At 42.1% G+C, this 144,179-nt stretch overlaps 1 protein-coding gene across 2 annotated transcripts; it reads right to left on the minus strand.

The window, feature by feature from the left end:
- Nucleotides 1–5,743: 5,743 nt before the first annotated feature.
- Nucleotides 5,744–112,631, minus strand: LOC106611927 (5-hydroxytryptamine receptor 4-like). Of its 2 annotated transcripts, XM_014212595.2 has the most exons (8): nucleotides 112,367–112,621; nucleotides 87,770–87,904; nucleotides 87,242–87,329; nucleotides 68,172–68,285; nucleotides 54,738–54,938; nucleotides 48,442–48,595; nucleotides 40,481–41,049; nucleotides 5,744–8,462 (listed from the first exon to the last, which is right to left on the minus strand). In XM_014212595.2, exons 2-8 carry the CDS (start codon nucleotides 87,846–87,848, stop codon nucleotides 8,372–8,374), a joined length of 1,296 nt encoding a protein of 431 aa, XP_014068070.1. In that variant the 5' UTR covers nucleotides 87,849–87,904; nucleotides 112,367–112,621; the 3' UTR covers nucleotides 5,744–8,371. The 2 variants fall into 2 exon arrangements, with proteins under 2 accessions (XP_014068070.1, XP_014068075.1); XM_014212600.2 differs by lacking the exon at nucleotides 87,770–87,904 and having other exon boundaries at nucleotides 112,367–112,631.
- Nucleotides 112,632–144,179: the final 31,548 nt, after the last annotated feature.

Raw genomic sequence — 144,179 nt, forward strand, 5'->3', positions numbered from 1 at the left:
AAGCTGATGAATTTCAAGCAGAAAGACAAGTGACGCGTGTTTCTGTTAACAATTCACGTAGAAAAGGTGATCTTATGCAATGTTGCATGGGGCAGAAATGGCATACAACCATTTCAGCAGTCATACTCTGAAACTCTTTCTACAGGCCCATGCCTGTAGAAAGAGTGATGCTGATGATGACTCCCCATCATCAGCATCAGTCCAGTGGAACTCTGGCACCTCTCTCTTCACCTCTCCCCCAGCTCACAGCTCATCTAATAAAAGAGGACAGAGGTGCTGCTGAGAATGAAGGAGGGAGCGTCTGTCGTAAAACACTCCACAGATAGGAATCAGCAGGAGACACTTTAGGACACTACTAGTAAACCCATTCCAAGCAGAGAGACAGCGCTCTAAATATCAATGGAATGTGTGGAGGAAATAACATACATTTGGCTTAGTATGCCATCACTGCAGCTACTTTAAAAGGGGTGCAATTTTTTTCCTGTGATTTATTTGAGTGGAATGGCAACTAGTATCTTAAACAAAACATTTTAAACTGTAAAGGAAATGCTGAAACATTACCCTGCTTTGACAGGTTGGCCTTTAAAAAAATGTATTAGGAGAAGAGTTGGTGCACTAAGCAAGGCAGACAAAATCTAAAGGCAAAAGGACACATTTTATGAAGACATTAAGTGAGTGGCGGAGGTTCACAGACAGTGCTCCTGCCAAAACATATCTTTATTCAGTTGTGTTATAATAAGCACTTCTTGGACAACTGCTTCCCATTCACATCTCAGTGCTCTCCTTCATACCCATTTCTACCAAGAACAAATACAGAACATGATAACAGTACATCAAACAAAGCTAAACACAGCTAAAATCTTCATTCGATCACCTTTTGATCCCTGAGAGGCACCATCCGCCATAATCCATCCAGAGGAAGAGAAGGGTTAGCTCAACTTGGCTGCCCCTTGAGCATCTCCTCACATTGGAGTGTACTGTTCCAAATGAACATAGCTCTCATCTCTGGATTACACTGTAGAGCCCCATAGTATAGGTATGTAAAAATGTAGTATGTAAAAATGGAATATGTAAATATGTAAAAACGTAATAAAAATGTATGCACTCTACTGTAAGTCGCTCTGGATAAGAGCATCTGCTAAATGACTAAAATGTAAAATGATAAGGGCCAAACTCCATCCAATTGAGCTGAGAGAGTGAGATCCTCTGAACCTCTAAAGCAGAGATGAGCAACTCCAGTTCTCAGGGGTCTAATTGGTGTCACACGTTTTCCCCAGCCCCAGCTAACACACATAGAAATCTAATCAGCAAAATAAAAAAATCCCCATTGAAATCTCTCTGTTGAAGATCTGTTTTGTTGCATGGGCTGCATCTCAATCCACAGCATCCGCCAATGTCGACCGAACTACAGTACAGAGGTCTTTGTCAGACCAAGAGACATCCTGAAAATCAGTCTTCTCACGAAAACATCTGTAGCATCCGAAATAGTATGACCACTCTATGGAAAGATGAGACTCTCACGAACACGATGGTGTTCTCCATTTTGCTCTATAACCCCCAGATGCAGTATTGGACATGCCTGAAGTCGGTACCACCGATCTGCCAACGTCTGTCTATAGCGCCTGAACAGTTTGGGCTACACACTAATATGACCCCTCTGTGGAAAGGTGAGACTCTCATGAACCAATACATGTTTTGCTCTAGGGTGCCCACAAGCCTCACAAGACTCATCTGAAGGTAGCCCGGTACCAGTTTAAAAAAATGATGGATGTATAGTATATATGAAAGTAGTTTAGTGCCTAAAATAAGATGGATAACAGGTGTCAAACAAAAAAAATCTTGATCTTTCTATCTCTCAGATATAGGACAGACACTACACAAAAAACATCCTTTTTTATTACATTTTTGACTAGCTGTTTTTCCATGTATGAATATGTTATTCAATGCGTTTCTATGGGCTAATAGCAGTAAGGCCAAATTCAATGTTTAATCTAATAATTGTTATATTTTACTACCTGAAGGTGTCCTTCAATTCAAAATCAAATGGCTAAATTATCCTTGGTCTGACCTTCTTAAAACAATTCCATAAGATTCCCCCCCTCCGGCTTAGACTCTTAAGGACTTAGAATGTAATTAGTTTAATCATCTGTGTTTGCTAGGGATGGGGGGAATAGTCTGACATCTCTGGCCCCCGAGGACTGGAGTTGCGCATCCCTGTTCTAAAGGTTAGATGCATTATTAGAAAGCTTACAAAGTCATTAAAATCTAGAATGTATGTTTAAAGGTCAAGTTGAGACAGTTATGAGAGAGTGCCAAGGGAAATAGGACCCGGGAAAGAAATCTGTGAATGGAGCATTTTTACCATGTTAGGCAAGCTTAATTGCGATGTCACGATCTCTCTCCTCAAGATTAAGGTTAGGTGTAAGGTTAGCAGTGTGGCTAAGGTTAGGGTTGAGGTTAGGGTTAGGTTTAAAATCAGGTTTTAAGAAGAGAAATGTTAGAAATAGGTGGGGTTTAGACTTTGTGGCTGTGGTAACTGGTGACAACCCAAGGAGAGGCTCACTACGTCAGTAAGTGCAAAGTCCATTAGTACTCTGACATTTTCGCGTGTTAAAATGCTGCTTTTTCTACTCTCTTTTTAAATGAAACATGGCCTGATCCTCACAGGGAGGGAGGGAATGATGAATGGGCTCTGAAACTCCTCCACGAGACAATCAGGGAGAGACATTGTTCAGTTTCCACACAATAATTATACGGTTGGCTTCCGCATGGTGCTTGATAACTGTTAGGGACCAAGAATTCTCTTTGTAATCAGGCCAAACTGTGAACGCCACAGGAATTAGAGCTGAAGTTCTACTGGCTCAACGATTTTGTAGAAAATACTTGATGAAGCTTGTATCATCAATGTCGGTTAACCTCAACATGGTAATGGAAATCAATAGATAACTGTTTACATTTAAACTGAAGTTTATCTCAAAACAAGTGTTTGAGTAGTGAACAACTCTCTCCAAATTATATTCACACTGAATAGACTGAGAAATAAATGACGGAATGTCAGGTATGAGAAATAAAGAGGAAGTAGATCAAATCAATAAGCAGGAAATGAGTCCCTGCATGCTAAGGCCAATCAGCTTCAGAAAGGAAAAACCTCCATGACTTTACCAATGTGATTGCTTATTGAGAAAAGTTTTGTATATCCCGGAACCAGTTATATCTGTGCTAGCTGCCAACCAGTTTTTTCTATGGTGGTGCAATAGTCCAACCTGTCATTGCACTGTAAAATTAATCTACAGCAGGATGCCTCATACTGTAGTTTAGTGTGAGTGTGTGAGTGTGTGTGTGAGCTTGTGCATAGAGTGTCAGGATACACATTAAATTAATTTTAAAGCAAAGAAGCAGACGAGAAAGAAGGAGACTACTTTGTGTGTCAGGCACATAGCCTACTGTAGTCCAGAATGGGGAGACAAAACCCCAAGGTGGCAAGTCCATCTGTTAAACCAGTTATGGAAAACGTTGTTGCTTTGACAGCTGCAAGGCATTGTGATTCTGTAAGGGTTTCCATCTGATTTAAACAGGCCGTCGTGTGATGAGGCTCACGTCTGTCTGTCATACGTACAGTAGGTCTGTCTGGGAACCAGGATGTGTGGTACTTGTCTGTCAAAGGTCTGCTGGTAACCAAGCTGAGCCATATGGTGACCAGCTTTGGGACCAGAATGACGGCAGCAACCCAGCTTGTACAAGAACCTACATGTTTGAGGACCTATGTGTGTGATAGGGTTAGCATTAACATTACTGTACACCTAAGGAGACATTAATGTGACGTTATGCTAACATGACTAGCATAATTATTGACCCATGGGACTCCAATGTAGAACATGATAAGAGGAACACACGTAAGTTTGATTTTACCTGGTACATGAGGTATGCTTATTCTAAGGACTCTCAGTCAGATGCATTCCCAGTGTACTGAGAGGTTGGAAGTGACGCATTCTATTTATCTTGTATTGGCTGAAGGAGAAATGAGCTCTGGCTTTCTGAATCAATAGACTGTATTCTAACTGTGCCCCAGGGACTGGAACTGAGTGCCATTGCTTATGGTAAAAGGGCAAAAGGTCCCAACCTATGTTACCTGCTCTATTCACTATTATATAACAAGCCAGGCAGCCAATGAACACTCCAATCCCTCCCTCACTGAGACTGTGGAAAGAGAGGGAGAGACTTTGAATGCTTAGCATTTGGAGCTAACAGTAATTGTTTATGGAGTGCTTGAAGGACATTATTATCTGTAATGTAAATTACTAGCATGCTCTCTATCAGAGCCAGGTGACACCAAAAGGAAACCTGAAGCCAGGGATTAGTAACATCTCTCCGTCTTCAATTATCATTCATTATCATTTATTAAAGCTGTCACATAGCAACAGAAAAAGTCATACACGTTATAGCTCCCTGACATGAAAATAGTGACCCATCTTTCTTCCATCAAAATAAATACTGAGTGTTATTACAAAAGTTTATTCTTCGACAACCTTTTTGGGAGATTTACTGTTGAGCACATTCATGCTGTGAGCTTGCTCTGCCTTCAGGGCAGCTTTCAGAGGCAGCACCCTAAGAGTGAGACTGGAAGGTTGGGGGGTTCCTGGTGTGAAGACATGGTGACAACATGACAAAAACAGAAAAAGGATTGAACCAAAATGTCCAAACCGGGAATGTATGGCTTTGAGATACAACTCTTTCTATGACGTTGTTGCATCTAGATCAACTTTTAAAAGGCAATGGTTTGTTGAGATTTAAAAGTACCAACATTTGTGTATGTTTTAAATTGGCTTAACAAAAATGGTTTGTTGAAACTGCATATTTCATTTTTCTTCCTCATTGTCCAATATCTCCCCAGATGAGTTATGTATGATTGACTTGATTTGCCTATTACATTGTAGCTCTCTATGTGAGGTGCAGTCCCTTGCCTTTCGCCTCTTGACAACTGACCTCAAAGCTCAGCCTCTCTCAAGACCCATTTATAGGTGTGAACATGCGTCCTGTGTCCGGATCATGTCCACATTCTGATTGTACCCACATTTCCAGACAGGTGTGTACGATTCAAAGACTTTGATCAGATCTTGTAAGTGTAAACGGACAAGATCAGGACAAGATCAGGATGAAGGATGCATGTTAGCTGCAGGTATAAATGGGGCTTCAGATGTCCTGAGTATGCAGAGTCAGGGGGTGTTAGAATACACCACAGGGACAAGAAGATGCCTGTGGTTCTGATCACTAATGAACAGATGAATCATTGAATATATCACCACTTTAACCTTTTACGTATGTGTATGTTATCCACAAAGGATAAAAAGGAGCTCCTACTGGACAAAGCAGTAGATACAATGAATTACCATACTTTCCATTATCAGCTGTCAAATATGCGCTATTTTATGGTTCTCCTTTCAAATCTACCTCTTGCATGTAAAGTACTATAGTAAACATGAAAGGTGTGTTATTACCACAGGAGGTTGTCCTTTTTAAATCTCTACAGGCAGTATTCTAATTCTGGACTTTCAACCACCAACACATAATGTACCATGTCAATCACAGAGCTTTATATTCCAGGTGTCATGGTAACCGCTAGGCCCGGGGGAGTGCGTATGCAGAATCCTGTACCTATTATCACAAACAAAACATGATGGGACACACTTTTTTGTTTGGCTGAAATTATTATGGTGGCCACGTCCACTGAAAACTGGCAATAGAATGTTGTGATGAACAAGGTTTATAAACATCCTGAACAAAGGAAAGCTCAATCAACAGCTGTATGAGACTGCATCAGTCATAGTATATGGTAGCATACATGTTCAGCCTTTACCATTATACTGTGCTGGAAGGATAGGCCAGCAGAGCTACTGGAATGGAGAATATAAAGTCATTATAATTGCCCACTGAACAGACAGACTCATTTTACACTCTTTGCAGAAAAATACATCACTATTTAAACTTTAAAATCTCAGAAACAGAAGCCTTCATTATGCTGACAGAACAATGCATAATCTGCTTCATTGGCTGAATTCACTTCCTAAAAAACACAAACACAAAATAAAATATACAAATGGTTAAGATAGTTCACGGACAAACATTATGTTGCATTGTTAGTACAAAGTGCACAGTCTTACTCACAAAAGGAATCATTTGAGAAGATGTTTATATAATTAGAATGGATTATACACATTGTAGTTACTTTTATATTCATAATTTTTTAAAAATGACATAACACAATTTTCTGAATGTATTACCAAAAATAAAATAAAAAATTAAATTAAATCCTCAGGATGAATGAAAAGGAAAGTTAATAACTTAAGTGATCAAAATACCTATTCATGGTTTACATCATGTTGGTCTCGGACAATCAACTGATGAGAAGACTATGGAATAATCTTTTTACATTATCATCTATATTTTACAAAAGTGCTAGTGCTTCAATTAAGGAAGAGGTCACAGTGAAAGATATCGTTTTTTAAAAGGAGAATAAAAAAACGAACAAAAAACACATTAGTTTGATGTCTGTAGTGGGAGGGTATAGCACTGTAAATGCTCTGCCTATATATTCTAAATACATTTAGCTGTCAGTTACTGCAGGAAAAAACAAGAACATTTGTATCGACCAAGACCCTCTGGAATAGCAGAACTGTCAATGCCACTAAAAACCTTCCCCTGAAAAGTATAAATATTCCTAAAATAAAACTCAACGTTATTATTACTTCTCATGAATCTCCAGGGGAAAGTTTGAATCCAAGGACAGGATGAAGGAGTGTTGTTACTGAAGTTTCAGTTTTCTAAGGAGGAAGACGGTATGAATGTCATGATTAATGGCTTAATGCTTCTGGACACTGTGTAACACACTTGACCCTGCCGTCAACACCCCACTCTGAGACATCTGAATGGTCATCTACATTCTCTGCATTACAGAAACATGAGGACCGTACTGTTAGCCCATCAAAAGCAGATATCTACAAAGGTTGGACATTTCATCAGGAAGTTCAACCAACAGGGTCATTTAGTTTAAATTGAATGTGTGTTTAACAGAATGGATGTGTGGGGGAAAATACAGTTGGTAATCTCTTCATCCTGTTGGTTGATCTCTTTACATTGCTTACTGAAAGTAAATATTCCCAGTGCTTTGGACAGAACATATAATTAAGTGTACCACTGGTCCTCTATTTGATGACTCATAGAAAATTAAATGCTGGCTTTGGTGGCGAATACCTTACATGAGCTAGACCTCATTGGTAGCCTACTGAAGGACTCAGCAAGTGGATTGGTTTGCTCTGAAATTGCACAGGAAAATAACCTAAGTGAAAAAGCCAATGTTTACATTTCAGGTGCAAGTAAAAATTGGCTGAAGTGCTGTGTATACATTTCAAGGATACCTTTGATTGCTGATGAATATAAAATGAATGAAAATGTGAGTACATTCTGGCACATGTTTTCAGGCTACTGTTAGTCATGTATAAGACATTGGATGTTACTGTGTACTGGACTAAACACACGTGATGTTGAGAGCGGCACTTCAAAAAGCATAGGACATGATCTCAAGTATGCACACACGTACTGTACAGAGTACGGTAGTAGACTACCACACAGCAGCAGTAGGAGGTAAAATACTGTGACCAAGATTAAATGACTCCAGCAACCATAACCTTTTAAAAGCTTTCATCGAAACATGTCCATCTTATTGCATGGTCCTTCCTTGTAGACATCTGAGAGATGAGTCATGACAGGGAAGGGATGGATCCTTTATATATTTTAGCAGCTAATAATACTCATCAAGAGTCGGTCAAGAGCTGAATTACTTCATACTTTACCGTAGGTGTGTTCAATTACTTTCTATCCCTTTCGGCTTTTGAAGATTGTGCAGAACATCAAGATAAATCAGATGATGTAGGCTGCTAGTGATTGAGTACAGGGCACCAATGACAGGGAGAGACAAGAGACCTTTACATTTTTTAAATTACAACATTTCAAGTTAATGCTTCATTCTAAGTGACACTAAGCCTTACTGGAACATTCGTCTTCTAACGGAGCTATAGTGGATCAGAGAGATTTGGAGTGTTTTCCTTCCTTTTCTAAGAAAAGGAAATATGGAAGGACATATCTTAAAACCAAGTTCATATCAAATAGCTTTGGCAACATTATTCACCTTTTAGTGTTCCACAGTCCATAATCAAATCCTGCTACTAAGAATGAAGTCCGGAGATGTTGTTGAGTTGGATGTCTCTCAGTTGGAGAGGCTGTTTTAGAATGACCCCTCTAGGGCTGGTTCTGACCCAGTCCCTGTCTCAGCCTACATGGGGAAGTGACTGTCTGTCTGTCTGTCTGTCTGTGGTTGTCAGAAGCAGGACTCCTGCGACTCTGTGTCCTCTCTTTGCAACGACTGCTTTTCCTGTTCAATGTGGTTTCCATTGTGCAGGGCAGCATACCTGAAATGATACGAAATGTAACATTAGTTTCAAAGTGACATGGGGTTATCATTCAATGTGCTTCAATATTCTGAGATATATCAACATTCCTAAAGACACACACAGCACACAGATTAAAGAAAGTGCATAACAATATATTTAATTTAGGATTCACTGTTTTGTTGAAATTATAGCCAACCCTGGAACGGAGAGAGGTATTGTTGAGTAACTTAAATCCCACATAAAGAGAGCAGCACGTCTCTTCTGCCAGGTTCAAGCAGTCTGGTTAACATGAAGCTCTGGGATGACAGTACATTGGGTTTGGCTCTGAGGAGGTGAGCCATACTTTCTCTTCTCTGAGGTTGTTGTTGGCAGCAATACAGGAGTGGAACTACAGTGAAACCTTAACTGGTTCCCTAAAGGCCATGGTCAACCAGGATTAGTGAGGAAGCTATAAAGTAGTCAGAGTGCTTTATAACGACCATATTCAGATACACTGTTCAAATATACAACTATACCCCTCCAATTATACGATGTGACATGAACAAGTGGGATGTAAGGCTGAGTCAAGACAGCGAGACTTCTACTTGAGATGACAACACTCCCTTTCACCATCTGGCATCATGAGAACTTGAAGATACACCAAATTGGCATATAGGCAGACATTTTGACTTTAATGGATGACTGAAATAGTGTCATGTTGATGAATCGAGACGATAAAGAATGATGATTTAAAACCATCGAGCTGCACATTTTAGTCATGCCATCAATTTACTTTGACAAGTTTAGGGCCACAGATGTTTTCTTAATCCTATTTTTCCGGACACGGTGACTCTCAAATGAGTAAGCAATATGATCAACCGTTTCATATGGAGTTCAATTTCAGGGATGTTTTGCACGGATCATCTCCCCGCAAAGGACATATAATCATAAATTAGCATGAACTCCCATTCACTGTCATGTGATCATTCATTCACTCGACACATATAACATTCTATTGAGGAAAATTGAGACATTTCTTGACATCGTCCAAGGCTTTGAAAAAGTAGTCAAATGACCATGCTATAGGACTATGTCTGCATGATTGAAAGGCATGTCCAGAAACAACCTCTCTTTCACTTCATATTTGAGAAATCATATGACTGGGGTTGTCATGGGGGTGGTTGTAGAGGTAGAATTTGAATCCTATTAATCCAAAGACCAATTAAAGCCTGTGGTTTTAAAGTCTAACATGCTGACCAGACCGGACACGTCGCATGCGCGAGCGTTGCAAAATAAATGTAAAAATCCATGTTATTCAATTATTGCACCCACACTGCTCGCACGCGCCAATGTGCGTCTGCGTTGCCAAGGGCTAAAATAGAAGTCATTCCTATTTCTGAGGCAGATCGCGCTGCAAGTCCTGCCTCTCCCATTTCCTCATTGGTTTATAGAAGCAGGTACCCACGTGTCATCTCCTCATTGGTTATACCCACGTGGGTGATTGAAAGACGAACTGTTTTGCCGGTCGTCATGGTAATACTATGAAAGTTTAGATGCCAATCACCATATAAGTTCAAAGATGAAAAAGCCTGGAAGGAGGAGAGATGACTAGAAATGATTTGGTTACTGTTTTATGTGTGGATTAATTGTCGGAGTAGAGGACCTTGTGCATTTCAGGTAAAATAACAACTCAATGTTTATATCCCAGGACAAATTAGCTAGCAACAGCAGGCTAGCTAAATAGGACAAATTAGCTAGCATGTGCAAGCTAGCTAGCTAAATTGCCATACATGTTTCATGCTTTTCGACCTGTCTCCAAATTAATGTCATTGGTTCAGAGTTTGTTTTGATATTTTAACCTGCGTGTCATGATCGCGTTTGGTGCGGGGACAAAATAAATGTATGCACGATGGCACACGCTCGCAGCCGGTTTGGGTTCCGTGTTGAAACATGGGCAAAATTTTAATGAGGCCAGATGCATCGGTCAAGACAGACACCACATTTGTTTAAACCAATGGCATCTTGGATTGTATTTTCAACCAAGGGTTTCAGAATGATATTCATATACTGGTAAGGTAATATTCAATAAGGTAAGGTAATTGACTCCAATAAATGAATATAGCAAAATCCTGGATTGGCAGAATTGTGGGTGATACCATTGCATTAAAAATCATGCTCACTAAATTACATTTTAAACGTGCAAAACAGCAATTCATCAAACGGATGATAAAGAAAGACCATTTGGAAACCATATAATGAGTGATTTCTCTGGAGTAAATTGCTTACATAGAAGTGAATTAAATATTTCACTGTAATGTAGACTCACTGTCTCATTAGGAGATGTTTTCATAAACAACCAAACCAAAGGTGATTCCTGCTTAGAAATTGGCCATGAAATGTACCTTCAAAAAAACTCAGACCTCTCTAATGTTCCGGAATTCAGCAGAAACCAAAATTGCTGCCACATTGCAGTGTTTAACCCAACAAGTGCTACCACCTACCCACAGAAAGGACCACAGACTGAACGGAAGATGATGACACTGCTCCTAATGGATCAAATGCTCTGGAAACATATGACTGTGTTAGAGGGGCAGATCCTCTTTTTCTCTGTGTCCCTATATCAGCCCCTCAGTTCCTGGGCCTGTTTCCACAAAGTGTCTCAGAGTAGGAGTGCTGATCTAGGATCAGTTTTGTCTTTTAGATCAAAATGAATATGATTGTATGGACAGATCCTAGATCAGCCCTCCTACTCTGAGATGCTTTGTGGATACGGGCCAGGCCCTAAGCTCTATATACCAAGGATGGGGCTACAGCAACACAAAAACTGGCATAGGCCAGAGCCCCCACCGTGTGTCTGTCTGTCTGTCTGTCTGTCTGTCTGACCTTCCTTCCGCTTGACTGGGATGTCTCTGCTGCCCACTCTCCACTGCTCTCTCTCTGACTCTCATCCTGACTTCATTAACACCTAACACCTAACCGCTCTTTTCACCAACCATTCTTTTCAAGTCATTGCGATATGGCTGGATGTTGGCCTTTCAAGCCAAGGCTAACTACAGTACATCTCATCTATTCATGCTCTTCAGTTTGTCCTCATGCTCACATGATCTATCGTGTTGAAATGGTAGCCTCAATCTCCACAATTACAATTACACAAACAAAAAAATCTATGACATCAATGAGCTCAGATCAGATATTTAGCCTACTGTACTTTCACTAGTAGTGTGTGTATTGTAAATACATTTGAAAAGACTGACATTTTAATGCGATCAATCTAAAACATACTCAGGCTTCCTGAATCCAATAACGTTACTTGGCCAAGCTTACAAATAAGAACAAATACCTGCCTTATTTTACCTGCTCTGTATTCAAACTAGCGCTGGATGATCAAAGATGTGTTAAAGACATCCAACTCAGCTCTCATCTTATTGGTAATAATGGCTCTTTGCCACTGACTACAGCATAGCAGCCACTTAGATTTGACCACAGCAGTCAACTGTAGAATACTGCCAATCACATACACTGAGAGTAGAAGGCTGGCAACTCTATTATGAATTATTGTATACAATTGCAGCTACTCTATTTACTGTAAGAGGGATTTAACTTCTCAACTTTGGCCCAGTAGAATAAATCTGCTCATCCTGACAAATTTTGGCTGAACAGCTTTGTTCGGAGAATGACTAAAGAGTTGGACATCAGTTTGAAAATATAAACTGTGAAATGAAATGACTCAGAGAGTGGGGACCGGGAAACTAACTAAACAACAATAAAAAGAAAAAGGATTAGATCAATACATGTTTTCCATTTTGTTTTTCTGGTTACCTTGGGAACATCAGAGTGAAGAATAAAAACACTGCTATAGATTGTCCTGCTGTTCAGGACAGGAGCCTTTTCACTGAGCTGTATGGGATTAGTTAGCAAAGTAAAACCCAGATAACTTGCTCCTCTTGGTGATCTGCAATCCTGCAATTCCAAGCTTCCTTTGCAGGGGGAGAGGAAATCTATTATATACTAATCTACTCCAACATGTTCTAGTTCACAACAGGGCACAGGGAGGGCATCAGGGCACAGCAGGAACAGCATCCCTTCATTTCACTGGGGCTCACATTCCACTTGTCATTCTCCAGAAGAGGGACAGGCAGGGCGGCAGGGGGTCACGGGCAGGGGGCTCCAGATTTGACTTGAATGATACCAGCCTGATTAAGTGAGCTATTGTCTCTCTAGGGATGCAGGCTGAATTATTAATACTCCGCCTCAGCCACTACCCACTGTTGTTTCTAGAATTTATGTATGCAGTCGCAGTAGCCCTTTCCTGCAGTCAAATTACTTAGTGGCTTCATGGGTGAAATGCTCTTAATATTTTTAATAATTTCATAATTAATACACCGTTTTTGTTGTTGCTGAAATGTCAATCAGTTTTGTTATATTTCAGTCTTCTGTGGTGTATATAAAGTATAATATTGGGATGGAAACTCAAAATTGGGTATGATTTAGCCGACTGCAGTAATTAACATAGGAATCTTTTTGAAGAAAGACTTAAATGAGACGCTCCATCATACAGAATTCCCATATGCTAGTCTGGATATAGACATGGAGCTCCATCATACAGAATGCCCATATGCTAGTCTGGATATAGACATGGAGCTTCATCATACAGAATCCCCATATGCTAGTCTGGATATAGACATGGAGCTCCATCATACAGAATGCCCATATGCTAGTCTGGATATAGACATGGAGCTCCATCATACAGAATGCCCATATGCTAGTCTGGATATAGACATGGAGCTTCATCATACAGAATTCCCATATGCTAGTCTGGATATAGACATGGAGCTTCATCATACAGAATGCCCATATGTTAGTCTGGATATAGACATGGAGCTCCATCATACAGAATGCCCATATGCTAGTCTGGATATTGACATGGAGCTCCATCATACAGAATGCCCATATGCTAGTCTGGATATAGACATGGAGCTCCATCATACAGAATGCCCATATGCTAGTCTGGATATAGACATGGAGCTCCATCATACAGAATGCCCATATGTTAGTCTGGATATAGACATGGAGCTTCATCATACAGAATGCCCATATGCTAGTCTGGATATAGACATGGAGCTCCATCATACAGAATGCCCATATGCTAGTCTGGATATAGACATGGAGCTCCATCATACAGAATTCCCATATGCTAGTCTGGATATAGACATGGAGCTCCATCATACAGAATGCCCATATGCTAGTCTGGATATAGACATGGAGCTTCATCATACAGAATCCCCATATGCTAGTCTGGATATAGACATGGAGCTCCATCATACAGAATGCCCATATGCTAGTCTGGATATAGACATGGAGCTCCATCATACAGAATGCCCATATGCTAGTCTGGATATAGACATGGAGCTCCAAAAAGGGCCCAGTGCCAGCCTGGCAGTGCTATGGGGATAAGTTAAGCAGTGTGATTGATCTCTAAGTGAAGGGTCCAAGGTACGGACAGCTCGCTGGCTGGACTTGCACGCACACAATCAGGGCCAGGCCAGACAGGCTAGCTAACACACAGGGGAGACAGCTGTGAGTGTCCAGGCTAGCTAACACACAGGGCAGACAGTTGTGAGTGTCCGGGCTAGCTAACACACAGGTGGCTGTGGGTGTCCAGGCTGTGGGTGTCCAGGCTAGCTAACACACAGGGCAGACAGCTGTGGGTGTCCAGGCTAGCTAACAAACAAGGGAGATAGCTGTGGGTGTCCAGGCTAGCTAACAAACAGGGGAGATAGCTGTTGGTGTGCAGGCTAGCTAACACACAGGGCAGACAGCTGTGGGTGTCCAGGCAGGCTAACACACAGGGCAGACAGCTGTGGGTGTTCAGACTAGCTAACACACAGGGCAGACAGCTGTGGTGGTTGGAGGAAAGTTGGTGAACATGCTGAATCTCTCAATGGAACAAAGGTAGAAGGTTGATTACTTTTAGCTGAGTGACGGTTGAGTTGCAGTGGTGTAGCATTCCTGACCTGATTGTTTCTTTGACTGGAATGAGGAGCAGACATGGAGAGAGCAAACATAGAGAGAAGAAAAGTACCTACAAGTCCCATGGGAGAGAAGTCTGTGTTTACCTTATACACACCACCCTCTTCAGTTCAGATGGACTGTTTGTGTGTGTGTGTGTGTGTGTGTGTGTGTGTGTGTGTGTGTGTGTGTGTGTGTGTGTGTGTGTGTGTGTGTGTGTGTGTGTGTGTGACCGAGAGAGAGAGAGAGAGAGAGAGAGAGAAAGAGAGAGAGAGAGAGAGAGAGCGTGTTGAGGCATGAGAATAAGACATTAGAGTACACCTTTGTGTGTGAACATGATTATAAGAGTATGTTGTGGAGTGAAGTGTGCTGTAAATGTGCAAGTCTGATTCCTTTTTGCCTTCACATAAACCAGATACAAATCTTGCTATAAATTTTCACAGGCCGGCCCCATCGCCTGAAGTTTACATGAGGACAGCACTAAAGGAAGTCCCTTCCCTTTCATCCCCTAGGGGAAAAAGAACATCTACCTCATCACTGTGAGCCACAGAGCCAGAAAAGCCAGGGGAAGGGTGAAGAGTGTTGACTCACTTGTTAAATCCACTTCAATGAGTGTAGATGAAGGGTAGGAGACAGGTTAAAGAAGGATTTTTAAGCCTTGAGACATGGATTGTATATGTGTGCCATTCAGAGTGTGAATGGGCAAGACAAAATATTTAAGTGCCTTTGAACGGGGTATGGTAGTAGGTTCCAGACGCACCGGTTTGTGTCAAGAACTGCCACGCTGTTGGGTTATTCACGCACAACAGTTTCCCGTTTGTATCAAGAATGGTCCACCACCCAAAGGACATCCAGCAACCTTGACACAATTGTGGGAAGCATTGGAGTCATCAGGGGCCGGCATCCCTGTGGAAAGCTTTTAACACCTTATAGAGTCCATGCCCAGATGAATTGAGGCTGTTCTGAGGACAAAAGGGGGTGCAACTCAATATTAGGAAGGTGTTCTTAATGTTTAGTCCACTCAGTGCATTTGCATATAGGAAAAGTTAGCAAACACAAGATAGTAAATAACCAGCTGCTGTTTACCTGCTCATAGCTAACAGAAGAGCCTTAGCGTTTATGATTCAGATGGTTAGAACAAAGTGGGGTGTTTCATACACAAGTTACTTTTCAAGCTATAAACATTTCCTTTTGTGATAATTTATACATTATGCATTACTATGACAATGAGCAGAACCCAGTAACTGTAAAAATCAAAGGGCTCTGCAAGAAACCTGCAGCTGGACTGCGTCCAATGTAGCCCATGGTGCTTTATTTTCTATGTAGAAAAAAATTCACTTCCTACAGTCCATTTAAAGAGGAAAAATCCTCATATTTATGTGATGCCCTGACAGTGTAAAACAAACATCTTTGAATCATATGTTCGGAGTTAATAAAAAAAACGAAACTCATTGTTAAGGTTGAAACACACAGAGAGAGAGAGGTTCCTTTCCTCTGAATTACGTGGTAGAGCTTGTCCTCTACGGCTCAACAATGTTTCCATCAGATAGGCTATGAACTGATTGGTTGGTGCTCTTTTCTGGAACTAGGGGAGCATGTGTTGAATGTCAACCTTGCACTTGTGTTCTTTAATTCATAGGTGAACTTATATGTCAACTTTTAATTCAAACATTTCACAGGTGCATTCATGTTGCCTACATGGTTTTTTGTCATAGTCCGTGTGGGTAGAGTTGCCACAGGTTGGAGGATGGGTGATATTTTCTACATTTTGTCAAATAAATGTGCTGTCATAATTCACAATTTGTAAGTGTGTAAGTGGAAATGTCTATCAAATATGACAAGTAGGCTAAAGTACTGCTGTTAACATAAGAGCCGTCACATGTTGAGAACGTTCAAGTAAATGCAGTCATTTCATTCAACGATCAACTAACAGTTGAGAAGTGCTACTCAGAGTCCAGCACAAAGACAGGCATGTCCTCCAGAACCCATACAATGGCAGACAGAGCAAAAATTGTGTTAAAGGTACTTGATGCTGAAGACCAGCAGCACAGATAACTTTACTCCTCTTAAAGCTATTAATAGATTTCACTTTCGGTTTACATACTTTAAAACCTGGTGAATATGTAAAGTTGCACATGCACGTCTTAATAAATCCTCTAGTAAAACACGTTTGTTTTGTATATCAGATTTCAACATTACCAACATCTTGTAAACTATCCTGTAATCCTGCATAATAGCGAGTAAACGGTGCATTAACGGTAGTTAGTGACCTTGTATCTGTGTGACTTTACACTTCAGACTACTTGTAACATGTGATCCTATCATTGCTACTACTGATACAATCCTCTTGTGAAAAACAAGTGTATCACTTTCCTGAACATTGATACACTTGGCATAAAAGGGCACAGCAGATTCACAGATTAACATAATTAATCATTCATCCATTCACCATGACCTAAAAACAAACATATTTCCACATACTCTATACATATGCATCAAGTACTGAGAAGTGAAGTTGCAGATGTCCGCCTGCCTGCATTGGTGGATGATAGAGCTGGTATTTCAGTACATATGGCAGTACCATTCAAAGAGCTATGACAACCATCATGCTTATAGCTCTGTAAATGGCGCTGCAATCTGTACCACACTGTGTCTGGGCGTCTTCTGGCAGGCAAAAGTCAGTCAAGTAACGCAAAAAAAGGTTAAGCAATCCAATTATCATGATCTGTCAAGTATCACACCGCTGTTGTCTGAAAGTACTCTTGTCAAGTCTGGATGCAGCAAATTAACACAAAGAATACGACATAATGCGAAAGGTATTATAAGCCAGTAGCCAGCGTCTGTTTGCATTTAATTAGAGTTGGGATGTTCAACAGTTGTGCTTTTGAAACAGGAATACAGTCTTCATCTCTTAATGAATTCAACCATCTGTGCACCCCCCCTTTCCGCTCACACATTACACGTTTCCTTCATTTCTGAAACAAATGTCTATCTCCCCCATGGGAACAGACAACTTGACGACACAACTGGTGAGCTCACTGTGAAGAGGATCTCTGTGATTAACTCACTCTGCACGGCCAATCTGTCTTTGGAAGAAGAGGAAGAAGAAACCAGTGAATGAGAGAACAGCTGAGTGGTGGGTAGAAAAAGTCTCTAGACACTCTGTGGTCTGTCCCTCCCGGTTGTACTTTTTAAAAAGTCTGAAACGGGCTGAGCTGACACTTTAATCCCCTTAAGCTGTCCTTACAGTAACTGTAACACAGGTTTAGTTTAGGGAGCTATATTGACCATTGTGTCAGATGAACCCCTGTGTTGTCAGAGTAAACGGTCCCCACTTCAGTCGAATCTATTCATTAAATACCCTAGCTGTGTATTCACTTTCACCTTTTGGTGTGTGATGTCTTTGGCTCAATTGTTAAGAAAGCTCTCAAGAAAGTTGTGTAAGTCACTTGACCAATTTTCTACTGGAAAGCTCCTTTGTGTTAGACAGTTCTGGAAAATCACCATGCAGAGTCACATGTCTAGGTTTCTCTGCTCCATATGGGACAACACATAGAGTCTATCCTTGAGGGTCCCAGTGTCTTATGGAACATGTCTATTGTTTTCAGATAGCCTATACATTGTGCATTATTCTGTCAATCTGACCTGCTACCAGCAGATGGTTTAGAACATAGAAGGGGATTCTATCTCTATGGTTTAAAAGACGTTAGTGTTCCATCTCCCACGGCTTGTTATCCACAGGGTTGGGGAGTAACGGATGACATGTAATCCATTACATGTAATGGATTACAAAAAAAACTGTAACTGTAATCTGTTATGTTACCAGCAAAAATATTGTAATCAGATCACCGATACTTTTGAAAAAGTAGTAAATTACTTCTAGGATTACTTTCAAATTTAGAAGGGATGTTTGCAGAAAAAATGTCTATGAAACGATTGCATGTTTTCTTAATTAACTTTCAAATTAACGTCAGTTATTAACCGAAAACGTGCTACTTCGAGCTGCTGTTAACATCCAGAGACTCCACTTCCAACCTGAAGAAACAAGGGTGACTATTGGCAGGTGTTGCGCATTAGCTTGCTTAGCTAGCTAGTCTCTGGAGACAGACAGGATGTCTTCACAATGTTACCAATGTTCCAGCATAGGTCGGAGATTTCAGAGAGTACTAGCTAGCTAGTTAGTCAGATTTCTAGCTAGCTAGCCAAGGACACCTTGGAGAGGAAGTCAGCTGCTTTGGCTTATGCGAGACTGAGAGGACGTCATACCTACGATGTGATTGCTGCCAAGTTAAGTGAAATACATGCAGACTTTATAATTCAGCGCAAAGTGAGGGCCACAGTGACAGACAATGGAAGCATCTTTGTAAAGGCATTCCGGGAGTTCAGAAGAAATGAAGAGGAGCAAGATGAGACAGATGATGGAGTGAGGTTTGATGATGTGGGTGCGATTCCTAAGGAGGTTGAGCAAAAACTGAACTTTTTTCTCCCTCCACTTCAACATTGTGATGCACACACCCTCAACCTCATCTCCACCAATGAGGTGGACAAATATGCATCCCAAGGTCCATCATGAAAATTGTACAGAAGTGCAATGTCAAAATGTTCCAGCATTTGGAACAAAGCACACAGGTCCACATTAGCTTCAGAGGAAATGCAGAGGACATTGCACGCATGAAAGTAACTGTGCCATGTGTGACAAGATGGAGCTCAGAGTACCGTGCCATCTCCAAACTCAAAGCCCTCACAGATGACCAGCTGGGGCAAATCTGTGAAGACCTGGGTGTAAGCAGCAAACTACATCCTTGTGAGATTGCTTTTCTCAAGGTGTACAGTGCAGTCCTACAGCCACTCACATTCTCTATTGATCTTCTTCAGTGAGAGAAGAAATGTTTTCTTGGCTTTCCCCAACAATCCTAAGCATGAAGTCTAAGCTCTCAGAGAAAATACTGTACCTTTTGCAACATTCTCTGCACACATCCTCACTGCAGTCATTGAGGCTATAGACCACTGGTTTGGACCCATGCAAAGCATCCATGAAGCAAAAATGGCAACTGCTACCATGCCAAAGTTTTGACTGTGTTGGCTCAACCATGGAAACAGAGAGGAGATGCCGAGCACATTAGTTCAAGAAACAGCTTCTATGGAGAACACACACTCCGAAGAGGTGGTGAGGGAGCACAGAACGAGTCTTATGAGTCAAGACAATATTTTTGCATTCGGCGGTGCAAAAAGGGCCTGTGGTACTGCAGAGGATGAGGTGAGGAAGTACTTTGAAGACAAAGACAAGTCTTTGGACTCCTTGAAAAATTGTTCCCTATAGTCCGGAACTTGTTTCTGAAGTACAAGACTACACTGCCCTCCAGTGCCCCAGTTGAGCACCTTCAGCAAAAAAAGGATGTCTGATGCTCATCAAGAGCATTTCCTCTTGCTGCAATACAACAGCAATTTCTGCCTTCAATCATCCGAGTAGGCTAGCTTCAGAACAGGCCTACTGCAATGTCATAGCTGTACTTCTTTTGCTTAAAATGAAAAACTACCTGGTGGACTAAATGTGTGATTACACTGTGCATGTTGTAAATAAAAATGTTGTCTTCATATTTCTATTTCTCATTTTTGTCATTTAGCAGATGCTCTTATCCAGAGTGCATACATTTTCATACTTTTTTGTACCGGTGTCCCGTGGGATAAGTGTTTAGCGCCATCCATGTTGCTGTGTTACTTAACCTGTTAGGGCTAGGGGGCAGCATTTGCACGTCTGGATAAAAAAAATGTACCCGATTTAATCTGGTTACTAATCCTACCCAGTAACTAGAATATGCATATACTTATTATATATGGATAGAAAACACTCTAAAGTTTCTAAAACTGTTTGAATGGTGTCTGTGAGTATAACAGAACTCATTTGGCAGGCAAAACCCTGAGACATTTTCTGACAGGAAGTGGATACCTGATGTGTTGTATTGACTTTAAACCTATCCCATTGAAAAACACAGGGGTTTAGGAATATTTTGGCACTTCCTATTGCTTCCACTAGATGTCACCAGCCTTTACAAAGTGTTTTGAGTCTTCTGGAGGGAGATCTGACCGAACAAGAGCCATGGAACGATGATGTCCCATTAGACACCTGGCGCGAGTTCATGTTGGGTACCCTCGTTCCAATACGTTATAAAAGAGTATGCATTCGTCCACCTTGAATATTATTCATGTTCTGGTTAAAAAAGGCCCTAATGATTTATGCTATACAACGTTTGACATGTTTGAACGAACGGAAATATATTTTTTCCCCTCGTTCATGACGAGAAGTCCGGCTGGCTTAGATCATGTGCGAACAAGACGGAGATTTTTGGACATAAATGATGAGCTTTTTTGAACAAAACTACATTCGTTATGGACCTGTGATACCTGGAAGTGACATCTGATGAAGAGAATCAAAGGTAATGGATTATTTACATAGTATTTTCGATTTTAGATCTCCCCAACATGACGTCTAGTCTGTATCGCAACGCGTATTTTTCTGGGCGCAGTGCTCAGATTATTGCAAAGTGTGATTTCCCAGTAAGGTTATTTTTAAATCTGGCAAGTTGATTGCGTTCAAGAGATGTAAATCTATAATTCTTTAAATGACAATATAATATTTTACCAATGTTTTCTAATTTTAATTATTTAATTTGTGACGCTGACTTGACTGCCGGTTATTGGAGGGAAACGATTTCCTCAACATCAATGCCATAGTAAAACACTGTTTTTGGATATAAATATGAACTTGATAGAACTAAAAATGCATGCATTGTCTAACATAATGTCCTAGGAGTGTCATCTGATGGAGATTGTAAAAGGTTAGTGCATCATTTTAGCTGGTTTTATGGTTTTGGTGACCCTGTCTTTGACTTGACAAAACATTACACACAACTCTTGTAAATGTACTGTCCTAACATACTCTAAATTTATGCTTTCGCCGTAAAACCTTTTTGAAATCGTAAAACGTGGTTAGATTAAGGAGATGTTTATCTTTCAAATGGTGTAAAATAGTTGTATTTTTGAAAAATTTGAATTTTGACATTTATTTGGATTCAAATTTGCCGCTCTTGAAATGCACCTGCTGTTGATGGAGTGCACCACGGGTGGCACGCTAGCGTCCCACCTAGCCCATAGAGGTTAAGCCCTTACTTATACCTGGTTTTGACATGTATCCTTTGTTCTGCACATTGTGTTTGTGTCCACATTTTTAGACAGGTGTACATGATTAAAAGACGCATTGTGGTCTGACTGTGATCAGATATTATAGGTGTAAATGGACAAAGGATGAAGGACGCATGTTAGAGGCAGGTATACAGGGCTTAAATACATTTTTTGTCACAATGTTTTGTGATGTGTTCTTGTGTGGCTCTGCTTAGTGGCTCAAACATCCTGCAATAAATGTTGTTAAATTGATAATAATATTTTTTTTCTCCTTATGTGTTTTACGGGTGAAGTAACTGAAAGTAATCAGATTACATTACTAGTTTGTAACGCCCTGGCCATAGAGAGGGTTTTTTTGTTCTTTATTTTGGTTAGGCCAGGGTGTTACATTGGGTGGGCGTTCTATGTTCCTTTTTCTATGTTTTTGTATTTCTTTGTTTTGGGCCGTGTGTGGCTCCCAATCAGGCACAGCTGAAGTTCGTTGTTGCTGATTGGGAGTCACACATAAGGAGCATGTTTTTCCTTTGGGTTTTGTGGGTAATTGTTTCTGTTGAGTGTTTTGCACCTGACAGGACTGTTTGGCTGTCAGTTTTCTTGTTTTGTATAGTGTTCTTTCTATTATTAAATGCAATGATGAACACTAACTCCGCTGCACCTTGGTCTACTCTCTCTCACGACAGCCGTTACAGAATTACCCACCACAAAAAGACCAAGCAGTGGAGAAGAGGGCAGATGGAAGTCAAGGAGGACTATTGGAAGCAGCGTGCTCGGGAGGAGATGGCATCCTGGTCGCTGGAAGTGTTGGAGTCAAGGATTGACTGGACATGGGAGCAATTGCGGGACCACTGTGACAACCTGCCTGGGAGGCAGGTAGAGCCCGAGAGGCAGCCCCCCCCAAAAAAAAATTTGGGGGGCACACGGGGAGTGTGGCAGAGTCAGGTTGGAGACCTGAGCCAGCTCCCCATGCTTACAGGAGGCAACATAGTACTGGTCAGGCACCGTGTTATGCAGTAAAGCGCACGGTGTCCCCAGTACGCGTGGAGAGCCCGGTGCGTTACATCTCAGCTCCTAACATCTGCCGGGGGAGATTGGGCATCGAGCCAGGATGGGTTGTGCAGGCCGTGCGCTCTAGACCTCCAGTGCGTCTTCAGGACCCGGTCTATCCTGTGCCTGCGCCCAGAACCAGGCCTCCTGCATGTCTCCCCAGCCTGGTGAATCCTGTGCCGCCTCCACAGACCAGGCCTCCAATGGGTCTCCCCATCTTGGTTAAGCCTGTGCCTCCTCCTCGGACCAGGCCTCCAGTGGGTCTCCCCATCCTGGTCCGTCCTGTGCCACCTCCCAGGACTAGGCCTCCAGTGGGTCTCCCCATCCTGGTCCATCCTGTGCCGCCTCCTAGGACTAGGCCTCCAGTGGGTCTCGCCAGTCCAGAGCCGCCAGAGCTGCCTGCCAGTCCGGAGCCGCCAGAGCCGCCCGCCAGTCCGGAGCCGCCAGAGCCGCCCGCCAGTCCGGAGCCGCCAGAGCCGCCCGCCAGTCCTGAGCCACCAGAGCCGCCCGCCAGTCCGGAGCCGCCAGAGCCGCCCGCCAGTCAGTAGCCGCCAGAGCCGCCCGCCTGTCCGGAGCCGCCAGAGCCGCCCGCCTGTCCGGAGCCGCCCGCCTGTCCGGAGCCGCCAGAGCCGCCCGCCTGTCCAGAGCCACCAGAGCCGCCCGCCTGTCCGGAGCCGCCAGATCCGCCCGCCTGTCCAGAGCCACCCGCCTGTCCGAAGCCGCCAGAGCCGCCCGCCTGTCCAGAGCAGTCAGAGCCGCCCGCCAGCCCGGTGAGTCCTGTGCCTACGTCTAGGGCCAGGCCTCTTTCATGTCTCCTCAGCCTGGTGAATCCTGGGTCAGTGCCGCCGGAGCCACCAGGGACGGCCGCCAGCCGGGCGCAACCAGGGTCGCCCGCCAGCCGGGCGCAGCCATCGCCGCCCGCCAGCCGGGCGCAACCAGGGTCGCCCACCAGACCTTCGGCGCGGCCAGGTGCGCCATCTAAGAGGGCGACGCCAAGGGTGGAGCAGAGGCCACGTCCCGCACCTGAGCCACCACCGTAAGAAGGCCCACCCGGACCCTCCCCTTCAGTGTCAGGTTTTGCGGCCGGAGTCCGCACCTTGGGGGGGGGTACTGTGGGTAATTGTTTCTGTTGAGTGTTTTGTATAGTGTTCTTTCTATTATTAAATGCAATGATGAACACTAACTCCGTTGCACCTTGGTCTACTCTCTCTCACGACAGCCGTTACATAGTTAAGGTAATCCAAAATTGAATTAGTCGCCAAACCCACTGGCTCCAGGTCATCTATAAGTCTTTGCTAGGTAAAGCCCCACCTTATCTCAGCTCACTGGTCACCATAGCAGCACCCAGCCGTAGCACACGCTCCAGCGGAGGAATATTTCACTGGTCATTCCCAAAGCCAACTCTCCCTTTGGCCACCTTTCCTTACAGTTCTCTGCTGCTAATGACTGGAACGAATTGCAAAAATCACTGAAGCTGGAGTCTTATATCTCCCTTACTAACTTTAAGCATCAGCTGTCAAAGCAGCTTACCGATCATTGCACATGTACACAGCCCATCTGTAAATAGCCCACTACATCATCCCCATATTGTTATTTTTTTTCCCTCCTTTGCACCCCAGAATCTCTACTTGCACATTCATATTCTGCACATCTGTCACTCCAGTGATTAATTGCTGAATTGCAATTATTTTGCCATTATGGCCTATTTATTGCCTTACCTCCCTAATATTACTACATGTGCACACACTGTATATAGATTTTTCTATTGTGTTATTGACTGTACGTTTGTTTATCCCATGTGTAACTGTGTTGTTTGTGTCGCACTGCTTAGCTTTATCTTGTCCAGGTCGCAGTTGTAAATGAGAACTTGTTCTCAACTGGCCTACCTGGTTAAACAAAGGTGAAATAAAAATGTAAAAAAATACAAAATGTAAATTACTGTGGGTGGCAGGTGGTTAGAGTGTTCGGTCAGTAACCAAAAGGTTGCTGGATCGAATCCCCGAGCTGACAAGGTAAAAATCTGTCGTTCTGCCCCTGAACAAGGCAGTTAACCCACTGTCATAAACGTCGTTGAAGGGGGACCAAAACGCAGCGGTAAAGTGCTCATCTTATTTTATTAAAGGAAAAAACACTTAAACAAAACAAACAACGAAAACAGTCCAGTAAGGTGCACAGACTATACTAGAAACAACCACCCACAAACACAAGTGAAAACAAACAAAACTAAATATGGCCTCCAATTAGAGAAAACAAACACCCGCCTCTAATTGGAGGTCATTGCCAAAACTCACATAGAAATAGAAAAGCTAGATTTAAACATAGAAATAGGAAAACTAGAACCTAAACCCAAACTACCCAAACACACAAAACAAACACCCCCCTGCCACGCCCTGACCAACTATAATGACAAATAACCCCTTTTACTGGTCAGGACGTGACAGTTCCCCAGTAGGCCGTCATAGTAAATAAGAATTTGTTCTTAACTGACTTGCCTAGATAAATAAATTACAATTTTAGACAGGTAACTGTAACGGCTTACATTTAAAAAGTAACCTACCCAAACCTGGTTATCTAAACAATACAAGAACAATTGCCCGTACAATGGAATAACTATGGAATAACTGATCTGCTCTATGTTGACGTATGTCTGTTCCAGCGTGTGCTATTCAAGGCTGGTGTTCTGTCTTCTGGAGATCTGTTTCTTAAATGATAGTGAGAAACACAGTATTGTGCACCACCGTTCTGTGAGCAGACTTTAATTATCGCAATCATCTCTTATTCTGAGACTGTAAGGACTGCTGTTGAATTAGGCAGTGATATAATTCTTGTCCTGGCTATTCATAACATTATTTTGAATTGTGTTTCTTTGTATCATTCCAGAAGCAGAAACAGTTTTAAGCTTCGACACAATAATACATTTAGATTTTAGTCATCTTTATCCAGAGCAACTTGCAGTTAGTGCATTCATCTTAAGAAAGCTAGGTGGGACAACCACATACAGTATCTCACCAAGCTTCAACACTACAGTACAGCAGGGCTCTTCTCTTCCAGCAACCTGCACAAGAAGTACTGCATGCAAAAATAAATATGTTTTATTATAACAAACACCAGATAGGTGCAGTGAAATGTGTTTTACAGGGTCAGCCATAGTAGTATGGCATCCCTGGAGTAAATTACAGTATGGTTAAGTGCCTTGCTCAAGGGTACATCAACAGATTTTCACATTGTTGGCTTGGGGATACTGGTCCACCGCTCTAACCACAAGACTACCTGCCACCCTGAGCCTAATTCACAATAAACATCACTTGTAAACATGAACAGTAAAAATGATACCCTGAATGCATAATACTGTATCTTGCACTGAGGGACTCCATTGATATAGAGTTTATATTACAATCTACTCAAACACCTGTGTATTAAGGAGCAGATAGCTCCCATTGGATTATACTGTATCAGAGGCCAGAATCAGATTAACAACAAGTGGTCAGTCAGGCCTATTCAGCTGCTCAACGGGCAATCTGGCTGACTGGCCGGTAATTAAAAACTCTATCAAGATATGGAGAGGTGGGCACGCAAGCACACACAGAACGGATGCCATACACATGATCAACATCCTTCTTGAAATACAGATAATGATAATGTAATTGTGCAATTGGACATAAAAACATGCAATTGACCATTAAATCGATGCACATCATCTTTTAGTCATTTAGCTGACACTCTTTTCCAGAACGACTTACATTCAGATTTTTCAACTCGTTGGCCCGGGGAGCAAAAACTTTTTTGGTTACTGGCCCAACACTCTTAACCGCTATGCTAACGGCCCCCTAAACCACACATCATAAAAACCCTATGTTTTGCACAATCATGTGACAGAGAACAATTTTATCCTGTATTTTAAGCCTTATCCAGAAATGAGAAATACACAAAAAATAAAAAGCATTGTCTGAGGATGGTGCTGGACCATCTGACATAAAAAGAAAAGAGGACAGTTTGATGAAAAAGTTTTCAATAAATGTTCAAATCCAGGCATGATTGTCCAAAATACAGGGCCCTACAAGTCATGCATGTAATCTGAACTAGCATGCAAGAGAGATTCCCAAATGGACTCACTTCAGACAGCAGACACAGAACAGGTGGGGGGGGGGGGGTTCTGTGAAATGTACTAACTTCAGACAGTGGACACAGAGCAGGTTGGGGGGGTGAGGTTTGTGTGAATTAAGCTCTTTCAGACAGTGGACACAGAGCAGGTTGGGGGGGTGAGGTCTGTGTGAATTAAGCTCATTTCAGACAGTGGACACAGAACAGGTTGAGGGGGTAAGGTTTGTGTGAAATAGACTCACTTGAGAGGTTGTCAAGCAGCACTAGACAGGAACAGGCCTAGTGTTGCAGAACCAGAGCAGGAGTTTGGAGAGAGAGGAGCAGCCACTGGTGGGGGAGGCGGAGGCAGAGAAGGAGGGGGAAGGAAGAGGCATCACAGGGTAGCAGGAGCAGAGGTCCAGACAGAGGAAGAGAGAGCAAAGGGAGGGAGTGAAGGAAAATAACATAAAAGGAAGAAGTTGGCAAAGGCAGAGGAGAAGAGGTGAGAGGGAGAGAGAAAGAGAAAGAGAGCGGGGAAAAATCTGGTTAATCAACACCCAAGTGACTCATTCAGCAGTTACTAACCCACAGCTAGCATACGTGCAGCCAGGTACTGTATGAGGCAGCTCTCCTCTAATTAGGAAGACCTTTCGTCAGAGCATTAATCATGTTGGTTTCATTACGGTGCTTTATTCAAGCAGTTAGATTAATTAAAGGACAAACAGAGAAAATGCAACGCACCATCATTAAAGTGAATGAAAGAAGAGGTTGAAAAAGTACGTATATAAAAATATGTACAGTAGCTAATGACATAGAAGAAGCTTTGAGAGGACATGACAACAAAACAGAGATAACAGGGACCATGAAATCAGTCAGACCGGCTCAGTGTTCATTTCTGGGCTAAAGTCAACATCTATTCCACGTTGGTTCAACGTAACTTCTTGTCTTTACCCAACTGTGAGAGTTGGGTTGTTGTTGTTGACAGAGGAGGATGTATTGAATTGCTCTAGAGGTCTAATGAATAGAGTGAGCCTGACCACTTTCTATAGCAGCCTTCCCCAGTCAATAACATGTTACTGAGTCCCCAGATAAACCTACAGTACATACAATGATTGATGTTCCTCAATCATGATATGGTAATTGATGAAGGTCCTCGGGCAAATTTATATAGCTATTGATTGATGTTATGGTAAGGAGGAAAAAGGGTTATTAAAACAGAAATATAGCACAAATCACACTGAGAAATCAAGATGCTCTAAACATTGCATTTAGCCCATAAATACATTTACAAGATCTGAAAACATGTAGTTCAGTTTGTGATCACATTGTAATAATTAAGCAATAGGCCATGAGAACCCACTGATTATCGTGAATAATACACGGCTAAGGGCTGCTCTTAGGCACAATGCGGTTTTGGTGCCAGGTGACAATGTCATACTCCTGTCAATATATTTACCACTGCTTTGGCAACTTCCTGTTTCTTTGTGTTTATTTTCTGCCAGCAGACAAAACAACCCAGACTCCCCACGCTGTCCAGACATTGTCTGGTCCAGATCTGACACATACACACATATGTGTGGCATTGTTTCAAAGCCATTCTACCAGAACCAAACATCCAGGTCCAGACTGAGTGAGTACAGGAAGTCTATTACAGATAGCATACAGTGTGCTGCTCAGTGTTGTACATGCTGCCTGATGGAACCGGTAAGCAATCTGTGAAAATGAGGTCAAATACCCCGGAGGGACACACTGCATCTGGTGAAGACTTCTGACTGCTAACCCAGAGATACTCCATAACATATCCAGTACACCGTAGCCTATAAGACGGGGATCACAGTAGAGCAAATATCTGTTTAAAATATGTCTATGTTATTTGATAGCTCTGTATTCATAATGAGGGATGGAGTACAAGGGCATTTGATCATCCTGAATTGAGAGGGTTTCAAACGTGCCCAGTCGGTGCCCACCACAGTGAAATTCATCTGCAATGCCATGCCAGCCGGTGCTCACAAGCAGCCCCCGCGTCTGTGAGTCTGTACATGTTATCTTTGCATCGCTACACACTCCCCTGCCAGAATAATGTTAAGCTCAGGGATGAGCTGTCATCGCTGTGGCAGTGTCAACTGGGAGAAAACCAAATGTAGGACTGGGTTTTGCTGGCTCTGCTCGCTGTTATTTCTCTATATACACTATATATACAGGGGCGGCAGGTAGCCTAGTGGTTAGAGCGTTGGGCCAGTAACCAAAAGGTTGCTAGATTGAATCCCCAAGCTGACAAGGTAAAAATCTGTTGTTCTACCCCTGAACAAGGCAGTTAATCCACTGTCCCTAGGCCGTCATTGTAAATAAGAATGTGTTCTTAACTGACTTGCCTAGTTAAAATAAATATGAAAGTATGTGGACACCCCTTCAAATGAGTGGATTTGGCTATTTCAGCCACAACCATTGCTGACAGTTGTATAAAATTTAGCACACAGCCATGTGATCTCCATAGACAAACATTGGCAGTAAAATGGCCTTACTGAAGAACCCAGCGACTTTCAATGTGGCACCATCATAGGGTGCCACCTTTCCAACAAGTCAGTTTGTCAGATTTCTGCCCTGCTAGAGCTGCTCCGGTCAACTGTAAGTGCTGTTATTGTGAAGTGGACACGTCTAGGGGCAACAATGGCTTAGCCACAAAGTGGTAGGCCACACAAGCTCACAGAACAGGACCGCTGAAGCGTGTAGTGCGTAAAAATCGTCTGTCCTCGGTTGCAACACTCACTACTGAGTTCCAAACTGCCTCTGGAAGCGATGTCAGCACAATAACTGTTTGTCAGGAGATTCATGAAATGGGATTCAATGGCTGAGCAGCCTCACACAAGCCTAAGATCACCGTGCACAATTCCAAGCGTCGGCTGGAGTGGTGTAAAGCTCGCCGCCATTGGACTCTGGAGCAGAGGAAACGCGCTCTCTGGAGTAATGAATCACACTTCACCATATGGCAGTTCGACAGACAAATCTGGGTTTGGCAGATGCCAGGAGAATGCTACCTGCCTGAATGCATACTGCCAACTGTAGTTTGGTGGAGGAGGAATAATGGTCTGGGACTGTTTTTCATGGTTCGGGCTAGGACCCTTAATGCTACAATATATAATGACGTTCTCGTGGATTCTGTGCTTCCAACTTTGTGGCAACAGTTTGGGGAAGGCCATTTCCTGTTTCAGCATGACAACGCTCCTTTGCACAAAGCAAGTTCCGTACAGAAATGGTTTGTCAAGATCGGTGTAAACGAACTTGACTGGCCTGCACAGAGCCCTGACCTTAACCCCATCAAACACCTTTGGGATGAACTGGAACGCCGACTATGAGCCAGGCCCAATCGCCCAACATCAGTGCCTGACCTCACTAATGCTCTTGTTGTTGAATGGAAGCAAGTCCGCGAAAAATGTTCCAAAATCTAGTGGAAAGCCTTCCCAGAAGATTGGAGGCTGTAATAGCAGCAAAAGGGGGACCAACTCCAAATTAACGCCTATGATTTTGGAATGAGATGTTTGATGAGCAGCTATCCACAAACTTTTGGTCATGTAGTGTATAATCCCTATTAACGCTGGAGTTGATGCAGAACACTGCTGTTGGTTCATGATAGTGCGATGTGGTTTATCTCCCCTACACACACATTGGCCAAGGATTAGTTTATACAACAATCACGCAATAACAGCTCTTCTACTCATGCATAAATAAAGGAGAAGGTCAAAGAGGAGGCATTCTTGTTCAAGGTAAGACACCTTGTGGAAGAGTAGACTGAATAATGCAACACAACCGTTCCAAGTCTGAAAAACAGCAACCCTTTCAGTTTTATATACTCATAATAAATGTGGTCAGATGAAAAAAAGATAATATACCTATGTCTTTAGAGCTGTTGATCTATAGCTGAATGCTCTTTCCACCTAGTCCTTCAAATACTATTCAATATTTCTAGTGAAGCTTTGAAGCATATGTAGGGGTCAACACTGAGGGGCAAGAGCAACTGACAGTATGTCAGCATGTCTTTGAAAAATACATTATATTAAAGTGTGGAAAAAGGTCAAATGTTCATCTCTCAGAGCTGTCCCTGTGATGAACGTCTAATATGTTTACATAACCACAAAATCCCTCCTACAACTCTCTTTAGAAGTGGATTTTGTAATATAGTAACAGGGAAAATTATAAGTAGCAAAACGTAATAAATAAAATAATTCAGCTTTAACTTAAAATATAAATCAGAATAAATGTAATTTATGGCACACAGAAGGGAGCCAGGGAGTGCGAACCAACACAAACAGTGGCTTCTAGCGCCTCAGACATGACGACCGTCTGGCCTGGCCTTTCTCTCTATGCTCACTTAACATGGCTTAGAAATATGGCTCCTGGGAGAATAACACAACCACTAGACCTACAACGGCTAGACCTACAACAAATAGACCTAACACCACTAGATCTACCACCACCAGACCGACAACCACCAGAACTACAACCACTAGACATACCATCTAGAGGTCGACCGATTATGATTTTTCAACGCCGATACCGATTATTGGAGGACCCAAAAAAAGCCGCTGCCGATTAATCGGCCGTTTTTGTATTTTTTTGTAATAATGACAATTACAACAATACTGAATGAACACGTATTTTAACTTAATATAATACATAAATACTATCAATTTAGCCTCAAATAAATAATGAAACATGTTCAATTTGGTTTAAATAATGCAAAAACAAAGTGTTGGAGAAGAAAGTAAAAGTGCAATATGTGCAATGTAAAAAAGCTAACGTTTAAGTTCCTTGCTCAGAACATGAGAACATATGAAAGCTGGTGGTTCCTTTTAACATGAGTCTTCAATATTCCCAGGTAAGAAGTTTTAGGTTGTAGTTATTATAGGAATTATAGGACTATTTCTCTCTATACGATTTGTATTTCATATACCTTTGACTATTGGATGTTCTTATAGGCACTTTAGTATTGCCAGTGTAACAGTATAGCTTCCGTCCCTCTCCTCGCGCCTACCTGGGCTCAAACCAGGAACACATCGACAACAGCCACCCTCGAAGCAGCGTTACCCAGACCTATCATCACTAGACATACCACCACTAGACCTACCACCACTAGACCTACCACCACTAGACCTACAAACACTAGACCTACCACCACTAGACCTACCACCACTAGACCTACCACCACTAGACCACTAGACCTACAACCACTAGACCACTAGACCTACCACCACTAGACATACCACCGCCAAACCTACCACCACTAGACATACCACCACTAAATATACCACCACTAGACCTACAACCACTAGACCTACCACCACTAGACATACCACCACTAGACCTACCACTAGACCTACACCACTAGACATACCACCGCTAGACCTACCACCACTAGACATACCACCACTAGACATACCACCACTATATATACCACCACTAGACCTACAGCCACTAGACCTACCACCACTAGACCTAACACCACTAGACCTAACACCACTAGACCTACAACCACTAGACCTACCACCACTAGACCTACAACCACTAGACCTACCACCACTAGACCTACCATCACTAGACCAAACCCTCAGCACCTGATTCCTCTCTCGGTTTCTTCCTAGGCTCCTGCCTTTGTAGGAGTTTTGCCTAGCCACTATCCTTCTACATCTGCATTGCTTGCTGTTTGGGGTTTTAGACTGGGTTTCTGTATATACCTTTGTGACATCAGCTGATGAAAAAAGGGCTTTATAAATACATTTGATTGATTGATTTGATGACCTACAACCACTAAACCACTATACCTACAACCACTAGACCTACATCCACTAGACCTACAATCACTAGACCTACTAACACTGAACATACAAACACTAGACCTACAACCACTAGACCTACAACCACTAGACCTACTAACACTGAACATACAAACACTAGACCTACAACCACAAGACTACTAGACCTACTAACCACTAGACCTTCAACCACTAGACCTACAACCACTAGACCTACAAACATTAGACCTACAACCACAAGACCTACTAAACACTCGACCTTCAACCACTAGACCACCATACCTTAAGCACTAGACTTACTAGATCTACAACCACTAGACCACCATTCCTTAACCACTAGACTTACAACCACTAGACATACTAACCACTAGACCTACAACCACTAGACCTACAACCACTAGACATACAACCACTAGACCTACAACCACTAGACCACTAGACCTTCAACCACAAGACCTACTAAGCACTAGACCTTCAACCAACCACTAGACCTACAAACACCAGACCTTCAACCACTAGACCTACAACCACTAGACCTTCAACCACTAGACCTTCAACCACTAGACTTACAACCACTAGACATACTAACCACTAGACCTACAACCACTAGACCTACAACCACTAGACCTTCAACCACTAGACCTACAACCACTAGACCTACAACCACTAGACCTTCAACCACAAGACCTTCAACCACAAGACCACAAGACCTACTAACCACTAGACCTACAACCACTAGACCTTCAACTACTAGACCTACAACCACTACATTTACATACATTTAGTCATTTAGCAGACGCTCTTATCCAGAGCGACTTACAGTAGTGAATGCATACATTTCATACATTTTTTTTTCTTCTCCGTACTGGTCCCCCGTGGGAATCGAACCCACAACCCTGGCGTTGCAAACACCATGCTCTACCAACTGAGCCACACGGGACCACAAACTAGGCCACTAGACCTACTAACCACTAGACCTTCAACCACTAGACCTACAACCACTAGACCTACAACCACTAGACCTACTAACCACTAGACATTCAACCACTAGACCTGCAACCACTAGACCTGCAACCACAAGACCACAAGACCTACAACCACTAGACCTACAACCACTAGACCTACTAACCACTAGACCTTCAACCACTAGACCTACAATCACTAGACCTACAACCACTAGACCACCAGACCTACAACCACTAGACCTTCAACCACTAGACCTACAAACACCAGACCTACAACCACTAGACCACCAGACCTACAACCACTAGACCTACAATCACTAGACCTACAACCACTAGACCAACCAGACCTACAACCACTAGACCTACAACCACTGGACCTACAAACACTAGACCTACAAACACTAGACCAACAACCACTAGACCAACAACCACTAGACCACCAGACCTACAACCACTAGACCTACAAACACTAGACCACTAGACCTACAAACACTAGACCACCAGACCTACAACCACTAGACCTACAAACACTAGACCTACAAACACTAGACCAACAACCACTAGACCTACTAACCACCATACCTACAACCACTAGACCTACTAACCACTAGACCTACTAACCACTAGACCACTAGACCTACAACCACTAGACCTACTAACCACCATACCTACAACCACTAGACCTACTAACCACTAGACCACTAGACCTACAACCACTAGACCCACAAGGTGATGAGGTAGTACATTAAAGGCTTAGTAAACTCTGGAGAAATTGTTATGAATGTTATTAGTTGTTTTTGGCAAGTATAAAACGGCCAATATATCAACTTCAACAGTCTGATAGTATCAACGAACTCAGGGTTCTATATTTTGCCATTTAAACCATAACAGGCTATTATGCTCCAACAAGCTTTTGGGGCGGCAGGTAGCCTAGTGGTTAGAGCATTGGACTTGGAATTGAAAGGCTGCAAGATCAAATCCCAGAGCTGACAAAGTAAAAATCTGTCATTCTACCCCGGAACAAGGGGTATAACACTGTTCCTAGGCTGTCATTGAAAATAAAAATCTGTTCTTAACTGACTTGTATAAGGGTAAAAAATGAAAGCTTTCACATATGATTAGATTGCAGACTTCAGCATTTATTCTGGACAGTTATTTTCTTGCAATGCATACAAAGCATTTTATAATATGGATATATGATTTAATGGCCTGAAATTCAATATGTTTGTAATGATGCTGTAGATTTAAGATTAACTTAAGGGGTCAACTGAATAGCCGTGTGGGTGGGTGGCAATTTCATCTGCTTTTACTCAGGAGTCAAAAAGGCATACGCGTGACTCCACTACTCAGAAGGTCAAGGCTTCACATCCCTGCATATCCTTATTTGTTGACATACAACTGACTGGAACTGCAGCAGGCGTAACCATAGAAATAGAAGGAAGGGAAGCTGTGTGATCATGTGGATCGTGTGGTTAGAGTTAGATGAGGTTGGAGCATGCCAAGAGAGAAAGAACTACTAGGAGGCGAAATGTGCCCCATTCATTCATGTGGTAGATAAGAATCTGACCCTTGCATCTGGGTACATGTCAGCCCCTGTGAGCGTCACACCAACCAGTATTTAACTCCATGTGTCCCAGAGGAGAGAAACTACTGATTCTTGAACAGGTCATGAAAAATGTGACCAACTTCAGACTGTGTGGTGCTCTCTCATGCTATTCTTTCCCATTTTACAGCAGAGATAATCATCTAGAACCAAAGATCAAACTTGATCAACAATATGACCTTTCTCCCCATTCACTGTGGTAATTAGTGTTATTAAAGAAGCTGTGGTGGCCAGCAGCAAATTACACCAATTACACGTTCAGTTTTCCTACAGTATCTCTCTACCTGGCATCCTGCCCAGTACACCTATATAGCCTGGTCTTGGCACCTAGACAGCATTTGATCACTCACAAGCACGACGTTGACATTATTACTTATCTGGGTTAAAAACTGTCTCGGTAAAGGTGGGGTTTGGGGTGTGATCAGGAATCAGCTGTTCCTAGCCGGGGTAATAATATACTTTTACAGTGCAATGTATCCACACCTGGCTGCCGAGATGGATCAATGCATCCTTCACTCTAGCCACAGATGAATATAGTCTGTCTAACTGGGAGCAGGGCCCCACTGAGTGAAGAATGAAGTCAGAAGGAGATTCTTAGTAGGGCCTGTATCTTAATCACACTCTGCTGTGCTCAGTAATCACTGATCATTACATTTTACATGGGTTCCTTCCACAACTCATTCTCTCAGGTCTATAGTGTGGTTGCCTCTCAACAGGGGGCCGGAGGCCGGGGCCCGCCGGCTTGCGCCTCTCCACAGCTGCTCCGACCGACAGACATCCCAGCATACTTCACTTCTCTGTTTATCAGCCCGAGTAACATGCTGACAGCTCCACCATTTGGAAACTGTTCCGGGGATTTATGTTCTCCCAGAGTTTCCAAGTGCCGCAGCAGAAAACAACGATTTTTTGCGGGGACATTGTGGAGAGTCTTTCATGGTCATTTATACTTTTCAATCTGGATATATTCTCAACATGTTCTGTTTACAGAGCAGACTCCCAGGGCGGAGGAGAACATTGTTAAACTACAAAGTATATGCTTTCAATTAAGGTTGTTAGCACAATCGGTCTCTCAACCCTTAGCTGTGACCCCCAAGTTCTTAAAATATATTTAGTATTATAAAACTTTAACCACTTAACTTAGAAATGCAATATATACTTGAATGTACCCACACCTGAGTTTTCTGAAATAACTTCATACAAAAACACAATCTTACGCAGTTGACTAAATATAAGTCACATATTTATGTTTTCTTATGCGTTCATGTTCAGCCCTTTTACCAGTTCAAAGAGTGGTGTCACAGGGCCCAGTCCTATGGTCTGTTTCTGAACACTTCTTATTTCTATGGCAACAAAAGGGTTGTCAGTAGTGAATGTTTTTCAAACACGCACACTTGAAGTTTCCTTCTTTTTCTGTCGAACAAGACTTGGTGTGTTTTGTCTAGATTCCAGTGTAAACTGTATTTTACAACAGGAACAGAAGAGAAAGAGTGAATTGTTAACTGACCACATCAGAGGTCCACTTGCCTGAGAGACGGAGGATGGTGCAAGTTGACGACATCATTTGAACTCTGCCTCGGTATCTCCTGATCTCTCCATTCTCCAAATGGAAACACAGCTTAATGTCACTAACAAACCATGCATAAATCCCAGCATTATCAAATCCTGCCACTAGCTAGCTGCCACTATGAATAATAAAATAAAGAAAATCCTCCAAATATTCGACATAATTGTGATTTGCTTGAGGAGTTTGTACAACGAGCAAGAGCTATATTATTTAATTTAGTCCCATGACAATATAATTACAAATATTAAAGAAAGTTTAAAGTCATTATGTCAGTTAACATATCAACTCTGTCTTTTTCCTGTTGATTAATGGTAATAACATTCATGTCGCCGTAGCAACAAAACAAACAAATCAAGTTTCAGTTTGTCTGCAGTAATATCTGCATTCGTACATTGTGCAATAAGAAGTCTCTTGTGTTGTAATATTTCAGTCAGGGAAAAACAGTTATGAACTAAATAATGACTACACTTTTAGAAAAAAGGGTTCCAAAAGCATTATTTGGCTGTCCCCATAGGAGAACCCTTTTTGGTTCCAGGTAGAACTCATGCAGGGGAGGCGGATGTCTCTGGTAGAGATCCACACATGCTGTCTAGGGTGAAAGCGTGGCGTAGGTCGGCGGTGTCTGTCGGCAAAGCGTTTCTGGGTATTAGAGGCTTCCTGCAGATGCTGATGAGTGGTCTCCCATACCCGCTCACTACGCCGAAACCAGTCGTCAACAGCTGGGACAGTACTAGGCTCCGCGTCCCAGGGAAACATGGGGGGGGGTTGGTAACCAAGTACACACTGAAACGGAGTAGGGTGGAGGGATGAATGCATGAGTGAGATCTGACTCAGAACATTGTTGGCGAAGGTACTTCCCTATTTCTTGGTTCAGGCATTCCGTCTGCCTGTTGGTCTGGGGATGGCACCCGGTGGAGAGGCTGAGGGCGACCCCCAGTCGGTCACAGAAGGCTTGCCACACCAGGAAGATAGTCTCTGACCGCGGGCCCCAGTTTATGTTCTCCGGAATCCCAGAAAGACAGAACACCTGCCGGAACGTACACTCAGCCAATTCCATGGCGTTAGGTAAATGAGGAAGAAGAACCAGACACATTTTTGAAAACGGTCTACTATGACAAGGATGGTGGTGTTACCAGAGGATTCAAGAAGGTCTGTGATGAAATCAACAGCTATGTGGGACCAGGGTCTGTGAGGGATTGGCCAAGGTTGAAGCTTACCGGAAGGGAGATGACAAGGGCTTTTGGTTTGGGCGCAGACTGGACAGGAGAGTACATAATCCCCTAACATCGGATGCCAGTGAGGACCACCAGAACTTACAGGCTAGAAGTTCGGTGGTTCGTGTAATGCCTGGATGTCCTGACCCCAAGGACGTGTGACACCATTGCATCAGTTGGGGTCTAACAGCTGCTGGTACGTAACTCCTCCCAGCTGGGGTCTCAGGAGGAGCCGGGTCTGAGGTTAGGGCTTCTTGTATGGCAGAGTGAACCTCCCACTGTACCAGTCCCATAATGCAAGAGGAAGGAAGAATGGGTGTAGGGTCTGAGTTACTGGTCGGAAGGTCAAACTGGTGGTAGAGAGCATCAGCTTGTACGTTTTTCTTTCCAAGGATGTAAGTAACATGAAATGGAAGTGTGTGAAGAAGAGAGCCCAGCAGGCTTGTCTCGAGTTTAACCTCTTGGCCCCTCTGATATATTCCAGATTACGATGATCTGTTAGGACGAGAAAGGGATGTTGTGCGCCCTCCAACAAGTGGCGCCACTCCTCAATGGCCAGCTTAATAGCCAGGTGTTCTGTTCCCCACATCGTAATTCCTCTCAGCGGAGGATAACTTCCTGGAGAAGAAGGCACAGGGATGTGATTTGGGGTGTTCCCACCCGCTGAGAGACTATGACTCCTACTCCTACTTCGGAGGCATCCACCTCCAGGGTGAAAGGAAAGGTCGCATCAGGTTGGCAAAGGACAGGAGCTGAGGTGAAGAGGCGTTTTCAAGTTGTTGAAAGCAGTCAAGGTGGTATCAGTCCATTGAAGGGTCCGGGTCTTTTGGCTGGTAAGGGCAGTGAGGGAAGCGGCAGTAGAATTGAAGTTCCGAATGAACCGGTGATAGTAGTTGGAGAACCCAATGAAACGTTCCTTGACGGTGGTGGGTTTGTGCCCGTTACTGACGGCGGTGACTTTGGTCTCATCCATGCTGACCCCTGCAGGTGTCAGTATGAAACCGCTGGTGCTGGTGACACTGACATCCCATCTGGTTTGCACTTAGTGGGACTATCATTTGTTTTTCAACAGGACAATGAGACAAAATACCTCCCAGGTTGTATAAGAGCTATTTGACAAAGAAGGAGAGTGATGGAGTGCTGCATCAGATGACCTGGCCTCAACAATCACCCGACCTCAACCCAATTGAGATGGTTTGGGATGAGTTGAACCACATAGTGAAGGAAAAGCAGCCAACAAGTGCTCAGCATATGTGGGAACTCCTTCAAGAATGTTGGAAAAGCAGTCCAGTTGAAGCTGGTTGAGAGAATGCCAAGAGTGTGCTAAAACTGTCATCAAGGCAAAGGGTGGCTACTTTGAAGAATCTCAAATATAATGTAAATATATATATATATATATTGTTGTTACTACTTGATTCCATATGTGTTATTTTATAGTTGTGATGTCTTCACTTTTATTATACAATGTACAAAATAATAAACATAAAGAGAAACCTTTGAATGAGTAGGTGTGTCCAAACTTTTGACTGGTACTGTACATCAGGTCCAATGTCTAGTGACCCTATAATAGCCATGTAACATACATCAGGTCTCTCCTCTAGTGACCCTATAATAGCCATCTAACATACATCAGGTCTAACCTCTAGTGACCCTATAATAGCCATGTAACATACATCAGGTCTCTCCTCTAGTGACCCTATAATAGCCATGTAACATACATCAGGTCCAACCTCTAGTGACCCTATAATAGCCATGTAACATACATCAGGTCTAACCTCTAGTGACCCTATAATAGCCATGTAACATACATCAGGTCTAACCTCTAGTGACCCTATAATAGCCATGTAACATACATCAGGTCTCTCCTCTAGTGACCCTATAATAGCCATGTAACATACATCAGGTCCAACCTCTAGTGACCCTATAATAGCCATGTAACATACATCAGGTCCAACCTCTAGTGACCCTATAATAGCCATGTAACATACATCAGGTCTCTCCTCTAGTGACCCTATAATAGCCATGTAACATACATCAGGTCTAACCTCTAGTGACCCTATAATAGCCATGTAACATACATCAGGTCCAACCTCTAGTGACCCTATAATAGCCATGTAACATACATCAGGTCTCTCCTCTAGAACAGCCAAGGGGATACATTAATTATCCACCGAGTGGACAGAGCAATACAGTTTTATTCCATTATAGTCTGAGAATTCTAAAATTGGACAGTTGGGTGGGTGGCTGAAATGTAATAAGCCGGCTGCTTGATGTACTACTGCAAGTCTCTAGCTCACCAAGTCTCACAGCAAAGCAAACAGCCTTTTGTAGATGGTCATCTGTGTAAACTAATATGTCTCATCAGTCCTCAGATCCAGGAACATGGTGGGAATGTTATGGCAGCTGCATGCTGGTCATGTAGGCTACAGTTCATCCACATGGACTCGATCCATGTCTCCCCTGCCTAAGAACCCATTCAATATATTAATAATAAAATCTCAAGCTGCTGCCAACACCATCTGAAGACTATCTGTGGGCTGTAGAGAGTTAGTGAAGGGCTCTCAGGTAGGTGAGGAGGGAGTAGACACTTACTTGAGCACATGGGTGGAGCCGTTTATCTGTGTGGCTGAGCAGGGGGGCCCCGGCCCCAGTATGGATGGCCGCCTGGCGCTGTAACGCTTTCTCCCACAGCAGAGGATGATGAGGAAGGCACGGCGGAAGGACTTGTTCAGGAAGGCATAGAGAATGGGATTAAGCATGGAGTTAATGTAGCCCAGCCACAGGCATGCTGCCCACAGCTGGTCCGGCACTGTGTAGTTTATAAAGGGGTCCACCACGTTGGTGATGAAAAAAGGGGCCCAGCACAGGCAGAAACAGCCCATGATGATGCACAGAGTCTTGGCCGCTTTGGTCTCTGTACGCATGCGGTGGTTGCGCTGGTGGTCGGCGCTGTCTGCCGAGGCGGCCCCCGCCCGTTGCAGCATACTGATTTGGCGTGCGTGCTCCCGTGCAGTCACATAGATGCGCTGGTAGGCCAGCACCATCAACCCCAGTGGAATGTAGAAGGCCACCACGGAACACGTCAGAGCGTACGGCTTGTTGACCATGAAGACACACGCCGTCGAGTTGGCCACGTCACTGCTGAACTTCCGTGCCTCTATCTACCAAGGGGTTGAGATGTGGTAACACCACCACCACAACCACAGAGACACACAGACACACACAGAGGCACACAGACACACACACGCACAGAAACACATCACAGAAGAAAAAAAACATATGGTTAATGTGTCAGGTCATGAAACATTAGTTTCACGGACACAGAACAGTAATCATTCAGAGAATAAGTATATGACATGGCAAGTTGATATGAATCAGGTCAATACAGTTCAGTGAAAAATGTTGTCAATTAATTATGTCTAAGGTAAGAGGACTGAGCTTGTCAGGGTTTTCTACCATTTACTATGGAGTCCTGTAGGCTCCTGTTCATCAAGTGGATTTTCTAAACACTTAAACGTATCTAGGAGAGCAATGATGAATGGTGCACAAACCAAACTTCCATCAATGCTATTTCCTGAAAGTAGCGACTAGGTCCAGAGTGGGGAAGATGAGGGCTTTGAAACAGATCATTAATCACTGTCCTCCACCGGCACACTGCCAGAACCTCTGGCCACCTCAGGTCATACCTGTCTCTACTCTGGAGAAAATAAATTACTCCACTCTACTACTGATAAGGTATGAGCACTGCATATATACAGTACGCACTGCGTATGACTGCCCTGCTAATGTGCCTTGCTGGATCTTGTAAACTATCGAAAGTAGACCCATAACTGATCCAAATGTTTCTCTAATCAAACATGTATTCAAATCACCGGGCTTTTGAACGATTATTCAAATAGGTGTTTGGCAGAAAATCTAATTCTTTATTTAATTCTTTATCTAATTCTTTAAGGCTCCCTTTGTTATTTCATTTCAAAATAAAATGCTTGTTTGTATTTAAAGGAATACTCAGCGATATGATGTAGATGCAGAAAGTTAACATCATAGTGGGTCAATTTCCACAACAACTAAGAGCGTTGAAGCATGAGGCTCAACTCCTCTGCTGTTTTGGTTCCCTGGCTCGTGCACATGCGCTGATACTGTGTGTGACTGTGTGAGAGTGAAGTCTTGCATCTCACGCATCTCAATATCTGCGGTGCTGCTCGTGGCAACGTAATTTCACCGAGTCCCTCTTTCAAAGGCATGAATGACTCGTATGACATGAATGAACGATTGATTGATTATATTGAATTAGGCTAAATTATGTTAAGACAGATAAAACAGGACACGCCCTCAGCTCGATGGTGAATAGAGTATGTAAGACTACTACTTGAGTCAAGACCAAATAAATACACTTGATTTAGGCTACATTATTGCATGCTACAGTTTTTTTATCACTTTGGTGCAATGTTCACAACTGTGTAGTACATGTTCACAACTATGTGGTAGATGTTCACAACTGTGTGGTACATGTTCACAACTATGTGGTACATGTTCACAACTATGTGGTACATGTTCACAACTGCGTGGTACATGCTCACAAATATATGTTCACAACTATGTGGTACATGTTCACAACTATGTGGTACATGTTCACAACTGTGTGGTACATGTTCACAACTATGTGGTACATGTTCACAACTGTGTGGTACATGTTCACAACTATGTGGTACATGTTCACAACCATGTGGTACATGTTCACAACCATGTGGTACATGTTCACAACTATGTGGTACATGTTCACAACTGTGTGGTAGATGTTCACAACTGTGTGGTACATGTTCACAACTGTGTGGTACATGTTCACAACTATGTGGTACATGTTCACAACTATGTGGTACATGTTCACAACTGCGTGGTACATGTTCACAACTGTGTGGTACATGTTCACAACTGTGGGGTACATGTTCACAACTATGTGGTACATGTTCACAACTGTGTGGTACATGTTCACAAATATATGTTCACAACTATGTGGTACAAGTTCACAACTATGTGGTACATGTTCACAACTGTGTGGTACATGTTCACAACTATGTGGTACATGTTCACAACTATGTGGTACATGTTCACACCTGTGTGGTACATGTTCACAACTATGTGGTACATGTTCACAACCATGTGGTACATGTTCACAACTATGTGGTACATGTTCACAACTATGTGGTACATTTTAACAACTCTTAGTGCACAACTCAAAACAGATCATCCAAGGGGCTGTTGTAAAAACTCTAAGCACATCAAATCCAATTTTATTTGTCACATGCGCCAAATACAACAGGTGTAGAACTTACAGTGAAGTGCTTACTTACAAGCCCTTAACTTCATCAAAGCGTGCCCGTAGTAAACTGCCTGCTACTCAGGCCCAGAAGATAGGATATGCATATTATTAGTAGATTTGGATAGAAAACACTCTGAAGTTTCTAAAACTGTTTGAATGATGTCTGTGAGTATAACAGAACTCATATGGCAGGCAAAAACCTGAGAAAAAATCCAACCAGGAAGTCGGGAAATCTGAGGTTTGTAGTTTTTCAAGTGATTGACTATCTAATACACAGTGTCTGTGGGGTCATTTTGCACTTCCTAAGTCTTCCACTAGATGTCAACAGTCTTTAGAATGTTGTTTCATGCTTCTACTGTGAATGGGGAGAGAATAAGAGCCATTGGAATCAGATGACTGAGAAAATGACATGACCTCAGATAGGCGCACGTTAGGTGTGTTCCTTTTCATTTCTGAAGACAATGGAATTGTCCGGTTGGAATATTATCGAAGATTTATGATAAAAACATCCTAAAGATTGATGTTATACATCGTTTGACATGTTTCTACGAACTGTAATATAACTTTTTGGACTTTCCGTCTGAACTGACTGCGCGAGCATAGTGCATTTGGAATGCTGGACTGAACGCGTCGAAATACCTCCTTTTTGTTTGCGCGTTCAGTCCAGCATTCCAAATGCACTATGCTCGCGCAGTCAGTGGACTTTATCGAAACAAAACAAACATTTATTGTGGAACTGGGATTCCTGGGAGTGCATTCCGATGAAGATCATCAAAGGTAAGTGAATATTTATAACGTTATTTGTGACTTCTGTTGACTCCAAAATGGCGGGTATCTGTATGGCTTCTTTTGGTGTCTGAGCGCTGTACTCAGATTATTGCAAAGTTTGCTTTTGCCGTAAAACTTTTTTGAAATCTGAAATCTAATTACTTTTGACGATTGCATAGATTACATTTTAGATTACATGTAGTTACATTTTAGAGGTTTAAAAATACATTTTACTATTGTGTCCTGTAATACTTAATTTAAAGTGAGACGCCTTCGGTCATTTATAACACATCCAAAAATGTCTTTATGGATGTGACCAACTGCCTTGATAAAGTACAATTTGAAATTGTGTTTTTTACATTGGATAAAAGCAGAGACACAGAGCTACAAAATAGTATAACATACACTGCATTTGAGGAACAATGGGAAAGTAATTACACTTTGAAAGTTGATGAACTAGTAACCTCACTTTTGAGAAAATGGCCTTCACCTGTTTTGGTGCCTACTGGAGAGCTCTTCTTTGTCTACACCCATTCAGCATCATTCACACCCTCTTAAGATTTAGCCCCACCCATGTCTTTAAGGTTTGAGCCTAGCATTCTGCCCTAACAACAGTACTCAATCACCCAAGCTAACTGGCTAAAGTTGGCTAGCTTGCTAGCTACTTACAGACACAAATGAACAAACAGCTCACTGACCATTTTCATCGCCCTAGCAGAGCTGGTTAGGCTGTTTTTATGTTATCTAGAGCGTTGGTGACTAACTGTGCTGCTGGCAACAATTTGCTATTTTTTGCCAACATTTACTGACACCGGGCATATCCAACGCGTGTTGAGCGTTCATAAATTTGTCTGTAATTCTGCACTCTGGCACACTCAGATGAGAATGCTCTGAAATCGGAGTAGATAGCTAGAGCAAATTTACCAGCTACAGTACGTCTACCAACAGTTGTCGCAGTGACATTCTATTGAAATGGTTACTTGAATAGTGGAGTCTTTTGTTAAGACATGTAGCTAGCTAGCTAAACAATGAACCATAATCCCAACTCATGACGTTACTACCCTGCATGAATCTGCAGGTAGCTAACCAACCATGTTCAATGTTAGCTAGCAAAGCAAATGGCTTTGAGATACGAATAATAAGATCATACATGTAACATTAGCTGGCGAGCCAGTTATCTAGATCTACAACGCAATGTATATTTTTAAAAAGCTGCGTTAGAAAGTATTACCAATACATACTGACCAGCTTAAATAGACAGAAGCGTGCTATACCGCAGACCAATCCGAACTCATCTCTCGGCATGTCCAGCGCATTCATTATCTTAGCTTATCATGGGTAGCGGAAAAGGTTTTTCTGTGGCTAAACCAACTAGGCTCCTAATTTAACCATTTTATTTTTATTTACAGATGGCATACAAGTTTGTTATTAAGGCACATGAAAGTTCATATGTTCCAGAAGGCATTTCTGCCCAAAAACTTATTTTAATAATAATAATTTAAAAAATTAAGTTCAAAGGGATCTCCTGTAAAGTAGTGACCCGCATCATACTCCTAGTTTCCTGAAATGAGTCACATATGACAGTGTAATTACTATAAGGTCAGACACCTTTGGTCATTCATAACACATACATAAAGGATTAATGATGTAAATACAAACGTATTAACACTAAAACAGCTAAAACAAATAAACATTAAAGACATGTTTAAACCATACATTTCCTTTATTTTTTAAATTTTATTTTTACTATACATTAACTTTAAAAAAGTCCAGCAATGCAATTACATTGAACATTACACAGGACTGTGAATCGTGTAGCTTGTCCCTGAGCTGGCGGACGAATGGTTCTTGTCTGTCTTGGTTGGTTCTAACCTTAAAAGTAACAACAAAGAAAGTTAGCAGGTCTGTTAGGAAATGCCTTTGTCACACCATCTGGATAAGGGCATTTCTGTGCTGTGCCAGAAACTCTAAATGGGGAGATGGGAAACTCTATTTAATTTGTATTATTATATTCCTCTTTCATTTAAAAATCTCATGAAATGACTATGATACGTGGATGCATGTAAATTGATTTTTATTTAGCGGAGTCTGCTAGCTAGCTACATTTCAGATAGCTAGCAATTGCTGTGAAGTCACCGAAATTATTTGAAATAACGACTGAGGTTGCTTAATCTAAGTCAACACTTTACAACAAACAAATTTCAATTACCACAAATAAAGGTTAACTTACTTGTTTTTCGCTGTCCGGTTGGCACCACAATTGGCCATTTGATTTGCGAACGCATCACATGATCAGCGTCTCGTCAGCAACACAAAAAAAGTACTTCTGGGTCGCGGAATTTCGGAAACTTTCTAAATAAAAATCCCCCACGCAATAGTAGAAAAGTGTCAACAACCTGTATGATAAATGAAAAATAATTCTCTAAATATTAACAATTCATATTTGTTCATATTTAAGGGACCTTAAAATTAGGGGTTTAAAGCATGTTCCAAGGTCATATAAATGCCCCAATGCGAATTACTGTATTTGGAATACATATTGGCTTCTAGAGCAAAAACTATTCTGGGTGCCGCTATAAAACTATTATAGGGAATACTCAGTAGGGTCTGTAGAATGTATATATGGTGTCATTTCATGGGGCTCTGAATAATATGGAGTGTTGCTGGACTTACACTCAAATTCAAATCATTGTATATGGAATACAATAATCACCACATGTCCTCTTACTGTGCTACAGAAAAACCTCTAACCAAACAACATTGAGGGCATGTGCACTGAATTAAACAGCAACTACACTGAACAGACATCAAAAGTCGTCCCCTGATGTGGTTTAAGTATTGTTGTGAACATGGAAAATCTTTATGAACCCTTTATAAAGCATGTCATATGGTTACAGATCATTTGTAACACAATTATGTATTGTCTATGAAGGCTTTATGAACGCTTTATAAAGCCTTTATAATCTGCTCGTCAATTTAAAGCCGACCAATTATAGATGCATATTGGTTTATCTACTACAGATTTTGAGAACTACATAATGAAAATGTATGTCTGTAAAGTAGAAACATATAAAGTACGATATATACTGTAATGTACTATTATGATTAAATAAAATCCTTTGATATTGACAAGATCAGAGATGTGCTGTATTCAAAAATTTGAATCAAAGTTTATTGGTCGCACGAACATTAGCAGATGTTACAGCAGGTGCAGCGAGTAATTATTTTTTGGGGGGGGTGATCCGAGGGTCTTCAAAAGGGGGTAGGATGCCAATCCCTGATATAAACACTCAACAATGGACAAAATAATATGATTATTAAATAAAATAAAATAAATAAAATATGACATAACCTCCTATCTTCTGGAGTCAAATCACAGTTCATACCTGAAAAGTATTATTAGAAAGAGAGATACTATGTCCTCCATTTAAACAAATCTAACAAAAACAGTTTTTCAGGGTCTGTGTTGTTCTGTTTTTAAATATATTCATCCCATTCCCTAGTTCATGATTATGATAGACATAGACAGGGTTACCCCATCTCTACCAATACTTTTCATTACATCACCCTCTCCCCCAGTCCATTTGTTTTGGGTTGGTACATAGTAGAATTGGGTCTGACATTTCGATGCAGACTCCCTGTTGTTTCATTTGAGCATCATCATCACACAGTATCAGTCAGCCAATGCCTTTCATTGAGCTTTCACTTCTAGCCATTGTTTTCATATGAGCAGCAGCGGGAGGTGGGCTTTACTGCTTCAACCATTGTTTTCATATGAGCAGCAGTTGGAGGTGGGCTTTACTGCTTCAACCATTGTTTTCATATGAGCAGCAGTTGGAGGTGGGCTATACTGCTTCAACCATTGTTTTCATATGAGCATCAGTGGGAGGTGGGCTTTACTGCTTCAACCATTGTTTTCATATGAGCATCAGTGGGAGGTGGGCTTTACTGCTTCAACCATTGTTTTCATATGAGCATCAGTGGGAGGTGGGCTTTACTGCTTCAACCATTGTTTTCATATGAGCATCAGTGGGAGGTGGGCTTTACTGCTTCAACCATTGTTTTCATATGAGCATCAGCCGGAGGTGGGCTTTACTGCTTCAACCATTGTTTTCATATAAGCAGCAGCCGGAGGTGGGCTTTACTGCTTCAACCATTGTTTTCATATAAGCAGCAGCCGGAGGTGGGCCTTACTGCTTCAGTATCATATCCTAGACACAGATTCAATCTCAGTCTGCTGGGAGGTGATCCTCTGAAACAGGTAGCATGTGCCCTATAGCACATGGAACAGATCTACACTAAAACCCTTTTGGTTGTGTGAAGGTGTCATTGACACCATATGGAATTAGTTACAATATAGGTAGCACAGTCAAAACAACACGTTTAATTTGACCTTGTTTTACTGCATGGTTTGTCAAATATTCGCAGTGTATACACATAAAAACAGAAAATAGTATTAACTCACCAAATGGTCTATTCCAATACTGTTCCATCCTTGCATAATGGGTAGGAAGGATATAAAGGTGGGGATTACCCAGCATCCTCCTAACATTAGAGCCACTCTCAGTGATGTCATCTTCTTCCTGTAGACGAGCGGCTGGCAGCAGATGGCATAGTACCTAGAGAAGAAGAGGATACACTTCTAAGGAAGATTCCATAGAGGAAATAGATATGATTATATTTAATGCAAGCTTTTCTTTCAGTGGACAAAATCCGGGTCAACAAGTGTATCTTGCACGTGAAATTGACACCTTGTTAAAACCACATGATCCTTGTGAGAAACACAGATAAAAGGTATATTTGTGATGTCAAAGGGTTTGATGTTGCTATCTGAGATCTTTTTAAAGCTGTGTTTATCATGTTCAGAGCGTAGCTGAGAGATTTGCTTAATCTTGGACATTTTCGACATCACACATCTCTACCTCTTTTCCGGGAAAGTGATATTAGAGTGTACTTTTCATGATCATTAAATTATTTACAATGGGCAAAAAAATCCCTGAAATGGCGTCAGTCACAAATTGCTACTTGACTTGGCTGAACCCTCTGTCTGTGGAGCTTGAGAGGTTAATGTCCCAGAGGCCTCACTTGACTTGCTCTTCCTCTTTCAGGGACTTCAGGTTACTATGGCAACGTGAACACACAGCAACCAGGTCGAAGCTCTCATTGTCGACGGGATTGCTTTCTGAGTGGTATTTAACTGATCGTTGACGTTTGACAGTTCAATTAATTCCTATTCCACTAAACAAAAAAACCTTGATATCGATCATTTCTTGCGTACGTCGACACCATTTCACTGTGTAAAATGACACAGGCAATCCTCCACAATGGATGGGGATTAGCTGAAACATCACATGAATAGTCAACAGGATTACAGCGGTGGCTGCCCGGTGGTGGGTATTGGGCCCCAGGTTGTCATGTCAGCTTTGATACACAATGGTTATAAAGTTGTAAACCTCTCCCTCTCTGCATAGCCTGGTCTCAGCTCTGTTCTGTCTTGCCAACTCCTAAGATCGTTGTCAAAGGGAGAAGACTACTTTCCCTCTCTTCCAGAACGGACCTCACCAATGTAGTCGCTTGCCCCTGGCCTCGGTGTTACATTCCTGGAATGGGTTCATCACACCGTGATTTCTCATGGCAAGACTGGGGCTGCCTGCTGTAGCCCATTGCAGCCTGTATCACTTTGCCACAGCACTGCCCACTGCAGCCCATTTCAGCCTGTATCACTGTGCCACATCACTGCCCACTGCAGTCCATTTCAGCCTGTAACACTGTGCCACATCACTGCAGTCCATTTCAGCCTGTATCACTGTGCCACAGCACTGCCCACTGCAGCCCATTTCAGCCTGTATCATTGTGCCACAGCCCATTGCAGCACATTGCAGCCTGTATCACTGTGTCACAGCCCACTGCAGCCTGTATCACTGTGCCACAGCCCATTGCCGCACATTGCAGCCTGTATCACTGTGGCACAGCCCATTGCACCCTGTATCACTGTACCACAGCCCATTGCAGTCTGTATCACTGTACCACAGCCCATTGCACCCTGTATCACTGTACCACAGCCCATTACAGTCTGTATCACTGTACCACAGCCCATTGCACCCTGTATCACTGTACCACAGCCCATTGCACCCTGTATCACTGTACCACAGCCCATTGCAGTCTGTATCACTGTACCACAGCCCATTGCACCCTGTATCACTGTACCACAGCCCATTGCAGTCTGTATCACTGTACCACAGCCCATTGCAGTCTGTATCACTGTACCACAGCCCATTGCACCCTGTATCACTGTACCACAGCCCATTGCAGTCTGTATCACTGTACCACAGCCCATTGCACCCTGTATCACTGTACCACAGCCCATTGCAGTCTGTATCACTGTACCACAGCCCATTGCAGTCTGTATCACTGTACCACAGCCCATTGCACCCTGTATCACTGTACCACAGCCCATTGCAGTCTGTATCACTATGCCACAGCACCACAGCCCACCATGTCTTCAAGGCACTATGCTTACTCTCTCTGTCACCCTTCATGACTCAGAGACATGTTAGTGAGGGCATTTCATATTTCATTGCAGGTCAACTGAAATGGAGCCACCAACTGTTAACAACATCAATAAATAAGAAGACTACCTGATTGGTCGGACTGCTGCACAAAGCTGACACATCAGAAAGAAAATAGTCCCAGGCCAGTTTACCAACTTCAGAGAGGCATCTTCCATCAGTTTTGTACTCAGGTTTTCAGAAGACGAGGATGTCTTGTAAGCCTGCCCTGTATCGCTTGAGTAATGAGTGTATTATGGCTCTGAAACAGCATGACTTCATTAATAACATGTTTGTGAGTCTAGGTTAGATGGAGCATGGTTGTGTACGTGTACTGTGCCGCTTCTTGTCTCACCTAGCCAAAACCGAGCCTGTCTGTCAGAAGGCCAGAAGCACAGCAGCCGTGTGGTTTGTTGACACCAGGCCAACCTTCTACATCTGTTCACCTGGCTTATTAAGCTAACTTTGGCCACCAATAGCTACTTAAAGAACGTACAGCAGAGCCTCAATGGAAAACAGATGGATCAACAAACCAGGCACTTAAACTTCAATTCCATGTGATCCAGAATTCTGCTGTTAGTAAATCGGATTTAAGAGTTTTAACAATCCATCATTCATTTGAAATGTTCCTTCTGGTCTTACGCTGGAAAAGGCCCACTGGACAGAAACTGGTTGAATCAATGTTACTTAGACGTCATTTCAACCCATCAAAATCTATGTGATGATGTTGAATTAACTGAATGGATTTGCAAAAAGTCATCAATGTAAGGCATTTAGTATTTTTTTCACCCAACTTTTAACCTAAATCCAATGACATGGTGAAATGATTTGTTGAATTTACATTGAATTCACATTTTACATTGAATTCACAACTCAACCAAATGTAAATCAAAACTAGAAGTTGAACTGACGTCTGTGCCCAGTGGGGGGGCATTATAGGAACTTGTGTAAAACTCAATTCCAAGCTTTGCTGGCACCGCACAAATGTACATTATAGAGAAATTAACCTGAAGGCAAATGAAAAGCAGACATCTGTGCTGTAAGAGCAGAGACCAAAACGTTAACTACGAACACTTTATTTCAACCCTCTTCTATGAGAAACAGATTGTCCATTCAGGGTCACTGTGCATTCTTTCCCTTTTTAAATACACCACTCTTAGAAAAACAGTACTGCTCATCTTGCCTTTCTATTGATCTGGTACAGAGATACAGTATTTACTGGAAGACCGCTCCGTTAAGAACGCACATTAGTCTTTCTACATTCTTAGATAAAAAGGTGCTATCTAGAAAAAAAAAGGGTTCTACCTGGAACCAAAAAGGGTTCCCCTATGGGGACAGCCGAAGAACCCTTTTGGTACCCTTTTTTCTAGGAGTGTAGCACTCACTGTAGCTATTTTGAATCCTTTTAGTTGGTATTCCCTCACAGACAAATGAACGGCTGTATGTCCTGAAGCTTTTCTCTTTCTTCTCTTGGCCAATGTCAAGGCCTTACTGTCACAGTATTATGTGGTACCAGAAAGACTAGGTATCGATAATAAAGTACAATGTATATTGGTTTTTAGGAGGAACAATACAATTTGCATGTTCAAAAAGTAATGCTACACAGCCAATCTCTGAAAAATGACTGATTCTTCATCTTGTCAAAGATGCATTACGATGGCAGCCCCCATGTACTTACCACAAATTCCTGGTTTTGCTAAGTTTGCTGTATTATACATTGCTCTCCATTACTCTTTTGGCATTATTGGCATTAGCACAGTATACATGATCCAATTCTAGCTCCAAGAAGCTGGCAATTTGAAAAAATGTAAAAGTAGCTTGTGCTGATTTACTGGCACATTGAAGCATGTTGCACGCCGTCAGTGGATAGCGGTAAAACAATGACCTCATATCTGGATTTTGCCATCTTTATGCACGATCGCCATTGTTCTAGAAAGAGTATGGCTGCCTGTGCAAAAACGCGAGACTAATAGTATACAGTGAAGCACAGAGAGCAGGGATGTGTGAACTGATAACAGTCATCGACTATTCAACTGCAAGACCCCAAATCATTTGGTGGCTCACTGAAATTCCTATACAAAAAAAAACACAACAAGAAGGACAAGAAGACCATTTGGAGAACAACACACTGACTCCAACCTACAGTAAACACACCACACTTTCTAAAACACCAATAAATAGAATTTGAACATTTAAAGTTTGAGGGGCAGAATGGAAACATGAGATGACAGAGCCATTTGGATTCAGGGCAGTCCATGTTTTACACCATTGACATAGCTAAAATTGTTTTATGCACTTACTAAGTGACTGCCCAAAGGACTGGCAGGCGAGAGACCATTTCTGTTGCATGTTTCTTCCTCATTGTAAACACTTGCAATGGTAAATGGGTTGTGAAATAGCCAAAAATGAGCCTATTGCAAGATTCATGATTGTAATAACTGTCTGCTAGCGGTTGTAGCTCACTGGAATTTCTAGTGCCTGACGCACGCAACTATTAATCCACACACTGGAGTTGTGTAATGTACAGGAAAACGTACTTCCCTTCACTGGGCATTGAGGAACGAAACAATGAATAAATGGAACATATCAGCATTCATTCGTAAATAATAAAATCCAATTTTCACCTTAAACACAATACTTTTTCATATACACTCCTATCTCTAGGGAATGGTGTTGTCTCTAGGGAATGGTGTGGCTCTCCCAAAAATATGTAGAATGGGACGGCAAAATTCCATCTTCCATTAACATTAATGAAGAGTTATCAGTGGTTTAAACGAACAATTAATTGAAGAGCTGTCAGTGGTTTAAACTTAAAACACTTCTCTTCTCTGGGCTAAGGGGAGAGGTGGAGAGACAAAAATAAGAGAGGGAGAGAGACAGAGGAAAAGGCTAAATCCTCTCTTTTCTTTCTCTCTTCTCTCTCCATCCTACTGTCTGACCCTATGACCCCGGTAAGAACCATTCATATTGTAACATTGCTTTCATAATAATAACTGCAGGGGACAGAGTGACGCAATCCTATCTATCGCTGCACTCAGAGCTCAGCTGTCGTAATCCGGCCCCCTCTGTTGATAGAATTCACTAATACTTAGCTCAGCATGGAAAGCACTTTGAACAAACTAGCTACTCTGCAATGCAGTGGAAGTCATGCATCCTATAGTTGTGTATGGTTAGAATCCTGAAAAGCCAATTTATACTTGATCCGGGGGTGGTGTCAGAGGCTCCATATGTAGGGTGTGACCAATTGTGGAGCCTCCGGAGGCATGCAGAGGCCAATTTGAGTTCTGTACTACATTGTAGCGTCCACACAAATGTTGTAACAATGTGGAGGGCTCTGTATGGCTTCGCATTGACATGATTGGTTGAAAGTAGGTGGGGGCGGGATGTCCTGAATAAACACAAACTCACTTCCTTGACAAATTCCTTGACAACTTCCTTCACAACAGCTCTGCTCAACAGCTGTGCACTGCTCCTTGAAGCACAAGAAGTATGAATGCCCTGACTTCTGCAAAGACGTATCACTGTAAATGCTGCACGGCCAACGCAGACGTCAGATTGACCATGCAGCTATTACGCTGAAATGTTATCCACCATTTGACGTAAAGCCATGATTTTCCCAGTAGCTTTTTACAACACATATTTATGCATTGATTAATATAATAATGCATATTATTCCTGTAATTCTTTAAAAGCATTCTCTCTTCGTTTCCCATTCGCTTTCTTCATCAGACTCATTCATCATTTTAATGTGGTCAATAAGGATGATAATTAAAGAGGGTCTTCACTACAGAGGATTTGTCATCTAAATAATTTATGGCGGGCACATTGTGTCTCTCCACAGTGCAGCCAGTCAGTTACTAGTGCTACTTACACACTCTGCACAAGTTTTGCTCTCCATCCACATCATTGAATAAAACTACAATTTCGTCTTTTGCACCAAGACAAGACCAAGAACACACTGGTCTGGTGGGAGAGCTGAGGCATTGGGAAACTGGAACATGTAGGGAGGTGTTCGTATATGAGCCCAGCAGACGTATTATGTTATCATAAAGCTGGTCTCATACAAGTGCCATCATAAATCAGTTAATTAAATAGCATGTTAAAATGTGTTGATAGGTTGAGAGTGTTAGTATGATATTGAATACTATATCTACTGACTAAATGTTGACTGGAAGTATCTTTCCAAGCCAGGTTTTTCAGCAGTGGTGCTTACCTGTCCAAGGCTATGCAACACAGGTGTAATATGGAGGCTGTTGTCAACAGTACATCTAGAGATGTCCGGACCAGGCAGAAGGTTTCTCCATAAATCCAGTTCTGGTGGATCAGCTCGATGGCACCAAACGGCATCACCAGCACCGACACCATCAGGTCTGCAAAGGCCAGCGATACTATGAAGTAATTGGTCTTGATTTTTCTGGGGGAGAAGTGGAATGAGAAGTATCTTATTGACTATATATCTAAATATGATTGCCATTGTTCACTTGAATCATAGGTGTATCATGTGGTAGAATGTATCGTCGCTGTTGGATGTAAACCTCCTAACTCTACTTTTGCCAAAAATACAGACGTAGGCTATATGAAAGCAGTAACCCCTCAATGTACTCTGAACATTTCATGACTATAGGACCAAAAACGTTTGTTCAAAATACTGTAGCTTTTGAAGTTTCGTAATTGTATGTTCATTAATGGAAAAATTTGGCATTTTTATCTATTTCCTGAAAGGTTTCTGTTTTGGAGATGAGATGGTGACAGTATGTTAGAGGCATACTGTGAAAAAAAAATGAAATAATTCAGAACACACTGAAGAGAGCATACTGTCGACTAGTGGTAAATGCACATAAACATACCATTTTATAGGCATGTCAGAGTCTGTACTGTGGTATGTACTAAACAACAACCATTTCTGAAGGACCTGTTACCCATGACAACATATTCACCATATTTAGCTAATGGAACAGTACTGTATAAGCATTCACTGTAAACACTTTAAATCGCCACCTTGCAGTAAATATTTGTGATAACTGTATGAGACTGAGGAAAAGGCATAAGGACAGATAGAGAGAGACTCAGGGAGCGAAATATATGAAATAAGAATAGGTGAGAAGGAGAGAAAAGAGAGAGAGAAGAGGGAGGGAGGGAGGGAGGGAGAGAGAGTGGGAGAGAATCAGAGAGAGAGAGAGAGAGAGAGAGAGAGCGAGAATGAGAGAATCATTGATGTAGAGCCACCGGGTGAGCCTCTGGTGTGGTGGCGTCCCCCCTCTCAGTCTATTTGATATAGACCAGAGCCATGGGCCGTTAATGACTAATACAACTCTGGGTGAGGCAACCGCTCAGAGCCCGCTCAGCTAAAAATAACTGACTGAGAACAGCTAACGGCTGTCGAATCAAATCACGTTGTCATTTCACGAAAACATGCAATAAAAGTTGTTTAACAGCTGTCTGTTAACAACATGCTTTCATGTTGATCAGAACATATAAAACATGACTCCACTGGCTTTGACTCAAAACTGGATGGACTATCGAATGAATGGAAGATCATGTTTGCATTGACGCGAAGGAATTAAATTAATCTGAAATTTGAAACATTAAAAGCTATATCATCTTGTCAAAGGGAGGGTAAATTACTGGAAACGTTGAAGGTTTACCAGTAAACTACCAGAATGTTGGTATCTTTCAAGGACTTTATGTAATCTATCACAATACATCTCATGGCGCTTTCAAGTACTTCAGATTATAACAGCTATGTCAATATGTCTTTGTTGTCAGTGTTTTGGATTTAAACTGTTGGCAGTTGTAAAAAAGGTTTATATTTGGACAAGTTACGGAGTTAATTTAAAATAATGACATTGGTGATTAGATGCTTTTTTTATTAATTAGGCAAAATGTCTGTTGAACCAGTGACTGGATAAGGATGAGGAGAGAGAGAGAGAGAGAGAGAGAGAGAGAGAGAGAGAGAGAGAGAGAGAGAGAGAGAGAGAGAGAGAGAGAGAGAGAGAGAGAGAAAACATGGCAAAAACAGATCTAGATTGATAGTGTGGCATGATGATATACTGCTCAAAAAAATAAAGGGAACACTTAAACAACACATCCTAGATCTGAATGAATGAAATAATCTTATTAAATACTTTTTTCTTTACATAGTTGAATGTGCTGACAACAAAATCACACACAAATAATCAATGGAAATCCAATTTATCAACCCATGGAGGTCTGGATTTGGAGTCACACTCAAAATTAAAGTGGAAAACCACACTACAGGCTGATCCAACTTTGATGTAATGTCCTTAAAACAAGTCAAAATGAGGCTCAGTACTGTGTGTGGCCTCCACGTGCCTGTATGACCTCCCTACAATGCCTGGGCATGCTCCTGATGAGGTGGAGGATGGTCTCCTGAGGGATCTCCTCCCAGACCTGGACTAAAGCATCCGCCAACTCCTGGACAGTCTGTGGTGCAACGTGGCGTTGGTGGATGGAGCGAGACATGATGTCCCAGATGTGCTCAATTGGATTCAGGTCTGGGGAACGGGCGGGCCAGTCCATAGCATCAATGCCTTCCTCTTGCAGGAACTGCTGACACACTCCAGCCACATGAGGTCTAGCATTGTCTTGCATTAGGAGGAACCCAGGGCCAACCGCACCAGCATATGGTCTCACAAGGGGTCTGAGGATCTCATCTCGGTACCTAATGGCAGTCAGGCTACCTCTGGCGAGCACATGGAGGGCTGTGCGGCCCCCCAAAGAAATGCCACCCCACACCATGACTGACTCACCGCCAAACCAGGTCATGCTGGAGGATGTTGCAGGCAGCAGAACGTTCTCCACGGCGTCTCCAGACTCTGTCACGTCTGTCACGTGCTCAGTGTGAACCTGCTTTCATCTGTGAAGAGCACAGGGCGTCAGTGGCGAATTTGCCAATCTTGGTGTTCTCTGGCAAATGCCAAAAATCCTGCACGGTGTTGGGCTGTAAGCACAACCCCCACCTGTGGACGTCGGGCCCTCATACCACCCTCATGGAGTCTGTTTCTGACCGTTTGAGCAGACACATGCACATTTGTGGCCTGCTGGAGGTAATTTTGCAGGGCTCTGGCAGTGCTTCTCCTGCTCCTCCTTGCACAAAGGCGTAGGTAGCGGTCCTGCTGCTGGGTTGTTGCCCTCCTACGGCCTCCTCCACATCTCCTGATGTACTGGCCTGTCTCCTGGTAGCGCCTCCATGCTCTGGACACTACGCTGACAGACACAGCAAACCTTCTTGCCACAGCTCGCATTGATGTGCCATCCTGGATGAGCTGCACTACCTGAGCCACTTGTGTGGGTTGTAGACTCCGTCTCATGCTACCACTAGAGTGAAAGCACCGGCAGCATTCAAAAGTGACCAAAACATCAGCCAGGAAGCATAGGAACTGAGAAGTGGTCTGTGGTCCCCACCTGCAGAACCACTCCTTTATTGGGGGTGTCTTGCTAATTGCCTATAATTTCCACCCGTTGTCTATGCCATTTGCACAACAGCATGAGAAATTTATTGTCAATCAGTGTTGCTTCCTAAGTGGACAGTTTGATTTCACAGAAGTGTGATTGACTTGGAGTTACATTGTGTTGTTTAAGTGTTCCCTTTATTTTTTGGAGCAGTGTATAATGCCAATAAGGCCATTTCCATTTTTCCAGTTTGGTAATCAAAGGAAGTCACAGAGGTTGTCCAAATATAGGCCTGGCTCTGTGGCTCTGCCTCCAGCTGCACAATGTCTTCAATTATGGCTAAGCAGTCTTATGACAACTCTCATTTTACAGATGGCTGTAACAGGTGTGCTATTGAAAGGAAAATTGGTGATTGCTGATGAATTCCCCAGGGTATGGTGGTGGAGGTACTGCTTCACGTCACTGTTATTCTGAGCTGCTGGGAAGTCTTGGTGGGCATTGTATTGGCAAACGGGGGTGTGATGTGTGTGATTCGTGTGGTACAGTAGCATTTCATTATCAGAGATCATATCAACAGAACAGACGTGAGATCTTTTGGGGGCTGAACATTTTAATGAATGGGGATTTGAGGTTAACATTACCTGGTGCTGTCATTTCCTGACGTGTGTGTGTGTGTGTGTGTGTGTGTGTGTGTGTGTGTGTGTGTGTGTGTGTGTGTGTGTGTGTGTGCATGCGTGTCTGGGTTAAACTCTAAATGTCAAAATTACTTGAAAAACTGTCACTCTATCCAACTCCACATGTCTCGCAATTGAATACTGTCACTCTCTCTAACTCTACATGTCTAAATATGGAGAACTGCCACTCTCTCTAACTATAAATGTAACACTATTGAATACAGTCACTCTCTCTAACTCTACATGTCTCCCTATGGAAAATTGTCACTCTCTCTAACAATACATGTCTCCCTGTGGAATTCTGTCACTCTCTCTAACTCTACATGTCTCCCTATGGAAAATTGTCACTCTCTCTAACAATACATGTCTCCCTGTGGAATTCTGTCACTCTCTCTAACTCTACAAGTCTACCTATGGAAAACTGTCACTCTCATTCTCTACATGTCTCAATATGGAATACTGTCACTCTCTCTAACAATACATGTCTCAATATGGAACACAGTCACTCTCTCTAACTCTACATGTCTCCCTATGGAATACTGTCACTCTCTCTAACTCTACATGTCTCCCTATGGAATACTGTCACTCTCTCTAACAATACATGTCTTCCTGTGGAATACTGTCACTCTCTCTTACTCATCATGTCTCCCTATGGAATACTGTCACTCTCTCTAACTCTACATGTCTCCCTATGGAATACTGTCACTCTCTCTAACTCTACATGTCTCAATATGGAAAACTGTCACTCTCTCTAACTACACATGTCTCCCTATGGAATACTGTCAATCTCTCTCTAGATGTCTCAATATGGAATACTGTCACTCTCTAAAACTCTACATGTCTCCCTATGGAATAAAGTCACTCTCTAACTCTACATGTCTCAAATGTGGAATACTGTCACTCTCTCTAACTATACATGTCTCCCTATGGAATACTGTCACTCTCTCTAACTCTACATGTCTCCCTGTGGAATACTGTCACTCTCTCTAACTCTACATGTCTCAATATGGAAAACTGTCACTCTCTCTAACTACACATGTCTCCCTATGGAATACTGTCACTCTCTCTAACTCTACATGTCTCAATATGGAATACTGTCACTCTCTCTAACTACACATGTCTCCCTATGGAATACTGTCAATCTCTCTCTAGATGTCTCAATATGGAATACTGTCACTCTCTAAAACTCTACATGTCTCCCTATGGAATAAAGTCACTCTCTAACTCTACATGTCTCAAATGTGGAATACTGTCACTCTCTCTAACTCTACATGTCTCAATATGGATACTGTCACTCTCTCTATCTCTACATGTCTCAAGATGGAATACTGTCACTCTCGCTAACTCTACATGTCTCAAATGTGGAATACTGTCACTCTCAAAAACTCTACATGTCTCCCTATGGAATAAAGTCACTCTCTCTAACTCTACATGTCTCCCTATGGAATACTGTCACTCTCTCTAACTCTACATGTCTCCCTATGGAATACTGTCACTCTCTCTAACTCTGCATGTCTCAAATGTGGAAAACTGTCACTCTCTAAAACTCTACATGTCTCCCTATGGAATAAAGTCACTCTCTAACACTACATGTCTCAAATGTGGAATACTGTCACTCTCTCTAACTCTAGATGTCTCCCTATGGAATACTGTCACTCTCTCTAACTATACATGTCTCCCTATGGAATACTGTCACTCTCTCTAACTATACATGTCTCCCTATGGAATACTGTCGCTCTCTCTAACTACACATGTCTCCCTATGGAATACAGTCACTCTCTCTAACTCTACATGTCTCCCTATGGGAGAGATCTTCTGTTGAATCTGACAATTAATCTGGATGGTTGTACAGTCGTCTCAAATAAAACTGTGAAGGACCTCGGCGTTACTCTGGACGCTGATCTCTCTTTTGAAGAACATATCAAGACTGTTTCAAGGACAGCTTTTTTCCATCTACGTAACATTGCAAAAATCAGAAATTTTCTGTCCAAAAATGACGCAGAAAAATTTATCCATGCTTTTGTTACTTCTAGGCTGGACTACTGCAATGCTCTACTTTCCGGCTACCCGGATAAAGCACTAAATAAACTTCAGTTAGTGCTAAATACGGCTGCTAGAATCCTGACTAGAACCAAAAAATGTGATCATATTACTCCAGTGCTAGCCTCCCTACACTGGCTTCCTGTTAAGGCAAGGGCTGATTTCAAGGTTTTACTGCTAACCTACAAAGCATTACATGGGCTTGCTCCTACCTATCTTTCCGATTTGGTCCTGCCGTACATACCTACACGTACGCTACGGTCACAAGACGCAGGCCTCCTAATTGCCCCTAGAATTTCTAAGCAAACGGCTGGAGGTAGGGCTTTCTCCTATAGAGCTCCATTTTTATGGAATGGTCTGCCTACCAATGTGAGAGACGCAGACTCAGTCTCAACCTTTAAGTCTATACTGAAGACTTATCTCTTCAGTAGGTCCTATGATTAAGTATAGTCTGGCCCAGGAGTGTGAAGGTGAACGGAAAGGCTGGAGCAACGAACCGCCCTTGCTGTCTCTGCCTTGCCGGTTCCCCTCTTTCCACTGGGATTCTCTGCCTCTAACCCTTTTACAGGGGCTGAGTCACTGGCTTACTGGTGTTCTTCCATGCCGTCCATGGGAGGGGTGCATCACTTGAGTGGGTTGAGTCACTGACGTGGTCTTCCTGTCTGGGTTGGCGCCCCCCTTGGGTTGTGCCATGGCGGAGATCGTTGTGGGCTATACTCGGCCTTGTCTTAGGACGGTAAGTTGGTGGTTGGAGACATCCCTCTAGTGGTGTGGGGGCTGTGCTTTGGCAAAGTGGGTGGGGTTATATCCTGCCTGTTTGGCCCTGTCCGGGGGTATCATCGGATGGGGCCACAGTGTCTTCTGATCCCTCCTGTCTCAGCCTCCAGTATTTATGCTGTAGTAGTTTATGTGTCGGGGGCTAGGGTCAGTCTGTTACATCTGGAGTATTTCTCTTGTCTTATCCGGTGTCCTGTGTGAATTTAAATATGCTCTCTCTAATTCTCTCTTTCTCTCTTTCTGTCTTTCTCTCGGAGGACCTGAGCCCTAGGACCATGCCTCAGGACTACCTGGTATGATGACTCCTTGCTGTCCCCAGTCCACCTGGCCGTGCTGCTGCTCCAGTTTCAACTGTTCTGCCTGCGGCTATGGAACCCTGACCTGTTCACCGGACGTGCTTGTTGCACCCTCGACAACTACTATGATTATTATTATTTGACCATGCTGGTCATTTATGAACATTTTAACATCTTGACCATGTTCTGTTATAATATCCACCTTGCACAGCCAGAAGAGGACTGGCCACCCCTCATAGCCTGGTTCCTCTCTAGGTTTCTTCCTAGGTTTTTGGCCTTTCTAGGGAGTTTTTCCTAGGGAGTTTTTCCTAGCCACCGTGCTTCTTTCACATGCTTTGCTTGCTGTTTGGGGTTTTAGGCTGGGTTTCTGTACAGCACTTTGAGATATCAGCTGATGTACGAAGGGCTATATAAAAATAAATTTGATTTGATTTGATTTGATTTATGGAATACTGTCACTCTTGCTAACTCTACATGTCTCAAATGTGGAATACTGTCACTCTCAAAAACTCTACATGTCTCCCTATGGAATACTGTCACTCTCTCTAACTCTACATGTCTCCCTATGGAATACTGTCACTCTCTCTAACAATACATGTCTTCCTGAGGAATACTGTCACTCTCTCTTACTCATCATGTCTCCCTATGGAATACTGTCACTCTCTCTAACTCTACATGTCTCCCTATGGAATACTGTCACTCTCTCTAACTCTACATGTCTCAATATGGAAAACTGTCACTCTCTCTAACTACACATGTCTCCCTATGGAATACTGTCAATCTCTCTCTAGATGTCTCAATATGGAATACTGTCACTCTCTCTAACTCTACATGTCTAAATATGGAATACTGTCACTCTCTCTAACTACACGTCTCCCTATGGAATACTGTCAATCTCTCTCTAGAAGTCTCAATATGGAATACTGTCACTCTCTCTAACAATACATGTCTCCCTATGGAATACTGTCACTCTCTCTAACTATACATGTCTCCCTATGGAATACTGTCACTCTCTCTAACTCTACATGTCTCAATATGGAATACTGTCACTCTCTCTAACTCTACATGTCTCCCTATGGAATACTGTCACTCTCTCTAACTATACATGTCTCCCTATGGAATACTGTCACTCTCTCTAACTCTACATGTCTCAATATGGAATACAGTCACTCTCTCTAATTCTACATGTCTCCTTATGGAATACTGTCACTCTCTCTAACTCTACATGTCTCCCTATGGAATACAGTCACTCTCTCTAACTCTGCATGTCTCAAATGTGGAAAACTGTCACTCTCTAAAACTCTACATGTCTCCCTATGGAATAAAGTCACTCTCTAACTCTACATGTCTCAAATGTGGAATACTGTCACTCTCTCTATCTCTACATGTCTCAAGATGGAATACTGTCACTCTCGCTAACTCTACATGTCTCAAATGTGGAATACTGTCACTCTCAAAAACTCTACATGTCTCCCTATGGAATAAAGTCACTCTCTCTAACTCTACATGTCTCCCTATGGAATAAAGTCACTCTCTCTAACTCTACATGTCTCCCTATGGATTACTGTCACTCTCTCTAACTCTACATGTCTCTCTATGGAATACTGTCACTCTAACTATACATATCTCAATATGGACTAATGTCACTCTAACTATACATGTCTCAATATGGAATACTGTCACTCTCTCTAACTCTACATGTCTCCCTATGGAATACTGTCACTCTCTCTAACTATACATATCTATATATGGAATAATGTCACTCTCTCTTACTCTACATGTCTCCCTATGGAATACTGTCACTCTCTCTAACTCTACATGTCTCCCTATGGAATACTGTCACTCTCTCTAACTCTACATGTCTCTCTATGGAATACTGTCACTCTAACTATACATATCTCAATATGGACTAATGTCACTCTAACTATACATGTCTCAATATGGAATACTGTCACTCTCTCTAACTCTACATGTCTCCCTATGGAATACTGTCACTCTCTCTAACTATACATATCTATATATGGAATAATGTCACTCTCTCTTACTCTACATGTCTCCCTATGGAATACTGTCACTCTCTCTAACTATACATATCTATATATGGAATACTGTCACTCTCTCTAACTCTACATGTCTCCCTATGGAATACTGTCACTCTCTCTAACTCTACATATCTATATATGGAATAATGTCACTCTCTCTAACTATACATGTCTCCCTATGGAATACTGTCACTCTCTCTAACAATACATGTCTTCCTGAGGAATACTGTCACTCTCTCTAACTCTACATGTCTCAATATGGAATACTGTCACTCTAACTCTACATGTCTCAATATGGAATACTGTCACTCTCTCTAACTATACATGTCTCCCTATGGAATACTGTCACTCTCTCTAACTCCACATGTCTCAATATGGAATACTGTCACTCTCTCTAACTCCACATGTCTCAATATGGAATACTGTCACTCTCTCTAACTCCACATGTGTCACGACTTCCACCGAAGGTGGCTCCTCTCCCTGTTCGGGCGGCGCTCGGCGGTCGTCGTCGATGGTCTACTAGCTGCCACCAATCCTTTTTTCTTTTTCGTTTGGTCATGTCTGTTTTGATTGTTCACCTGTGTCTTGTTTAGTTTGGGTATTTATTCTCGCCCTACCCACTTTGTTTCGTGTGGGTTTGTTTACGTTTTTCCTGTCTGTGGTTTTGGGTGCGTTTTATTTGTTCATTTTTCCTATCAGGTGTTTTTCCCTAGACATTGTTCTAGAGGATTTTTGTGGACTGCATTTTTGTCCGTGCCTGTCGTGTTGTGATGAACTGTAATAAATACGCTTTCTCAGTATTTACTCCTCTCCTGCGCCTGACTTCTACATCCACCTCTCGTAGAGAGTTCTGACAGTATGTCTCCCTGTGGAATACTGTCACTCTCTCTAACTATACATGTCTCCCTAAAGAATACTGTCACTCTCTCTAACTCTACATGTCTCCCTGTGGAATACTGTCACTCTAACTATACATGTCTCCCTGTGGAATACTGTCACTCTCTCTAACTATACATGTCTCCCTGTGGAATACTGTCACTCTAACTATACATGTCTCCCTGTGGAATACTGTCACTCTCTCTAACTATACATGTCTCCCTGTGGAATACTGTCACTCTCTCTAACTATACATGTCTCCCTGTGGAATACTGTCACTCTAACTATACATGTCTCCCTGTGGAATACTGTCACTCCCTCTAACTATACATGTCTCCCTGTGGAATACTGTCACTCTCTCTAACTATACATGTCTCCCTGTGGAATACTGTCACTCTCTCTAACTATACATGTCTCCCTAAAGAATACTGTCACTTTCTCTAACTCTACATGTCTCAATATGGAATACTGTCACTCTCTCTAACTATACATGTCTCAATATGGAATACTGTCACTCTCTCTAACTATACATGTCTCCCTATGGAATACTGTCACTCTCTCTAACTCTACATATCTATATATGGAATACTGTCACTCTCTCTTAACTCTACATGTCTCAATATGGAATACTGTCACTCTCTCTAACTCTACATGTCTCCCTATGGAATACTGTCACTCTCTCTAACTCTACATGTCTCCCTATGGAATACTGTCACTCTCTCTAACTCTACATATCTATATATGGAATACTGTCACTCTCTCTAACTCTACATGTCTCAATATGGAATACTGTCACTCTCTCTAACTATACATGTCTCCCTATGGAATACTGTCACTCTCTCTAACTCTACATATCTATATATGGAATACTGTCACTCTCTCTAACTCTACATGTCTCAATATGGAATACTGTCACTCTCTCTAACTCTACATGTCTCCCTATGGAATACCGTCACTCTCTCTAACTATACATGTCTCCCTATGGAATACTGTCACTCTCTCTAACTCTACATGTCTCAATATGGAATACTGTCACTCTCTCTAACTATACATGTCTCCCTATGGAATACTGTCACTCTCTCTAACTCTACATATCTATATATGGAATACTGTCACTCTCTCTAACTCTACATGTCTCAATATGGAATACTGTCACTCTCTCTAACTCTACATGTCTCAATATGGAATACTGTCACTCTCTCTGACTCTACACGTCTCCCTATGGAATACTGTCACTCTCTCTAACTCTACACGTCTCGCAATAGAATACTATCACTCTCTCTGACTCTACATGTCTCAATATGGAATACTGTCACTCTCTCTAACTCTACATGTCTCAATATGGAATACTGTCACTCTCTCTAACTATACATGTCTCCCTATGGAATACTGTCACTCTCTCTAACTCTACATGTCTCCCTATGGAATACTGTCACTCTCTCTAACAATACATGTCTCCCTATGGAATACTGTCACTCTCTCTAACTCTACATGTCTCAATATGGAATACTGTCACTCTCTCTAACTATACATGTCTCAATATGGAATACTGTCACTCTCTCTAACTATACATGTCTCCCTATGGAATACTGTCACTCTCTCTAACTCTACATATCTATATATGGAATACTGTCACTCTCTCTAACTCTACATGTCTCCCTATGGAATACTGTCACTCTCTCTAACTATACATGTCTCAATATGGAATACCGTCACTCTCTCTAACTATACATGTCTCCCTATGGAATACTGTCACTCTCTCTAACTCTACATGTCTCAATATGGAATACTGTCACTCTCTCTAACTATACATGTCTCCCTATGGAATACTGTCACTCTCTCTAACTCTACATATCTATATATGGAATACTGTCACTCTCTCTAACTCTACATGTCTCAATATGGAATACTGTCACTCTCTCTAACTCTACATGTCTCCCTATGGAATACTGTCACTCTCTCTAACTCTACATGTCTCCCTATGGAATACTGTCACTCTCTCTAACTATACATGTCTCCCTATGGAATACTGTCACTCTCTCTAACTCTACATGTCTCAATATGGAATACTGTCACTCTCTCTGACTCTACACGTCTCCCTATGGAATACTGTCACTCTCTCTAACTCTACACGTCTCGCAATAGAATACTATCACTCTCTCTGACTCTACATGTCTCAATATGGAATACTGTCACTCTCTCTAACTCTACATGTCTCAATATGGAATACTGTCACTCTCTCTAACTATACATGTCTCCCTATGGAATACTGTCACTCTCTCTAACTCTACATGTCTCCCTATGGAATACTGTCACTCTCTCTAACAATACATGTCTCCCTATGGAATACTGTCACTCTCTCTAACTTCAAGTCTCCCTATGGAATACTGTCTCTCTCTCTAACTCGACATGTCTCAATATGGAATACTGTCACTCTCTCTAACTCTACATGTCAACACAACCATAAAAAAAGCTCACATATTCCTACAGTAAGTATCCTTCAAAAAGTAGAGGGAGAATGAAATAGCAAAAGTGTCTCACGTTTAAGAGTTTAGCCCACACAGCTCTTTATGTATTGACTCTGGCTTGGTGGTTGACAGTCAATTATACTGTAGATATATTCTGGTCTGAAGTGAAAGTTGCAAAGCACAGGAGTGCTGAGGGATGATACTTTCCCCAGGTTATCAGACAGACTAAACAGTAGTTCAGCATCAGAGTGTGTTGTTATTCCATAGTCACTGCATGCCATGCTGCTCAACCACCAAGGGACTGGGATCACAATCGACCAGGCACTCTTTTAATGAGAAAACAATTACTCTATAATACTCTCAGAGCAGGATTATTCAAATTGGGGCTGACTTATTTAGTCTAGTGCAACTAGGTGATAAGGTGCTAAGCAGAAGAAAGAACATTATTTGCTTTGGCTAGAGCAGCATGAGAGAGAGGGAGAGGAGAGAGAGATAGTTAACCACACTGTCCTTTTCTGTTCACAAACACACACCGAGAGAGACAGAGAGGGAGAGAGACAGTTCTAGTGAAGAAAGAGAGACAGAGAGGGAGACAGAGAGGGAGACAGACAGTTCTAGTGAAGAAAGAGAGACAGAGAGGGAGACAAAGAGGGAGAGAGACAGTTCTACTGAAGAAAGAGAGACAGAGAGGGAGACAGAGAGGGAGAGAGACAGTTCTAGTGAAGAAAGAGAGACAGAGAGGGAGACAGAGAGGGAGACAGACAGTTCTAGTGAAGAAAGAGAGACAGAGACAGAGAGGGAGTGAGGGAGAGGAGAGAAAGATAGTAAATTCAGAGACCACACTGTTCTGTTCACAGGCAGACAGACAGAGAGGGAGAGAGGGAAAGAGAGCTTTAGTGAAGAAAGAGAGACAGATAAAAATATATAAAGAAATAGCTGTACTAACCCGAGCTGCAGACAGACAGACAGACGGACGGACGGACGGACGGACGGACGGATGGACGGACGGATGGACGGACGGAGGGAGGGAGGGAGGGAGCAGATCGTAGGGAGAGACTAACCTGAGCTGGCGGTCCTTGCAGACAGCCGTCATGACCAGGAGGTTCCCCAGGACACTCATGAGCATCACCAGGGACAGGAAGCAGATGAGAGCAATGCTCTTCGGCATGCTGTTGCTGTGGTTACGACAGGAGAGGGGACAACCAGTCAGTGAATATATAAAAAACAAGCCAAGATTAATAACTGATTGGAAAGTTATTTAAATGTGGAATACATAACCTTCCATTTCTGAATATATACGTAAATGTCAACCAGACAAATTGGAACATCATGATACCTGTTACAATTAAACATTTGTTTTTAAACTGTAATTTATAGTGAGTTGAAGTTACGTATTTGTTCAGAATTGCAGAGTGTACTGTAAATCAGCGGTTTCCAAACCCCCCCTCCGAGGTGCACGTTTTGGGTTTTGCCCTAGCACTACACAGATAATTCAAATAATCCAAGCGTGATCATGAGTTGGTTATTTGAATCAGCTGTGTAGTGCTTGGGCAAAAAAATACAACTGGTTATGTCACCTTTGTCCCCATGGTAACATGACAGTGTGGGCAGGCATTGTCCAGAAAACTCTGCCAGAATCCAGGCTAATTTGTCATGTATGTAATACAAGGTAAGTAGCTGTCACGATAATGATTTAAAGCTCTCAAAATGATTTTTATGCTTGTGAATGTTTGACAATTGTAATACATTACTGTAATCCCTTGACGTTTGTGGTTTTCACACTCGAGGTTTTACAATCTACAGTATTCACACAAGACGTCACTCCTTACAGTAGTCACTCCTGGTAGTTTATACAGAAAATAGTAGAATACATGTATCAACCCAGCAGTACAGTATTTAAAAATGGTTCAGGTATCAGTTTCAGATCAATCTTATTTGCCAAATAGGAATGCCCATAGCATTACAAAAACTTTAGAAAGAAATGTATTACTGAACAAAACTATAAAGGCAACATGTAAAGTGTTGGTTCAATGTTTCATGAGCTGAAATATAAGATCCCAGAAATGTTCCATAGGCACAAAAAAGCTTATTTCTCAAAAAAAATTGTGCACAAGTTTGTTTATATTCCTGTTAGTAAAAGTATTTCTCCTTTGCCAGGATAATCCATCCACCTGACAGGTGTGGCGTATCGAGAAGCTGATTAAACAGTATGATCATTGCACAGGTGCAGCTTGTGCTGGGCACAATAAAAGGCCACTCTAAAATGTGCAGTTTTGTCACACAACACAATACCACCGATGTCTCAAGTTTTGAGTGAGCATGCAATTGGCGTGCTGGCTGCAGGAATGTCTACCAGAGCTGTTGCCAGAGAAGTTGTTAATTTCTATACCATAAGCCATATACCAACGTTGTTTTAGAGAATTTGGCAGAACGTCCAACCGGCCTCACAGACCACGTGTAACCACGCCAGCCCAGGACCTCCACATCCAGCTTCTTCACCTGTGGGACCATCTGAGACCAGCCACCCGGACAGCTGATGAAACTGAGGAGTATTTCTGTCTGTAATAAAGCCCTTTTTTGGGGAAACTCATTCTGATTGGCTGGGCCTGGCTCCCCAGTGGGTGGGCCTTTGCCCTCCCAGGCCCGCCCATGGCTGCGCCCCTGCCCAGTCATGTGAAATCCATAGATTAGGGCCTAATTCATTTATTTCAATTGACTGATTTCCTTATATGAACTGTAACTCCTTGAAATCGTTGAAATTGTCACATGTTGCGTTTATATTTTTTGTTCAATATAATTTGTCTGAGATGTAGCATCCCTTTGACGTCAGCTTATACAAGTATGTTTTATTCAGAAACCTTGTGAATCCAGTTCCTCTAGCATTACAACAACATTCACTAGGCCTAGAGGTGGGGAAAGATGTCAACTCAACATGAAACAAACTTCATCTAGGATTTGTTGTCAAAATGTCTTCCACCTCTTCCTGACGACAATTTACTTTCACGTACATTATCGCATTATTTTTCTAACGTCTAGTTGACTATGAAAGCAGACAAATTATACTGCCTTTCTTGATAGCTTTTTCATCTATCCTCTAACAAATACAATATTGTTAAGTAAGTGTTTGATTTCCATTTGAAATGTAGTTGTCATATTCGAACCGCAGCTAATATGACGCCACACTCTTAGAAAAAAGGGTTCCAAAAGGGTTCTTCAGCTGTCCCCAATGGAGAACTGTTATGGGTTCCAGGTAGAACCATTTTGGGTTCCTTGTAGAACCCTCTGTGAAAAGTGTTCTACATGGAACCCAAAAGAGTTCTACATGGAACCAAAAAAGGATTCTGTAAAGGGTTCTCCTATGGGGTCAGCCGAATAACCCTTTTAGGTTCTAGATAGCACCTTTTTTATCTAAGAGTGCATGAAGGAAGTCCTATAGTAAAAAGGTCCTAGCCAAACCCCCTCAGATGAACTGAGGTTGAAGCCTGTGAATATCAAGCCTTCTTACCGTGATGCAGCTACACGTGTGTGATGATGACACCTAAAACAGTTGACACTCAACCCTACAATTGAGCTATACGTAACAGGCAATCAGTCAGCAACAGGCACAATCAAAGTTCCAACTCCAGGACAGAGGACCTAAGGCTCAATGAACACACCAGCACAGTAGTTTAAACTGCCACAAGACTAGAAATGTCACATGACGGCACTCTCCACTTAAACAACACATCCTAGATCTGAATGAAAGAAATAATCTTATTAAATACTTTTTTCTTTACATAGTTGAATGTGCTGACAACAAAATAACACAAAAATAATCAATGGAAATCCAATTTATCAACCCATGGAGGTCTGGATTTGGAGTCACACTCAAAATTAAAGTGGAAAACCACACTACAGGCTGATCCAACTTTGATGTAATGTCCTTAAAACAATTCAAAATGAGGCTCAGTAGTGTGTGTGGCCTCCACGTGCCTGTATGACCTCCCTACAATGCCTGGGCATGCTCCTGATGAGGTGGCGGATGGTCTCCTGAGGGATCTCCTCCCAGACCTGGACTAAAGCATCCGCCAACTCCTGGACAGTCTGTGGTGCAACGTGGCGTTGGTGGATGGAGCGAGACATGATGTCCCAGATGTGCTCAATTGGATTCAGGTCTGGGGAACGGGCGGGCCAGTCCATAGCATCAATGCCTTCCTCTTGCAGGAACTGCTGACACACTCCAGCCACATGAGGTCTAGCATTGTCTTGCATTAGGAGGAACCCAGGGCCAACCGCACCAGCATATGGTCTCACAAGGGGTCTGAGGATCTCATCTCGGTACCTAATGGCAGTCAGGCTACCTCTGGCGAGCACATGGAGGGCTGTGTGACCCCCCCAAAGAAATGCCACCCCACACCATGACTGACCCACCGCCAAACCGGTCATGCTGGAGGATGTTGCAGGCAGCAGAACGTTCTCCACGGCGTCTCCAGACTCTGTTACGTCTGTCACGTGCTCAGTGTGAACCTGCTTTCATCTGTGAAGAGCACAGGGCGTCAGTGGCGAATTTGCCAATCTTGGTGTTCTCTGGCAAATGCCAAACGTCCTGCACGGTGTTGGGCTGTAAGCACAACACCCACCTGTGGACGTCGGGCCCTCATACCACCCTCATGGAGTCTGTTTCTGACCGTTTGAGCAGACACATGCACATTTGTGGCCTGCTGGAGGTCATTTTGCAGGGCTCTGGCAGTGCTCCTCCTGCTCCTCCTTGCACAAAGGCGGAGATAGCGGTCCTGCTGCTGGGTTGTTGCCCTCCTACGGCCTCCTCCACGTCTCCTGATGTACTGGCCTGTCTCCTGGTAGCGCCTCCATGCTCTGGACACTACGCTGACAGACACAGCACACCTTCTTGCCACAGCTCGCATTGATGTGCCATCCTGGATGAGTTGCACTACCTGAGTCACTTGTGTGGGTTGTAGACTCCGTCTCATGCTACCACTAGAGTGAAAGCACCGCCAGCATTCAAAAGTGACCAAAACATCAGCCAGGAAGCATAGGAACTGAGAAGTGGTCTGTGGTCCCCACCTGCAGAACCACTCCTTTATTGGGGGTGTCTTGCTAATTGCCTATAATTTCCACCTGTTGTCTATTCCATTTGCACAACAGCATGTGAAATTTATTGTCAATCAGTGTTGCTTCCTAAATGGACAGTTTGATTTCACAGAAGTGTGATTGACTTGGAGTTACATCGTGTTGTTTAAGTGTTCCCTTTATTTTTTTGAGCAGTATATATATATATATATATATATATATATTAAGTGTTCTTTGATTTATGTAAAAGCTTATAGGCAGATATGCTTGGGTGATTGGGTGTTCAGCATGGTGGTCTTGAAATCTAAAAGAATCTCAAAAGCTCTCGTTTTAAAACCAGAATCTAACTGAATTACTTGTTAACCCACATACTGTTCTCAGACTACGGACAAGTGCAGGTGGGTACCCTGTCACAATCACCGCAATATGGTACTTGGCATATTTCTTTCTTATTATCACACCTAAGCCAGAGGCGTTATAAAAATTCATGAGGAAATTATTTGGTTTATATTATCAAACCACAAATAGCCCCTTGGCCTTGCTGATGTCGTTGATGCAAATGGTTCATTATAAACAAAAGCTGTCGGGGCTTGAAAATTGAATTAGTGCTCCCTTTCAGCGGGAGTGTCCTAGCGACCTACTATGTAGACCTCTACTGCAGGGCAAAGTGTCTGTCTATCGGTCTGTCTGCTCCAAATATTCACTCACTCACTACTGCAATCAACCGCGGCAAAATGTGGTCAGAGCCACACAAACTGACCATGCTAATGTTCTACTGGTGTGACGTGGAGAAATTGAGGGCAGTACGTTCTCCTTAATTAAAAGTCCAATGCAGCTGTTTTTATCTCAATATCAAATCATTTCTGGGTAACAATTACGTACCTTACTGTGATTGTTTTTAATTAAAATGGTCAAAAAGAAACAAAGATAGCTTTTTAGCAAAGAGCAATCTCTAAAGCAAGAATGTTGCTAGGACTGTCTGGGAGTGGTCTGAGTGGAAAAACTGAAAACTAGCAGATAGGTTTGGAGCTTTCTTTCTTAATTGGTGATGTCACCAGGCAGGCCAAAACTCTATCCCACCAAAACAGGCTGGTATTTTCAAACAGCTCTTACACTAGAAGGGCATTATCACCAATATCACAATTTCACGGTATTATTCCAACCTTATAGTGTGGAAATATATATAAAACACAGGAAAAAAATGGTTTTTGACAGCACTGGACCTTTAAGCTTAAAAGCTGTGAAGTAAAAGTGAATTTAAGCAGAGTTGTGTAGTTTGACAGAGAAATAACTGAAATATAACTGAAGTCAATGAATCAAAGGGTAAGTCCTTGTTTCAACATGAACCAACCATAGAAACTGTTAGACAAACTATCAGACGGAATCACTACCCTGTTTACTCATACAGAGAGATTTCTCACAACCTGTCAGGAACAATTTATGTCAATGCTAGCTAGGGTGATAAAATAATATAATATAATATAAACCCAACTATATTCCTCTAAAACAGACCAAATAATGTTTTGTCTATTTTCAGGAGTGTTGCTATCTGCACAACTCAATATATACAACTCAATATTTTCATGAATATGTTTATGAGAAACATCAATCTGGGTGGTCACAGACATTGACAGACAAAAACACAAGAAGGGTAATCTTGCATTTACAATAGAGTCGTGTTATTTATAGCTATAGTCAAACATAGTTTGACTTAATCCTTCATTTTTGTAACACGTTATTTTTTGTAAACAATTTGTTGAAAGTGCACCCAGGCTGTGATTTGAAGTTAAGTGGCCCCAGGCAGCAACCTATGTTAATTTAGTCCCAATGATTGTTTTCTTTTCAAAGACATAGCCTTTCTGTGAGACCCCTTCTGCTTACATTTGCCTCTTGTGGCACATTTATGTTCACACATTTAAGTGATGGAGAATGCTTCAGACAAGTGTTATTCTAATTTCCTACTGTTAACTTTACCTCTCGTGAAAACCAAGTTTTCAAGCAAAAATTGTTTAGGAGGGGAGAAAATAAATGAATGCATGAAATACAATTTGGTAGAAACATTTTAAATGTCAAGCACACCAGAGAAAATGTATCAAAATGCATGGTTCGGACTTTGGAGAGGTATATTGCTAAGCAGTTTTCTAGTTAAGTGATAATGCCTGAGAAGCCCGTGTCTGGAGGATATATGGGCACGTTATTGGCATTGTTATGTTGTTATGATGGAAAACCGTACCAATATGTCCTCCAAACACCGGCTTCGAAGGCATTATCACTTTTATACAACGGGTTACCAACATATTCAAATAATGATTGACATATTTTCATTAATAACTTTATTTTGATTAATTTATTCTTACTATTTTATCCCTCCACAAGAGGGACACAAATCTAGGGTTGCTAGAGACGCGACCCAGTTGTTTAGTCTTTTTGTTCTTGTCTATAGACGCGACCCAGTCGTTCATTATAAATGTTCCATTGCCATGCTGGCTGGCTACGTTTTTATCCCTGCTTGCTAGCTAGTCAACTACGGCTAATTTACAGTCACGTCAAGAAAGCAGCCAGAATAACAGCAAAGTAGCTGCTATTGCATTTGTTTAAGCTGTTTTCTAGTGACATTTATTTGGATACATCCTTAACAATGAGCTAATGAGGCACAATATCCCCTGGCATAGAAAATGTGCTCACTCGTCTGGACACTGTTGTTCAGAGAAGCTAGCCAACAACACAGCTACAGTAACACAATCACTTCAAACTGAAACTGGAAAGACTGTAAATTAGCTTTATTTTGTTTTATCTCCGCACAAATCTCTACTATTGAAAACAAAATGTTAGTCTAAAAGAAATGTGAGATAATGTCTAGATGCTTTTTATAGTGGAGATCAAGTTTACAACTTCCCTGCCTGGGCTGATAAGACAGTGGATTGTGTAGTCCGATGGAACAGAGTAAATAGGTATTTTAACATCAAACTTAAATGAGAGATTCAGTAAAACTTAGTGTCTATTTGCTTAGTGTTATGATTGCAAATGTCAAGTTTGAAAGAGACACTTTGATTATTATATATATTTTTTCCCACACCAGATATAAACATACACATACGAACAATAACTTACAGACATCCACAAACAACTACATCTCCTGTGCCCATCCCTTGTGCTGCATCATTATTTGCCACATGGCCTTAAATTGTACAAATTAGTTTTTCTCAGTCACTCATGCTATTTCAATATCTCAATAATAAATACATCTTTTTTTTTCATTGCGTTAATGTGTCACGAGTGTGTGTAGGAACAGACCAAAGCACAGCGTGGGTATCATTCCACATATCTCTATTTTTATGTGAAACTATGCAAGACATACAATAAACCATAAACAAAACAACAAACCATGACAAAGAGGAGCTAAATGCACTAACTCAAAAATAATTTCCCACGAACACAGGTGGGAAAAACAACTCCTTAAATATGATCCCCAATTAGAGACAACGATGACCAGCTGCCTCTAATTGGGAATCATACCAAAACCCCAACACAGAAAAAAGGAACTAGAACATAACATAGAAAAAAAAAACTAGACCCCCTAGTCACGTCCTGACCATCTCTACCATAGAAAATAAGACCACTCTATGTTCAGGACGTGACATGATGGCAGATTCATTTCCTAGTATTTACTATATGTTTTTTAAGATGAGTGATGAGAAGAGAATCGTCCAGCCCATTGGTATCTCACTACACCCCCATATGACATGTCTTGAAATATGCAGATTAAATGTAAGTTTACATCGGAATACTTCTGAAAGACAACTTTCTAGGTCCACCCATAACTTTTGGACTTCATAACATTCCCAGAAGCATGAATTATTGAGTCATTATTAGTTTTACACTTAAGACATGACTCTGCTGTTGTGCTGTAGAATTTGTATAATACATTCTATACATTAGTTTATACTGGATTAAGCATACGATTTTGTTAACTGTAACTTTGTTAGTTATGTTCCAACATTGCCTCCATCTTGTGACAAGATGGAGTTCTTTCAGTTTCCAATAGTTTATATATTTTTTTTCTAAAAGATTGTCAGTTGGATATGCTCTCTTGTAACGCCCTGGCCATAGAGAGGGGTTTTTGTTCTTTATTTTGGTTAGGCCAGGGTGTTACATTGGGTGGGCTTTCTATGTTCCTTTTTCTATGTTTTTGTATTTCTTTGTTTTGGGCCGTGTGTGTGTGTGTGTGTGTGTGTGTGTGTGTGTGTGTGTGTGTGTGTGTGTGTGTGTGTGTGTGTGTGTGTGTGTGTGTGTGGCTCCCAATCAGGCACAGCTGAAGTTTGTTGTTGCTGATTGGGAGTCACAGAATAAGGAGCATGTTTTTCCTTTGGGTTTTGTGGGTAATTGTTTCTGTTGAGTGTTTTGCACCTGACAGGACTGTTTGGCTGTCGGTTTTCTTGTTTTGTATAGTGTTCTTTCTATTATTAAATGCAATGATGAACACTAACTCCGCTGCACCTTGGTCTACTCTCTCTCACGACAGCCCTTACATCTCTGCAAGGTTTTGTATATCTTCCCTATCATATGAAAATATTTTTCCTGACTCAAATAAGATTCCCCTAAGGTTGCGCTGATGTCTAAAAGATTTCAAATCAAAATGTCTTGACATTTAACTTCATGTGTTGGAAAATATCTATATTGGTCAGTCAAATTGCTTTTTAATTATGTCATGGAAATACATGTATTTCCTGTTACCAAGTCATTTGCGGTTTCTATGCCTTTAGTTTTCCATGTGGACCAGTTTTATTGGTGAATTCTGAAAAGCTATCCAAGGATTGTTATGTAGGGTTGTATTTTTAGGGAGTGAAATTGGTTCTTGTAGAATAAATGTAATTTTCTTCCATATTTGTTTCTTTATCATCACGTCATATAGATGAACAACAGAGGTCTATATACTGTAGGTCTAGGAACTGATAAAACAGTACAATTACATCACTGCATGTTCAGCTTTCAAGCCCTGACAGCCAAAAGCAATCTTCTGAAATATAATATGACTTGAGATACCTGAAATTAGCCCTCAAAGTTAAAAGTTAGATTTTGACGTCTTGCATCAGTTACTAAAAGTAATCCATCACCTTGTCCAAAATGTATTAATGACGAGTCTTTGTTTTAATGGATATTTAAATGGATGTCCTGGATAGGACCCTATTCCCTATGTAGTGCACTACAGTACCTTTGACCAGGGCATGGGCTTTGGTCAAAAATAGTGCACTGGAATAGGGTGCCATTTGGGATGCATCCAAATTTGATTCAAGACCATAGGCATTCCATAATGTTCCATTCTGTTAACTTGTGCTAGTCCTCTTTTCTGTAAAGACAGTTGACAAAGAGCCTATTCAAGTCACAGGGATCTGGTACCCAAACTGCCACATGAAATGGCATAGCAGAGGCTATGTGACAAGACTGTCTTCCTCTCTGCAAAGTGTGTCAGGCATGCTGGTTAAAACTAATGAACTGTGACTGAGATAATCAACCTCTTGTACTTCATCATGCCAGACACTAAAACTGGCTAGCCATCTCACAGACTGGTAGATAAGCTACATCCGATCTCTACTTTCTGTGAAGAGAACGTGACTGACTGACTGCAGTAAGATACGTGTTGTGATGAGAGCACGTTGACAATTCTGTCTAAAGAAGTACAAATCAGTATTTCACTTTATAATGCAAATGCTTTTGAAAGACTGACATTTAAATGTTGGGCATAATTCAAGGAACATAATTTCAGGCACATGATTTATAAGAAAATACTCTCATGAGAAACTTCCAGCATTTAGTGACACTAAATATAGGTCAATTGAACTAGGTCAATTGAGCTGAACTCCACCAATCATATATGACGGATTCTTAGGAATACATTTATTTCTTTGCAATTATCAACCACTTATTTGCCTCCCGTTTGCAGCGTAGCATGTAATGGAAAATAAATCTGTAAATGGCTTGCACCTGGGATGGGATTTCATTGCTCCTCATTTCAACTGTCTATGAATGTGACTTCCTTCAGTCCCAATGGACAAAAGGTCCTTTAGGGTGGAACTAAATTAGCGCTGATGCTGAAAAGACGATTGACAGACTTTTAAATGGAATTATTTCTTATTTTAAGCCTTCCATTCTCTGTCCTGTATTCAGACATAGCCAAGTCTACGATACCACGTTATTCCATTACACACCAACAATATAGTCACTGCACACAGTCAATTTGTTCACATTTCTGTGTGAAATAAACGTGCATGCTTCACATTGAGGTTTTGCCAAACATTTCAGCAATGTGTCAGAATCCACATTACCGCCTCCGCTGTAATCATTATAAATGATAATAATGATGGTGATTATTATGATTGACGATGATGATCACCATTCCTCAGCGATGTCATCCAGTGTCAGTAGCAGCAGTGAAAGCAGCAGCATGCAGCGGAGTAGGGCTTTACAAGATCATACTGGACAGCAGGATATGGCAGTTTGTATACAGTGTCAGTGATACATTATTTTGTCACTTCAATGCTTGACATTCTTGTGACATCACATCTATGTTGACCATAATCATAAACCAGTTTGAGTTGCCTAGCAACATTGCATGTTCGACATTGTGAATCGCAAGGCTACACACTTAGAAAATAAGGGTTCTTCGTTTGTCACCCATAGGAGAACCCTTTCTGGTTCCAGGTAGAACACTTTGGTGGTGAAAAAGCTTCTACTTAGAACCTTTAAGTGGTGAAAGGGTTTCACTTGTAACAAACCTTTTTTATATTCAGATGGTTCTGCTATGGGGACAATTGAATAACCCTTTGTGGTTCTAAGTACCACCTTCTGTACTTTACAACCCATACAATGCAAGAAAGACCTCACCCATCCAACGGTGTGCCACAAGTCTGTCTACAGGGACTATCCATACACATTCTGCCTCTATTCCTGGCCTATATGGTACGCAGTCTGTCTACAGGGACTATCCATACACATTCGGCCTCTATTCCTGGCCTATATGGTACGCAGTCTGTCTACAGGGACTATCCATACACATTCTGCCTCTATTCCTGGCCTATATGGTACGCAGTCTGTCTACAGGGACTATCCAAACACATTCGGCCTCTATTCCTGGCCTATATGGTACGCAGTCTGTCTACAGGGACTATCCATACACATTCTACCTCTATTCCTTGCCATTCTATCGCTATCTGGTAGCCAGTCTGCAGCTCAACATCATGAACTAGACACACATGAAGATCTCCTGCCATAAAGCCCATCCAGAAAGTCATCACAACGAATACTGGACAACATGGTATCATTGTTATGCATTACATGTAGATGGTTTTGCAAAAAGCAATGCCCCATGCCAGGCTCCAGATCATACAAGACTCCTGGGTGGGAAGAACAGCTCGAGCCAATGATAGGAGGAGAGATCAAGGAAACCGCTTCTGCTCTCTCTGTGTGGAAGGACATCATGATCAAAATAATGACACTAAACTCAGAAATCTGTGTGTGCTGAATGTTAGGCACCAGAGTGCGAGCAGTCACATCCCTTACGGGAAAAAAACACATGCATTTCACATGTGAAGTGATCCAAAAACACATGATTGCTCATGTGATTTACCACATGTGAAATCATGTGTTTTTTCTGTGAGGGATTACAGCTAATGAGTCATATTCTCCAAGAGAATGGCCAGATAAGACAAGGGCTACCTTTCTGTTGCTTGGATACGTCTTCACCTTGGTAAAAGGCAGACAGAGTTAAACCAGCACTTTCCATTTGTCCTATTAAAATTGGATAATGTTCTTAGTGCTTTTCTCGATCGGAAAGTTCAAGCATATAGTCAAATTAAAACTGAACTGGGTGTGTTGTTCTCACTGACCTGTCCTAGACTGTACTGGCCTCTAACAAGTTTTCATATTCTACTAAGAGACTGAGCAGTTATCTGCCAATAGAAGCACTGTGTCTTAGTTTTTCACCATCCTGCTAATTATTAACCTATAAAGCATTACAAGGACTTGCTCCTACTTATCTCTCAGATTTCGTCCTGCCGTACATACCTACACGAACGCTACGGACAAAAGACTCAGGCCTCATTATTGTCCCTAGAATTTCAAATCAAACAGCTGGAGGAAGGACTTTCTTATTATAGTGCTCAATTTTTAAAGAATGGTCTGCCTATCCATGTGAGAGACGCAGACTCGGTCTCAGCCTTTAAGTTTTTACTGAAGACTCATCTCTTCAGTAGGTCCTATGATTAAGTATAGTCTGGCCCAGGGGTGTTAAGATGAACGGTAAGATACTAGAGTGACGAACAACCCTTGCTGTCTCTGCCTGAACTATACCGTAGATTGAAATCTGTAGTTGACATCTGAAAACCTCAAATGGGGGTAAAAACAAGTGGAGAGGGTAACAGTTGCAGGGGATCCACCACTAGGATTCTCTGCCCCTGACCCTATTACAGGGGCTGAGTCGCTGCCTTGCATTACATCATGCCAGGCTTTTTTTGCAATACTCGACTTGAGTGGGTTGAGTCAGGCTGATCTTCCTGTCCCCTCGGGCTCGTGCAGTTTGGGAGATCTTTCTGGGCTATACTTGGCCTTGTCTCAGGGTAGAAAGTTTGGTCTGTTTATATCCCTTTGGCGGTGTGGGGGCTGTGCTTAGGCAAAGTGGGTGGGGTTATATCCTGCCTGATTGGCCCTGTCCGGGGGTAACTTTGGACAGGGCCACAGTGACTCTGTTGTCTATAGGGATAATAATGTAATAAATGACTAAACAGCAATTTCCCCCCCCAAAAAAAAACAACATGTATCATTATTCAACAAACAGACCTTTGCATAATATAAACTTAAAGGTTCAATTCAATGCAAGCCTTTGATGATACTCTTCTTTTGTCCTATCATTCCAACACATGAGAAACTCTCTCTCTCTGTCACATTGCAGGAGTTATTGACTTCGAAATGGGGCTCTGTTTACATAGAGTTGTGTTGGACCTCTACACACTGTCATTCCAATGACCCACACATGAACTCCCACTGCAATGTCCGTAGAGGAAGGAGACAGAGCAAGCTCACTGTATTCAACTGCTCATTCAATCCATTAACTGGATCTTGGTAATAAAATATGATATTTCAGGATGAGATTAAATAAGCATAGAATATAGACTTTCATTGTTGTTGAGGAAATGAATGAACAAGAAAAGTAACACCAGAACAAATAGGCTACCTACAGTATATAATTACTGGGAAACAGCATGAGTTGTACTATGGATATGGACAAATCAACATAGGTTTGACCTAATGATTTAACTTTATTTTAAATGAAGACAATAGTATTTTGATTCAGATTTTGAGGTACATGTACCGTAATTTCCGGACTATAAGCCGCAACTTTTTTCCCACGCTTTGAACCTCGCGGCTTAAACAATGCTAATATATGGATTTTTCCCGCTTTCAATTTTTTTTCTTCCAAAAAAACACATTCTGTGACGTGCTCAGTTTTTTGGCGGCATGAAGCTTTCATTAGACCAATGAAATTGCCGAACGGGTTAAGGTCAAACAACTTTTTTGTTTACTGTTTAGATTAAATCAAGCGCTCTCAAACTTCCCATCATTCTGATTACGGTAGTCATTTTGTCACCCTCATCATGGCAAAGACACGGAGAAATACATATGATGCAGCTTTCAAGTTGAAGGCGATTGATCTGGCTGTTGGAAAAGGAAATAGAGCTGCTGCACGGGAGCTTGGTCTTAATGAGTCGATGATAAGACATTGGAGACAGCAGCGTGAGGAATTGACTCAGTGCAAAAAAGACAACTAAAGCTTACTGATAATTTTTTATTTTTTGTTACAAGCCGTGTTTCGTTAAAGCCTATTTATTTTTGTTACAAGCCGTGTTTCGTTAAAGCCTATTTATTTTTGTTACAAGCCGTGTTTCGTTAAAGCCTGTGTAAAGTTCATTTGTTTCAATGTACCGGTAGGCACCTGCGGCTTATAGACATGTGTGGCTTATTTATGTTCAAAATAATACATTTAAAAAAAATCAGTGGGTGCGGCTTATATTCAGGTGCGCTCAATAGTCCGGAAATTACAGTAATCAAATCAAATACAATTGTATTTGTCACATGCGCCGAATACAACAGGTGTAGACCTTACAGTGAAATACTTACTTACAAGCCTGTAACCAACAATGCAGTTTTAAGAAAAATAAGTGTTAAGTAAAAAATAAATAACAAATAATTAAAGAGCTGCAGTAAAATAACAGTAGTGAGGCTATATACAGGGGGCTTGGTACAGAGTCAATGTGCAGGGGCACCGGTTAGTCAAGGTAATTGAGGTAATATGTACATGTAGGTAGAGTTAAAGTGACTATGCATTGATAATAAAGAGAGAGAGAAGCAGCAGCATAAAAGGGGGGGGGGAGAGGGACAATGCAAACAGTCTGTGTAGCCATTTGATTAGCTGTTCAGGAGTCTTATGGCTTGGGGGTAGAAGCTGTTAAGAAGCCTTTTGGACCTAGATTTGGCGCTCCGGTACCGCTTGCCGTGCAGTAGCAGAGAGAACAGTCTATGACTAGGGTGGCTGGAGTCTTTGACAATTTTTAGGGCCTTCCTCTGACACCGCCTGGTATAGAGGTCCTGGATGGCAGGAAGCTTGGCCCCAGTGATGTGCTTGAAGCTCTCAACCTGCTCCACTACAGCCCCGTCAGTGAGAATGGGGGCGTGCTCAGTCCTCCTTTTCCTATAGTCCACAATCATCTCCTTTGTCTTGATCACGTTTGCTGACGACACAACACGGCCAGGCTGTTTCATCATTGACAGGGAGTCGTGCCTGGCCATGCAGTCATGAGTGAACCGGGAGTACAGGAGGGGACTGAGCATGCACCCCTGAGTGGCCCCCGTGTTGAGGATCAGCATGGCAGACCTGTTGTTACCTAACCATACCACCTGGGGGCAGCCTGTCAGGAAGTCCAGGATCCAGTCTCAGAGGGATGTGTTTAGTCGCAGGGTCCTTAGCTTAGTGATGAGCTTTGAGGGCACTATGGTGTTGAACGCTGAGCTGTAGTCAATGAATAGCATTCTCACATAGGTGTTCCTTTTGTCCAGGTGGGAAAGGGAAGTGTGGAGTGCAATAGAGATTGCATGGGAAAGGGCAGTGTGGAGTGCAATAGAGATTGCATCATCTGTGGATCTGTTGGGGCGGTATGCAAATTGGAGTGGGTCTAGGGTTTCTGGGATAATGGTGTTGATGTGAGTCATGACCAGCCTTTTAAAGCACTTCATGGCTACAGTTGTGAGTGCTACGGGTCGGTAGTCATTTAGGCACGTTACCTTAGTGTTCTTGGGCACAGGGACTATGGTGGTCTGCTTGAAACATGTTGGTATTACAGACTCCGTCAGGGAGAGGTTGAAAATATCAGTGAAGACACTTTCCAGTTGGTCAGCGCATGGTTGGAGTTCACGTCCTGGTAATCCGTCTGGCCCTGTGGCCTTGTTAATCCGTCTGGCCCATCTCCTCCGGCACCATTTTCCATTATCCATAATGTTAGTGTCAATTATGAAAAAGCTGACAAAGCAAACATTGTGGCCTCCAGAAATCACCAAGTCAGTTAGTATGAGCAGCACATACTGCCAGAATATATAGTTACTGTAATAGTATGAGCACCACATACTGTCAGGAGATAGTTACTGTAATAGTATGAGCAGCACATACTGCCAGGAGATAGAGTTAATGTAATAGTATCAGCAGCACATACTGACAGGAAATAAAGTTACTGTAATAGTATGAGCCGCACATATTGCCAGGAGCTAGAGTTACTGCCAGGAGATAGAGTTACTGTATTAGCGTACTATTATCTACCTCTAGTCTTTTACTCTGATTAACTCACAAATAATCCCCCCTCCAGGTGCGGCAACCCAACCAGTTACTCACAGTGGTTAGACAGGCACAAGCATGTGTTTCTATCTGCAAGATCATTAACATTCACTTAGTAATACAGTAAGACTTTATAATACAGTTGCAGTCCTGAGAGACTGTATCAAATACATCTGGGAAAAAACATGCAGCAGACCGTGGCTTAACTTCACTTGTCACCAACACCTTAGTCACAGATGTAGGATCTTAATCTGATCACTCTTTTCTTATTGAAATGCATACTTGTAGTGTATGCAAGGTTTAAAAAGGCTTCTACAGTTTATCATTTGCACTTTAAAATGTCAGACTTGATTTTCCCTAAAAAACTGCATAAACCCCTAATAACATAATTTTTAAGATTTCCTTTTGCTGCAGGATTATTTTCCTGCTGTAGCAAACTGGCTCAAATGAAGATCCTATATATGTAATTGATCTGAACAGGAAAGATGATGTTCAAACTTTCTCACAACACCAGCTTCTTGTACTGTGAAATGTCTTAGATGGGTGCATTTTTCATTGCTAAACCATTTCCCGAAAAAGTGAGTAGAAAAAGGAATGAAGATACTGTACATGTGTTGTATTCTGATATCACTGACAGATGCCATAAATCACGCCATGAGACGTTCATACAAATGTGTCCTAAACAATGTCTAATGGAACAGTCTTCTCACCACTGCTTGAGCTGATAATAATTTGCTAGCCGAGCCCCAGGGGACATGCGTTTATCAATGGATATTTTGGCAGATTTGTTAGGCACATTACTATAGTGATTCAGCACCACATGGTGTTGTTGTTGTCTCTTGTACATTCTTCAATAGGTTTCAGCTTATCAGGACCACATCAACATGAGCTGAATGAACACACTGTCTAGAGAATATGTTTCCTACACACGTTTCAAATCAAATCAAATTGTTTTATGTCACATGCTTCGTAAACAAAAGGTGTAGACTAACAGTGACATGCTTACTTCCGGGTCCTTCCCAACAATGCAGAGAAACAAATAAAGAGAAATGGTAGAAAAATAGAAAAATAATAAAACGAGGAATAAATACACAATGAGAGAACAGTCTATGACTTGGGTGGCTGAAGTCTTTTTACGGCCTTCCTCTGACATCGCCTATTATATAGGTCCTGGATGGCAGGAAGATTGGCCCCAGTGATGTACTGGGCCGTACGCACTACCCTCTGCAGTGCCTTGCGGTTGGATGCCAAGCAGTTGCCATACCAAGAGGTGATGCAGCCAATCAAGATGCTCTCAATGGTGCAGCTGTATGACTTTTTCAGGATCTGAGGGCCCATGCTGATTCTGAGGGGGAAGAGGTGTTGTCGTGGCCTCTTCAAGACTGTGTTGATGTGTGTGGACCATGATAGCTCCTTAGTGATGTGGACACCGAGGAACTTGATCTCGACCTGTGGTCCACGATCAGCTCCTTTGTCTTGCTGACATTGAGGGAGAGGTTGTTGTTCTGGCACCCCACTGCCAGGTCTCTGACCTGCTCCTTGTAGGCTGTCTCATTGGCATCGGTGATCAGGCCTATCGCCGTCGTGTCGTCAGTAAACTTAATGATGGTGTTGGAGTTGTGCTTGGCCACTCAGATGTGGGTGAACAGGGAGTACCGGAGGGGACTAAGCACACACTCCTGAGGGGCCCCCCTGTTGAGGGTCAGCATGTCAGATGTTGTTGTCATCCCAGGGTCCTTAACTTAGTGATGAGCTTGGAGGGCACTATGGTGTTGAACGCTTAACTGTAGTCAATGAACAGCATTCTCACATAGGTATTCCTTTTGTCCAGGTGGGAAAGCGCAGTGTGAAGTGCAATAGAGATTGCATCATCTGTCAATCTGTTGGGCTGTTATGCGAATTGGAGTGGGTCCAGGGTGTCTGGATTGGTGGTGTTGAGCCATGAGCAGCCTTTCAAAGCATTTCATGGCTACAGATGTGTGTGCTAACAGGCAATAGTAATTTAGGCAGGCGACGTTGGTGTTCTTGGGCACAGGGACTATGGTGGTCTGCTTGAAACATGTAGCTATTACAGACTGGGTCAGGGAGAGGTTGAAAATGTCAGTGAAGACAATTACCAACTGGTCAGTGCATGCTCTGAGTACGCGTCCTGGTAATCCGTCTGGCCCTGCGGCCTTGTTAATGTTAACCTGTTTGAAGGTTTTACTCACATCGGCTACGGAGAGGAGGATTACATAGTCGTCCAGAACAGCTGGTGTTCTCATGCATAGTTCAGTGTTGCTGGCCTCTAAGCAGGCATTGAAGGTATTTAGCTCATCTGGTAGGCTTGTGTCAGTGTGATCATTTGCAAGCCCTGCCACGTTTTCTACTGTACACATGATTCTGGAAAGCCATTGCAAGTGCATATTTATGATACCAACTATTTCTAATACCAGCCATGAATACAATTATTTATGTCATGCAGTCAAAAAAGATGACCAGGTCTAGAGGGCAATGGGTCCATTTGTAAGTGCCCAAGTGCTCTTGCCATTTAAGATTTATGTTCTGTATAATGCAATTTTTTTTATTGAAACCTTTCCTCCTAATAGGAAGCCTGTCACAGGATACCACATGAGTACAGGGAGAAGGCAAGCAGATGCAAAAGCAGGGAAAGATGATTCCCGAGGAGGAAACCTCTGGTTCCTGCAGAGCTGACCACAGTGCATGTCCTTCCCCAAGCACTGTAGTCTGCGTCCCAAATGGCACTCTTTTCACTACATAGTGCACAGAGCCCTATAGGCCCTGGTCAAAAGCAGCACATTATGTAGGTCAGTGGTTCTCTCCTCTGGGACCTCCATCCGTTCCATGTATTTGAATTTTTCCAGAGCTAGCACACCTGATTCAACTTGTCAACTAATCATCAAGTGCTTGACTAGGTGAATCAGGTGAGCTAGTTCAGCACTACTGTAGAACAACATGATGAAATGTCTGGGGAGGGGTTGGAGAACCACTGATGTAGTGAATAGGAAGTCATTTTGGACGCAGGCTTAGACTACCCATAGCACCACCATCCCTCACGCTACCTTACGTGTGTATGACACCTAATCTCTCCTGTATGTGTGCCAACACTTGAATGAATGAAAGAATGATTCATGTACCTATTCATTTAAGAGTCATGTATTCATGGATGGCATGTACTGTCCTTACCTCTCACTGTTGCTGATATTTACTTCCTCCATCACAGGCATCGGGCCCCCAGAACTTAGATTCATGTACCCATCAATGCCGAAACTCCCTACGAAACAAGGAGAAATAGAGGTTACTCAGGCAGTTAGGATTCATTATGACCTTACAGATATGCCCCGGATATTACTCACTATACCACATTTTGTAAGGCTGTCAACAGCAATTTATTGTTTGACAACTGCCCAGATTTTGAACCTATAATTTAGATGATTTAGGAGACAAAGGAAAATAAAATAGTGTTCTTTAACTATTTAACAAAAAATCTAAATGAAAATATGCCTCTAATTACTCTACAATAACATATCCACTAACAGCGTGCGGATTAAATTAATACATGCAACAACATTACAGGCAGAACAGACTTGAATTTACTGACTGGGATTAAAATTAATATGACACTTTACGTGAGCCAATGATAAATGATTGCCCTTCATTGTTTAAATGCATGCAAGAATAGTGTAGCAGATATTGAATTATGTTTTCACTTGCCATGGTCATATGAGCTATTGGTTGTATTACTGGTTGGGTCACATAATGCCATTTTGTTCAAGAAATTCATTGCATTCATGTCTCCTTTTGGGATGCATGAATACAATAGGCTGCCACAGGGGCTATGCAGCAGTCCTGCAACACAAGCAACAGCAGGAGGTAGTTGTTAAAAATGCAGAGAAGACACTTCACTTCTGTTTTTTCACCCAAATGTATATCTGTACCATCACTGATATGTTCTCCATGTATTAAAATATCAGGAATTCCCTTTTGGAAAATGGACAAGGACATGCACATGTGCATTGACCATGACTGCATCTGGTCATTTAGGTCTTGCCCTGTACAGTGTACAAATATATCCCAATGAATACATTTACAAAATATGAATATTTTTATTATACAGAGTATTTCCATAATATGTCGTCAGAAGGATTACCTCTAGAGTAATAATATGTGTGTGTGTAATTTCTCTCAATGTCATGTGATCGTGTCAGTTTAATTTCTAAAAACATTATTCCAATATAATTTATACAAGGTCCCGTGTAGCTCATTTGCAAGGCCAGAGATGTGGGTTTGATTCCCATGGGGGACTAGTACGAGAAAAATAAGTAAGAAAATGTACGTTCTCACTACTGACTGTCTGCTAAATGACTAAACAGTAATGTAAAAATGACAGTTCACATTGTGGTTGATTGGCGCTATTGCAGTTCTACTGTACATACAGTTGAAGTCGGAAGTTTACATACACCTTAGCCAAATACATTTAAACTCAGTTTTTCACAATTCCTGACATTTAATCCTAGTAAAAATTCCATGTCTTAGGTCAGTTAGGATCACCACTTTAATTTAAGAATGTGAAATGTCAGAATAATAGTAGCGAGAATTATTTATTTCAGCTTTTATTTCTTTCATCACATTCCCAGTGGGTCAGAAGTTTACATACACTCAATTAGTATTTGGTAGCATTGCTTTTAAATTGTTTAACTTCCCACAATATGTTAGGTGAATTTAGGCCCATTCCTCCTGACAGAGCTGTTGTAACTGAGTCAGGTTTGTAGGCCTCCTTGCTTGCACACGCTTTTTCAGTTCTGCCCACACATTTTCTATAGAATTGAGGTCAGAACTTTGTGATGGCCACTCCAATACCTTGACTTTGTTGTCCTTAAGCCATTTTGGCACAACTTTGGACGTATGCTTGGGGTCATTGTCCATTTGGAAGACCCATTTGCTACCATGCTTTAACTTCCTGACAGATGTCTTGAGATGTTGCTTCAATATATCCACATAATTTTCGCTCCTCATGATGCCATCTATTTTGTGAAGTGCACCAGTCCCTCCTGCAGTGAAGCACCCCCACAACATGATGCTGCCACCTCTGTGCTTCACGGTTGGGATGGTGTTCTTCGGCTTGCAAGCATCCACCTTTTCCTCCAAACATAACGATGGACAAGGACATGCACATGTGCATTGACCGTGACTGCATCTGGGGGGAGGGTGTGGCTCAGTTGGTAGAGCATGGTGTTTGCAACGCCAGGGTTGTGGGGTCGATTCCCACGGGGGACCAGTACGGAATAATTTTTTTTAATGAAATGTATGCATTCACTACTGTAAGTCACTCTGGATAAGAGCATCTGCTAAATGACTAAAATGTAAAAGTATGTCATTATGGCCAAACAGTTATATTTTTGTTTCATCAGACCAGAGGACATTTCTCCAGAAAGTACGTTCTTTGTCCCCATGTGCAGTTGCAAACTGTGGTCTGGCTTTTTTTATGGCGGTTTTGTAGCAGTGGCTTCTTCCTTGCTGAGCGGTCTTTCAGGTTATGTCGATATAGGACTCATTTTACTGTGGATATAGATACTTTTGTACCTGTTTCCTCCAGCATCTTCACAAGGTCCTTCGCTGTTGTTCTGGGATTGATTTGCACTTTCCGCACCAAAGTACATTCATCTCTAGGAGACAGAACGCATCTCCTTCTTGAGCGGTATGACGGCTGCGTGGCCCCATGATATTTATACTTGTGTACTATTGTTTGTACAGATGAACATGGTACCTTCAGGCATTTGGAAATTGCTCCCAAGGATGAACCAGACTTGTGGAGGTCTACAAAAAAAATTCTGAAGTCTTGGCTGATTTCTTTTGATTTTCCCATGATGTCAAGCAAAGAGGCACTGAGTTTGAAGGTAGGCCTTGAACTACATCCACAGGTACACCTCCAATTGACTCAAATGATGTCAATTAGCCTATCAGAAGCTTCTAAAGCCATGACATCATTTTCTGGAATTTTCCAAGCTGTTTAAAGGCACAGTCAACTTAGTGTATGTAAACTTCTGACCCACTGGAATTGTGATACAGTGAATTTTAAGTGAAATAATCTGTCTGTAAACAATTGTCGGAAAAATGACTTGTGTCATGCACAAAGTAGATGTCCTAACGGACTTGCCAAAACTATAGTTTGTTACCAAGAAATTTGTGGAGTGGTTGAAAAACTAGTTTTAATGACTTCAACCTAAGTGTATGTAAACTTCCGACTTCAACTGTACAAGAAATATAGTAAACTCTTTTCATGAACATCATCACAGGCATTTGAAATGATTCTGAACAGAATGATGATGCACCCCAGCCAACTGGACATTTGACTGAGAAAATCAGTGGGATAATAATAATAATGCTATGGTTTGTGCAACTCATTCTAATTATCTACACAAATACATGAGATTAAATGTCCAAGGTCCATAGTAATCTGCTTCATCTGTGGTATAGTCCATTTGTCTCTCATTCTGTCACTGTTTTTGCCTTACTATGACTAAGCCTAAAAAATGTAAATTGTTTGTTGTTGGCTCAGTGTAAACAAAGTACAGGTGAATAACCTTGTAATACTGTTTACATTATAATGTTGACAATAAAACTGATCCTGTGATGTTAAGATGACCCCTTCTCATTCATACGGAAACAATTGTTACAGTTGTTTATGAATGAAGCACCGACGTAAGGTTTGATTACAACTGACAACCGATGACACCTTTACACCTTGAGAGCTGATCTGATTGATTCTCCTCTGAGCCCCGAGGCAGCAGGCAGGTGTCTGATGTGTGTTATTTGGTTTAGAATTAAGTGATTTGTAGCAGTCAGCAATAAACACCTGGCTCCACACACATCAGTTAGTATCACTGGGCCTTTGTCTTTCAGCACGAAAATTGACATCTCTGATGTGCTTATATACACACCTGGGAAAGGCAATATTTACAAGGAAATACATTTTAATTGATTTTATTTTATTTCACCTTTATTTAACCAGGTCGGCCAGTTGAGAACAAGTTCTCATTTACAACTGCGACCTGGCCAAGATAAGCAAAGCAGTGCGACAAAAACAACAACACAGTTACACATAAACAAACGTACAGTCAATAATACAATAGAAAAATCTATGTACAGTGTGTGCAAATGTAGAAGAGTCGGGAGGTAAGGCAATAAATAGGCCATAGAGGCGAAATAATTACAATTTAGCGTTAACACTGGAGTGATAGATGTGCAGATGATGATGTGTAAGTAGAGATACTGAGGCTAATGGCTTTCTCAAAGGGACGGTATGGGCAGGTATAGCGTCATTCAACCCTCTAGGTGGAGAGACTGTGCAGCGGGGGTCCCTGACTCCATATCATCCAGACAGAGTGGTCACAGGTGGTCTCTCTCCAGACATATGGAGGACACAGACACACTACACACACATATATGTTACAAACACACACACACGCTGCGCACACAAACGTTGCACATGTACACACAATCACACACACACACACACACACAGACACACCACACGTGTGCTCCATTCACAAGAAAAGACCTGCCACAGAACTAGCTCAATACACATGGATAAACAACAGTCAGCACACTGAAACTGTGTCAGCAGCACTGTTAAACCAGCAGAAAGATACCAACACTGACTGCTGCAAGTTTGGCTGACTGTCTGCATGTAGTCTGGACTGTCTGCCTGGAGTCTGGACTGGCTGCATGGAGTCTGGACTGGCTGCATGGAGTCTGGACTGTCTGCCTGGAGTCTGGACTGGCTGCATGGAGTCTGGACTGGCTGCATGGAGTCTGGTCTGGATGCATGGAGTCTGGACTGGCTGCATGAAGTCTGGACTGACTGCATGGATTCTGGACTGGCTGCATGGAGTCTGGACTGTCTGCATGGAGTCTGAACTGGCTGCATGGAGTCTGAACTGTCTGCATGGAATCCTGACTGGCTGCATGGAGTCTGGACTGGCTGCATGGAGTCTGGACTGGCTGCATGGAGTCTGGACTGGCTGCATGGAGTCTGGACTGTCTGAATGGAGTTTGGACTTTCTGCATGGTCTAGCCTGGCTTCATGGAGTCTGGACTGTTTGCAGAGAGTCTGGACTGGCTGCATGGAGTCTGGACTGGCTGCATGGAGTCTGGACTGGCAGCATGGAGTCTGGACTGGCAGCATGGAGTCTGGACTGGCTGCATGGAGTCTGGACTGGCTGCATGGAGTCTGGACTGGCTGCATGGAGTCTGGACTGGCTGCATGGAGTTTGGGCTGGCTGCATGGAGTCTGGACTGGCTGCATGGAGTTTGGGCTGGCTGCATGGAGTCTGGGCTGGCTGCATGGAGTCTGGACTGGCTGCATGGAGTCTGGACTGGCTGCATGGCGTCTGGACTGTATCAATTTGGGAAATAAAAGGTACACCAGACAGGGTATTGTCTACAGTTGCGTCATAGAACATTCTGCCCTTGTTTTCATTAAACACATATTTTGTCACTTTCAAGACCATTTACGGAATGTATTCATCTCTCTTCTATTTTAATAAGTGAAAAACATTCCCTATGAGCCTGGTATATTTGACGTGCTTTGAGATCCTGTGATGTTTTAATGTGTTCTTCCCTTTTCTTCATTAAAACACATCTGACAGAGGGAGCCTTGCAGCATTCCTTGACTTCATTACCAGTCTGTCTGAATAGCTGTCAAATGTGTTTGCTAACACAGTGTGCCCAAGCTTTGTTTCTCTGCTCACATTAATCATTTAAGAACTGAAATTATGTATACCAATTTTATACATGATACCATAGGTATAATTGGAACTTCTGAGTGGTGAGATGTCAAACTGCTTAATTACTTATCCTATAATATGCCGTAACCAGATATCAAAAACCTTTTGAGGAACAGAGAGAAATGTCTTTCATTTTAAGATGAAGACCAATTAAATACTAACACCCTTTTATCTAAATCACCCATTCTCTTTTACAATTACACAGTTCAAACTCTAATGTGTTTTGTATATAATGTCTGTCTCATCTGCTCTTCCATCTCACCATATCGTCAGTCTTTGAAACGTTCCACACTAACTTACAGTGCATTCGGAAAGTATTCAGACCTTTTCCACATTTTGTTTATGTTACAGCCTTATTCTAAAATGGATTAAATCGTTTTTTTCCCTCATCAATCTACACACAATAACCCATAATGACAAAGCAAAAACAGGTCTTTAAAATTTTTGAAAATGGAAATATAACATTTACATAAGTATTCAGACCCTTTACTCAGTACTCTGCTGAAGCACCTTTGGCAGCGATTACAGCCTTGAGTCTTCTTGGGTATGACACTACAAGCATGGCACACCTGTATTTGGGGAATTTCTCCCATTCTTCTCTGCAGATCCTCTCAAGCTCTGTCAGGTTGGATAGGGAGAATCGGTGCACAGCTACTTTCAGGTCTCTCCAGAGATGTTTGATCAGGTTCAAGTCCGGGCTCTGGCTGGGCAACTCAAGGACATTCAGAGACTTGTCCCGAAGCCACTCCTGCATTGTCTTGGCTGTGTGCTTAGGGTTATCCTGTTGGAAGGTGAACCTTTACCCCAGTCTAAGGTCCTGAGCACTCTGGAGCAGGTATCCTTCAAGGATCCCTTTGTACTTTGCTTAATTCATCTTTACCTCCAATCCTGACTAGTCTCCTAGTCCCTGCCACCTCAATGCTTCACTGTAGGGGTGGGGAGAGGTTTCCTCCAGACGTGATGCTTGGCATTCAGGCCAAAGAGTTCAATCTTGGTTTCATCAGACCAGAGAATCCTGTTTCTCATGGTCTGAGAGTCAATTAGGTGCCTTTTGGCAACCTCCAAGCAGGCTCTCATGTGCCTTTTACTGAGGAGTGGAACTCTGGAGTTCTGTCAGAGTGGCCATCGGGTTCTTGGTCACCTCCCTGACCAAGGCCCTTCTCCCCCGATTGCTTAGTTTGGCCGGGCAGTTAGCTCTAGGAAGAGTCTTGGTGGACCCAAACTTCTTCCATTTAAGAATGATGTAGGCCACTGTGTTGTTGGGGACATTCAATGCTGCACAAATTTTTGGTACCCTTCCCCAGATCTGTGTCTCGACACAATCCTGTCCCAGAGCTCTACAGACAATTCTTTCGACCTCATGGCTTGGTTTTTGCTCTGACATGCACTGTCAACTGTGAGACCTTATATAGACAGGTGTGCCTTTCCAAATCATGTCCAATCAATTGAATTTACCACAGGTGGACCTCATCAAGGATGATCAATTACAAGTCGCATAGCAAAGGGTCTGAATAGTTATGTAAATAAGGTTTTTATAATAATTTAATCCATTTTAAAATAAGGTTGTAACGTAACAAAATGTGGAAAAATTCTAGGGGTCCGAATGCACTGTAAATATTGTGCTTGTAATTTGTTAACGTTTTCTTGGCAAAAAAGAAATCTCATAAGTAAGGATGTGTCTCTGTAGTCTCATCTGAGTGCAACTCCGACCTCTGTGAGTTGATGCTGGAAACAAGATCATCATTACTGAGTTTCCAGACTGCAGCCGATGTTTGTCATGTGTGAGAGCTAAGAGTCTGACTGACGGTGGTCCAGCGTTGTGTTGTGGAGGGACACCCTGCCATCTGGCTCAGGTTTCCCCTGTTGGTCTAAAGCTCATTAATCCCCCATCCTAATCAAGGAACATGACGTCTGACCTCTGACCTCTTACCAGACTCACATTTGCCACATATTTCCAAATCATTGGCTGCTTCCTGTTCCTGAACTAAGGTTTGACCCAGACAGTGTATTCATTCAATCACTATTAACAATTTTCTGATATATGTTTTATACTTTTCACTTACCATGATATAATGATATTTGATATATTACTGTTCAACAAATTGAAGACATTTTCCTTTCAACTTTTCCCTAATTTAACTGTGGACTAATGCACCGAGGGAACCATATGTGTCAGGTAGAAGCAAGCCTGTTACTGTTGGGGGTGGGGGATGCCGCATGCCACAAAAGCAGCATCAGCCTCAAGGAAACTTTCTCATTATACTGAATACTACACACACTCTCCCTGATGGATTTCCAATTTAATTTAAATGCTAATTTGGGTTTAATGATGGTTTTGGGGCTCCTAATGCTCTTACTTGTGCTCCTCCTGACATCATATTTACTGAGTTCTCCTGCTCGGCACCAACGCTTTCAGCTCTGCTCTGGGCATGTGGATGCAGCTGAGTATTAAAATAGCAATTTGCCAAACCATTAATAATGCACATCATGTGGATACAGTGTGCAGCCATGCCTCCAGAGTATCTCTTTATCTCCCAAAAGATACATTACTTCCTATAAGTATAGAACAACTATTTCAAATGAATTAGGCGTTTAATGACAGATTATGGAGTCAGTAGCCTAACTAACAATCCACTGATGTCATTGGGAGAGATTACAGAGAGAAGTTTCTGCTTTGACTGACTATCTAAAACCCCTCTCAGGTTGTTTATCAGCATGATATTGATTCATTATAATAGAAGTCATTTGATGATATTTCATAGACTTCCCCCCGAATGTAAATGACAGAACGGTTCAGAGCACCAAAAAGAGTTCAGGAGATTTTATGAAACAGAAAGAAGCTGAACTTGGTGTTTGAAATTGCTTCAGCAGGTATAAATACAACACCTGAGGTGATTGTCAAACCATTCACTAAAGCAAACACTCAGATTGAAGTGATTGCCAAATGTTCAAAATAGCAATAAACTGTAGCAGTGTGTTTCAACAGTATTACTTAGAGCTGCTAATATTAGAGAATGACTCTTCTGTTGATAGAATACCAGCTGCAGGAGTAGGACCAATAAAAACACTGGACTTTCCAGAAGTGCCTTGAGAGGAATAAATTCATTGTAGGCCTCAATATTCTGACTCAGAGCCTTTTAAAATTCTATGGCCAAAGATATAAAAGTCAAACTGCACCTATTGGCTTGAAGGCAGGGGCAGATTGTGATAACCTGGCTGAAGACACCTTAGAGTGGTGTTGGAAATGTGGCTATTGTTGGAGGGATGTAACAACTAAAGCGGTCCCATTCAGTACTTAGTACCCTCTCATTCCATCTCCTAAGGTATGCTCATTGCCATGACTACTGAAAAGCCACACATTCAATACAGAAGTATAATTGATATACACACACACTTCAAAGTGAAGCGCCCTCACCACTATAGTAACACAGTATACCGTATATAGGCCCATTTATTGTCTGCATGTCAAAGTGGAAGAAATCCAAAGAAAAGTTACATAAGAAACACAAATACATTAAAAAAAACGAAGTAAAAACAAATGAAGACCTAAGGGCCCGGGATGGGTTTCAACTAAGCTAACATATGGAATTGTTTTAAGATGGTACATTTTAGGACCCCTGTAGATATAAAAAAATATATATAAAAAATGATTGATGTAACCTTGCTGCTATTAGCCCATAGAAACACATTGAATAACAGACTCACATATGGAAAAACAGAGTCCAAAAATAAATCAAAAGGAAGTACGTTTTGAAGTGTCTGCATTATATCTGAGAGATATAAGAAAGCTAGAAAAAAAGAAAATATTGTGGAATTACCCGTATACCTTTACGTGGAAATGCCCTTATCACTTCCATTCATTTTTCAGTCTGGTACCGGGTTACCTTCAGACTACAGGAGGTTGGTGACACCTTAATTGGGGAGAACAGGCTCATGGTAATGGCTGGAGCGGAATTGGTGGAATGGTATCCCAGGTGTTTGATACAATTCAATTTGCTCCGTTCCAGCCATTATTATGAGCCGTTCTCCCTTCAGCAGCCTCTTCTGCCTCAGACCAGTCCTGTGACACTTGTGGGGGTTGTAGAGCGAAACGGAGAACACCATGGTGTTCGTGAGAGAACCATCTTTCCATAGCCTTTCCATACCATTTGGACACTACAGACGTTTTCATGAGAAGATCGGTTTTTGGTGATGTCTCCAGGTCTAATAAACAGCACGGTAGCTCTACCACCTTCCACCGCAGATACAGAAGGCCGACATGGGCGGATGCGGTGGAATGAAAAAAAAAAACAGATCTCTAGCTTAAACAGATGGATTTTGATGGGTATTGCTGTATTATGCTAATTACATTTCCTCGGGGTCACAGACATTGGCTCTAGTGGTTTTCAGAACAGCGAGGTAGTGCTAAAGTTACATATCGTTAGGGTTTGCATTGGGCCTCCCATCTGGAATGCAGTATCTTTATGGGTAATTCTAAAATCCCTATAGGTCCCTCTCATGTCTACGTTTTTTACACCTCCACAGACATAAACAGTAATAACCTCAGTAACGTTCCCAGTAGAGTAGATGGGATTCCTGTATAACTGTTTGAGTGGTGTTGACTTGTACTTTCACAAAGACCATAAAAGGGTGTATATCCAAGAACTTTTACTAATATGGCATACGATATCATTATAATGTGCTGCTGATCAAGGTGGTCTTACAGTAACATGTTAAAAAGAGTACAGTGGCAACTTCATAGACCTGCTCACCAATACATTTGAGGGAGAATGCCTTGTAAAGGAGCGTATATTTAACCACAAGCTGACTGCTTCACCTCAGAACAATACAACCTCCTGTCTCACACTGATTTGAATGGTTTACATATTTTTACAACCTAACACGCCCTACAATTTTACAATTCACTAAGAAACAGTCTGGGTTCCCTCCTCTGTATTCAAGACCTCTGAGCAAAGTCCAAAGTCTCCCAGAATGTCCATCATTTCCTATTCAGTCCTGTAGGCCATAAATTGACAATATTCTAATTATTTCAAAGCGAGCAAATCATTATTGTTGCCCCTGACTGTTAAGAATAAAGCTATCCGAGGCATAGTCAACAACAAAAAACGATCAGCTTCCCTCAAGGGTTAAGCATATTTAATAATGATGTATGCTGTCAGAGCATCTTAAGAGCCTGCACATTAAAGGTATAAAAAGGCTTTATCGAGTATAGGATTACTAAAAGCCTAACCTGGCATCCTGAAATGGGAAAGATACTACTTTGTTTATCCCATTATACTTTATGGCCCATTACATCAGTAATAATCATTCAATATTGACAAATATAAAGGTAGCCCCTATAATGCCTGATATGATATTACTGGGCCATATTCACAAGTGTAATGACAACCATTACACTGATTAGAGTAACAAAAAACTAACAAATAAGAGTTTTAGGGTCTATTACTTGACAATTACACGGCCCTTGATTTAAACGGCTCCAAATAGAAGGGAAGAGGGTAACAGCAACGTCATACAATTCATGTTCATATACACTAGTCGTTGGGTTGCCAGTTTGACGTAGACATGTTGACAAGTATGTGAAATCCCTTGATCCTGTGACACAAACAGTTATGTAGGCTACACTAACAGTCAAATAAATGTGTATTTCTAACCTAACTGTATATAGTACAAAGCCATATAACAAAGAAATTGGGGGCAAAGATGAACGAGTCAGTTTATTGGTGCCATAATCCTGGTGACATTATGCAAGCAATAGTGTTGCATGACTGTGTGGCTGGCTTATAAACCTGATTAAAAACAAATGACTAAAACGGGAGATTCATGTCACTGTCTGTCCAAATGTCATGTAGTGTGCAGTTATGAATGCACTAATAATCCCAAGACTATAAATACCTCCTTTGGAAAGTGTTGGAAACTTGGAACAATGAACCAATGAGGCTCTGGCCCGTTGGTCTGTGCCAGCTGGTTTAACATGGAGAAGCAGGAACTGGAAACGTTTCTAGATATCAGGACAGCGATTACCCACCTCGGACTGGAAGATAACTTTTTCTTTAATGAGCCGGACGCAAAGGATTTACTTCAGACACCCGCCAAGGCCCTCATACCCGTCATTAGCAGGAGAAAGAGACGGAGATATTGGGGACGTACTGTAGGTCGGGGTGCCTTGTAAGGATCCACCGGCGAGTGGGTAATCTTCCTTTACCATCGGTCCTATTAGCCAACATACAATCATTGGATAATAAAATAGACGAACTACGATCACGTACATCCTACCAACGGGACATTAAAACTGTAATATCTTATTTTTAACCGAGTCGTGGCTGAACGACGACATGAATAACATACAGCTGGTGGGCATTACACTGTATCGGCAAGATAGAACAGCAGCCTCTGGAAAGACAAGGGGTGACGGTCTATCTGTATTTGTAAACAACAGCTTGTGCACAAAATATAATAGTAAGGAAGTCTCGAGGTTTAGTGACGAAAGTGTGGTTACGCTTCACCAGAGTCGATGCTGACAGCGCTCGTTGCCACAAGTGCAACACGACTTTTGCTTGTAAGGGCGGAAACACGAGCAATCTGTCCAAACATCTATGGAAAGTGCATCATGTACAGGCAGAGAAACAGTTTGACTGGCTAGCTCGTAGTTCATCTCTCGTTGCTCGATCTACGTTAGATCGTTGCCCGATCTACGTTCTTTTGCAGGAAAAAATTGCTTATTTCATTTGTTTTACATTTCCATCATCACAACATTAGAGTCTATAATAGTGATTTGTTCAAAACATTGCTGTTTCTTTTGATGTAAATAATTGTTTATTTTATTTCTTTTACATTTCAGAAAATAAAGCAATGTTAATTCTGTTCTTAATTTATTTTTTTTATTTTTTTGTGAAAAATATCAAAAACAATCGATAGGAATACTGTTAAAGTACTGGATCAATAAGCAGTATCAGTCATTAAAATCTCAACAATACCCATCCCTAGTCGTGAAGAGGGCACGACAAAGCCTATTCCCCCTCAGGAGACTGAAACAATTTGGCATGGGTCCTCAGATCCTCAAAAAGTTCTACAGCTGCACCATCGAGAGCATCCTGACTGGTTGCATCACTTCCTGGTATGGCAACTGCTCAGCCTCCGACCTCTATACCAGGCAGTGTCAGAGGAAGACCCTAAAAATTGTCAGACTCCAGCCACCCTAGTCATAGACTGTTCTCTCTGCTACTGCACGGCATACCGGAGATCCAAATCTAGGTCCAAAAGGCTTCTTAACAGCTTCTACCCTCAAGCAGTAAGACTCCTGAACAGCTAATCAAATGGCTACCCAGACTATTTGCATTGCCACCCCACCCCCCCTTTTACGCTGCTGCTACTCAGAGTTTATTATCTATGCATAGTCATTTTAATGCTACCTACATGTACAGACTTTCTCAATTACCTCGACTAACATTCAGTTCCTGTTCGGTTAAAATTAAATATTAACCTATAAACAAATATGTTAGTATACATTTTCCTGTCTTTATACTGGGGGTGAATGTGAACCTTTATGGACAACATTTAAAATTGATTAATAGAACATTTATGGAAAATATGGTTTCTGGTCTATGTCTGTCAAAAATGTCCAGTATTTGACCATAAAACTGACTAAAGGGCAGGGAAAGCTCAACCGGAGGATCCGAGCCTTTCAAACACAGACACAGGTGGTCTGAATTGTGAATTGTATGACTCAGCCAATGTCAAGCAGCGTCACCATTCACACCAAAGCCTCTAAAAACAGTGGCTTAAACAAATCAATAATAGCAGCTGGCATCAGTGTCATTCCCATTGGCAGCATGCTGAGGCTCGTTGAGCTTCATAAAATGAAACAAGTTTGCTATTGATTTGAACTTTAGACACTTCCTCTAATAGAATGTTTTCTCTTTCTCCTTAACCTTTTTATGCTCATCTAAAATAGAACAGAAAAATGAATCATACATACTGCAAACCTTTCTCATGGGCAAACCATAATTCTTAAAAAGAACATGAGCACATGATAAAGATATTGGGAGCTTTCGCTATTTAACATGTTTTATGTGTCCGGATGTAGGATGGATCCACCACCATCTAGGTGCAGTCAGGAGCTGTCCAGACAACTCTGTTGCATGGATCACTTTGAAAACAAGCAACATTCTTCCCAATATTAAAAATAATACGAATAAATGAAAGATTTCCCCAAGAAACACAGTAACATGACAGGAATTCCCGCAGAACTGACCAAAATAAAGCGCTGGCCTGTATCAACATTATATCCTACGATTAAAGACAACACTCTGGGATCTTAAGCAAAACAAATTCATAACTTATTGCACACATTGGATTTGTACCATATCACACAAATTGCAAAATACGTAACATATCACACAAAATGGATGGCGTAGTACTCAAAAAACAGGGACCCACTTTCAAAACTGTGTGGCTGTGTGCATCTTTAACTTTAACTTTTGATAGTTATTAAATACAGTGCATTAGGAAAGTATTCAGACCCCTTGACTTTTTCACCATTTTGTTGCGTTACAGCCTTGTTCAAAAATATATTTTCCTCATCAAGCTACACACAATACCTCATAATGACAAAGCAAAAACAGGTTTATAGACATTTTTGCAAATGTATTTCAGTAAAGAACTGAAATACCTTATTTACATAAGAATTCAGACCCTTTGCTATGAGACTCCAAATTGAGCTCAGGTGCATCCTGTTTCCATTGATCATACTTGAGATGTTACTACAACTTGATTGCAGTTCACCTGTGGTAAATTCAATTGATTGGACATGATATGGAAAGGCACACCTGTCTATATAAGGTCCAACAGTTGACAGTGCATGTTAGAGCAAAAACCAAGCCATGAGATCGAAGGATATGTCCGTAGAGCTCCGAGGCAAGATTGTGTCGAGGCAAAATGTTTGCAGCATTGAAGGTCCCCAAGAACACAGTGGCCTCCATCATTCTTAAATGGAAGAAGTTTGGAATCACCAAGACTTCCTAGAGCTGACCGCCCGGCCAAACTGAGCAATTGGGAAAGAAGGGCCTTGGTCAGGGAGGTGACCAAGAACCCAATGGTCCCTCTGACAGAACTCTAGAGTTCCTCTGTGTTGATGGGAGAATCTTCCAGAAGGACAACCATCTCTGCAGCACTCCACCAATCAGGCTTTTATGGTAGAGTGGCCAGACGGAATCCACTCTTCAGTAAAAGGCACATGACAGCCCGCCTGGAGTTTGCCAAAAGGTACCTAAAGACTCTCAGACCATGAGAAACAAGATTCTCTGGTCTGATGTAACCAAGATTGAACTCTTTGGCCTGAATGCCAAGCGTCATGTCTGGAGGAAACCTGGCATCATCCCTACAGTCAACCATGGTGGTGGTAGCATCATGCTGTGGGGATGTTTTTCAGTGTCAGGGACTGAGAGAGTAGTCAGGATCGAGGCAAAGATGAACGGAGCAAATTACAGAGGGATCCTTGATGAAAACCTGCTCCAGAGTGCTCAGGACCTCAGACTGGGGCAAAGGTTCACCTTCCAACAGAACAACGACCCTAAGCACACAGCCAAGACAACGCATGAGTGGATACGCGATAGGTCTCTGAATGTCCTTGAGTGGCCCAGTCAGAGCCCGGACTTGAACATCTCTGGAGAGACCTAAAAATAGCTGTGCAGCGACGCTCCCCATCCAACCTGACAGAGCTTGAGAGGCACTGCAGAGAAAAATGGGAGAAACTCCCCAAATACAGGTGTGTCAAGCTTGTAGCGTCATACCCAAGAAGAATCGAGGCTGTAATCACTGCCAAAGGTTCTTCAACAAAGTACTAAGTAAAGGGTCTGAATACTTATGTAAATATGATATTTCAGTTTTAAATTTGTATTAATTTGCCAAAAAATCTAAAGTCCTGTTTTTGCTTTGTCATTATGGGGTATTGTGTGTAGATTGATGAGGAAAATACATTTTTGAACAAGGTTGTAACGTAACAAAATGTTGAAAAAGTCAAAGGGTCTGAATACTTTCCTTATGCACTGTAACTGTAAACAACACTAGACTCCACTAAACTCTTGATGGGAACTGAAATTGGACATATGTCATCCTGAATCAGACTAGAGTGGAAATTTGATCTCAAAATAAAGTCCCATAACCTTTGTACAGTAAGCTAGGGTGCTATTACTGATTTGTGATATTACTGATGCAACTCACAGGGGAGAATGCTGCGAATGTGAAATTCAGTTCAAGAGTCCAGAGCTATGTGTGTTTATGGCATAGTTCAGAGGTCATGGGGTTGAGGACAGAATGGCAGGCATCTCATCCTGGGGTAATAAACTAGAATGATTTCTCACTTGCTTTGCATTAAGGGTAAACACAGCTCACTGCTGTCTGGGTGTCATGGACTTCTGTCAAATCTGATGTTGCAAGGCCAAGGAATTCTGCCTCCGCTCTACTCTGCTCCACGCCTCCTGTGCAAATTTATACAAACCATCCCACTGAGCAGAGTAGAGAGGAGAAGGTTGTGATGGATTATAGAAAGAGGTACTCTGCCTCTGTCTGCTGTGTATGAAGCCCTGTCTCTTCCATCCGGGGTCTAAGAAAACTTGGGAGACTTGTCCTGGCCAGTCAGGGGGTAGAGTAAATGAATGGTTTGGAGTCTGGTCCGGAGAGGGAGGGGGAAATATATATATAGAGAGAGAGGGGAAGAGAAAGAGAGAGAAAAAGCAAGAGAGAGACAGAGAGAGAGAGAGCGTGAGAGAGACAGAGAGAGAGAGTGGAGAGAGAGATGAGAGAGAGAGAGACTGAGAGATTGAGAGAGACAGAGAGAGAGAGATGGGAAGTGTCAGTGGTGGGGAGAGAGAGAGAGAGAGAGAGAGAGAGAGAGAGAGAGAGAGAGAGAGAGAGAGAGAGAGAGAGAGTGAGAGCAGCTGCTGTTGCTACAGCTTTGTGCCAGACATTTCCTTGAAAACTTCAGCTCATATTTCACCATGCAAAATGTTTTTACACTCGGTGTAGTTAATGCTATTACACATGCTATTACACATAGCATTAACTACACTGAGTGTAAAAAAATGTGTATTAAAACTAATGTATGACTGGTCTCCTAACAACAAGCTTCTGAAGTATAAAAATATCTGTTTATGCTCTGGTACAACTTTTCATTGAAGGATTGTCAATACTGTTCAATTGCTGATGTTCTACAGTGAATAAATAATGTGTTTACTGAATGTAGAGCAACTTTCTTCAACTCAAATAAACTGAAGATAGGGGAAAAGATAAGAGCCATTTGTTTGGGTGAATACATCACTGGCTAAGTTTATTTACATTTACATTTACATTTAAGTCATTTAGCAGACGCTCTTATCCAGAGCGACTTACAAAATGGTGCATTCACCTTATGATATCCAGTGGAATAACCACTTTACAATAGTGCATCTAAATCTTTTTAAGGGGGGGGGGTTAGAAGGATTACTTTATCCTATCCTAGGTATTCCTTAAAGAGGTGGGGTTTCAGGTGTCTCCGGAAGGTGGTGATTGACTCCGCTGTCCTGGCGTCGTGAGGGAGCTTGTTCCACCATTGGGGTGCCAGAGCAGCGAACAGTTTTGACTGGGCTGAGCGGGAACTGTGCTTCCTCAGAGGTAGGGGGGCCAGCAGGCCAGTGGTGGATGAACGCAGTGCCCTTGTTTGGGTGTAGGGCCTGATCAGAGCCTGAAGGTATGGAGGTGCCGTTCCCTTCACAGCTCCGTAGGCAATCACCATGGTCTTGTAGCGGATGCGAGCTTCAACTGGAAGCCAGTGGAGAGAGCGGAGGAGCGGGGTGACGTGAGAGAACTTGGGAAGGTTGAACACCAGACGGGCTGCGGCGTTCTGGATGAGTTGTAGGGGTTTAATGGCACAGGCAGGGAGCCCAGCCAACAGCGAGTTGCAGTAATCCAGACGGGAGATGACAAGTGCCTGGATTAGGACCTGCGCCGCTTCCTGTGTGAGGCAGGGTCGTACTCTGCGAATGTTGTAGAGCATGAACCTACAGGATCGGGTCACCGCCTTGATGTTAGTGGAGAACGACAGGGTGTTGTCCAGGATCACGCCAAGGTTCTTAGCACTCTGGGAGGAGGACACAAGGGAGTTGTCAACCGTGATGGCGAGATCATGGAAGGGGCAGTCCTTCCCCGGGAGGAAGAGCAGCTCCGTCTTGCCGAGGTTCAGCTTGAGCTGGTGATCCGTCATCCACACTGATATGTCTGACAGACATGCAGAGATGCGATTCGCCGCCTGGTTATCAGAAGGGGGAAAGGAGAAGATTAATTGTGTGTCGTCTGCATAGCAATGATAGGAGAGACCATGTGAGGATATGACAGAGCCAAGTGACTTGGTGTATAGCGAGAATAGGAGAGGGCCTAGAACAGAGCCCTGGGGGACACCAGTGGTGAGAGCGCATGGTGCGGAGACAGATTCTCGCCACGCCACCTGGTAGGAGCGACCTGTCAGGTAGGATGCAATCCAAGCGTGGGCCGCGCCGGAGATGCCCAACTCGGAGAGGGTGGAGAGGAGGATCTGATGGTTCACAGTATCAAAGGCAGCAGATAGGTCTAGAAGGATGAGAGCAGAGGAGAGAGAGTTAGCTTTAGCAGTGCGGAGAGCCTCCGTGACACAGAGAAGAGCAGTCTCAGTTGAATGCCCAGTCTTGAAACCTGACTGATTAGGATCAAGAAGGTCATTCTGAGAGAGATAGCAGGAGAGCTGGCCAAGGACGGCACGTTCAAGAGTTTTGGAGAGAAAAGAAAGAAGGGATACTGGTCTGTAGTTGTTGACATCGGAGGGATCGAGTGTAGGTTTTTTTCAGAAGGGGGTGCAACTCTCGCTCTCTTGAAGACGGAAGGGACGTAGCCAGCGGTCAAGGATGAGTTGATGAGCGAGGTGAGGAAGGGGAGAAGGTCTCCGGAAATGGTCTGGAGAAGAGAGGAGGGGATAGGGTCAAGTGGGCAGGTTGTTGGGCGGCCGGCCGTCACAAGACGCAAGATTTCATCTGGAGAGAGAGGGGAGAAAGAGGTCAAAGCACAGGGTAGGGCAGTGTGAGCAGGACCAGCGGTGTCGTTTGACTTAGCAAACGAGGATCGGATATCGTCAACCTTCTTTTCAAAATGGTTTATGTTGCCATTGCTTGATGTCAGTATAAGAGCAGATGCTGTACAAAATAAAAATGCTATCCCGTGGCATGCTGTTCCCATGGCATGCTATCCTGTGGCATGCTATCACCGCGGCATGTTATCCCGTGGCATGCTATCTTCGTGGCATGCTGTTCCTGTGGCATGCTGTTCCCGTGGAATGCTATCCCCGTTGCATGCTATCCAGTGGCATGCTATCTTCGTGGCATGCTGTTCCCGTGGCATGTTATCCCTGTTGCATGCTAACCCTGTGGCATGCTATCCCGTGGAATTCTATCCCGTGTATTTACCTCCAGCTCTAGTGCTCCCATTGGCACGTATATCTCTCTCTCTCTTATGAATTTCACCAAATGTACTTCTTCATTTCGGAACAGTGGACAAATTGATCTGGCACATAACATAAGGAACGCTTTAACATTTCAGACAAACCTATAAACTGGAGATTTGTTCAGTCAAGTCTCGCTCAAACAGAGCACAATATATCTCAAGAGAAGAGAGCGAGTCACCCAAGTTTATGCAAAACCAGGCTCTGGGAGTCTATGGGCCAGGCACTGGGAGTCTATGGGTCAGGCTCTGGGAGTCTATGGGCCAGACTCTGGGAGTCTATGGGCCAGGCTCTGGGAGTCTATGGGCCAGGCTCTGGGAGTCTATGGGCCAGGCTCTGGGAGTCTATGGGCCAGGCTCTGGAAGTCTATGGGCCAGGCTCTGGAAGTCTATTGGCCAGGCTCTGGGAGTCTATTGGCCAGGCTCTGGGAGTCTATTGGCCAGGCTCTGGGAGTCTATGGGCCAGGCTCTGGGAGTCTATGGGCCAGGCTCTGGGAGTCTATGGGCCAGGCTCTGGGAGTCTATTGGCCAGGCTCTGGGAGTCTATTGGCCAGGCTCTGAGAGTCTATTGGCCAGGCTCTGGGAGCCTATGGGCCAGGCTCTGGGAGCCTATGGGCCAGGCTCTGGGAGTCTATGGGCCAAGCTCGTGGAGTCTATGCAGGGCCAGGCTCTGGAAGTCTTTGGGCCAGGCTCTGGGAGTCTATGGGCCAGGCTCTGGGAGTCTATGGGCCAGGCTCTGGGAGTCTATGGGCAAGGCACTGAGAGTCTATGGGCCAGGCTCATGGAGTCTATGCAGGGCCAGGCTTTGGGAGTCTATGGACAAGGCACTGAGAGTCTATGAGCCAGGCTCTGGGAGTCTATGCAGGGCCAAGCTCTGTGAGTCTATGCAGGGCCAGGCTCTGGGAGTCTATGCAGGGCCAGGCTCTGGGAGTCTATGCAGGGCCAGGCTCTGGGAGTCTATGGGCAAGGCACTGAGAGTCTATGGGCCAGGCTCTGGGAGTCTATGCAGGGCCAGGCTCTGGGAGTCTATGCAGGGCCAGCCTCTGGGAGTCTATGCAGGGCCAGCCTCTGGGAGTCTATGCAGGGCCAGCCTCTGGGAGTCTATTCAGGGCCATGCTCTGGGACTCTATGATGGGCCAGGCTCTGGGAGTCTATTCAGGGCCTGGCTCTGGGAGTCTATTCAGGGCCAGGCTTTGTGAGTCTATTCAGTGCCAGGCTCTGGGAGTCTATGCTGGGCCAGGCTCTGGGAGTCTATGCTGCGCCAGGCTCTGGGAGTCTATACTGGGCCAGGCTCTGGGTGTTTACGCAGGGTTCTGTGAGTCATTCAGGGCCTGGCTCTGGGGAATACATGCGGAAGTACAAGTACTTGGTTCCTGAGTGTCTGAGGCTGACAGTTTGTTTTCTATCTACTGGGTGTCTGAGGCTGACAGTTTGTTTTCTATCTACTGGGTATCTGAGGCTGACAGTTTGTTTTCTATCTACTGGGTGTCTGAGGCTGACAGTTTGTTTTCTATCTACTGGGTATCTGAGGCTGACAGTTTGTTTTCTATCTACTGGGTATCTGAGGCTGACAGTTTGTTTTCTATCTACTGGGTATCTGAGGCTGACAGTTTGTTTTCTATCTACTGGGTGTCTGAGGCTGACAGTTTGTTTTCTATCTACTGGGTGTCTGAGGCTGACAGTTTGTTTTCTATCTACTGGGTATCTGAGGCTGACAGTTTGTTTTCTATCTACTGGGTATCTGAGGCTGACAGTTTGTTTTCTATCTACTGGGTATCTGAGGCTGACAGTTTGTTTTCTATCTACTGGGTGTCTGAGGCTGACAGTTTGTTTTCTATCTACTGGGTGTCTGAGGCTGACAGTTTGTTTTCTATCTACTGGGTATCTGAGCTGACCGTTTGTTTGAGGCTGACAAATATGTCCACCATTCCAACCCCAAACGTCTAGAAAAAATACATTATTTGCAGTAACATATTATTCGCAGTAACATATTATTTACAGTAACATATTACTTACAGTAACATATTATTTGCAGTAACATATTATTAACAGTAACATATTATTAACAGTAACATATTATTTACAGTAACATATTACTTGCAGTAACATATTATTAACAGTAACATGTTATTTACAGTAACATATTCTTTTGGAACTCTGAGAAGGTTCTAATGACAAAAACACAAGGAAGTATTACCCTCATTACAGTCTACACCTCCTGCTCACTCAGGTGTACTGTGATGGTTAAGTGACATCATTATATTTATGTGTGATAAGCATTACTTAGAGGTGTCATACAAGACTTGTTTCATGTCAACAAGGGCCCAATTCATTATTTTCATTCATAACATTTAGAGTGGAACTCAACTCTCTATCATAGCACATCATTTATTTATATGTAAATATAAATATTATGTTAATTCAGTGTGTGTGTGTGTGTGTGTGTGTGTGTGTGTGTGTGTGTGTGTGTGTGTGTGTGTGTGTGTGTGTGTGTGTGTGTGTCAGCATATCGGTTTTGTGAAAACATATCTAAAAATAGGATTTTCATAATGAGGACAGTGCCTGTGGTGATCCACTACTTACTTGCTTGTCTGAGTTTTAGAAATCCTCACAAAAAAAATGTTTCTCTCCACCCAGGGCAAATACATGAGATGGAATCAAAAAATGGAAGCACTCAGGGATAGTACAGCACTGCCATAATGGAATGAAAAAAAGATCATTGTCTGTTTTTACCTCTATGCCTGATTTTGAAACATTTGTTCCACAGGGATGCAAATGATATAACTGATATAACTTAATCAATTACTGAATATGTTTACTGAGGATTAACAAAAGGGACTGTTACAGTATGCTAGCTGAATAGCTATTTTCCCCTCTTGTGGTTTTCTTACAAAATGTGATTGGGTCTCAGTCAGGACATTCTCTTTCTCATAAATGACCCACAACTAACAAATTATTTTAAAACTGTTTTCACAAGCTTTATGGACTATTTGAAATGCTTTATGAAAACTAGTTTTCTTTTTTAAATGTTTTCCAGTCTCTCAGTAATCTTATGATAATTGTTTCATTCACACAGTCAGCTCAGTTCAGTAATTATAACCAATAGTAGGAACACTTGCAATAAACAATTCATAACAGCACCTTGTAAATAAGAATTTGTTCTTAATAACCGACTTGCCTAGTTAAATAAAGGTTAAACAATATTTTTTTTAAATTACCCAGCAAATCTGTCTACAGTACTGAGGTTGGACCAACAGGAGTAATGGTGAGAAACTGCAGAGACAGGAACATGTCTAACTGTTCTCTCACTGTTCATTTCTGGGGTCAGCGCAAATTGTCTAGAATGAGGAACTGGGGTGAAACAAAGTCTCATATTCAGCTTTCATGTTCCGCTCTTCACACTGATAACGATATTCAGGAGCCCTAGAGTAGTTGACTTTTCACACTGATAACGGTATTCAGGAGCCCTAGAGTAATTGGCTCTTCACACTGATAACGGTATTCAGGAGCCCTAGAGTAATTGGCTCTTCACACTGATAACGGTATTCAGGAGCCCTAGAGTAATTGTCTCTTCACACTGATAACGGTATTCAGGAGCCCTAGAGTAATTGGCTCTTCACACTGATAACGGTATTCAGGAGCCCTAGAGTAATTGTCTCTTCACACTGATAATGGTATTCAGGAGCCCTAGAGTAATTGGCTCTTCACACTGATAACGGTATTCAGGAGCCCTAGAGTAATTGGCTCTTCACACTGATAACGGTATTCAGGAGCCCTAGAGTAATTATCTCTTCACACTGATAACGGTATTCAGGAGCCCTAGAGTAATTATCTCTTCACACTGATAACGGTATTCAGGAGCCCTAGAGTAATTGGCTCTTCACACTGATAACGGTATTCAGGAGCCCTAGAGTAATTATCTCTTCACACTGATAACGGTATTCAGGAGCCCTAGAGTAATTATCTCTTCACACTGATAACGGTATTCAGGAGCCCTAGAGTAATTGTGGAAGAAACGGCAATGCAGAAAGTCATCAAACAAGTCATTCTTATTACGAACTGAGTATAAGTACAGGAATCCCATGAGGTACTTCCTCTCCCCAAATCCATGAACTCATTTCTACAAAGTGAACATGTGGAGTAGTCCTCTACCTATCAAAAATACATTTGATAAAGTTTGATATGTCTACACTGAGTCCTGTAATCGAACAGCGAGAAATCTCCCTTTCTCCTCAGCTCAGCTCAACTCATGGGACAGGACAGGACATTGTGAGTCTTGGCTGTGTACGGGCCATGAGCCAGACAGAGAGCTTCAGATTATATAGAACTTCTCAGGGAGTTCTGGGACTGGGAGTAAAGTGCACATACGAATGGAAGCTGTAAGAGAGTTTGTTTTTATGTCTAACCTTCAGCTCCAAAGAGTTCTAATGTGATGTGAAAGTGGAGACTATTGACCCTCCAACAAGGCCCTCTCCATTCCGTGCCATTAATCAGGACACATCCTCTCACTAGTATCTACCATGCCCATCGCATGGCACCGCCACCACCTTATTGACTGGCCCCTGGATTGTTGCGTAAGCTCACTTTGACCAGGCAGACAGGCAGTCAGGCAGGCAGACAGGCAGCTAGACAGACAGAAAGATAAGCAGTAAGGTAGACAGGTGGGCAGATAGACAGACAAACAAACGGGCGGGCGGGCGGGCGGACAGACGGGAAGCTCACAATGGAGCAGAGATTAACACCCTTCTAGTCGTCCCAGCTAATCATCAGAACACACTCGCCTTGCCTTGACCCCTGGCTCTCAGTCTCAGCTTTATACACCTCTGATCGATGTCTGTCTCGGAGAATCAGCCAAACAGACATTACCACATGTGATCTAGAACCCCAGCATCAACAGAAGCATGGCTGCTGTAGATTCTGATTACAATTCATAAACAGTGTCCGTAAGAATTCATAAACAGTGCCCAAAGATTTATTGTGGTTTATCAGAGGTGTACTTTTGTGAAGCTTTTAGGCGTAATACATTTGATTTGATGCGTCAGAGAGTGGAATTACTGCCCAGTGTAGTATATGACTGTCAGTCAAAGGAAAAACTGACTGAAAGTGAAGGATGTTAAAGGCCTGCATTACAGATAAATGCGGAACTAAACATAACAGGGTGTATGGAAACAGTTGAATGATAATCAGGATGTTATCAGAGCCAGGTGAAGAGAGGCATGTCTGGAGAACCTTTGATCAAGGTACATTGGTTAACCTTGATTGCTCTAGTAAATAGCCTGCATGGCTAGCGTACATAATGTGTCAGTGTACATAGTTAAATAAAGGTTCAATAAAAAATAAATAAAAACGAGTCAATGTAAGTGTCAGATGTAATGTTACTGCAGTGTTCATATAAATACATACAAAACACACTAATAACAATTAGTTATTACATAGTACTGTAGGCAACATGTGGACAAAATGTGTGTAGTTAAATTAAGAGGGTTTTGCTACTTTGAAACCATCTAAAGTGACTATTCTAATGGTTGATTTTAAGTAGCTATAGGCATGCAGTGCTGTTTCATCTTTTTCAATATAGATAGTTTCCAATACTCCTTGTAAACATTTGGTCTTAGTTTTAATAACTATGATACGGTGATGGTCATATGTAACAGCAGTCCATAATCCATCCATATTTGTGCTATTTACACTACAACACCTTATGACAGTGCTGGGGGCCATCTCCAATATACAGTAGCTCTCACAACACATGTATGAAAAAGCTGGGGCAATACCACAGCATGATTCCTAAACAAATCAATAAATTGATTTACAACTTTAGGAGAATGGCAATTTCATAATTAGAGTGTAAAAGTTGGGGACAACAGCAAATAGTGGCTGTCCTGTCCTCCTTCCTAGAATGAACTTTCATAATAATGTATATATAGGCGTCAATGATACACACTTTATACAATACAAATATGACATTTCCACATAAAGGGGTAACTAATAACGTACAATTATAATCGTACAGTACACTTACCATGTCCTGGTGGAGACGCCGGGTTCCAAAACCATGGTACGACGCTATATCCCCATGAGAGAAATCACATTTTCGACTTGTATAAAAACACAAGTTAAGAAGTGAACCGTTTTTTTTTTTGTGACTACAATTTCAGAGATGTTCCCTGCTGACATTCACAAAGCGAAAAAGTTGTCCATGTATCCTGAGCGCAGTCGGAAGTATGAGCGCAAATGTGAACGGCTGGACGGTTTCGTACGCGTGGGGCACCTCGCGCTGTTCTGTGGATGTAATGCTTGGAAAGCGAGACCTCTGTATTCCCAGCAAATTGCACCTTTAAGTCCCTCCTCTTTCGCTTGGTCTTTATTGAGGAGGTAAAATCGTCTCGGTTTAAATTTGTTTGATGCAGGTATGGCAGGCTATAAATGGTGGTGAGACATTCATTGTAAAAATGAATTGCTTGAACATGTGGATTTGCAAGGCAGATTCCCCCAGTAAATTGCTCTGTCATATCACTTTTTTCTGATGATTTTGTATCTTTTAATTTTCAATTAAAATAGGTTAGGCCTACCATTAATCACAGTGATATGGACTGTTGGAAAAGCAACCCTTGTGTAAGATTTAACTAAGAATATGATGTATTCTCAAAATAGAACAGCCTTTGGCAAGATATTGTTTATAAACAGTACCAGTCAAAAGTATGGACACACCTACTCATTCCAGATTTCTTCCTAATTCTTACATTGTAGAATAACAGTGAAGACATCAAAACTATGGAATAACACATATGGAATCATGTAGTAACCAAAAAAGTGTTAAAACAAATCAAAATATGTTATATTTGAGATTCTTCAAAGTAGCGACTATTTGCCTTGATGACAACTTTGCACAATCTTGGCAGTCTCTTAACCAGCTTCATGAGGTAGTCACCTGGAATACATTTCAATTAACAGGTGTGCCTTGTTAAAAGTTAATTTGTAGAATTTCTTTCCTTCTTTATGCGTTTGAGCCAATCAGTTGTGTTGTGACAAGATAGGGGTGGTATACAGAAGATAGCCATATTTGGTAAAAGACCAAGTCCGTATTATGGCTCATATAAGCAAAGAGAAACGACAGTCAATCATTATTTTAAGACATGAAGGTCCGTTAATCCGGAACATTTCAAGAACTTTAAAAAGGTTTTCTAGTGCAGTTGCAAAAACCATAAAGTGCTATGATGGAACTAGCTCTCATGAGGACCGCCACAGGAAAGGAAGACCCAGAGTTACATCTGCTGCAGATAAGTTCATTAGAGTTACCAGCCTCAGAAATTTCAGCCCAAATAAATGCTTTACAGAGTTTAAGTAGCAGACACATCTCAACATCAACTGTTCAGAGGAGACTGCGTGAATCAGGCCTTCATGGTCAAATTGCTGCAAAGAAACCACTACTAAAGGACGCCAATAAGAAGAAGAGACTTGCTTGGTCCAAGAAACGCTAGCAATGGACATTAGACTGGTGGAAATCTGTCCTATGGTCTGATGAGTTGAAATTTGCGATTTTGGTTCCAACCGCCGTGTCTTTGTGAGACACAGAATAGGTGAACGGATGATCTCCGCATTTGTTGTTCCCACCGTGAAGCATGGAGGAGGAGGTGTGATGGTGTGGGGGTGTTTTGCTGGTGACACTGTCAGTTATTTATTTAGAATTCAAGGCACACTTAACCAGCATGGTTACCACAGCATTCTGCAGTGATATGCCGTCCCATCTGATTTGCGCTGAGTGGGACTATCATTTGTTTTCAACAGGACAATGACCCAACACACCTGCAGGCTGTGTAAGGGCTATTTTACCAAGAAGGAGAGTGATGGAGTACTACATCAGATAACATGGCCTCCACAATCACCCGACCTGACCGCAGAGTGAAGGAAAAGCAGCCAACAAGGGCTCAGCATATGTGGGAACTCCTTCAAGACTGTTGGAAAAGCGTTCCTTATGAAGCTGGTTGAGAGAATGCCAAGAGTGTGCAAAGCTGTCATCAAGGCAAAGAGTGACTACTTTGAAGCATCTAAAATATATCTTGAATGGTTTAACACGTTTTTGGTTGCGACGTGATTCCATATGTGTTATTTCGTATTTTCGATGTCTTCACTATTATTCTACAGTGTAGAAAGTTGTGAAAATAAAGAAAAACACTTGAATGTGTAGGTGTGTCCAGTCTTTTGACTGGTACTGTAATTTTGTTTCTTTGTTTACACTTCGACTCATCATGACCGAAAAACCTGGCTACCAATAATTCAAAGTAAACATTATTAATTAGTGTTACATGTATGGATCTACATTACAAAATCTTCAGACAATGTGAGATGTCATGCTGTGATCAGTGGAAACTAAAATGAGTCTTCAACCAGTAGCCTAATTACAGAAGCTTAGTCATTAACTTGTGTAATGTACAACTTAACATACATTTAGGTATTTTGGTATTTTATTAGGATCCCCATAAACTGTTGTGAAAGCAGCAGCAACTCTTCCTGTGGTCTACACAAAACATGAAACATGACGTAATACAGAACATTAATAAACAAGGACAGAACTACATCAATAAAAAAATGTCACATGTAGCCTACATATCAATACATACACACAATCTTTCTAGGTCAAATTGCACAAGTAATAAAACCATACTCATCTAAGTGAAATAATTACTACTTTAGTAATTGTGAAATCATACACACATCTTCTTGATGTGTTAAAAACATGTTTCTATGACATGACTCTTACAATTATCATACAGACACAGTTCCCGATTAGCCAGTTAGAGACTATTTAGAATGATGTAAATGATGGAGAGGGCCGTCAGCATGTAAACTGCTATCCTCCTGCTGACGTGGCCATTGAGGAGAAACCAGATCACAGGAAGCCAAGTTCTCCCTGCATATTCTGTTTCAGGATAACACACACATGCTGCGTACCAATTAAATAGCACCTGATTCCCTATAGTGTGCGTTACTTTTGACGAGGGTCCACTATATAGGGTGCCATTCCGAACGTACCCACAGAGAGGTAACTATGGAGGCCATCAAGCAGCCACATAGTGTTTTTTGTTCACTGCCTAATCATCTTATATAATCCCCTTGATTTGTCCTCCCTCTCCACTAACAATATATTGACATTGAGGTGAACTCAGCTGGCAGTCTCAGAGATGACAGGTCTTGTTTTTGCCTCATAATGTCACGGATCCCTCCGGTACTGCTGCTCATTCTGTTCACCAGTTCCGGAGGTCTACATCACCGGCTTTCTAGGCTTCACTGAACGGGATTCATTATCATCAACCCCAGACTGTCTTGACTGATTACACACACCTGGTTCCAATTTCCCCTGATTAGTATGTTACAGTGGGGGAAGAAAGCATTTGATCCCCTGCTGATTTTGTACGTTTGCCCACTTACAAAGAAATTATCAGGTCTATCATTTAATGTTAGCTTTATATGAACAGTGAGAGACAGAATAACAACAAAAAAATCCAGAAAAACGCATGTCAAAAATGTTATAAAATTATTTCCATTTTAATGAGGGAAATAAGTATTTGACCCCTCTGCAAAACATGACTTAGTACTTGGTGGCAAAACCCTTGTTGGCAATCACAGAGGTCAGACGTTTCTTGTAGTTGGACACCAGGTTTGCACACATCTCAGGAGGGATTTTGTCTCACTCCTCTTTGCAGATCTTCTCCAAGTCATTAAGGTTTCGAGGCTGACGTTTGGCAACTCGAACCTTCAGCTCCCTCCACAGATTTTCTATAGGATTAAGGTCTGGAGACTGGCTAGGCCACTCCAGGACCTTAATGTGCTTCTTCTTGAGCTACTCCTTTGTTGCCTTGGCCGTGTGTTTTGGGTCATTGTCATGCTGGAATACCCATCCACGACCCATTTTCAATGCCCTGGCTGAGGGAAGGAGGTTCTCATCCAAGATTTGACAGTACATGGCCCCGTAAAATGATGCGGTGAAGTTGTCCTGTCCCCTTAGCAGAAAAACACCCCCAAATCATAATGTTTCCACCTCCATGTTTGACGGTGGAGATGGTTTTTCTTGGGGTCATAGGCAGCATTCCTCCTCCTCCAAACACGGCCAGTTGAGTTGATGCCAAAGAGCTCCATTTTGGTCTCATCTAACCACAACACTTTCACCAGTTGTCTTCTGAATCATTCAGATGTTCATTGGCAAACTTCAGACGGGCATGTATATGTATTCTTGAGCAGGGGGACCTTGCGGGCGCTGCAGGATTTCAGTCCTTCACGGCGTAGTGTGTTAGCAATTGTTTTCTTGGTGACAATGGTCCCGGCTGCCTTGAGTTCATTGACAAGATCCTCCCGTGTAGTTCTGGGCTGATTCCTCACCGTTCTCATGATCATTGCAACCCCACGAGGTGAGATCTTGCATGGAGCCCCAGGCCGAGGGATATTGACAGTTCTTTTGTGTTTCTTCCATTTGCGAATAATCGCACCAAATGTTGTCACCTTCTCACCAAGCTGCTTGGCGATGGTCTTGTAGCCCATTCCAGCCTTGTGTAGGTCTACAATCTTGTCCCTGACATCCTTGGATAGCTCTTTGGTCTTGGCCATGGTGGAGAGTTTGGAATCTGATTGATTGTGGACATGTGTCTTTTTTACAGGTAACAAGCTGCAGTTAGAAGCACTCCCTTTAAGAGTGTGCTCCTAATCTCAGCTCGTTACCTGTATAAAAGTCACCTGGGAGCCAGACATTTTTCTGATTGAGAGGGGGTCAAATACTTATTTCCCTCATTAAAATGCAAATCAATTTATAACATTTTTGACATGTGTTTTTCTGGATATTTTTGTTGTTATTCTGTCTTTCACTGTTCAAATAAACCTACCATTAAAATTATAGACTGATCCTTTCTTAATCAGTGGGCAAACGTACAAAATCAGCAGGGGATCAAATATTTTTTCCCCCCACTGTATATATGTGCCCTCTGTTCCCAAAGTCTTTGTCAGTTACTGTTCCCATGTCTGTTGGTGGTGTGAGTACCTATGCGTTGGTGCAGCTGTTATGCTGCGTGCTATATATATTGTGTATTACGGGTATCGTCCTGTGGCATTCAACAAGGTTTACCCTTGCTCTTTTGTTTTTGTAAACGTGTTTGTTTTGGGTGTATTAAGAACTCCTATTGTGTATTCCTGCGCCTGTCTCCAAAAATCCTTTATACCAGCGTGACAAATAACTGCCAGTCAGTCTCAGAAGTCAGTCACTGTTCAGATTCCAGCGCAGTACGTAAAAAGACCACTGTTCTGTTTCTAACGTAACATCTCCAGCCCCTGTGCAAATTGGACAGTGCTTCTTACTAAGTAAACAAAAAAGGAGGATTTGAACAGTACTGTACTTTCCCTCCCCCCAGTAGACTGATAGATGCCTGTATACCCCCCCAGTAGACTAACAGAGGCCTGTATACCCCCTGTAGACTGACAGAGGCCTGTATACCCCCCAGTAGACTGACAGAGGCTTGTATACCCCCCAGTAGACTAACAGAGGCCTGTATACCCCCCTGTAGACTGACAGAGGCCTGTATACCCCCCATAGTAGACTGACAGAGGCCTGTATCCCCCCCCTCCCCCTTGCCCAGTAGACTGACAGAGGCCTGTATACCCCCTATAGTAGACTGACAGGGGCCTGTATTCTCTCCCCCTCCCCCCAGTAGACTGACAGAGGCCTGCATACAGTCCTACAGTATATGCTAGCTAGAGGATGGAAAGCCTTATTTCCAAGCTCTCTGAGTGGACATACTCTCATGCCTGAAAATGACAGAGGAAAGTTCCCCTGTCTGCAGTCCGAGCCCTGGCAGTGAGGCTGAGGAGAGGGACATTTTCAGGCTGCAGTACAGAACCGGTCTGTCAGGCCTGGCTGGCTGGAACACACACTTTCCTCCACTCTTTCCAGGCCATCGAGTGGAGCGAGAGTCTCTTTATTATCCACACCTGGCAGAAGTGCAGTCAATGTGAAAAATATAAGGTAGGCAGCAGTGAGAGTGCCATGTGGTTCTTGCTGAACCGTAGGAGAGGTTTCGGCTAAGGATAACCTAGCTGTACTATATTGATATACTGTAGGCTGTAACGCCAACAGAGAACTTAGTGTTTTGTGCTTCTTTTAATTTAGGGCCGTTGTTGGTTAAGTAAGGGTCCAATAAACATCTGGGAGACAGTAGCACTGGTATCTGTCTTCCTCAGAGGTGTGTTCAAGAACTCAACACTCCTATTTGTAGCCTCATTAATAGTTAAGCGAAGGAGGTAACAAATATTTTACATAAACATTACAAAGTCAACCACAAACATGCCACAACATGAATGTGCTGTTACTCAATGGACCATTTGTAACTGATACCAACTGACACTTTTCTTCCTTCAAATTGATTGTTAGTCCTACTGAATGCACTTAGTGGAGAAAATTTGAGGAATTAACATTACACTTTTTTGATTGTACCACACTTAGTAATAAATATTATACTCCACCAAGCACTTTGTCATTTGTTAGGCTAAGAGAGCACAGTATAAAATGTTATCCTCTTACATTTTTAACTCATAACTCATAAGATTGAATGGTATGGTTCAAGGAAGCAGTCGATTCTACTGTATGTAAACCTAAGGAGAGGAGACTTGTGAGGAGACTTCCTCCTTCCTCTTTGTAATGTAATATAATTCGACAGAGGAGGATGAGAATGTGCATCGCCACATTCAGAGGAGTACAGTAATCAGGTGCTATTCTATCACAGCCAAATCAAATGCAACACGTGAATTATGCAACAATGCATTTACATAGAGAGGCAGTTTTAGCAGCTGGGCAGCAAACATTTAGTTGTACCAAATGGAAAGCCTCACTTTTTGCTTCTGTCAAATTGTGATTACTTTTCAGATATGTGACTGCATGGATTCCACATTTCGGCAACAATTAGACCCAACAAAAAAACAACAGATCAGATTCTGAAGACTAGAAAGGCACCTGACATCTATACTTCTCTGAACATTGATTGGCACATAAAGCATGTCTATAAACATCATTATAGTATTTTCTTTACTAAATATCTTCCTCAACAAAACAACCTTGCTAATTCTAGCTGTCTGTTTAGGCTTCTCTAACATACTGTGGAAGTGGTATCGTATTAACTGTGATTATGACTTTCGATTTGTGTGCTGGAAGACGAGACAGTTAGCTTTGATTGTCTGTTCTGAGGCCCACCTGCTCTCTCTCTCTCTCCCTCTCTCTGTCTGGCATGATGGCCATGGTGCTGTACCCCTCATACTACGCCAACTCATCTCAACACATTAAAACTAACTGAAAAACATCAGTACAATGACAAATACCAATAGTTTACTTTAGATCAAAGTAAATAGAATTGCAAAAAAGGTTCACTTTAGAGTGGCCCATTTACAATTTGGAAGCATGCTCCTTGCTCAACAATCTTAGGACCTAGTAAGAAACTCTTCATCCAACTATGCCCCCCAGCTAAATAAAACCCTAAAAACGTAGAAAACTTCCCACCTATGTGTCCCTGGTTTCTGCTTCCTCACTCTGCTGTGGCACAGAGTGAAGATTGAACCAGCAGCATATCCCTGACTATTATAATAATTTCCCTGACTATTTCTACAGCAATATTAAATTAATCAATGTCAAGGTAGAGTGGAAAATTAATTTTACCAGTTCTTTGTCTCGTGTGACTAAACTCAGTTTACATTTTAAACCAAGAGACACTAAGAAGACAGAAAAGAACAGAGTGAAGACAGCTTTTTCAGCTGATGAAGAGGGCTGATTTATATTCAACCACGGCAGTGACTAAAATACCTGATATTAAAGTGGAACTGACAGCGTTTTAGCAACATGAAATCTTATCAAAATCTGTTCATATACACTCCCAGGAAGAATATGACACTTATTTAAACATTTTCTGACAAGCGAGCACTTAGATATGGTCATTTTCACATTTTCATAAATTATTGTTTGGGAATTACGTATACTAAGGCATTTGTGAAAATTCTATAGCAATATAGAGTGGGAAATTGGCCGTGCATTTGGACAATTAATAGACACTGCAGTAAATAAAACCTAATAAAAACATATTTTCTTGTCCAAGACTGGAGTCTACGCAGACCGGTGCACTATAGCCAATCAGAGCTACATTAGGCCTTTATACAAACAAACCATTTGCCACACGGGCCTGCCATCATTCAATTTGAACTGGACTGTGTGTTTACAGGCAGTTGCAACAGCGCAACTTTAGATCATTTGAATGCATTCCCCAAAAGCCACAAAATACACCTAAATGGATTTCTGAAAATATGTAAATACCACGGGAGTCCTCTTACGTTTGGGAACTGTACAGTCCTATTGATCAAACAACCGTGCTTCTACAGTACATCTGCATTGCTTGCTGTTTGGGGTTTTAGGCTGGGTTTCTGTATACCACTTTGGGAAATCTGCTGATGTAAAAAGTGCTTTATAAATAAATGTGATTGATTTGATTGAACCATGAAAAGGTAGGCGCTCTCTCTCTCAGTTATGCACATAAACAACAACAAGATCAACAACTAATGCTAGCCAGAGTAAGATGAGCTAAAATCTAACGAAGGAACATTAGATACACAAGATCAACAACTAATGCTAGCCAGAGCAAGATGAGCTAAAATCTAATGAAGGAACATTAGATACACAAGATCAACAATTAATGCTAGCCAGAGCCAGATGTGCTAAAATCTAAAGAAGAAACATTAGATACACAAGATCAACAACTAATGCTAGCCAGAGCCAGATGAGCTAAAATCTAAAGAAGAAACATTAGATACACAAGATCAACAACTAATGCTAGCCAGAGCAAGATGAGCTAAAATCTAAAGAAGGAACATTGGATAAACCCTCTCAAACTGTTTCAGCTAGTTGGCCATCAAAATTACAATGATAATGATGGGCAATTGTAGCCTACTCGTCTTTCTGCAGCTTGTCTGCCGATACATGCTTGTCCCAACCAAGCACCCTAAAGTTGGCTAGCTTTCTAGCTAGCTACTTCCAGAAACAAATGAGAGAACACCTCACTCTGACCATTTTACTTGCCGTAGCAGAGCTGGTTAGGCTGTGTACATGTTATCTAGAGCGTTCGTGACAAACTATTACTTGTTAGGCTCCGTGTTTTTAGCTTGCTACATAAATAAATATGCTAGCCTATTAGCCACATTATGACTGACTTGTGATCATTGCCCTTGCTAGTTTGATTGTATTGACATTCCCAGCCTTAGTTACATTCGTCCATTTTTGTCCAAAATATTGAGTCATTGAAACTGAAACAGTGCATCCCAAATGGAGGCAGCAAACCATGTACCAGGCCGGCTGTGATTTACAACCTGATAGCAATATTTTTTGGACTACCAAGAAATGCATTGGTGAGTTATATTAGTCATGCATTGAACTGCATTCATCTACTCTGCCAACAATGCCTTCGTGAACGTCAGGGAATGTTGAGTCAAATAGAACCGGTTTTAAAAAGCTCTTGTAAAGTTGGTTCTGTAGCATAAACTGGGAATTTGATATTTTTGACTGATATTATGATTGTCTGTTTCATATCTGCAGTAGTTAAAACGCTGTCAGTTCCACTTTAACATAGCAGGGTGATAAATATGATTATCCACATAGAAATAGACTGAATGGAATGGATCTATTTCTATGGTTAAGCGCTCAATGTTCAACATCTGCAGCTGGTGGAGGCTCCCTGGGAAGTAAACCTTGTGTCGTCATATTTACAATTACAGCATGTCAGTTAATATTCTTAACAATCCTATCATGAATTACTTAACCAAATACAATATCGCTGATTAGGCCTATACCTGTAATTATTACTGTAGCTTATGATTTCTGTACCTTCATCTATCAGATACACTAGGTCATACCTGTGAAAAAATACTTCCAGTAAGTTATAAAAAAATAACAATAACCTTTTATCATTCTCAAAAAAAGCTGTGTTGTCTTTTCAGAGTTGATCATGGTGAACGTGCAGGCAGATGGATGAATTTAGATATGAGGTCATTGTTTTTAGCACTACCTACAGAGTTCTTTAACTACGCCACGCAACATGGTCCAATGTGCCAGTAAATCAGCACCATCTACGGTTTCATTTTTTTTAATTCCCACTGTCTTGGAGCTGGAATTGGGGTCAGTATACTCTCAAAAAAGAGTAACGGAGAGCAACATACAATACGGCAAACTAAACAAACAAGGAATTTGTGGTAAGTAAATGTGGGACGCCATTTTTATGCACCTTCACCTTTGTTGCTGTATACTGACTCTGTGTGGAACACAATGCCCTGTCTCAATATCCACAGTCACAGTGCTCGTGTAAGCTTCTCTAAAAACCCATTCTGCTGACACATCTAGTCGATGCAATGATGGACACCAGCTAGGATGGATAGTTAGCTCCTTAATCTGATTCTCTGTACTGAAATGCAGTAGCGGTGCGTGAGTAAAATCACCGGGGAAGCCAAACCAGAAAAAAAGCCATATTGCAACCTATATGTTGTGATAATTGTGTTGTTTGCTCTATAACCTGTTAGATCATATGCCTTGACACTGTGATATATAGGCCTCAGGCCGAGACAGTAAGAAGACACAGTGGCAGAATAAATTCAACCAAACCTTTGTTTCATCACAAAACCGGAGAGCAACATCTGTCCAGTAAAGTCCACAAAGCATATTGCATGTAACAAACAGTTACATGACCTACTGCACGATCAAGCAAGTTAATGTTTCCTACATCTTCGGACTACTAAACAACTATTGATTTAGAACACTGGACTGTTACCCAAGTTGCAATGAAAACAGGAGCTGCTTCCACTATTCCAGCACCATTTAAACTTCATCATTTCAACATCGTCAAATCACCTAAGCTAAGTCTAATACGGGACAACTAAAAGATACCAAAAACAATTTAGTCCAATCAACGTAAGCTGAATATCATGTGGCTGTCCATGGTTCTGATTTATGTGTGTTTGTGTGTGTGTGTGTGTGTGTGTGTGTGTGTGTGTGTGTGTGTGTGTGTGTGTGTGTGTGTGTGTGTGTGTGTGTGTGTGTGTGTGTGTGTGTGTGTGTGTGTATGCGTAAGTAGAAAATACATGTTGACTCACCCTACTTGTAGAGAAACGCCAATGCCATCCTCCTCTCTCTCATGTTGACGAAATAACTCTGTCATACAGTACAAGCTTTTATTTTTTGGCTAAATTTTTTGGCTACTTGGCTAAAATGCTTGCTCACTAGCCTAACTTCATGTCATGGGCAAAGTTAGCTAGTTAACATTAGCCTTCTACATCTAGCTACGTACTGAACTTCCATCCTCTCAGGCCAGGGGCACAATGTATTAATTTTAGCTCGCTAGCTAGCCACCAGAGGACAACAACACAACAAGATACAACTTGAATTGTTGTATCTGTCAATGATGTATTGCTCTCGATGTGATGTGATTGGTGTGAAGCTAAATCCAAACTGGCTTCCCTTAACATATTTTTTGGTGCACCAGGACCATTCAAAGCTGAGTTCGCTCAGTTTAGCTCAACGCTGATTGGATATTATTGTACTTTTTTCTTTAATCAAGGGAGGCCAAATGCTCGCTGGCTTCCCTAACATTCATGTTACGGGCAATATCACACTCATTTTGACCAGACAGCCTCAGATAGATGGGCTACACATACAGAGACAGAGGAGTGAAGTTTTGCTTGCTCGGATACTTTCTCCAGTGAGATACACTACATGAATAAAAGTATGTGGACGCCTACTCATCGAACATCTCATTTCAATATCATTGGCATTAATATGGAGTTGGTCCCCCCTTTGCTGCTATAACAGCCTCCACTCTTCTGGGAAGGTTTTCCACTAGATGTTGGGACGTTGCTGCGGGGACTTGCTTCCATTCAGCCACAAGAGCATTAGTGAGGCCGGGCATTGATGTTGGGCAATTAGGCCTGGCTCGCATTCGGCATTCCAATTCATCCCAAAGGTGTTTGATGGGGTTGAGGTCAGGGCTCTTTGAAGGCCAGTCGTCAAGCTTTTCCACACCAATCTCGACAAACCATTTCTGTATGGATCTCGCTTTGTGCACGGGGGCATTGTCATGCTAAAACAGTAAAGGGCCTTCCCCAAACTGTTTCCACAAAGTTGGAAGCACAGAATCATTGTCATTGTATGCAGTAGCATTAAGATTTCCCTTCAATGGAACTGAGGGGCCTAGCCCGAACCATGAAAAACAGCCCCATACCATTATTCATCCTCCACCAAAATTTACAGTTGGCACTATGCATTGGGGCAGGTAGCGTTCTCCTAGTATCCTCTAAACCCAGATTAGTCCGTTGGACTGCCAGATGGTGAAGCGTGATTCATCATTACAGAGAACTGCTCCAGAGTCCAATGGCATTGAACTTTACAGCCTTCCAGCTGAATCTTGGCATTGCGCATGGTCATAATAGGCTTGTGCGCAGCTGCTCAGCCCTGGAAACCCATTTCATGAAGCTCCCGACGAACAGTTCTTGTGCTGACGTTGCTTCCAGAGGCAGTTTGGAACTCGGTAGCGAGTGTTGCACCCGAGGACAGGTGATTTTTGTGGGCTGCAGCACTCGGCGGTGCCATTCTGTGAGCTTATATGGTTTACCACTTCGCGGCTGAGCCATTGTTGCTCCTAGACGTTTCCACTTTACAATAGCAACACTACAGTTGACCGGGGAAGCTTTAGCAGGGCAGAAATTTGACTAACTGACTTGTTGGAAAGGTGGAATCCTATGACGGTGCAACGTTGAAAGTCACTGAGTTCTTCAGTAAGGCCATTCTACTGCCAATGTTTGTCTATGAAGATTGCATGGCTGTGTGCTCGATTTTATACACCTGTCAGCAATGGGTGTGGCTAAAATAGCCAAATCCACTCATTTGAAGGGGTGTCCACATACTTTTGTAGTGCACATTCAGCCTCTTGGAAAATTTTGAAACACATTATTTTATCTTGTTTTTGTGTGTTTTTTGTTCATGGCTTCCCTTGGCACCATCAATACACGCCACTGCTGAAATGACTGAGATTTGAGAAAGACTGGCCTTTCCATTTGCTCCGTTTGTTTGTTGATTCGAAAATAGAAACAACTCTTGTATTCTCTGGTAGTTCTGCTAATTGTCATGCAGAACATTCATTATGAAACCTATGCATTGTATTGTATGAGCATAGTTACTGAATGTCTCCAACCCCAACTACAGATCAGTCTTCCTATATTGATCACAGGGAGATTGGCTCACTCTAAGTGGTTACTTATTATAACTGCGTTCAAGCGGAGTGCACTGCATTATAAAATCTAGGATGATGAATAAGAGAAGAAGCAATCCCATCTCAGTAAGGACAATTGTAGCGTTACTGAATTTACCACAGGTGGACTCCAATCAAGTTGTAGAAACATCTTAAGGATGAGCAATGGAAACAGGATGCACCTTAGCTCAATTTCGAGTCTCATAGCAAAAGGTCTGAATACTTATGCAAATGTAATATTTTAGTTATTTATTTGTAATACATTAGCAAAAAAAATGTTTTTTAACGTTTTTTGCTTTGTCATTATGGGGTATTGTGTGTAGATTGATGAGGAAAAAAAATACATCTGTAACTTAACAAAATGTGGAAAAATACTTTCCGAATGCACTGTAGATTAATGAAGTGAAACTTTATGGCATGACTAACCTTGCAGGAGGGCTAACAGTTAACATAGTGTCATTGTTCAGCCGTGGGTGGTGATAAATAACGATGTGACGCAACAGAATCAGGAGATGCACTGGATCCTAATTGCACCCTCTCAACTTCAATACACTAGACTCACAGTACCAGAGCACTTCATGTGCTTTTAAATAAATCAAATAAAATTGCTGCCACAGAGAAAACATACAAGAAAAGGTAGTGAATAGACACCAGGGTTACAGGAGGGTTCATGAGAACACTTTATATAATAATAATAGGACAATGTTAGACCACTAGTAAATCAATGCTCTCTTACTGCTCCTCTGTCTGTCAGACACAATTGATTTAGTGAAGTCACATAACTGTAGTACACTGATTCATCACCTGGAACAACCTGGAGGATGCCTGAATGAAGGACAATACCAGCTGGCCAATGGGCTATGTGCCTTTGTGTGTCAATAAATTATATTTGACTCCATTTCGATGAAGCAGAGTGAGTGCACCATTGAAGCTATGTATGCAGCACAAATACTTGCTGGAGTTGTTATTAATGACCTTGGTAAATATTGAAAAGTCTTCGAATGTTTGAGAATGGATACTTCTGGACTTTGGCAGTGTGCTAAGAAGTCTCAGTCTTAGATTGTTAAAGAAAAAAAGGAGCAAGAGAGGATGGAGATTTTCTTTCTCCATTTATTTAAAGGCCCAGTGCAGAGAAAAATGTAGTTTTCCTATTACAGTAGGGTACTTAAAACTTATTGGTGACAGGGGGCAGTATTCAGAAATTCAGATGAATAACATGCCCAAATTAAACTGCCTGCTACTCGGGCCCAGAAGGTAGGATATGCATATTATTAGTAGATTTGGATGGAAAACACTCTGAAGTTTCTAAAACTGTTTGAATGATGTCTGTGAGTATAACAGAACTCATATGGCAGGCAAAAACCTGAGAAAAAATCCAACCAGAAAGTGACTTGTAGTTTTTCTATCTAATCCCTATTCAAACTACAGTGTCTGTGGGGTCATTTTGCACTTCCTAAGGCTTCCACTAGATGTCAACAGTCTTTAGAACCTTGTTTTATGCTTTTACTGTTACTGGGCAGAGAATAGGAGCTGACTCAAGCCTGGGACCAACGAGTTGTTTACTGCGCACTCACGCAGGCGCACCCTTCCTTCTTTTTCCTCTGTAATGAATACGCTATTGTCTGGTTGGAATATTATCGAAGAGTTATGTTACAAAGACCCTAAGGATTGATTGTAAACATCGTTTGACATGTTTCTACGAACGGTAATGGAACTATTCGACTTTTCGTCTCTGGTGATCTGAACGCGCGAACAAAACAAACAAAACTGAGGTATTTGGACATTAATATGGAGTTTATCGAACAAAACGAACATTTCTTGTGGAAGTGGGAGTCCTGGGAGTGCCTTCCGACGAGGATCAGCAAAGGTAAGTGAAGATTTATAATACTAATTCTGAGTTTAGTTGACTCCAGAACTTGGCAGGTAACTGTATAGCTTGCTTTGATGGCTGAGCTCTGTATTCAGAATATTGAAAAATGTGCTTTCAGTGTAAAGCTATTTTAAAATCTGACACAGCTGTTGCATTAAGGAGAAGTGTATCTATAATTCTTTCAATAACTGTTGTAAATTTTATCAACGTTTATGATGAGTATTCTTGTAAACTGATGTGCTCATTCTCCAGGAGTTTTGGAGGGAATACATTTTCTGAACATAACGCACCAATGTAAAATGGGGTTTATGGATATAAATATTAACTTTATCGAACAAAACATACATGTATTGTGTTATATTGAGTCCTGGGAGTATCATCTGATGAAGATCATCAAAGGTTAGTGATTAATTTTAGCTGTAGTTCTGGTTTTTGTGACGCCTCTCCTTGCTTGGAAAATGGCTGTGTGGTTTTTCTTGTTTAGGCGCTGTCCTAACATAATCTAATGTTATGCTTCCGCCATAAAGCCTTTTTGAAATCGGACACTGTGGTTGGATTAAGGAGAATCTTATCTTTAAAATGGTGTATAATACTTGTATGTTTGAGAAATTTGAATTATGAGATTTTTGTTGTTTTGAATTTGCCGCCCTGCTATTTCACTGGCTGTTGATAATGTGTACCGCGGGTGGGACGCTAGCGTCCCAGATGTCCCAGAGAGGTTTTAATTGTTACCCAGAAATGATTTGATATTGATATAAAAATGGCTGCATTGTGCCTTTAACCAAAACGCATGTACAAGGACACAGCTGAAGAAGTCAATACATTCCTCATAATGTCTAGTCTAGTCATTCACAAATATGAAAAAGAAAAGGATGCTTCTTTTGTTGTTGGATAGGAAGTGGTAGAGTTACATAGTGTATTCGCTATGAGATCACTTGTTGAACAGGAAGTGGTAGTGTTACATAGTGGATTCGCTATGAGATCACTTGTTGAACAGGACGTGGTAGTGTTACATAGTGGATTCGCTATGAGATCACTTGTTGAACAGGAAGTGGTAGTGTTACATAGTGGATTTGCTATGAGATCACTTGTTGAACAGGAAGTGGTAGTGTTACATAGTGGATTCGCTATGAGATCACTTGTTGAACAGGAAGTGGTAGTGTTACATAGTGGATTCGCTATGATATCACTTGTTGAACAGGAAGTGGTAGTGTTACATAGTGGATTCGCTATGATATCACTTGTTGAACAGGAAGTGGTAGTGTTACATAGTAGATTCTCTATGAGATCACTAATGTGACCTCTACCACTCCTGTTCCTGGAGCTAAACAGGTTCCTATTTACACATCATTATTTATTGGAGAATTATCAGTAAAGCTAATGTATGACTCTTGTCTAACCTGTTCCCATTGTATGAACTATGTCCAGCTCCATAGTATATTCCTCCCATCCCTGTAGGGAGATATGCCCGGGTTGGATATTGAATTGTACTACGGCTCACTGCCACACAGTTAATGGCATAACTAACCCAAAACTGGTTTCGTCAAAGGTTACAAAGTTGCCTTAGGGGATGATTAAACTTCACTATATTTTGAGTCCAAAAATGAATAAAAGAACTAATGGCAAATCTGAACAATTGTCCAATCAATGAAGTGCATTGACCTTTATGCCATAGCCTCTTAATGAGTTTTTCTATTCCACTGTATGCATTCTACTGTATGTTTGTAAAGGAGCAGCATCACTATATTTGTTGTTATACTGTGTTGAGTCTCTAGTGCGGAGCGGGGTTCTCCAGACCAGCTGTAAACAGGCTGACATGCAGGAGTGATCAGGCCTTACCACCTTTAAACTGCAGGGGGGGAGAGGCATCATGCAGGCAGGGAGGGAGGGAGGGCAGCTCAGACACCGGGCCCAAGCTCCCAAGCTCCTGCAGCCCAAACACCAGGCCTAAGCTCCTGCAGCCCAGACTCCAGGCCTAAGCACCTGCAGCCCAGGCAACAGGCCTGAGCACCTGCAGCCCAGGCAACAGGCCTGAGCACCTGCAGCCCAGGCAACAGGCCTGAGCACCTGCAGCCCAGACAACAGGCCTAAGCTCCTGCAGCCCAGACTCCAGGCCTAAGCACCTGCAGCCCAGACAACAGGCCTGAGCACCTGCAGCCCAGGCAACAGGCCTGAGCACCTGCAGCCCAGACAACAGGCCTAAGCCCAGGATCCTATTGACCCACTGCAACCTTGCAGAAAATGAGAAAGGAGTAATAGTTACTTAAAACAGGAATTGATCTATTTAGTTGTTTTGACAAAGTGTCTACGACGGTGGGAGAAGGGTTTTTAAAGGACTGCGGGCTGCTACTTATGTCAACAGTGTCCGACAATTGATTTCAGCTCAGGCATAAGGAATCAGGTTGTCTGAAAACGACCCAATTTGTCTTCTTCTGATGATAGATACCACTCTGTGCCTCGGCGTGAAGAGAGAGCAGAATACATGACTCCCAGACATACTGTATCAGGCCCAGAGATGTATTTTCCCCGTTACTCATTCAATAATCTACCTGTCAACTCTGTCCACCCACACTTATCCTAATGCTCCGTGCCCTAATGTAGGAAACAGCCCTTAACGTTGTTTGGAATGTGGATGCTGCTCATTAAATGACCAACACATCTTTCCATTAACTTCAATGTACAAAGGCTCATTTTCTTACTCTGCCATTACTTTCTTTAAACTCCTCCATGCAATTTTGACCCCCACCATTTCAAGTGGATTGGGTTACAAACATTACACGCCTCACTTTTGCTTTTCTTTAGTTTATCCAGTTATACAAATATTTTCGTACTTAGAGGCAATCATTTTCTATGAACTGCAGGAGGAAAATATTGGAGTTTGACATGGACCAGAAGTTGATATGCACCTGAGACAGTTGACTGAGTATTGGCAGAAGAGAGTTCCATTCAATTGAATGTATTGTTACAGTATAGTAGTCTTTCAAATCTGGTTTCTCTTGTTGCACTGCTGAAGTTATCATTTTCATAAAACATTTTGATAACTTATTTTCTACCCTTGAATTCTTTGTAAATGCCATATGTGCAGTGTAAGTGGTTGGATAATAAATTTGAAATGTGACATTTATAACTTTTCCATTTCGAGAAAGATGATTGAGAACATTGGTGACTCAGAGCAGTGTTGCTTCCTCATCAATCCTTCCTGATTCCTCCTCCCTCACTTTCCATTTTTATGAGCCTGGCATCAGCACTTTGAAACACATCAAAACAAGTGAATTATACTTTATTTATCAAAAGAGTGTAAATGCTACATTTAAGGGAAATCACAAGTTTTCTGGACACCATGAGGGACCATAGAGACAAATGAGTCAAATAATCACTGCAAACAATGTAAATGTTACCTAGATTTTGCTGTATTGTATTGACATAATGAAGTTAAAATGACTTGTTTTGAGTTAATCCCGCTCACCAAGAAAATGCATGAACTTGTTGTGAGTTGATTTAGCTTACCAAGAAAATGCATCCAGATAACTTTTTATTGTTTTAAGATATTCTGAATTGTTTCAAGCCTTTTTTTAGGTTAAAGTCAGCAGATATCTAGGTAAGATTTATTTTGAATGCAGTGCTGTCATGTATTCAGCCTGTGTTGATTTATTTCAGGGTGACTTCTTTTCCCATATTCAACTCCCTTGCAAATGCATGTCCAGTTTCACCGAAGCGTACTAGGTACAGCGCCTTTCTCCAGGGGAAACAGCAACCACAACATAGGTGGGAGCCCAGCTCAGCCCCTGAGTACTGGTCACATCCCCACCAGGTGTCACGTTTCTCGTATTCTCCCTCATCGGAAGATATGTCGAAATCACTCGATGACCAATACGCAGCGGGTTGACTGTTCCACATCATATTTATTATAGATGGAAACGACAAAACAAAATAAACACGCAAAGGAGCAAGGTGACAGTTTCACAGGTGAAACGAAACACAGTGCAAAATACAATTACCCACAAACACACAGACAAACACACCCTACTAATATAGGACTCCCAATCAAAGGCAACTCAACACACCTGCCTTCAATTGAGAGTCCAGCACCCAACCTACACATAGAAAACCTAACCTAGAACCTAAACCAACACTCACAACCCCACTATACCATAACCAAACGTAACTCTGCCACGTCCTGACCAAATATAATACAAAAATACCTAAGTATATGGTCAGGACGTGACACCAGGACTACCATTATACCACAGCCTCTACCGCTGACTGCCTGGCCCAAATGTAAACCATAAAGTATTATATGGGCCCACAAGGTATTTCCATACCTAGTTTATTCAGCCAAATGTCACTGATATAGGGTTACTATATGTACATGCCAGTCAGCATCAAATGTCTGCATGTTGTAGTTTAGTCAATGTGAAAAGAGAAAGGTGAAAATGCTTGCTCTCCCCAGAAAGCCTGGTATGATGCCAGTCCATTAGTGAATGTCAATGTCAACCACATTCTAGATCTACACTACTGTGAAGAGCCATTGGTTATTGGGTTATTCATTATGACAGGTTTCCTGGCTACCCAGACTCCTTTATCTGGCAATGCCCACGGATGTTAGTATGGATCTGAGTACCTCCCTGACCATTCAACGAATGCAAACACATTCGGGGCCATCAGATTGTTCCAGAGCCAGAACACAGGTGGGAAAAGCGGCGGTTTGAAAATGTGTCATTGGCTTTAATACTTTGATTGGTTAGCGATGATCCAATCAATGATGACTTTGTTTTGTACAACGCTCTTTTGCCCCTTCGTCACAACAAACAACTTCAATGACTGCAGTCTCCGACTAAAGTAGATAGGAAAGGACAGAGCAGCGGAGGAATTTAGTGTGAATTTAGTGTCGTCAGAATTTAGAGTCGTCAGGCTATATGACAGGAACATGACAGTAGAAATCTCATAACCAGGGACATTAAAACCTCTTGAATAATAGGGCAACATTTCGATTTTCTCCTAAATAGACATACCTAAACAAAATATTGTTAATGAGATGGGCATAAACAATAACTTGTAATGTTGCAAGGTCTGGAACTCACCTTTCTGATAAAAAATTGTCATAAATTGCTGAAGTGTACTCACTTTTGAGGACACAAACTCAAGTACATTGTACAAATATTATCAAAATATGAAAAATCATACAGTATAAGATTTTTTCCTATTCAACAAAAGTGGGGAAATATGGCTTGAAATGACTGAAATGCTTTCTAAATATAGGAACAATCAAATGATAAATTACTTACTATAAGATTTCACATTTCACTAAGCGTCGCAGAGACACTATTCAAATGTGTGCAGACTCGTTGCAACTTCAGATTTAAGCACGAAGGGGTCTTTCAATTCTATGAAATTATTTAGTATTTTTTCATGTTGAGAGCTCTAAATCCGGCTGAGAATATCACAGCGACAGAAACCACAATGGCTGGATCTGACTTGACTGTCATCTTTTAGATGCCATATCCCAAGCTGCGCTCACTCGCTCAAAGGAAGAGAAAATCGATTCTTTGTCTGGATAGGCCAGAAAATGTGGCACGTCACTCCCTATGTAAATGTAAGGTGTGAAACCGGACACTTCAAGTCAGCTCCACTGAGAGAGTAGTAGCAGAGAGCAGGCATATGGGGCTTTCTGGCATTATAAGATACTGGACCCTACGACATTCACGGAGCGCTTTGCACACCAAAATGTCAGTCGGAACCGGTCCAGAACCGCTCAAAGTCCCCCAGTATTCTCTCTCTTTCTCTCTCTCTCCAGCACCGACTCAATTCCTCCTCAGCTTTTCTGCTTGAGAGTGTGGATCCATCTGCTTCATCTAGAGGAGATGAGCTCTGTCAGGCAGCCCGGTACTCAGATGTGACATTTACCAGAGAGAGATTCTCAGACCACTCTTCGTCAGAGGACCACACTTAGAGAAGATTGTAGGGGAGTCTATCAAGAGGATGAGACAGCATGACATCAGAGTCCTGCTCTAGCATCAAAGTCCTGCTCTAGACTACAATCTGACTTCTTAGGAATGATTGTTGTTGAACTATTTGTTTTTCAAATAGGATTGAAATTCTGACAAATTTAGGCAATCTCAGACACACACACACACACACACACACACACACACACACACACACACACACACACACACACACACACACACACACACACACACACACACACACACACACACACACACACACACACACACACACACACACACATATATATACAGGTCTGGTATTGGAGCATGAGGTCTGATACCAACAGGCTCAGAGGCAGTTTCTATCTACAAGCCATCAGACTGCTGAATACTTGAACTGGACTGACCACCTGCACTGACTCTCCTGACCTTAACACACATACACTCACTCACACACCCACACTGATATCACACACACACACACACACACACACACACACACACACACACACACACACACACACACACACACACACACACACACACACACACACACACACACACACACACACACACACACACACACACATTAATGCTACACATGCTGTGCATCACAGCTGCTGCTACCAGACACTTATTTACTATTGCTAAAACTGCTCAATTTAAACACTTGCCCCCCAATCCCCCCTTTCTCTTAAACATGTGTAAAGTCTGCCTTCCTGTATTATACTTATGCTAAAATGTTTATTCTATACTATTGAGCCATTTACTTTAAGTTCCTATTCTTAAATTGTATTATTTATTATTGTTGTTGCATTGTTGAGAAGAAACTTGAAACTTGAAACACACACACACACATCTAAAATACGAAACATTCTGTTATAATAGAACAGAAAAAGACAGACATAATACTGTCTGTGATTCTGACTAGGAGCTCTCATTAATGTACATGACATCCTGCAGAGCGGTAGAAAGAAAAACATAATGTGATTGCTCGGAGAACAATATGGCAGTGGCGGTTGGTTGGGGAGAACTTGGCAGGGCTGTTCCATCCCACTCATGTCTCAGACCTTTACACAGACTGAAATAGCAACAGTGTTAATGGGATTGGAAGAGACGGTTTAAATGCCAGCCACTAAACAAGCATTTCTTTGGCTTTTCATTACAGTTTAGCATGCTAATCATTAACTGCACTCCTCCATGTCCTCTCTGGGCTTGGTTGAAATGAATCCAAATGTGCTATTCAACAACATTGATTAATGATTTTCTAATACGTTTTCAATGTATAACTTGAATTCCATTCACTGTGTTTGAATGTTTCGCCCCACTGGCCACCTCTCCACTAGATATTCAGGCTATATTTTCTATAGCCCAGGGCCTTGATAATGAGGCTATATTTTCTATAGCCCAGGGCCTTGATAATGAGGCTATATTTTCTATAGCCCAGGGCCTTGATAATGAGGCTATATTTTCTATATCCCAGGGCCTTGATAATGAGGCTATATTTTCTATATCCCAGGGCCTTGATAATGAGGCTATATTTTCTATAGCCCAGGGCCTTGATAATGAGGCTATATTTTCTATAGCCCAGGGCCTTGATAATAAGGGTAGATTTTCTATAGCCCAGGGCTAATCAAATCAGATTGTATTTGTTGCATGCTTCATAAACAACAGGTGTATACTAACAGTGAAATGCTTACTTCCCAACAATGCAGAGAGAAAAATAGAAAAATAATAGAAAGATAACAACACAATGATGACCAACATCTCTGTGTTGTCACAACAATCTCCAGGTAGCAGGCAGAGTGTGGTGGAATTTAACCTGAGATTAATTCCTATCGTGGGGTGTTCTAGATTTATTTTAAAACATTGCACAGTTTGGTGTTAGCAATAAACTGGCCACATTAATCATTTGGTTAGCACTAAATGCATGCAGCTTTGACATGAAGCAATGGGAATAGGCAATTAGGGAGGAACTTTAATGATGTATTCCTGGAACCGAAGGTGCAGCATACGGAGTGCATAACAAAAACTGCAGAAGTTATTTTGTGGACTTTGCAAAACTACTACTACCTGAATAAAGTTATCCAACTTTAGCCATTATTTATGAAAATATAAAATGTCACCTTAAGTTGTCTAGGACCAGGATTCAAACAAACCGCTATGCACTACTTTTAAAGGCAGTTACTTTGACCATCGTGAAAATCGCGTTCGCAGTAAAGGCTGCAGGTTGATTGTCTTAAGTCTGGCCCTGGAGGCAGAATTGAACGGTTTCATCTAGATGAGCCAGCTGCAAAGCCAAAATTGCCTACATCGTAAAAATTAATTAAAATAATTATGTGTTTTTTTGTCTTCATTTTAAGGTTAGGGTTAGCAGTGTAGTTACGGTCAGGGTAAGGTTTAAAATCAGATTTTATGACTTTGTGGCTGAGCTGCCTCCAGTACAAGACTCATTCCAATAAATGCCAACCTGCATACATGCTGTGGATGTCAGCTCAAATATACATTGCCTTTGAAAGTCAAGTTCAGTGTGATCTGGGTGCGTTGTGGTTTATTTGAATGCCAGCCTAAGACTACTGTATACTGATGAGCACAGCATTCATGGAACATAGTATATAATCGTAAAAGAGGTCCCAGTGGGCACAGACGTCAGTTCAACATCTAGTTTTGATTTACATTTGGTTGAGTTGTCAACTAACGTGAAATCAATGTGAAATAAACCAAAACATTTCTTTGGATTTCGGTAGAACGTTTGGTGAAAGAAATACAAATTTCCCTAACGTTCATAATTTTTTTCAAATCCAATCAGTTATCCACATTGACTCAACGTTATCGCATTGAATTTTGGGGTTCAAATTATTTGGAGACAACATTGATTCAACCAGTTTTTGCCCAGTGGGGTACTACCTCTGTCCAGTAAGTCTCTCCAAGTGAGTCAGTAGCCATGCTAAGACACTAGACATATTGGACTGGGAGAGACTAGGAAGAGAGACCAAGATGTTAATGAGTGTTTAGAAGTTAATAAGTCAAATCTGGTGGTCAGGAAGCAAATAAGTTTTTGCATCACATCCCTATTTTCCTGTAAAGCCAGGTGTAATATATGTAAACCTTCAGAGAGCGTTAGCCCCAGCTCCTCGCTGAACCATGGACCATACAGGAGCTCTCACATTTAGTTGTTGTTCTCAGCACAGGAGGAGCGCACCTACTGTATACAAAGTGGTGTTTCTGTGGAGCAAAGCAAAGGAAAGGGCAATGGAGGACAGCCAAGTGTCTTGGACAAAAGACTACATTGTAGCTGAACTATACTGAACAAAAATATGAACGCAACATGTAAAGTGTTGGTCCCACATTTCATGAGCTAAAATAAAAGACCCCAGAAATGTTCCATATGCTCAAAAAGTTTATTTCGCTCAAATGTTGTGCACAAATGTGCGTCACAACCGCAGACCACGTGCAAACACGCCAGCCCAGGACCTCCACATCCGGCTTCTTCACCTGCGGGATCATCTGAGACCAGCCACCCAGACAGATGATGAAAGTATTTCTGTCTGTAATAAAGCCCTTTTTTGGGGAAAAACTAATTCTGATTGTCTGGAACAATGGCTGTGCCCCTGCCAAGTCATGTGAAATCCATAGGTTAGGGCCTAATGAATTTAACTGACTGATTTCCTTAAATGAACCGTAACTCAGTAAAATTATTAAAATTGTTGCGTGTTTCGTTAATATTTTTGTTCAGTATACTTTCAAGCTATCCCATTACCCTTTGCAATATATAAGACAGATCAGTGCAGGCCGAATCGACGTGCTATCTGACGTAAGAATTGGGAAATGCTGGATGCTAATGTCATCAGGGGACTGATGCTAGCCTGTGAGGCATTATGTTGGACTGGGTGAATTACTGCAGGGGGACCTATTGCGGCCATACTTTCACAGGTCATTAACTCTGTACAATGTTTTCCCATGTCATGTTGCTGATCTTCACATCAAGAAATGCATTTGTCCTTGAAAACTATTTTTCCCCCTTGCTTTGCTTTAGTACAGATCATGAAATCATTTCCTGTTGTGAGCTAGTTTGAGTCCACGTTGAGTGAAAGAGCTGATAAGGTAAAAACCTGCCGTTCTGCCTCTCACTGTTTCTAGGCCGTCATTGTAAATAAGAATTTGTTCTTAACTGACTTGCCTAGTTAAATAAAAGTAAAATCATTTTTTTTATAAAAAAAAGCGGATGGTGATGTCTGTTCAGCCTTACATTTCACATTCAAATACTGGAAATACTGTGTGGATTTCTGAAGTATACAGTGGTCTCACACAGAGCTCTATCTTGTACTCCTACAGCATTGAACCATCCAGCTCATTGTCCACTACAGAGCCAGAACTTAAGTTGGCCAGTGGCGACTCATCATTCAGGGCAGGTGGGGCAGAACCCCACCTGTTAAGCAAAATAACATATACACAGTGACTTTGGAAAGTATTCAGACCCCATGACTCTTTCCACATTTTGTTACGTTACAGCCGTATTCTAAAATGGATTAAATAAAAACAAAGTCCTTATCAGTCTATACACAATACCCCACAATGACAAAGTAAAAACAGGTTTTGAGACAAGTTTGCAAATGTATTAAAAATAGAAAACAGAAATACCTTATTTACATAAGTATTCAGACCCTTCACTATGGGACTCGAAATTGAGCTCAGGTGCATCCTGTTTCTATTGATCGTCCTTGATATGTTTCTACAATTTGATTGGAGGCCACCTGTTGTAAAGGCACACACCTGTCTATATAAGGTCTCACAATTGACGGTGTATGACAGAGAAAATACTAAGCCATGAGGTCAAAGGAATTGTCCGTAGAGCTCCGAGACAGAAGGGCATTGATCAGGGAGGTGACCAAGAACCCAATGGTCACTCTGACAGAGCTCCAGAGTACCTCTGAAAACCATCTCTGCAGCATTCCACCAATCAGGCCTTTATGGTAGAGAGGCCAGACGGAAGCCACTCCTCAGTAAAAGGCAGATGACAGCCCGCTTGGAGTTTGCCAATAGGCACCTAAAGACTCTCAGACCATGAGAAACAAGATTCTCTGTTCTGATTAAACCAAGATTGAACTCTTTGGCCTGAATGCCAAGTGTCACGTCTGGAGGAAACCTGGTAACATCCCTAAAGTGAAGCATGGTGGTGGCAGCATAATGCTGTGGGGATGTTTTCAGCAGCAGGGAATGGGAGAGTAGTCAGGATCGAGGGAAAGATGAACGGGTCAAAGTACAGAGAGATCCTTAATGAAAATCTGCTCCAGAGTGCTCAGAACCTCAGACTGGAGCGAAGGTTGACCTTCCAACAGGACAACGACGCTAAGCACACATCCAAGACAATGCAGGAGTGGCTTCGGGACAAGTCTCTAAATGTCCTTGAGTGGCCCAGCCAGAGACTTGAGCCCAATCTAACATCTCTGGAGAGACCTGAAAATAGTTTTGCAGCATCGCTCCCCATCCAACCTGACAGAGCTTGAGAGGATCTGCAGAGATGAATGGGGGGAACTCCCCAAATACAGGTGTGCCAAGCTTGTAGCATCATACCCAAGAAGACTCGAGGCTGTAATCACAGCCACAGGTGCTTCAACAAAGTACTGAGTAAACGGTCTGAAGACTTAATTAAATGGTATTTTCCCCAAAATGTTAATACATTTGCGGACATTTCTAAAAACCTGTTTTCGCTTTGTCATTAAGGGGTATTGTGTAGAGATTGCTGAGGCTTTTTATTTATTTAATCCGTTTTAGAATAAGGCTGTAACTTAACAAAATGTGGAAAAAGTCAAGAGGTCTAATGATTTTGTTTGTTCCTGTTTTGCATGTTATTTTGGCATTAATACGTGTCGCATTTCAGTTTGCAAACAATGTAAAAACATATTGAGTTAATAAAGCCGCATACAAACATGGTCTCTTTTTTGCTTTCTTGTGTAAGGCAGCTCCAAAATGAAGGTGTTTCAGCCTGGCTCAGCTTTCTGTGGTGTTGAGGCAGCCAGTGGAAAATACGGAACGTAGGGGTTGGTAATATTCTCGATGCGCAGTGATTGAAACAGTATTCTGCCACTCATGGGGACACCACTTCACCACAAAATCTACGGGGAGAGCAAATAAGCCCTTTGGGTGCTGCCATACATTTACATTAGAAGTGCCCATCCAAGAAGGCTCAAGGTCAATGGCCACAGATAAAATGACGTCAACTCACGTTATAAGGCACATCTTCCTCTGTTTCTGATGCTAAAGCCACTTTCTACCACTCTAAATTCCAAGCATCTGCCTCTAACCCTAGGAAGCTCTTTGCCACCTTCTCCTCCCTCCTGAATCCTCCTCCCCCTCCCCCCCCCTCCTCCCTCTCTGCGGATGACTTCGTCAACCATTTTGAAAAAAAGGTCGACGACATCCGATCCTCATTTGTTAACCTGTTATGGCTAGGGGGCAGTATTTTCACAGCCGGATAAAAAAACGTACCTGATTTAATCTGATTATTACTCCTGCCCAGAAACTAGAATATGCATATAATTATTAGCTTTGGATAGAAAACACTCCAAAGTTTCTAAAACTGTTTGAATGGTGTCTGTGAGTATAACAGAACTCATTTGGCAGGCCAAAACCTGAGAAGATTCCATGCAGGAAGTGCCCTGTCTGACAATTTCTTGCCCTTCTTGATTATCTCTATCCATTACAGAGGATCTCTGCTGTTACGTGACACTTCCTACGGCTCCCATGGGCTCTCAGAAGGCGGCAAAAAGCTGAATCGTGGCTTTGCAGGCTCTGGCTGAAAAAAAGTAGCGCGTTTGGATAGTGGCTGGTTACAGTACTGTGAGACTCAGGCGCGTGCCCGCGTCGACCCCATGCTTTGTTTTCTTTCGTCTGTTTACCTAAACGCAGATTCCCGGTCGGAATATTATCGCTTTTTTATGAGAAAAATGGCATAAAAAATTGATTTTAAACAGCGGTTGACATGCTTCGAAGTACGGTAATGGAATATTTAGACATTTTTTGTCACAAAATGCGCCATGCTCGTGACCCTTATTTACACTTCGGATAGTGTCTTGAACGCACGAACAAAACGCCGCTGTTTGGATATAACTATGGATTATTTTGAACCAAACCAACATTTGTTATTGAAGTAGCAGTCCTGGGAGTGCATTCTGACGAAGAACACCAAAGGTAATCAAACTTTTCTAATAGTAAATCTGACTTTGGTCAGGGCTAAACTTAGTGGGTGTCTAAATAGCTAGCCGTGATGGCTGGGCTATGTACTCAGAATATTGCAAAATGTGCTTTCACCGAAAAGCTATTTTAAAATCGGACACCTCGATTGCACAAAGGAGTTCTGTATCTATAATTCTTAAAATAATTGTTATGTTTTTTGTGAACGTTTATCGTGAGTAATTTAGTAAATTCACCGGAGGTTTGCGGGGGGTATGCTTGTTCTGAACGTCACATGCTAATGTAAAAAGCTGGTTTTTGATATAAATATGAACTTGATTGAACAAAACATGCATGTATTGTTTAACATAATGTCCTAGGTGTGTCATCTGATGAAGATCATCAAAGGTTAGTGCTGCATTTAGCTGTGGTTTTGTTATTTGTGACATTATATGCTAGCTTGAAAAATGGGTGTCTGATTATTTCTGGCTGGGTACTCTGCTGACATAATCTAATGTTTTGCTTTCGCTGTAAAGCCTTTTTGAAATCGGACAGTGTGGTTAGATAAAGGAGAGTCTTGTCTTTAAAATGCTGTGAAATAGTCATATGTTTGAAAAATTGAAGTTTTTGTATTTTAGAGGAATTTGTAATTCGCGCCACGCCTATCATTGGATATTGGAGCAGGTGTTGCGCTAGCGGAACGTCTAGATGTAAGAGTTAAGTCAAACGACACCGCTGGTCCTGCTCACATTGCCCTACCCTATGCTTTGACCTCTTTCTCCCCTCTCTCTCCAGATGAAATCTTGCGACTTGTGACGGCCGGCCGCCCAATAACCTGCCCGCTTGACCCTATCCCCTCCTCTCTTCTCCAGGCCATTTCCGGAGACCTTCTCCCTTACCTCACCTCGCTCATCAACTCATCCTTGACCGCTGGCTACATCCCTTCCGTCTTCAAGAGAGCGAGAGTTGCACCCCTTCTCAAAAAACCTACACTCGATCCCTCCGATGTCAACAACTACAGACCAGTATCCCTTCTTTCTTTTCTCTCCCAAACTCTTGAGCATGCTGTCCTCTCTTGCTATCTCTCTCAGAATTACCTTCTTGATCCAAATCAGTCAGGTTTCAAGACTGGTCATTCAACTGAGACTGCTCTTCTCTGTGTCACGGAGGCTCTCCGCACTGCTAAAGCTAACTCTCTCTCCTCTGCTCTCATCCTTCTAGACCTATCTGCTGCCTTTGATACTGTGAACCATCAGATCCTCCTCTCCACCCTCTCCGAGTTGGGCATCTCTGGCGTGGCTCACTCTTGGATTGCGTCCTACCTGACAGGTCGCTCCTACCAGGTGGCGTGGCGAGAATCCGTCTCTGCGCCACGTGCTCTCACCACTGGTGTCCCCCAGGGCTCACTTCTAGGCCCTCTCCTATTCTCGCTATACACCAAGTCACTTGGCTCTGTCATATCCTCACATGGTCTCTCCTATCATTGCTACGCAGACGACACACAATTAATCTTCTCTTTTCCCCCTTCTGATAACGAGGTGGCAAATCGCATCTCTGCATGTCTGCAGACATATCAGTGTGGATGACGGATCACCACCTCAAGCTGAACCTCGGCAAGACGGAGCTGCTCTTCCTCCCGGGGAAGGACTGCCCGTTCCACGATTTCGCCATCACGGTTGACAACTCCATTGTGTCCTCCTCCCAGAGTGCTAAGAGCCTCGGCATGACCCTGGACAACACCCTGTCGTTCTCCGCTAACATCAAAGCGGTGACCCAATCCTATAGGTTCATGCTCTACAACATTCGCAGAGTACGTCCCTGCCTTACACAGGAAGCGGCGCAGGTCCTAATCCAGGAACTTGTCATCTCCTGTCTGGATTACTGCAACTCGCTGTTGGCGAGGCTCCCTGCCTGTGCCATTAAACCCCTACAACTCATCCAGAACGCCGCAGCGTCTGGTGTTCAACCTTCCCAAGTTCTCTCACGTCACCCCGCTCCTCCGCACACTCCACTGGCTTCCAGTTGAAGCTCGCATCTGCTACAAGACCATGGTGCTTGCCTACGGAGCTGTGAGGGGAACGGCACCTCCGTACCTTCAGGCTCTGATCAGTCCCTACGCCCAAACAAGGGCACTGCGTTCATCCACCTCTGGCCTGCTGGCCCCCCTACCTCTGCTCGCTGCTCTGGCACCCCAATGGTGGAACAAGCTCCCTCACGACGCCAGGACAGCGGAGTCAATCACCACCTTTCGGAGACACCTGAAACCCCACCTCTTTAAGGAATACCTGGGATACGATAAAGTAATCCTTCTAACCCCCCCCACCCCCCCCCCCAAAAAAATAAAATATATAGATGTACTATTGTAAAGTGGTTGTTCCACTGGATATCATAAGGTGAATGCACCAATTTGTAAGTCGCTCTGGATAAGAGCGTCTGCTAAATTACGTAAATGTAAATGTAAATGTTATATCTACCGTAGCTTTGAATGGACTGATCATGTCAACATGTTACTTTCAAAATCTTAGCTAGAAAGCTAGCAGTCATCATCATGAATCAAGTCGACATTCTACTGGCAAATCCTTTTCAAGCGTTGTCAAATGAAGAGAAATTATGATAGATAAAATGTATCGGTGCTCATCAGCCGATGGGCATAAATATTACACAACAAGTTGGAAATTGCATATTCAACAATGAGTGGTTTGGAAGGAATCAGTGGCTAACTGCAAGCATTGCAAAGCAATTAGTAGCCTGCTATTCAGTTGAATAGGTGTGTGGTCCAAGTCTTGGTTTAAGGGTCTCTTTTCCAGGCTTAAAATGATTAACATTCAACATTGGCAATACTGTAAATCCAGCATGACTTCTGCCGTGTCCAAACCACTGGAAACTCGGAACTGGGAAATCTCAGACTGAAGTGAGTTCAAGACAACTGGGAAAAATTTGCTCCGACTGGGAAAATACTTTTTGAACGGTCATCCAACTCGTAAGTCAGGAACTCAGGCCTCTTTCTAGAGCTCCAACCTGAAGATCACTGACGTCATGTAATATGCCAAGGAGATATATGTATACTGTAGCTAAGAAAGTAATACTAAGTGTATGTTGTGTAGTAAGCGGTCGGTAGCCCATGTACCTCACCCTAATAATTTGGTCCTTTTCCCCATAATAATTTAGCCTACTGTTCGTGGTGCACATCATTTAATATTGTAAGCGCTTTCATTGTCTGTTTTTTTAAAGGCAGTAAATGAGGCTGAATTAACTGTTTGGTTGACAGACAAGGCTCTGCTGATAGCCAGGTGTAGCAGTGGTAAGGATTCACTCCATGGTGCTGAAAAGAAAGCTCTGCTGTTGGGACAGCTTTATGTAGGCCCTAACAGTTTGCGGGCATCGTTTGTCACAGTTATACTGCAATTAAGGTATTGCTTAGTGGTGGCTTTGCTGGCATGCAACTAAAAATATATATTTTTGTTTGACCCACCAAGATTTACATGCTAAAATCTACACTGGAGTTTGCAGTATCAATAACTGACAGTTCTTCATCCATCA

This window comes from Salmo salar, chromosome ssa09 (genome assembly GCF_905237065.1).
Source record: "Salmo salar chromosome ssa09, Ssal_v3.1, whole genome shotgun sequence".
Lineage (NCBI taxonomy): Eukaryota > Metazoa > Chordata > Actinopteri > Salmoniformes > Salmonidae > Salmo > Salmo salar.

Coding starts and splice junctions, on each gene's coding strand:
- LOC106611927 (XM_014212595.2), bottom strand. CDS start 87,848: ATGAATGCAATGAATTTCTTGAACAAAATGGCATTATGTGACCCAACC. Junction 54,939..68,171: donor TGCAAGGACCGCCAGCTCAG/GTTAGTCTCTCC, acceptor CTTCTCCCCCAG/AAAAATCAAGACCAATTACT. Junction 48,596..54,737: donor TGTTGCATAGCCTTGGACAG/GTAAGCACCACT, acceptor CTTCTTCTCTAG/GTACTATGCCATCTGCTGCC.